Source organism: Cornus florida, unplaced genomic scaffold (assembly GCF_030987335.1).
Source record: "Cornus florida cultivar Cherokee Brave unplaced genomic scaffold, ASM3098733v1 CherokeeBrave_3.0.0_Hap2_Chr09, whole genome shotgun sequence".
NCBI lineage: Eukaryota > Viridiplantae > Streptophyta > Magnoliopsida > Cornales > Cornaceae > Cornus > Cornus florida.
This window is the reverse complement of record NW_026775579.1, coordinates 74,992,335-75,104,240: the sequence shown is the minus strand read 5'-3', so window position 1 is coordinate 75,104,240 and position 111,906 is coordinate 74,992,335. Positions and strand designations below refer to the sequence as shown.

Here is a 111,906-nt window from a genome sequence, read left to right as displayed (position 1 = left end):
GTGACCTGAATATTTGTTTTAATTGCCCATAATTGTTTTTAAACCTATTTTAATTAAATCTAAATGGGTTAAATGGACTTTGGAAGGTTCTATAATGCATAATACACGTCATGTGCTTAAGGAATTGGATAACACGGAGTTATAAAACAATTTCTTAACAATTTATGCATACTGGTTTTGGCTATGGAAAATTAAATTGCTTGGATTTATTTTAGCAATTTTATTTCAGTGATTATATGTTTCAAATCATGTATCAATGGAAAAATATGCATGTCCAATCTTATATTTTTGTTATGCTTGTTAAGGATTAAATTGATGTTTAAATTTCAATATTTGTCGCATCAATTGTTGGACTGAAAATATAAGCATGATAATTGGCCAATGTTATTATGCTTGCTATGGAATTAATTGATGTAAACATTTATCCATGTTTTGTCAGTTATATGAATTCTGTGGATTAGTTGGTATTTGCATTCATTATTTATTTTATCAACTGCTGGATGGATGGATTGTATGCACCGGTATGGGACGGTGGCATACTAGGGACGGATTAGTTTCAAAATACTATATCATACCTATATCGGAATAAGGGAACGGATTATATGAATAAAATCCTACTTATAATTAAGTCAAAGAAGTTACACAAGCTGAATGACTAATTAGATTACTTGTTATTTATGTTAAGTCAAAGAAGCTGCACAAGCTGAATAACTAACTGGACTTACCTAAAAGGGATAGGATGGACTTTAAATATATTTTTATAATACCGTGATATGAGCTTGAGTCTCAGGATCGACGGTTAGGGAACATATATGTAGTAGGATGAGTAGCTGGCTATGATGGTAGAGGTATACCCTATTAGGCTTAGGTACTCATGCCCATTCAGGTGCGTTTTGCATGTTGCCTTCTATTCAGGTTGAAACTCCCTTTGTAGTCCAGTGAGAGTCCCTTAGTGTGGATATATCTATGTATGGACTATATAGCTATTGTTGAGTTGAATAGGATGTATACGTGTATTGGATCTCTGCTTGGACTGTAATAGAGTAGAACTTGTTTGTGGATCTGACCCATCATTATTTTTCAGGTGTTCGTCAGGAGTAGAGGTTGTTCGTCAAGAGTAGAGGTTGTTCGTGCTGAGCAGGGATCAGTCTATTTCATTCTTCCGCTTCTATTTTGGAGATTCGTTTATGATTCAGTTTTCAAATAGAGATATTATTCAGTTTGGATTTTCTAGGGGTCCACATAATATGGATTCCCTAGTTGTATTATATTAGAGGATTAATTGTATCAGAATGATTTATTAATCAATGGAAATTTATTCTGAGGATTAATTATTGGATTATTGTTTTAGTTTCTTTTCAGCAATTTATTTATTCTTTTGTACTCTGTGTTCGTTTGTTACCAATTTGTTTTTGATATCCACGGGTATTCGGCCGTGGGCCTGGCCAACTCGCATTTGGAAATCCGGGAGTATCACACTAATCAAGAACACGTACTGTTTTAAGACGTTCAACCAAGCGAACCAGATTAATTCTAATATTTCCCCATGTGTTTCAGAACTAGTAAAATTCATTATTCATCAACTGACATCAATTTAAGTCATGAATTATGTACAAAGACTGTAAAACAAGAAGTTAACAGTTCATGAACACATATTGATACAGACAATGCAAACATGCGTAATAAATTGATTTTAATCTTTCTCTATTCCTGGACTTGAGTTAGACATGCAAAGAACACGAGCTAAAGGGAAGGAGTTAGGATTAGAACTTGCCTTTTAGGTCTCAATCCGAAACCTTACACCGACGTCTTCCTCAATTCTCCGGCGAACGTTCTGTTTGCCCTCTCTATTTTCTCTATGCCTCCACAATCGTGAATAGGGTTCTAAAACCCTAGGTAAAACCTTAAGACATGTATTTATAGGCCCATAAGGTTACCCTAATTCTAGTCCTAATACTAGACGGGAAAACGAGGTCGGCTACAGGGTGAAGAAAAACCAAAACCCTAACTTAATCTCACTAACGTATTTAAACAATTATAATAAATCAATGAATACTAAATTAAACCATTTAACAATTAATTCAATTAAAGTAAAACAATAAGTTCTATAAAAACAATTAATTCCATTTAATAACACCATTAATCAAGTAATTCAATTAATTAAATAAAACAAAATGCTGCGATTAATCAATTAATTAACAACAAATAAAAGAACCAAACAAATAGCCAAATAACCACATAAGAATGCAAAATTACAATAACCTCAAAATAAACTACCGAGACTATCCTTTAAAATTAGGGGTATTACACTAACATTCTTAAACCATTACTCAATTGTGACCGGATTATACCCTGCTTTTCATGGAATCATCAACAACTATTTTGTTGATCCACACACTGGTGTAACCTTCATTATGAGCAATCACGAGCCTAACTGGTGGTTAGGTGAACCACTGTTGGAGACAGTGGTCAATCACTGTTTGAGCCAAATTGCCTAAAGGGCTTTGTTTGGGTGAATTAATGAAATGGGGGTAGCATGGTAATTTGACTCAAACAGTGAAAAGGTTATTTTGGACAACAAACTATAGTAAACCATAAAAGTTCATGTCCATATCATTATTTTGGTCAACTTTATTTTTTAGAAACTATAGGACTTTGACTACACAATGTTGTAAATATAGGCCCATAAGTACATTTATATGTAAAAGTCCCTTTTATACTCTACTTTTGTCTCAAAATAAATTTCTCTTTTGGAGAATTGTATGACCCACAACAATTCTCCAAAAGAGACATTTTTTTTGGGACAGGTAGAGTAACTAAAATATATTAAATATTAGAAGGCAATATCATCTTTTTCATATTTCTAGTTTCTCACATAGGATAGCATTGTTAAAAAAGAGACTAACTTGTATACGAGGATAAATGGATGTGAGTGTAATTTATCTATAAATTAGAGCCCGTTTGGGATTGCTGTTAGAATGTTATAGTAGAGTTGTTATAAAACTGTTGTTAGTAAAATGCATTTATGCATTTGGTGACACATTATATAAAGCGCACTTTTTATACTTGAAGTACTTTTAAATTTGTTTGGTAATAATGTTGCTTAAAGCACTTTTATTGTTAATTTTACTATATTATCCTCACACTAAACATGTGTTAATTCCCTAATATTAAATATTATAAAATTCCATTGAGTTCAATAATTTATTTTTTATTTTTTTAAATATCACATATTTTGTTTATGATATCGAATTTGTATTGAGTACTAAAATATAAATGAGTTAAACATATTTTAATGATGATTAATTTGTATCTGATTTGGAAGGTGGTTGCAAAATCTTAGGATAATTTAAAATCTTCGTTTGTTACAGAGTCTCCCAATATTGTTTGCTATTTGTTTGTAATAGGGGCAAAATTGCATTTATAAAAAATATAAAGGGATTAAATTGTTTAAAAAAATTAGTTACCTAAAAACATATATCTCTATTCACAATTTTAAAAGTTACAATTCTTATCATCACTTAGGGCCCGTTTGGATCGCGATAACACTATATGTTATGGTTTGGTATAATATGAAAATAACCGTTTTGGTATTGGTATGTTTTTAGTAGTAATCGGAACCATGTTTGGTAATGACTGTTTTGTTTTTGATAATTGTATATCAAAAACATGAAAACGCGTTTGGTAATGTCATGCGTTTTAAGGAATTCGAAAACAAAACACGTTTGGAAGTTAGTTTTGTTGTCAAAAATTCTGAATCAATAACAGGATACCTGTTTGGTAAAGACTGTTTTGTTTTTGTTTTGAATAATTATATATATGAATACAATTAAAAGTTTAAATGTAATAGTCCATTTTTCTTTATAATTAGAGATAATTTGTTAAAATATATATATATATATATATATATTCTGCATTAAAGAGTTAGGAAATTTTTTTTTGAATAAATTTACATGTATAAATAAGATCATATGCGATGTTTATGAGGCACAAACATGATTAGTGGCAGCCAAACTACAAATCTAACTTTGTAATAATCTTTTAATGAGAGGAGATCTTTGCACTCCATTTATCTTTTTCTTTTGGCTTGCACTCTGTTTAACTTTATTTTGTTTCATATATATATATATATATATATATATATATATATATATTATATAAATTCATTATGAATGAGAGAAATCCTTGTAGTTGAAACTAACAAGAAGCAAAGCCAAAACGTTGATCTTCTTGAATTGGTCAGAGTTAAGGTTTGGTGGGCATTGAAGCTTGTGAATTGGTTTACTTCACTGAGATTAGTTTGAAATTTTCTGCTGGAGATCCTTCAAAGTGCTAATATTTTTATTGTTAACTCATGAGACCATTTCCCCTTTTCCTGAGTATTTATTTTGATAACCAACTTCTGAATATTTCGTACAATCTCCAACCATAACTAGAATTGATAAATAGGAATATTATTAGAAGCAAGCAAGCAATCAAGGAAGCTAGACATCACAAGCTAGACATCAAACGACAAGTTTTTTTTTGTACATCACAAACTTAATAAATTGTTGTTGCACCATTCACATATATACTTGCACATATAGGGAGCTAGACATTCCTTAAAATTAGTATATGTGTACACACACACTTCATTATACTTACATAAAATGTACACACAACTGAAGATCACTACAATTCATTCCATAAAATGTACACACACTTCTTTATACTTGCATAGGCCTCCATTTGATTAAGTTAGAGATCACTAGCTTCCTGAAGTTGCAGCAACTGGAGAATGCTTCCTATAAATCACACTGGTGCCACTGCCCACAACTTACTGCCATGTCCTTCAACTCCACCACGAAATAGCTGCATTCTACTAAGCCTGAAAAATTGTTATATATTTCACAGTTATATATTTCACATTTTTTCTACTGTTATATATTTCAAAAATCCATTTCAAGTTTAAAAAATCAACCACATGCCTTTTTGGAATCAAAGTTTAAATTCAATTTTTTTTTTCGAAAATCATGCATAGTTTCCCTTTAAAAATGGACATTTCCAAAATTGAACCTAACACAATAAACACAAGGGACACCACCCACAAAATAAATTCAACAAGGGACACCGCCCACAAAATTAATTCAACAAGGGACACCGCCCAAAAAATTAATCCACAAATCCAAGTAAAATTGCTCGTTCTCCTCCTAAACTACTCCAACAGTTACAAGATATATCTAACCTTTTTTCAGGCTAAGTTGCAAATTTGGAATGTAAATGACCTCATGCAAAACCAAACACACGAACAACATTAGAGAAAAATAAAATAACACATGGTAGGAATGAAGTAATTTAATAGTACTAAGCAAGATATATCTAACCTTTTTTTAAGCTAAGTTGCAAATTTGGAGTGTAAATGACCTAATGCAAAACCAAACACATGAATAACATTAAAGAAAAACAAAATAACACATGGTAGGAATGAAGTAATTTAATAATACTAAGCAAGATATATTAACCTTTTTTTAGGCTATGTTGCAAATTTGGAGTGTAAATGACCTCATGCAAAACCAAACATATGAACAATATTAGAGAAAAACAAAATAACACATGGTACAAATGAAGTAATTTAACAGTACTAAGCAAGATATATCTAACCTTTTTTCAGGTTATGTTACAAATTTGGAGTGTAAATAACTTCATGCAAAACCAAACACATGAACAACATTAGAGAAAAACAAAATAACACATGGTAGAAATGAAGTAATTTAACAGTACTAAGCAAGATATATCGAACCTTTTCTTTTGGCTTGACCCCATGCAAAACCAAACACATTTATACCATTTAATACGCAGTTGAAAATATAGCATTTATAGTTCTCACCAGCAAGGTCATCCAAATATATAAAATTAAGTATATATTACATACCAAATGAAACACAGGAAATTAACTAAATACCTATTACATGTCATATATTATAAAAGATTGAAGTTTATCTAACTTCATCTTTCAATAACAACGATAATGAGCAAGAAGAAGACAATCACAATAAACATGATTATGATAGTAAGTCATCCACAACCTAGGAAGAGTATGTACTTCTGTCTACATTGTTCATTTTGAATCATTACAATGACTCTGTCCAAGTCAAATTAAACCTGTTCTTTAACTTGTGCACCTTGGTGCAACTCATCCACCCATATAAATGCATTCATATGTGACTACAAGAAATATAAATTATACAATTAGGAAACAGTAACAGAAATAACACCTAAAAGATAAAAGTCATACCTCTCGAGCTGGACACCTATAAAATTGTCAACCATCATTTTTTGGAGTTCGAGCCCTATACAGATGTATAAGACCTCTACCATATGCACATTGTGGTCGCTCACCTTCAAGCCTATACATAAGTCCGCCTACAAGACTAAAGCATTTAATATTTGATGTCCTAATATAATTAGTTGTTACAGTTATCCATATTGTATGCATGTGACTTTAATTTACGTAATATAATTACATATTACAGTTATCCGTATTAAAATCCTACACAATATTACACACTATTATAATTAGTTATTATAGTGCTCCCAAATTAGGTTGGCAATACGATCACGATAAATATCCATTTGTCGCATCTGTGTATTAGTACCACTAATGACCTCAATAATGTCATCCACATCAGGTTCATTTTGTGAAGTAGAAGATTCAGGGTTTTCACAATAAAAAATTTCATCAGATTCACCTTGGGATCTTATGAAATTATGCAATGTACAACAGGCAATAACAATAAGAACTTGAGTGTCAAAGTGATAAGGGGGCATTTGCTTCAATATAGTGAATCTTATCTTTACCAACCCAAAACATCGCTCTATAATATTCCTCAATGACGAGTGCCTAAAATTGTACACCTCTTCTTTACCACGTGGTCCTCTAGTATGTCTACGATATTCCTGCATGTGGTAACGTTGACCAATTGGCACTACAGCATGGATATGAGTACTATCTATGGCTCCTACACAATTCTTAAAGTATGGGTAAACCTTTGGATTGTTCTTTATCTGTGTAGGAATTTCATTCAAATCCGGGGGAACAATAATCTTAGTCCCTAACTTACAAATTAACTTTAAGACGGCATGAAAGTGATATGAAATTGTGGATGTAGAGTGTTGGAATCTTTCAGCAACGACACGATTCCTTTCATTGTGAGACACGGTAAGTAAGAAAATTACAACTTGTTCTTCTACTATTACAAATGTTGAATCTTTCAATCCTAACAATTTCAACTCACGATTCAAAGCCCTTAAGGTATTGGGGTACATCCGAAAATTTTCATTACATATATCTTCATGTCCATTTAAAATCTCAAATACGTAATCTTCCCCTTTATAACATAGAATCCCTACAACGTTACTTATCAAAATGTTTATGATAGTACTTATATACGGCTGCGATCAATATAAGAATTTCCTTATCATCATCATCATCATCACATGGTTAATATTGCCCTTATATCCATATCTACTATCCTATTTAAGAATAAATAGAAGCAGAAAAAAAGAAATAAAAATTAAACAACTTCATGATATAAGGAAAATGAAAAAATATATAGCAAATAATACAGTTATTCATCAACAATACAAAAATGATAAAAGACAAACCAAATCATACAATTATCTAGCAATAATGTAAAAATAATAGATATAGAAGATAAATAGTCATCCAACATTAATTTAAAAGTAGTAGATAGAGGAATTAAATACAGCTTCCAACAGTAATGTAAAAGCAGTAGATAAGGAAAATTAAATACAATCTTCCAACAGTAATGTAAAAAGAGTTATAAAACAGTCATCCAAAAGTACATAAAAGTAAGATAGCGAACATATCACAGAGGCTAATTCATCACCCACCCAAACCTTCCTCTCATCAGGAATGCGAAGAAATATGCCCCTCCACACCTTGTCCTCACCAATCATCCTTATGATCTTAGCATAATGGGCATCATCAATCCCCATTAATGTGTTGACGATCCTAAGGCAATCCTCAAGCTAGGGATCCATTTATTTTTTACTAGGAGATGTCACTTCAGGCACTTCTTTAAGAATAGATGGTTGACAACTAGAAGATGATTCTACTATGGCTTTGGCAATTTTATCAGCTTTCGCGTTCCCAATATCAGTCAAACATGCCATCACTTGAGACATTGTGGAGGCAAAACTTTCTTTCTTAAGTTTCTTAGCTACAGGTTTGGGAATAGGACTAAGGTCAATAGGTCCTTCTACATTAGGTCGTTCTACATCAGTTGTGTCCGCATTGCCCTCAATGTTATGAATTGTAGCTTCATGTGTTGCCACTTGAGACATTATTAGCACTTTGTGAGGTTTGGGTGCTTTAGTAGAAGGATGAACATGCTAATCAATAACATGTGTATCCCCAAAAATCCTTACCATCTGCTCATAATTCTTACACTCCTGTTTTTTTATTGTTCATCAAACCCTTTTAATACTAAATCACTGATTAGTAACTCTATGTATGGTAAATAGACACGTATTGAAATACTAACATCGCACAATCAAACCCATCTTTCAACTTCCAACTCAATCATCCCAGTTTCACTGTTGTCCCTACACCAATCTCAGTTAATATTTGTTTGCAATCTTTGTATAGTGCTCTGATATTATTGAATTTTTGTCTGCATTGGTCCTTCGTGTACTTCTTTCCAGTTTCCACCAACATTGCGTCCATAATATGTGTCTACTCAATTGGATTAAAAGTCGTGCCTGTACGATTTCCTTTTCCAACCTCTTCCTCCATCAAGAGCATGAATTTCTCTTGATGGGCATCATACCAAATAGCGGCATCAGGTCCTCACCATTCTCAGCATCAAAAGAATGAATGTCTTTTTATGGATATTGGTCAACATTATCATTGTTCATATCCATCTGATTATTATTAAGTAAATTTAACAGTTTAGTAAATTGTTTATATAATTCTAATTTTTAAGTCATAATTTAATGCTACTATATTATATAAGAATTAAAAATATAAATAAAAAATTAAAAAAAAATTCAAGGAAGTCCTAACCCCTAAAACATGTTCAGATGATACAAGTCTTTATTGACTTATGAAACAAAACATGCCTTGTTAAATGTTTTAGAGACAAATCTAACATAACCTTGAACTCCAAAAATGTCAATTGTGATATTAAATATGAGCCTCCCAGACACAAGCACAAAACAAGTGTATGAATTGAAATTACTAAGTTTATTACAACGTATTTGCCTATGCTTATTACTAATTTTTATTCAACATGTATATAAATGTGTTCCCGACATCAATTGGTCTTGTGTCAACCCCCCACAATATGTTACACAAATATTTCAACAATAGGAGAGGCTTTCTCAAGCCTTAATCAGACTTAACAACATCAAACATGCATATATATATATATATAGACAACAATAAATCATATGAGTGACACACAATTATATCACAAATTAAAATTGAAATAGAGCCCCCAAATTAAAACAAAATAGGAACAATAAATCATATGAGTGACACACAGTCAAGTTTTCATGACATTTTCTTCTTAAAATTATATATATCAGATGCCAATTAGATCCTAAAGCGAAATTTACAATTAACGGCATATATAGACTCAACTTCCATTAATATAATGCCGATATATAATTAATAATGATAAAATTTTTCTATTCGCATGATGTATTCATATTCGTTACTGAAAAAGGATAATAGTTTTAAAACATTTGAGTGCTATAGCTATTCTTCAATACAGATCACTACATTGCAAAAAGGGAAAAAATTATTAGATCCCCAATTTTGGAGCTGTTTATTCAACTTTATATGGATCTATTAACCAATTTTGATTAACATTTATAATCAAGACATTCAAGCAAAAAAATCAAGAATCTTATCTATTGAAATTGATGTATTTTCAGTCAATTGAAATATTTATTCCAATCTGTAATCATATCTATTATAAAATTAATACTACCTGTAATTTGGTTTAGACTGAGCTCTTCAGTTGTCTTTACATGAACTATACGCTTATAGTGTGTAACGTTTTTTCCTAACAAATTGCATATACAGTTAAAAGATACTATGGTTCTGCTATGGTACGTAGACTATTGGTTCATAAGACCACCTATTTTATTGTTCTGGTGCCTAAAACCAAGGTTACGTCTCACAGACTCAATGGCTTGTACAAAAATATGGATTGCGAACAGATAATTAGAGGCATATGCGATATATAACAGCTAAAATGAAACAGCTTTTAACAATAAAGGCAAAAATATTGACCTAGGGTTTCAGAGAACCACCTATTTTACTGTTCTGGTGCCTAAAACCAAGGTTACGTCTCACAGACTGAACGGCTTGTACAGAAATATGGGTTGCGAACAGATAATAAGAGGCATATGCAATATATAACAGCTAAAATGAAACAAATTTTAACAATAAAGGCAAAAATATTGACCTAGGGTTTCAGAGAACCACTTATTTTACTGTTCTGGTGCCTAAAACCAAGGTTACGTCTCACAGACTGAACGGGTTGTACAGAAATATGGGTTGCGAATATATAATAAGAGGTATATGCGATATATAACAGCTAAAATGAAAGAAATTTTAACAATAAAGGCAAAAATATCGACCTAAGGTTTCAAAGAGAAGAGAAATACCTTCGATGTGCTGGCCACTAAGCTAGGGTTTCAGAGAGTAGAGAGAAACGATAGGAAAGCCGATACCGAGTTGAAATTGGTCTTTCTTTTTGAAAGATTTGCAGACTACCAACCCCGATCTGCAAGAATAAAAAGAGATGAGAGGCGCAAATGGAAGGAGGTAGCTGGTGGAGGAGCTCTGCTAGATCGGTGGTGTGTATGGCATAATTTAAGAAAATCGACAACACCCAACCTTCGTTTCAAAGGAATCGCCCCTCAGTCGCCTCCGGAGTGAAAAAACGAAGAGAGAGAAATATTTTGTAGAAACGAGCTAGGGTTTATAAAATTTGGTCTTATATGTGATATGCCGCTACAGTATAACTTGATAGTGGTTTGGATCGGCTGTTTTTGGTTTGGGCTTTTGGTATGGCCGCTACAGTGTTGAAAACACCCAATATCACCATTTTTGTGATATGGGATTTGCCCTAAATCTCAAAATGATATGGACTTGTTCAAAAACATATTAGCCAACACCAAACGAGATATGGACCCAAAACTAAAACACCAAAACCAAAAACATTTTGGCTTTCCAAACAAGCCTTAAAGGCGCAATTTTTTGAAATGAAAGTGCTTTTTAGCAGTGTGATAATACAAAGTGCTTTTCTTGAGATATTTTTTAACCGTTAGATTACTGAAGGTGTAAGTCTCATGATGCACCCTCAATTAGCAAATAAAATGTATATTCAAACTCGGAGAGAAAGCGTCTGTTCATTGTTTCCCCAATCGCTCTCCGGTGTCTTGAGTCTTTTGACGGAAAGTGCTAGATATCGACGGCCGAAATACGACAATGGCGACCACTTCGAATGTTTCTAATCGGCTACGACTACACAGGTACATCTTCTATTACTCCCATTTCTCTTTCTTGTTCTCTGTCTCTTCAAATCAAAAACCCTAAAATTATCATTTCTAAAAGTCTTTTTCTTTTTTTCCTTCAAAATTTTTTACTCTTTTTTTGTCGAAGCCCAACCTCTTTGTCTCATTTCCTCTTATCAATTCTGAGTTTACCACTGCAAACTCAGAAATTGGATTGCATATGAAATAGAAATTAACTATGTTAGTAACCCTCATTCTAGATGAATGCAGGGTCTAGTGAATAAGATTGATTTATTGAGTATGGTACAAACTCTTACTAACGACTATCCCTAACAAAATTACCTACCACCGAGGTTTTCTAAAATTTAAATCTTTGATTTGGCCATTGAATTTTACTTCTAAAAGATTTTATATATATATATATATATATATATATATATATATATATATGGAGAGAGAGGGAGAACATAAAGAGAGCTAAATATTCTCTTTTTCTACAATGATTTTTTTTTTTTTTTTTTTTTCCTTTCTCAGTGACCTAACCGAATATTTTTATTGATGTTAAGAAAAGTGATTTGATTTTATGTAATGATTTTATTGCACTTTTTCTTCTTTGCTTAGTTTTTTGCCACACTTCATGATTAACATAGCTGTAATTTTCCTGTCATAGTTAAGGTATATCTAAAATTTTATTTTATTTTTATTATTATTATTTTTTTCACATATCTAGCAATTGGGTTTTACTGAAAAAGAGCTTTATTTCTATGTAAAAGTATACTTTCTTGAAATTTTGGAATTCTTGGTTGATACTGAATTGTCCATTTATGTTTTATAATATTGGGTGTCCATTGTTTTTATTATATTTTGAAGTTGAGTGAGAATTATATGTTCTTTTGCAGTTAGCAGAATTGAATTGGAATGCTAAAGACAATGCCACTTGGTCAGGTTTAATTTTTTTAACTAATAAATTTATTTGTCTGCTTGTTTTGGTTATTCCCCTTGAACTCTCATCTTCTTTGTTCTAGTTTACTGTTAAATCTCTTGTTAGTTAACATCAAATACTCAATTTGCCTGTGATTTGAACAATCTATATTTGCTATGTTTGTTGATTAATTTTTTATTTTTTTTAATCAAGCACATTGTGCCCCTGAAATGAAATCCCGGCTTCATCCCTAGAGACAGTGGAACACCACCATTGTGTATGAGGGACAATTTGAATTATTATTATTATTTTTTTAAAAAAAATAATTAAATTTTTTTAAAAAATTGTTTCAAATAAACCCAAAGTTCATAGGCCCTTGGTTTAGTCTTTTATGCACTTTATTATTGTTGGAACTAGTGTCTCAAATTCCTATTCTCATCATGCTTCTATTTTAGAGTTGTATTTTGTTTGGTAATTTCTTGTTTGGCAAGTCTTGGTCTCTAAGAAATTGTAATCCTTCTCCAACAAGGAATTATGTTTGGAACTCTATAAATGCATAGGCTTTGTGTTGAGACTTATGAGATTGAGAGAGATTTAGTCTCATGAGGGATTGATGAATAGAGATAGTTTATGTATTGGTAGGATAAGGAAAAGACCAAGGGTCACTAGTAGGGAGTAGATAGGCTCATGTAGTGGTACATGGTGAAAAGATGTGTGTGGTGTTGGTACTCTGACGTTGTAATATTTCTATGAATTATAGTGGAAGCTCTTCTCATCTGTGGATGTTGGTCCCGTTTGGCATAACTTTTATTTTTGCTTTACGCAGAAGAAAAAGATAAGTAGAAGCTATCACTTATATTTGGCTTATATGTTAGTGTTTGAGAACTGTATCTTAGAAGAGCTTTTAATCCTAGAAGAGTTTTTTTTTTGTTTGTTTGGCAAAACATTTATTAAAGTTAGTCTACTACTAATATAACTATTTTGCCCTTAAAAGATTTTTATTATTTATTTATTTATTTTATCATTTGTCAACCTAAAGTAGTTTAACTTTTTTTTTATACCACTCTTTTTAAATATATACGAATAAACTATTCAATATAATAAAATTTATCCATACCCCATATATAATAATAAAAATAATAATAGATTGCAAAAACCATTTGACGGTTTAAGAAACTTAGTAAACCACATGAACGAGTTAATGGTCCAAAACACTCACTGCGTGAACAAACTTAATTCTACTATAAGTAAGTCATTCTTACCGTCAATTAAATAATTACTATTTTTCTATTTTTTGAACATAATATATATTTAACTCATTTTATAAATTCTTTCTTCAATAATTTTTCTTTCTTTCTATAGTGTCTCGATAAATTGAAATATTGAAACAAATACAACGCTTTACATACAAGTTCACCTATTTCCCAATCAATTTTGACCGTCATCGGAGAGATGTTTAAGTTGGTCTTTTATTATTATGCCTTAGCCCAGACTATGGAGATTTTTTTCATAACCCTCATCAAATTATATCATATAATATAAACCCACAGCTTCATAAGCAAACCTAGACAAAATAAAATTGAAGACAAAAAGGATATGAAGGCAAAAAGAATATGCTGGTAACCAAGAATGAATCAAATTATAGATTGCTAAGAGTGAAATATATACATGGAGGAAGAAAGAGACTTTTTGTCTCTATTTACAGAGAGAGATGAACTTGGCCGATGAATCAAGGACCAAAGCCAATCCCAAGAAACATGAAAGTCAAGCTTGAAGAGCAATTTTTTACCATATGAATTTTTCAGTCCCTCTCACAAATGAAAGTTCTGTATCAAGTATCAACCTACCTTTCATAAAGGTATCAAAAGGCCGTAAAGCCCCGAGTATGAATTATGAATCGAAGTATGACTCAATGTCTCTATATATTTGTATGAATTGAAGTATGCCTCTTTCTTCCTCAATGTCTGTATGAATAGAAGTATGCCTCTTTCTTCTTCAATGTTTGTATGAATCGAAGTATGCCTCAATTATTTATATATATTTGTATATGGTTGGTATATTACTCTAGGTTTTAACTTGAAACGGAAGGCTCTTTGTTAACAGCAACTCTTCTTGTTGAAGGTTTGTTTGTGATTTTGCCGGACCCATGGGAGTTTACTCGAACCATTCCCCAGTCTCCCGCACTGCTCAAGTTAGTGTGCGACTCCTACTGAGGACCTCCTTCCCTTCTGCCTACTTTCTGTTAACACGATTCTCAAAGTAGAGGAGGAAGGGTGGACAGCAGGTAACATGAGCCCTCTGTCCCACACGTCTATCCAGAAGCAAGTGTAGTTCACCGGTTCCACCGAATGCTCCTATCTCTCGGCGAAGATCGTGTGAGTATGTAGTTATGCTTCAGATGCTTCGCCATAGAATAGATCGACCCAGTTCCCATTCTTTTCCGGTGTACTCGTTTTATATCTCCGACACACGAAACATGTGTTGCAACGGGCTTCAGTTCTAGGTGTAGTCAATCGGCTTGGTTACATGGCACAGAGCTCGAGTAGTCAAGGTGGAGCCTTGGAGGTTTGACTGATCGAGCAGCGTAGAGTGTGGATAATCGGAGTTTTGCAGGAGGTTTGTCAAGATTGAAGCTGCAAAAGAATTGTCCTCATTAATGCCGTGGAAACGATGATTGACCGGATAGAATTTGAGACAAGGTGGTGATTGTTGGAATTTGTGTCTCAAATTCCTATTCTAATTTTGTTTTTATTTTAGAGTTGTATTCTGTTTGTTAATTTCTTGTTTGGCAAGTCTGGACTTCTAAGAAATTGTAATCCTTGTCCAACAAGGAATTGAGTTTAGAACTCTATAAATAGATATATAGGCTTTGGGTTGAGAATTATGAGATTGAGAGAGATGTAGTCTCATGAGGGAGTTGATGGGTAGAAGTAGTATGCGGGTTGGTAGAGTAGGAAAAACAACGATGACACTGTTAGCGGGGAGATAAGCTCATGGAGTGATACATGGTGAAAAGACATGTACCAAGTGTTGGTACTCTATTGTTGTAATATCTTTACGAATCATAGTGGAATGTCTTCTCATTCATGGACGTAGGTCAGTTTTCAGATAATTTGGCTAGCTCTATGTCCTGAAAGGTTCAGATGCTAACATGGCAAAATCAAGACGAAACAATCATCTCCCACCATCGATAGGCAATATTACATGTTCCCTTAGGCTATCAAACTTGGCATTTGTAGCACTACTACCACCATATTCGTTGGTATTTGATCTCTCATCAAGCAAGGGCTCAGTCTCCTCCAAATTCAATGCTATGCCAACCCATCGATGTTTGTCTACCATCCTTAGTCCCTCTAGTCCCATTCCTACTTCCTTCATAGAAGGTCTCTCCTCCCTCTTCAGGTTTAAGCACCTCCTTGCAATCTCTGCAACTTCCTTGAGCTGCTCAGCATATCCATCACACACTAGATTGTCCTCAAGAACTTGAAACAAGCGACCCTCTTTCAGTGAAGAAAGAAAATACGTAGCTAAACTCCTCTCCTCCTCTAGTCTATCAAAAGAAAGGGCCTTCTTTCCAGTTAATAGCTCTACAAGGACTACTCTGAAGCTATAAACATCACTCTTCTCATTCAATTGGCTCGTGTGCATGTACTCAGGGTCCAAGTATCCAAGAGTTCCTTGCACCATCGTACAGAATTGAGCTTGATCCAATGGAACCAACCTTGATGTTCCAAGGTCAGACACTTTTACAGCGTAGTTATCATCTAAAGAGTATGTTTGCAGACTTGACATCTCTATGGATGATCGGAGTAGAAGCTGCAGAGTGCAAATATGATAGAACCCCAGCAGTTTCTGCTGCAATCCTTAGACGGATGTCCCAAGAAATGGCGGTTTCCTTTCTTTCATTATGGATGTGTTCAAAGAGGGTGCCATTGTTGATGAACTCATAAACTAGTAGAGGGACCTCTATCTCCAAACAACAACCCTATAGCTTTATCACATTTCTATGGTTGATCTGAAAGAGTACAATCACCTTGTTGATGAATTGCTCAATTTGGCCTTGATCCACTATTTTAGGCTTCTTGATGGCAACTATTTTGCTGTCTGTTAAGTAGCCTTTATAAATTGTGCCATAACCGCCTCGACCAATTATTCTACTTTCCTCGTAGTTGTTAGTAGCCATCTGAAGCTCTTTCTTGGTGAAAATTTTGACTGTATCCTTGGTTCCTTCTTGTTCAGAGAGCTGTTGTTGTAACATTAAACCACCATTTTGCTGAAATAATTTTTCTTTGATCCTAACGAGCTTTCTTTTCTTCAATCCAAAGTACAACCAGGAGCTACCAACAAGCAGAACTGTTACCACTGTAGTAATACCTGTAATTGAAATTATAAAGGAATATTTTACGTCTTTTTGTAAGTAACTTAAGCAAAGCATGAATAAAATACTGAAAAGTCCAAAGGATACTGTGCAGTACTGGAAAGAAGTAAGATGAACATAACACAACCACGAATATAAAACTCCCCCTTATATTTATATCCATGGACAATTTGATGAGAATATAATTCACCAAAAGACTTGGAGACCATAGTATTTTAAGGATAAAACAATCCATAATAATCAGGAAAAACTAACATTTCATTCAAGAACCCCGAACCTGTTATTACAAATTAGCTAATTGCTTGATCACAACTAGCTTTCACTTTCAATGTCCATACTTGACCAACTCGTGATGGTGCCACCCAACAATTGTGAGGTTCAGAAGGTTGTCTGGAATTACTACACTAACAAAGGAAGACAGTACCTAAGGAGATCACTCTACCAAATTATCTTTGTGGCCCAAAGGGTAATATAAATGAATTGATGGATATAAACCATATTCATTGATCTTTCCCTCTTTTCAACTGGTGGCATCAATTGCTAAGGATATCTGAAAAATTGAATCATCATTGTATCTGAGGAGGAAATTAGAATCCATCTAATATACTACTGACATAAAGAGTAATCACGAGTAGTTGATCAACAACGCAACCTTCTCCATTTGTTCTGCTGTCCCAACGGTATCCTCTGGGGCAAGAACATGTATAATTGCCTGCAATGTTACCACAATGTTTTGGGCACCTGTTGAGACTTGGGTCCTCACATTCATTAATATCTGCAAAACAATTAAAGAATTAACTTGAGGCACATGTCAGGAAAACACTTAGAAGCAATGCAATTAAAGGTTTAATACAAACATAAATGTGGTGAATACCTTGGCAACCATTGGAGAGGTATGGGTTACCTTCGTAACCATTAAAGCATCTGCATCGATACCCAGGACCATTATCTGGTTCATAACACTTGCTATTTTCGTTACATGCATAGCTAATCAAATTCTTGCTAGCCACTTCGCATGTCTCATCACCAATGGTCCAATCAAGCACCAACAGAAGCTTTTTTTTTTTGTTCTTCAAATCGCGAAGATAATTTTTTGAGAAGTTGAACTCGCTTTCTTCTACAACAAAGGCATAGCTGCAGGGGTTGAAGCCATGTATGCATGTATGATTGTAGTAGCTACTTAGTGTCAAATTAATTTTCCTTACCCCTTTGGGGATGGATGTCTGGCAACATCCGAACCCGGAACAAGAACCATCAGTAATGTCATCCATGCTCTCACAAAGGGACATACACCCACTCGTGTAGCTCTGATCACCTTCGTAAGCATTTAAAATGGCGTAAGTATCACAACCAATTGCTACGAACTTATTTTGGGTATTAGAGATGGTGAATTTGGTCAGCTTGAATATGGGCTCGTTGTAGGTCATCCTGTAACCATGCACATCATAACAATCATGAGCGGTAAACTTCAAGACATGCAACTGACCTTCGAGTGTAATTTTGGTAACGTTTTTTGTACTCCTCTCTAAAAATGGTTTGGCAGGATTGAAGGAATTGTTACAGGTGATGAGGAAATGTTTATCTAGATAACAGGCCGGAGTCATGCTGAATGGGTATGGGATGCTTACATTCCCACATGATCAGCGCAGCCGGGTTTGGCTATGGGTGTATTCGCTGGCGAAGCAGTTGGTGCTGAGGAGAATATCAACAGCACAAGGGAGAGAATTTGGACAGGCATCACAGGCAAACCCATTGTGAGTGACAACTTTCTTTGATTTCTGATGGCTACTTTTTGGTGTATACAAAGTCACAAGCCCTTTTTTTGTTCCTTTTTTGGCACTCTAGTGGAAGACCAAGTCCACTGCAGTGTGATACACGAAAGAGATATACATGTGTCTGCCCTAAGTTTGGGCTGAGGTTAGTTGGAATAGTTGGTCTTTCTTTTTCCAGGGGTCAATGTTGTCTGAGTCACTGACAAAGATAGTACATTCTTGACGTGCAATGTCGGTTAGTATTAACTTCATTAAAAGAACTATCCGGTGCGTTCTCCGGTTCCGTTTGCAGAGTGTTGGGTTCAATTTCCTCCACAAATCTGGAGTCTGTTCTTCATTTATGTGCTTTGCTTCAAGATTTGTATGCCTTTTCTGGCTTAGCTTTATACCTCTGTACTGTCATCTTGGCTTTTGGCCTATGTGTTTTTGAATGACCAAAAAAATAAAAAAATGTAGTAGTAATGTTTATTGCCAAACACAGTTTTCGTATGTACCATAATCCTGTTGCCATGGTTTTTTTTTGAGTAATTCTGTAAATTAAGTGTTGATCGCATAAAGAAAGCACGTAAAAGGGACAAGGGGGATGCGAAGTTGTAGCCAAATTTTGTTTGGGCTTGAGTCAGGTTGCCATCCAATTTTGGCTTATTTTTTTTTTTTTTTTGACTTGCTTTCTCTTGTGTATCCCATTGAAAGATGCATATTAGATGAGAGATAATGTTTGGTGGCTGAAATTTATAATTTCTTTTTTTGTGCATAATGAAATTTTTTGTTTGATCTTGACTCTAAACATAAAGTTTATTCTGAACCCGTAAATCTTTATGTTCTGTGTGATGTGTTTATTTTTCTATAGTATGTGGGACTAACTTTTTTTTCCCTTCGAAGACTCAGGCAAATTGATAATTTGTAACCATAATTGTTATTAAATATATGTACGTGTCTTTTTCCTTGCTGAATTGAACAATATATAAACATCAAGTTCAACATAAAAATAAAAATAAAAATAAAAAAGAAGAAGAGAAAAACAAAAATGATAGAACAAAAGGACACTGTAAATGGGAGCACGTTGGTAATTTTTTTTTTTCACCTTTCACTCTCTTCAATTTCCCCCTCCTCTTTGTTTTCAGATTTCTAACTCTTTCTCTCTCTTGGATTTCATTTGCAGATGTTCTGTACAGAGTTATTGTTCCTTCGTCTTATGACCATTAAATGGCGAGTCATTGTTATCATGGTAATTGTACAAAGTTCTGTAAAATTGGGTTTGTTCATTGTTGGTAGGCTGCTAGGTGAGGGTGGTAAGGGAAAATAGCAAAATACTGGAACCCATTTCTTTTACTATTAGTCTATTATCCAATCACAGAATACAAATAGAGCTCACAGTTCATGTGATCCATATGACATGAGAGCACGTTGGTATTTTATAGAGGCTTCAGCTTGAATTTAAGAATTTTAAGCCCAATGGGCCAAAAGGAACATACAAGGACAAACTAGCACAAAACATGGCCCAAAAGGCCCAAAATAAAATTCAATCGAGTTAAAATTCAGTTGCTACGGGTTTTTCTCGAACCTTAAAGAATTAATTTGGCGGATGTGGAGGAGGTCTAGGATCCTTCGCCACATTTTCCCATTCTAGGGTTAAGAAAGCTTCCATTCGAGTTCGCAAACCCTAAGATTGTAATTTGCCCCTAATATTGTGTAATACAACATTCTTCCATTCACTATAGTGTCTGATACAAACTATGAGTGATTTTCTGTTTTTGTTGTTTTAAAATCCTTAATATGTGTTGTAATTTGCCCCTAATCTTGTGTAATACAACATTCTTCCATTCACTCTCATTTTTTTTTTTCAACTAACACCAATATGTGTTGTATTTTAGATTCGTGTATTTGTTGAGAATGTTGTGGAGCTCTGAGGTGATATATGGTGTTAATTGGAATAGGGGAGTATGGGCTTCATGATCTTGTGCTGTTGGAGTAAGTTCTCATTTATTATGTTATCTTATTGCTTTTCTCCTTATATCAATCGTATATGTATATGCTGAGAAAGATATGTTAATGGAAGAGTGATAGATTGATTGTATATGTTGAAAAAGATATATTTAATAGCATAGATAATGAAGTAATCGTACACAATTTTTGAAGTATGAAAACTCCTCGATGACAATTGTGAAAGTACTCAATGAAATTATCAATGAAGGTTAAATTTATTTATTTATTTATTTTTATTTTTTGTTTGTTTGTTTGTTTGTTTATTATGATAGTTTGAAAATAATTTATCTTATTGTTGTTTAACCACCCCCACCCAAAAGAATTATCTCACTCCTTCACTGATTGAAGGTGCTTTTGAATACAACTTTAGTTAATACTAGGAGAAACATTTTTCATAGCTCCTAAGCCAATTTTGCTGCTTGTTAAAGAACTAATCTGATGAAGAAACCTCTAGGGATGTAAATTAATTGATCTTTCAAAGGGTCCTCTGTTTTTTTCCACCCAATCATTTATTCGTCTTTTATTTCCGTCATTGAGAAACTAGTTCTTGCAGTACACAAGGTGGTAAATAGCTGTTGCTAAAAGTCATTTTACAACAAAGTTACATCACAAAATGTTCTTACAAACCACAGTGAAAAGTTCCCTCTTGTAACAGATCGATCACTTTTAGGTTGCAGCAAAACACATTCACACAATATAGGTATAGAAAACACCACATTAGTGCATCTGCCTAACAATTCCCCAATTACTTAAAAAAACACTCGAACAAAATAAAATGGGGCAAAAAAAAAAAAATATCTACAGATAAAGAAAAGAGACTGAAAATCAAATTTTAGAAGTCATTGCAAGTAGGTAACTACGCAACTACACATCTTTCATGCTCGACAGGTATAGATGCTGATCATATAGCAAACTAGGACGTCACTAGGCATTCCAGTCATAGGATAAGGGCACAGTCGCAGTACACACCATCAATGAAGATGCATGTGTACAAATGGCAAAACAATCACCTCCCACCATCTAATGGCAGAACAATATGCTCCCTAGTGCTATCATATGCGCCTGTTGTGTTACCAGTAATTTCAAATCCAAAAGTGTTCGATATTGTGTCTCCTAGTAGGCACTTAGTCTCTTCCGAATTCAATTCACCGTTAACCCATGGATGCTGCTCCATTATTCTTAGTCCCTCCAGTTCCATTGCTACTTCTTTCATACTAGGTCTTTCTTCCCCATTTACTCGTAAACACTTCTTTGCAAGAACAACAACCTCTTTGGGCTTCTCAGTATTTCCCTCACGAACTATACTGCACTCAAGAACTTCAAACAAGCGATCTTCTTTCAACGCGGAAAGAAAATAAATAGCTAGATTTCTCTCGTCCTCTAGCCTGTCGAAGGAGATGCCTTCCTTCCTGTTAGCAACTCGACAAGGACAATCCCAAAGTTGTAAACATCACTTTTCTCCGTCAATTGACTTGTCTGCAAGTACTCAGGGTCCAAGTATCCAAGAGTTCCTTGCACCAATGTGGATAGCTGCATTTGATCAAGGGGCACTAATCTTGATGCTCCAAAGTCAGACACTTTTGCAATGTAATTTTCATCCAAGAGTATGTTTGTAGGCTTGACATCTCTATGGATGATAAGAACCGAAGCTACAAAATACAAATAGGAGAGAACTCCAACAGTTTCTGCAGCAATCCTTAGACGAGTTTGCTAGGAAAGTGGAGCCGTCTTGCTTTCATTATGTATGTGGTCATGGAGAGTTCCGTTTGGATGTACTCATAAACTAATAAAGGGACTTCTGTGTCCAAACAACAACCCAAGAGCTTGACCACATTTCTGTGATTGATTTGGGAGAGTACAATCACCTCATTGATGAATTGTTGTATTTGGCTTTGATCCACTATTTTGGATTTTTTGATGGCAACAACCCTGTTATCTGATAAAGTTCCTTTGAAAACTGTTCCATAGCCTCCTCGTCCGACAATTTTGTCACCCCTCTAGTTGTCAGTGGCCTTTTTGAGCTCCTCTGCTGTGAAAATTTTTGCTGTTTCGATAAACCCTTCCCGTCTAGAGAGTTGTTGTTTCAACATTAGACCACCATTTTGCTGAAAGAACTTCTCTTTGAGCATAATGAGCTTTCTTTTCTTGAGTCCCAAATACAACCAAGTGAAACCCACAAGTAGAACTGAAACACTTATTGCAGTACCTGCGTTTGAATGATTATGTAAGAATTTCAGACTTTTATTTGCTCAACTAGTTGATTGTCCAGAAATTAGAGCATTTCAGAGAACTTGAAATCAGAACGAAAGTGCTTGTTCCACTCATCTCATAGATAATGGATTAAGCACACAAATCAATAGCTTAACAGAGATAAATTCCTTTGTAGTGTAAGTTTTGGAAGTAAAATTGAAACATGTCTTGCAAGTTGACCCAGACAAACCAACGAGGTATATTATGCTTGAATCTGAGTTAGTCTTGATCATATTTTAAATTTCACTCTTTCCCATTGCATGGGAGACTGACTCTTTTCTTTTTGTTAAAAATAGGGTAAATTTCCATTAGAAAAATCTATATATAGGGTAAAGTTTAAAAAAAAAAACTTTTGCCCTTTTGTAAAATGCCCCTTGAACTACAAATGGCTCCTTGAACTATTAATTTATTTATACTATTTATCTTAATTTTTTTATTAGTATCAATTTATCATTAAAATGTAGAAAAAAAAAAAAGAAAGATTTGTAACTACCATTTTTTAAATGATTAACTTATTATTAAAACTTTATTATTTATAAAAAAAAAAAAAACTTATTGAACTGAGTTTTAATTTTTTTACCGCTAAAAAATACATTCTTAATTTTTCATACAATATATTAATGAAAAATTAATAAATTACTTAAATAAATTATATGCTCATTTTCATGCAATAAATTAATGAAAAATTAAGAAATTATTTAAAATTTTCTACTTAAGATTTTTAATTATACAAGTAATTAAAAAAAGTAAAGGTAAATTTATGCAAATTTAATGGCGAAAATGACTTCAAATTAGTATGAATATTTTTCATAATATATTTTAATAAGAAAAATACATTAAATGTAATTAATAACAAATTGCATTATGGGCATTTAATGAAACTAGGAGAAGGCACGTGCGATGTACGTGATGAATGTTTTGTAACTTATTTTATTATTTGGTAATTTATTTTATTAAATTATTACCTATTTCACCTATTTTTTAGTTGTTTTAATAATTATTTGAAATCTTTTATTATAATTCATTTTATTTATAAAACTCTTTTATTTTAATTCATTTTATATCAATTAATAAATATTTTTTATATTAATAAATAAATACTGAAATACTAAAAGAAAATAAAATAGCTTATTTGTGGCATAGTTTTATAGACTATTTTATATATTAATAATTTTTATCTAATTAGATTTCCTTTTATTAAAAAAGTCATATTAAAAGGTAATTTGTGTTACAATTTTAGAAAAATTATTTAATTTTTTATATCAATTAATAAATATTTTTATATTAATAATTCTTATTAATCAGATTTCCTTTTATTAAAAACTCATAATAAATAGACATATAGGTAATTTGTGTTAAAAGTTTTATAGAAATTCTTTTAAAAACTATTTTTATATCAACTAATAATTTTTTTATATTAATAAATCTTGTCTAATTTGAATTTTTTTTTCTTAAAAAATTCGTAATAAATAGATAAATAGGTAATTTGTGTTAGAGTTTTATAAAACTCTTTAAACATATCATTGTCTAATGTGATAGAGTTTTATTGAAAATAAAATAGGTAATTTGTGTTAGAGTTTTATAGAAATTATTTTATTTTCTTTAAATATATTATTATCTAATGAGATTTTCTTTTATTAAAAAACTCATAAGAAAATGTAATTTGAGGTAGAGTTTTAGAGAAATTATTTTATTTTTTATATAAATAATTATTGGTTAATTAAATTTTTTTAATTAAAAAACTCATAAGAAATAGATAAATATGTGATTTGTATTAGAGTTTTATAGAAACTCTTTTAAAAAATTATTATTATTATTTTTTAATATATCATTGTCTAATTATATTTTCTTTTATTAAAAAATTCATAATAAATTGATAAATACAGGTTATATGTGATAAATTTTTTAAGAAAATAAAATAGGTGATTTGTGGTAGAGTTTTATAGAAATTATTTTATTTTTTTTAAATATATTCATAATAAAAAGGTCATAGGTGATAAAATTTTAGAAAAATTATTTTATTTTTTTATCAATTAATAAATATTTTTTTATATTAATAATTCTTGTCTAATTATATATATATATATATTTATTAAAAAACTCATAATAAATTGATAAATAGGTAATTTATGTTAGTGTTTTATAGAAGCTTTTTTTTAAATATCTTTTTATATCAATTAATAAATACTTTTTATATTAAAAATTCTCATCTAATTATATTTACTTTAATTAAAAAACTCATAATAAGTAGATAAACAGGTAATTTGTGGTAGATTTTGATAAAAATTATTTTATTTTATTTAAATATATCCTTGTCTAATTAGATTTTCTTTTTTCAAAAAACACATAATAAAAGGTAATTTGTGGTAGAGTTTTAGAGATATTATTTAATTTTTTATATCAATTCGTAAATATTTTTTATATTTATAATTGTTGTCTAATTCGATTTCTTTTATTAAAAATTTCATAATAAATGAATAAATAAGATATTTGTGTTAGAGTTTTATAGAAATTCTGTTAAAAAGTTATTTTTATTTACTTTAAATATATCCTATTTAATTAGATTCCTTTTATTAAAAAAATTATAATAAATAGATAAATACAGGTTACATGAGTTTTTTTTTTAATTTAAAAATAGGTAATTTGAGGTGGACTTTTATAGAAATTATTTTATTTTATTTAAATATGTAAATATATGCTATATGTCATAAAGTTTTAAAGAAAATAAAATAGCTAATTTGTATTAGAGTTTTATAAAAATTATTTTATTTTATTAAAAAACTCATAATAAATAGATAATATCATAAAGTTTATAGAAAATAATTTGTGGAAAATTTTATCAAAATTTTTGTATTTTCTTTAAATATATTGTAGTCTAATTAAATTTTCTTTTATTAAAAACTTATAATAAATAGATAAATAGGTAAAATGTGTTATAGTTTTATAGAAACTTTTTTAAAAACTATTTTTATAACAATTAATAAATATTTCTTTTTATATTAATAATTATTCTCTAATTAGATTTTATTTTATTAAAAAAGTCAAAATAAAAGGTAATTTGTGGTAGAGTTTTAGAAAAATTATTTTATTTTTTATATCAATTAATAAATATTTTTTATATTAATAATTTTTGTCTAATTAGACAATCTTTTATTAAAAAACACATAATAAATTGATAAATAGGTAATTTGTGTTAGAGTTTATACAAACTCTTTTAAAATATATTTTATATCAATTAATAAATATTTTTTATATTAATAATTTTTGTCTAATTAAATTTTTTTTATTTACTAAAAAACACATAATAAATTGATAAATAAGTAATTTGTGTTAGAGTTTTATAGAAACTTTTTTAAAATCTATTTTTATATCAATTAATAAATATATATTTTTTATTAATATTTTTTTGTCCAATTAGATTTTCTTTCATTAAAAACTCATAATAAATAGATAAATAGATAATTTGTGTTAGAATTTTATAGAAACACTTTAAATATATCATTGTATAATGTGATAGAGTTTTATTGAAACTAAATTAGCTAATTTATGGTTGAGTTTTATACAAATTATTATTTTTCTTTAAATATATCCTAGTCGAATCCGATTTATTTTTATTAAAAAACTCATAATAAAAGGTAACTTGTGATAGAGTTTTAGGGAAACTATATTATTTTTTTTATCAATTAATAAATATGTTTTTTATATTAGTAATTTTTGTCTAATTAGATTTCTTTTTATTATGAAACTCATAATAAATATAGATAAATAGATAATTTGTGTTAGAGTTTTATTGAAACAGTTTTAAAAACTCCTTTTATATCAATTAGTTAATATTTTTTATTTATATTTTGAAATAAATATTTAGATATTTTTAATTTTATTAGGTAATTTTTAATTTTAATTTTATTATGTAAATTGAAATAAATTTTTAGGTAATTTGAATTTTTTTTAGGTAATTTCTAATTTGAATTTTATGAAAACTATTTTATAAAAGTATTAGGTAATATGAATTTTATTAGGTAATTTTTTTTAATTAATAAATATTTTTTATATTAATAAATAAATACTGAAACACATATTTGAATTTTAGTAGGTAATAATTTGTGGTAGAGTTTTTAATATCAATTAATAAATATTTTTTATATTAATAATTCTTGTTTAATTATTTTTTTTTTTTTTATTAAAAAACTCATCATAAATAGATAAATAGGTAATTTGTTTTAGAATTTTATAGAAATTCTTTTAAAAAATTATTATTATTTTTTTAAATATATGTTTGTTTAATTAGATTTCTTTTTATTAAAAAATTCATAATAAATAGATAAATATATGTTATATGTGATAAAATTTAAAGAAAATAAAATAGGTAATTTGTGGTAGAGTTTTATCTAAATTATCTTATTTTTTTTAATAATTTTTTTTCCCTGAATAAACTCATAATAAATAGATAATGTGGTAGAGTTTTATAAAAAATAAAATTGCTAATTTGAGGTATATTTTATTAAAATTATTTTATTTTCTTTAATTAAATTCTTTTTAAATTTGATTTCTTTTTATTAAAAAAACTGATAATAAATATATAAATAGGTAATATGTGTTAGAGTTTTATAGAAACTCTTTAAAACTCTTTTTATGACAATTAATAAATATTTTTTTATATTAATAATTCTTGTGTAATTAGGTTTTCTTTTATTAAAAACTCATAAATTGATAAATTGGTAATTTGTGTTAGATCTTTATATAAATTCATTTAAAATCTCTTTCAATATCAATTAATAAATGTTTTTGTTTTATATTTATAATTTTTGTTTAAATAGATTTCCGTTCATTAAAAAACTAATAATAAATAGATAAATAGGTAATTTGTGTTAGAGTTTTATAGAAACTCTTGAAATATTTCATTGTTTAATGTGAATTATGTGATAGAATTTTAATAAAAATAATCCAAAGAAAACTTATAAAGAGTAAAATAAAAATTAAAGAAAAAAAATAATGATACTTCTGAAAGATAAAAAGTAAAGAAAAAAAAAATAACAATAATGACTCAAAATAATAATAAATTATGAATGAACCAAAAATAAAAAATAAAGTAATAAAAGAAAGAAAATCACAATCCAAATAAACTTACCAAATCAACCACTTCTAAACATCAACTAGAAAGAGAAAAATTAATAATAATAATAATAATAATAATAATAATAATGCTTCTAAAAAGATAAAGTAAAAAAAAAAATTAACAATCCAACCTTTTCAATACAACAAATTAAGAATAACAAATTTTGAACCAACCAAAATATAGTTACAAAGAGTAAAATAAAAATAAAAACTAAAGAAAAAAGAAGAATGATACTTCTTAAAAAGAAAAAAAGAAAAAAAAAACAATAATGACTCAAAATAATAATAAATTAAGAATGAACCAAAAATAATAAAATAAAAAACTGAGGAAAAAATCAACCACTTTTAAACATAAATTAGAAAGGGAAAATAAAAATAAAACAAATCAACTACTTCTAAACAAAGACATCAAATATTATGTACAAATATACTTTAAGGGGTTATTTGCAAATTCGAACATAGTTTAGGAATGTTTCTTGCACTTTACCCTTAAAAATATTTTCAGATTTTTATTTTTTATTTTATTTTTATTTATTTTATTTTTTTAATTAATCTCAAGAAACATACACCACTAGCTCATACACAACTTTGTCCATTTGGAAACTTAAACACTCATCATCCACTTTAGGAGGTAGGGGAAATACTACTAGATCCTTGGTTTTCAGATTGTTGCCAACCACCAAAAAAAAATGGGACAAAAAACTTGTCTTACATGTAAAATGTTTCTTACCGAAAATATTTTTCTAAAAAAAATATATTTTACATTGAAACTAAACTACACTTTTGTTTGAGAAATATTATTGGAAATTTGGAATTCCTCTGCCATTAGAAAATTCACATTTATTTTTAGGATATTAAGCCCAAATGCTTACCTAGAGCAATCTTAATTACCAATAGTTGATCAGCAGCAGCACCAGTGCAGCCAGTTCCATCATTTCTGCCGTCTCCGTGGTACCCCTTGGGACAAGAACACTTGTAACTCCCGGCTATATTTTCACAACTCTTTTCACACTGATTGAGTGTCGAATCATTACATTCATTTATATCTGCAGTACAATAAAAAGAGAAATAAATCACCACATAAAATTAGCAATGAACAGGCCCAATAATTACATGAATATATATGATTGATACCTTGGCAACAATTAGGGAGATATGGGTTTCCACGGTATCCATCGGAGCAATTGCAACGGTACCCAGCGTCATAATCAACTTCTTAACACTCGCTATTGTTTTTACACGCATATTCAGACGAGTTTCTTGCAGCTTCACATGATGTCTCTTTTCCAATTGCCCAATCAAGCACCACCGGAAGCTTGCTTACATTCCGTAAATCGGCAAAACTAGCTGAAGAGAAGTTGAACTTATCCTCTTCAACAAAAAAGGCAAAACTACAGGGGCTGAAATTCCACACTCTGCTACGATTGTAATAGCCTTCCAATGTCACTTCATAATAGCTTAGTCCTTTTGGGATCGTTGTTTGGCAACAACCAATTCCAGAGCAAGACCCATTGGTGATACAGTCTATGCTCTTACCTATGGACATGCAACCACTCGCGTGTTCATTAATGGTCGCGTAAGTGTCACAACCAACTGCTGTGAACTTATTCCGGGTACTAGAAATCCTGAATTTGGACAACTCGGGCGTGGGTGTGACCGGTTCCGACTGGTTATAGCAATCATAGGCTATATACATCAAGATGTTCAGCTCACCATGGAGTGAAATGTTGGTGACGTCAAGATTACCGGTTGTTAAAAAAGGTTTGGGAGGATTGATAGTGTCGTCACAAGTTATGAGAAATGTATCGTCATAGTAGCAGCCCGGCTCTGTGCCAAATGGATATGGGATGCTAACGTTGCCACAGCTGTCTTGGCAACCTGGTTTGGCTTGACCACTTGCTACTGGAGTGACCAGCACAAACATTCTTAGCAAATTCATGGGGGGGACTCTTTGTTTGTCAGTCTAGATGAGATAGTTTCACAATTTTTAACACCACGATCGTAACCGATACCGCAATTACGAGCCATAGACTATCTCAAGGCTTACGCTCCACTAGGGGTGACAATTCGTGTTTGTGGGTCATAATCGTGTCGTGTCAATATAAGAATATTATACTAAATAGGTAAATCCAAACCCAACGCATTTAATAATCGTGTCAAGAACTCTCAACATTAACTCAACCCGTTTATTAAACGAGTAAACATGTTACTCCATTTAATGACTTGTTTATCAAAATTAGACATTTAATATTTAATCAAATAATAAATAATAATAAAAAATTGTCATATTTAATCTAAATAATGAAAATATGAATGAAAAATTATAAGGCATAGACAAGATTTATGTTGGAATGACTTAATTATTTATAATAATTGAATTTAAACAATTAACATATTACATATGTTATATTTACGATTATAACATGTTGAGTTAAATCTCTTAATCTTAACTCGATATGATTAAATAAACGGGTTAATTGTGTCAACCCGTTTATGATCCAAATTCATTTAAAGTCAATCAAAATTCGCTTATTTCGTGTCATATTAACAAATAGTGTCGTAATTTGCCACCAATATGCTCCACATGTCTTTGAGTCCACCCTTCCAAATTTCCATAGGTCTTCGAGTCCACCATTCCAAATTTCCACAGGTCTATTAATGTAATAACATCTACATCTATTCCTTGAAGACTCTCATTCCATGTGCCTACCGAGTCCTCCTCTCCCATGCCTGTGACACTTCTGTTAGATTGTTAAATGAGTGAACCTCATTTGTAAGGCTCACATCAATCACACTCTTCTCGTAGCTTTGCATGATAAGTTTCAAAACTGCCAACTGGTAAATGCAAGTCAATAAAAATGCAAATATATGAAACATGTATACCTTTCCCACCCTTGCCATGTCAAATGAATTCATTGCCGTGTGTGTTTTAATTTTTGCCCATAGTTAGTAAAATATGGTACGAAAAACAGACAGATACGAACACGTGTGAGCATAATTATATTATTTTTTTTAAAAAAAAATACGTTTCAAAAATTCAGGCAAAAATAAAAACAGAAACGTAAAAATATGAATACGGATACGCATGTGTATAATACATTATATGCACTAAAATTCAGGATAAAAAATTATGCTATAAACATCGTATTATTTTCTTATGTATCATCATATATTTGTAAGGATAATAAATAATATGTAACAAATAATAAAATAAATATATTCCAATAGACACTATTATAATAATCATAAAAGAAAATAAACTATCTAAATATAATTAATCAATAACCCCAAGAACATAACATATGTATTTATAATAAATACATAGGTATATAGTGTGATATTTGTGAGTTGTGAAAATATCTTTATATTCTATTAAATCATCCAATGAGTGTGGTGATCTACAAATTTCAAAAAATTAAAAATAATATATATATATATATATATATATATATATATATATATATATATATATATAGTGCATTGGAGTGACAATGATGATAGATTTAGAAAGAAAAAAAAATAAAATAAAGTAATAACCTACTAGAACCACTGAGTGTATTGTTTTGAAAGTACAGCTAATGTGAAAGAGAATGACTATACTAAAAGATGTAGTTTGTGTATATTTTATTGTATTTTTTTAAATTCTTAACGATAAATGAAAGTATTTTTTAAAAGTTTGTACGCATATAATTTGCATATGATACACGAATTTACCACATTGTTTTTCTGGCAACTTCATAATACAGCTGGCATTAGGAGGTCGATTTTGCTATTTTGTGAAACTTCCTCAGCTATGAACAGACTTGGGTTTCTTGTTCATTGACTAGGGGCATAATTATTTTCCTGATGTAGAATCTCAAATTTGAGAGATGATATTGCAACTTTGTCTGATGATATGACAACTAGAGAGAAAAAATAGGAAAGGTATAATTTTTTTAATTATGTACATGTGTGAATAATTAAAAATACGATCTATTAAAAAAACATTCATTGGGGCGATTTGGTAGAGTCTTTGTGCTAGAAACACACACGGAAGAATAAAAAGGAAAGGACAAAAAACAGGAAAAGAAAAATATTTGTGTTGACCAAATCAAGGACATTTACATTGGTCCAGGGGAGAGGCTTGGCCCTGTATCAAATAGACTATATTTTTCGAACATTTTGTCAATATTTAAATTGACACTATTTAACATATTTAACATAAGTTTAACAGATAATTTTGAAGTAATAAGAACACAATACAACATGTATGTTAGGATGTCTTGAAAAAAAATAAAATGATTTAAACATAATATAAGTGTCATTCCAATTAATTCATTAAATATATTTTTTTTAGTAAATCAATTCATTAAAATTTTCTCTCTTCAGATCAACTATGGTACATGTAAAATTGTATATTTATGTCTTCAAATGAACCATATTAATTAGTTGGACTAAGAAACAGTGAAAACGTCAAACTTGCTCCTATAATTGTCACTTTACCTCTAGAACTTAGAATAATTAAAATATATCGAAGAGAAAAGTATTTGGTCGCAGCTTACCTATTCTTAGAGACCCAAAATCTTTTCCATTCAAATTTGATCTTTACTATTCAAATTTGATGTGATATGGCAACTAGAGAGAAAAAAATACAAAAACTATAATTCTCTCAATTATCCACATGTGTGAATAATTAAAAATACAATCCATAAAAAAATTCATTGGGGCGATTTGGTAGAGCCTTTGTGCTAGAAGCACACACGGACGAAAAAAAAAAAAAAAAAAATTTGTGTTGACCAAATGAAGGAAGGACATTGGTCCAGAGCGGAGAGGCTTGGCCAGGCATCAAATAGACTATATTTTTCGGACACACTTCGTTAACACTTTTTCGGACACTTTGTCAATACTTAAATTGACACTATTTAACATTCTAACATAAAATTGCATTTATGTCTTCAAATGAACCATATTAATTAGTTGGACTAAGAAACAATGAATGAAAACGCCCTCTGGACAAATCAAACTTGCTCTTATAACTGTAATTTTACTTCTAGAACTTAGAATAATTAAAGTATATCAAAGAGAAAAGTATTTGGTCGCAGCTTACTTATCCTTACAGACTCAAGATCTTTTCCATTCAAATTCGATCTTTTCTATTCAAATTCAATGTGATACAGCAACTAGAGAGAAAAATTAGGAAAGCTATAATTCTCTCAATTATCTGCGTGTGTGAATAATTAAAAATACAATCTACAAAAAAAAAAAATTCATTTGGCCGATTTGGTAGAGCCCTTGTGCTAGAAACACACAGAAGAATAAAAAGGGGGAAAAAAACACAGGAAAAGAAAAATATTTGTGTTGACAAAATCAAAGGACATTGGTCCAGAGCGGAGATTCTTGGCCCTGTTATAGACCCAGGATGAGATCCATCAGGCCGTCCACCGATTGACGGGTCCGTTCTGTTGTTCCTAAATTTGACAAGCCCAGACCTAGCTCTAGGGAAACGTTAGATGGCGAGTTGGCGGGCCATGTTGGCAGGCCATTCTGGTGGGCTGTCGGGAGGCCAGGTCATTGGACGGTCCTGCCCGTCTCCCGTAGAGAACGTGGGCCCGGGTCTACTAACTGGATTGACTTCGCGGGGAGGTCCGTAACCTATCTGTGAGTCTGACTCCGATGAGCAAACAATAAGTCGAAGGTGCAAGCCGGGTCCGATTTAATTGGTCAACTCACCAGGTCTAATTCTGGGATTAATTAGCTTAAATTTAGGTCTAATCCAATCAAGTTTAAATTAGACTCTAATACAACAAAAATGGCATCACCATCATAATTATTCTTCTAGTAGGTTAGAGTCTTAGACACATGAATTATCTTTTGTTATTTTACGATTTTTTATTTTTTCTATTGCAAATTATTTTTTCCTATAATAATTGACTTTTTAAAATCGTTTTTAATGATTTTATCCAATTCTTCCATATAAATTAGTCTCTCTTTTTACCTAAAACATTTATAGATCTTCTAATTTGTGTTCATACCACATTAGGCTATTTTATTTCATCTTATCACTAACACGTTTTAGTTATTACTTAATTAACCACTACCACCCTCTATATGCACTATATTAAGAGATATGTGTTTGTGTGCGTGATCATATGATAAAGAATAATTTTGGGATACATGTGTAACAACTTAATTCAACAAATTACATCGAGAATTGATTTACTGAATTCACTTTTGAAATAAATTTTTGGCATCAACACATTATTTTGAGATGTCAATATCAATTGTTGAACTCAAAATAAATGTTCAACTTGTAATTTGTTAGCATTATGGCACCATGTTACTCATAAAATATTTAAGTTGTTAAACATACTAAGAGGATCCAAACTCACTATGTGTTTTTCCTTGCGAAACAAAGAGTCAATGACACATAAGAAAAACATATCAACACATCTGCCCAACAATTCCACAATTACTTAGAAAACACACACAAACATACCAAAGAAAAAAGGGGAAAAATAAATTTCTACACATAAAGAGAAGAGAGTGCAAATCAAAATTTTGAAGTCGTTGCGAGTAGATAACTACACAGATACACATCTTTTATGCTCGTTAGGTATAGCAAAATAGGATATCACTAGACACTCCAGTCACTGGAAAGGGCACAGTCACAGTATACACTTTCAATGATGACGCATATACACAATTGACAAAACAGTCACCTCCCACCATCTAATGGCAGAACAATATGCCCTCTCGTGCTATCATACTCACCTATTGTCTTATGCGCAACTCCAAATCCATAAGAGTCCGACGTGTCACCTAGCAGGTACTCAGTTTCTTCATAATTTAATTCATCATTAACCCATGGATGTTTCTCCATCTTTCTTAGTCCCTCCAGTTCCATTGCTACTTCTTTCATACTAGGTCTTTCCTCCCCATTTACTCGTAAACACCTCTTTGCAAGAACAGCAACCTCTTTGAGCTGCTCAGTATTTCCTTCATAAACAATACTGTGGTCAAGAACTTCAAACAAACGATCTTCTTTCAACGCAAAAAGAAAATAAATAGCTAGATTTCTCTCCTCCTCTGGCCTATCAAATGAGACTGCCTTCCTTCCTGTTAGCAATTCCACAAGGACAACCCCAAAGCTATAAACATCGCTTTTCTCAGTCAATTGACTTGTTTGCAAATACTCAGGGTCCAAGTATCCAAGAGTTCCTTGCACCAATGTGGATAACTGCATTTGATCAAGGGGAACTAACCTTGATGCTCCAAAATCAGACACTTTTGCAGTGTAATTGTCATCTAAGAGTATGTTTGTAGGCTTGACATCTCTATGGATGATAGGAATCGAAGCCGCAGAATGCAAATAAGACAGCACTCCGGCAGTTTCAGCTGCTATCCTTAGACGAGTTTGGCAGGAAAGTGAAGACGTCTTCCTTTCATTATGTATGTGGTCATGGAGAGTTCCGTTTGTGATGAACTCATAAACTAATAAAGGGACTTCTGTTTCTAAACAACAACCCAAAAGCTTGACCACATTTCTGTGATTGATTTGGGAGAGTACAATCACCTCATTGATGAATTGTTCTATTTGGGTTTGATCTACTAATTTGGACTTTTTGATGGCTACTACTCTGTTATCTGTTAAAGTTCCTTTGAAAACTGTACCATAACCTCCTCGTCCTACAATCCTGTCATCACTGTAGTTGTCAGTGGCCTTTTTAAGCTCTTCGGCTGTGAAAATTGTTGCTGTTTCGGTGGATCCTTCCCGTCTAGAGAGTTGCTGTTGCAACATTAAACCACCATTTTGCTGAAAGAACTTCTCTTTGAGCCTAATGAGCTTTCTTTTCTTGAGTCCCAAGTACAACCAAGTGAAACCCACAAGTAGAACAGCAACACTTATTGAGATACCTGCATTTAAAATATTGAAAATTCATTATTGTAAAGAATTATCAGACTTCTATTTGGTTAAGTCATTGATTGTCCAGAACTTGGAACATTTCAGAGAACTGCAAATCAGAAGAAAAATGTATGTCACACTAATCCTAACAAATAGTGGATTAAGCACACAAGTCTCTCGCTTTGGTGAAGAAACATTATGACTAAGATAAATTCCTTTGTACTGTTAATTTTGGAAGTAAAGTTGGAACACTGTTCTACAATTTGACTCAGAAAAACAATCTAGGCATATATGCTTGAATCTTAGCTACTCTTGATCATTTTTTAAATTTTACTCTTGACCATTGCATAGATAACTTCCCTTAATACGAACGTATGACTGAAATTTTTTTGCAAAATTTGAAATGTAGTGATGAAAAACAGTTAATTTGTTTTCCTCTTAACTCCAATTGCTACATAAATATATTTTGAAACTCGTGAGTGTTAGCTTATGATGACTTGTCAGCACATGACTTTCCAATGGACACAACTTGTCAGCATCAAAAAAACTCTCCACAAAATAATTTGGAGAAGTTATTGTATATTAACTCCCAAGTTGTCCTCCCATGTCTTTCAGACGGTGGTCACCGTGCAAAATAGCCAGAATAAACGATTTTATTACCTTCACACGATCACAACCTTGATTGTCCCTATTGTTTTTATTTTAAACGATTAAGGTACACGTTTTTTTCATTCGATTTGCTCTGACATTAGAATTGCAGTTAATGGGAACAAGTAAAATAAGACTACAAATTTTACTAGTTAGATTTTGAAACGTTTTTATATTTTATATTTAGGGCATTAAGCTCAGATACTTACCCAGAACAATCTTAATTACCAGTAGTTGATCAGCAGTGCAGCCAGTTCCATTTTTTCTGCCATCTCCATGATACCCCTTGGGACAAGAACACGTGTAATTCCCGGCTGTATTGTCACAAATTTTTTCACAATCATTGAGTGTTTGATCATGACATTCATTGATATCTGCAGGACAACAGAAGAAAAGTGAATCATCACAGAAATTACTATAGGTAATATAATGAAAAGGAATGAACATATATGTATATGTATATATATATATATATATACCCAACAATGACTGTTATAGATACAAGTATACAACATACCTTGGCAACCATTAGGAAGGTATGGGTTTCCATAGTAACCCTCCGAGCAATTGCAACGGTACCCAGAACCATAATCAACTTCATAACAGTTGCTATTATCTTTACATGCGTATCCAGAGGAGTTTCTAGCAACTTCACACGTCTCATTTCCGATTGACCAATCGAGAACCACTAGAAGCTTTTCTACATTCTTTAAATCACTAAGATAGTCCGAGGAGAAGTTGAACTTATCCTCTTCAACAACAAAGGCATAACTACAGGGGCTGAAATTCCACACACTTGTATGATTGGAAAAGCTATCCAATGTCACTTCATAATATCTTACTCCTTTTGGAATCAATGTTTGACAACAACCAATTCCAGAACAAGACCAGTTGGTAACATAGTCCAAGCTGTCACAAATGGACATGCACCCACTCGCATATTTCCTCTCACCTTGGTAAGCTTGAATGGTCGCGTAAGTGTCGCAACCAATTGCTATGAACTTGTTTTTGGTACTGGAAATACTGAATTTGGACAAACTGAGCCAGGGTACGTTATGTGAGATCTGTCTACCCGACTGCGTGTAGCAGTCATAGGCTATATATTGCAAGATTTGCAGCTGACCATGGAGTGAAATGTTGGTGACATCAATACTACTATTTGTTAGGAAAGGCTTGGGAGGATTGGAAATGTTGTTACAAGTTATGAGAAATTCATGACTATAGTAACAGCCTGGCTCTGTGCCGAATGGATATGGGATACTAACGTTGCCACAGCTGTCTTGGCAACCCTGCTTGGCTTGAGCGCTTGTTGGTGCTGCCATGCCTGCTAAAACGACTCCCACCAGGGTGAGTTTCAAAAGCATTTTTCTCAAGTCCATGGGGCTTTATTTTTCAGATCAGATGATATGTTCTGCTGAACACTTCCAATGTTGGTCATCTTATAGAGTTGTTCAGTGGAAGACCAATTCAATGCACTGTGATAAAAAAAAAAAAAAAAAACTATATGGTACTTGATGGTACAGGACAATTACAAGCTCCTATGCAGATAAGAGTTGCATTATGATTTGAGAGCTCTGACTTTTTTTATCTTACAGACTTTTGAAAATGAAAGGAGACATAACGACCATTTAATATATATATATATATATATATATATATATATGAGAATGAGAAATGTTGGTCCATGGGGCTTTATTTTTCAGATCAGATGATATGTTCTGCTGAACACTTCCAATGTTGGTCATCTTATAGAGTTGTTCAGTGGAAGACCAATTCAATGCACTGTGATAAAAAAATAAAAAAAAAACTATATGGTACTTGATGGTACAGGACAATTACAAGCTCCTATGTAGATAAGAGTTGCATTATGATTTGAGAGCTCTGACTTTTTTTATCTTACAGAGTTTTGAAAATGAAAGGAGAAATAACGACCATTTAATATATATATATATATATATGAGAATGAGAAATGGTCCTGGTGATCTGTGTGTGAAATGCTCAATATTTTTTTGCATGTCTTCTTCTGTCATTTTCTTTTCACTCCAATTTATTTATTTATTTATTTTTTCATTAACCAAAAACTCACACTCATTTATTCATAAGGAGAAAATAACACTCATAAATTACAGAGGACAATTATAGGGGCCACTACAGTAAAAGATCCCGACTCTGTCTCATCTAAAAATTAGTTTTTAGAAGTTGACACTTAACAACTTCTTCCCCATTAATCAATTAATGATCAGCGAAATTAAATTAGATTAAGTTAATTTAGTATAAGCGCATGTTGGTACACTTTGCAAATTGCAACAACAATAATTAAAAAAAAACTACAACGATTGTGACACCACTTGAAACTTGAAAGTGATTGCCTCGTCACTTGAAATTATCAACCAGAACACAATTATGCAATTGGCAATTTGGATTAAACAAAATTAACAAATACTGTAATTAGTTTCTGTGTAGTAAGTACCAACAGGGTGATTGCCTCACCACGTACTTGATGAATCTCAACTCCCCATCGATGTGATTGAACAACTACTTTTCATACCTGCACTTAAAAGACATTTACATATTGGGAAAGACTCGGTTTATAAAGCAACTCAAGGAGCTTATAATAATAATATTTTCGAATCGATGTGAATTTTAACAAGTCTACTAGGAATCAAGGTTTGTTAGGTGGGGGATATGGATCCTTCAATAAAATTAGCCAATTTATTTCTTTGATCAAATATGACTCTACTCCCCAAACTCCAATCAATTTAGTGGTTAATATAATATTTTCATGCCTTTGATCAAATATGGCTTTACTCCCCAAACTCTAATCAATTTATTGGTTAATATAATATTTTCATGACTTGTCTGATGATGAAGAAGAAGCTGTCTCTTTTAGCCGGTTTATTTATTTATTTTTAGAGCATTTGTATCGGCTCCATAACGTACGTACCATTCAAGTCAGAAATGCAATTCAAAAACGAGACCTCAAAAATTTACCTCCCAAATTTCTATTAAAAACTCTTGTAGGCAATTTATTTATTTAACTCTCTCTCTCTCTCTCTCTCTCTATATATATATATAAGGAAATTACAGAGGACAAAACATAACAAAATATTGATAAAGTTAATAAAGACACTTTTAATTCTTATTTGTCACATAACAAATTGATATTATTATCCTTTGTCTTGATGAAAAAATTAAATAACAATTACAAGTTATTTTATTAGACTAATCTAAAAAAATTCCTGACTCAGTCCTATCTGAGAAAATCATATAACCGAAAACACCACCCTCACCGCATTACCGCCTATTCTCTAAGACTCTGTCGTCAACTCTTCACTCTTCTCTGGACGCCTTAAGAAAGTTCATTGAGAAGGGGTTAGGGAGAGTGTGTGTGTGAGAGATGAAATGAATGGATAGGTGAGATCTACCGCCCATATGTGACTGTATTGATTGAAGGACAAAAAAGTCCTTTTAAAGAGTTCGATATTTTATGACTAAAATCAATTAAATTTTAAAAGGTGATATCATCTTGTTTCATATTTTTAGGGATGTTTGGCTACAATTTCTCACATCACATCACATGGATGTCATTGTTGAAAGGGCATGTGAGTGTAATTTACGTATAAATTTAAGTGCGGCAATACAAAGTGCTTTCCTTGAAATCTTTTCTAACCGTTAGATTACTGAAGGTGTAAATCTTTTGATGAACCCTCAATTAGCCAATAAAATCTATATTCAAACTCAGATACCAAGCGCCTGTTCATTGTTTCTCCAATCGCTCTCCGGTGTCTTGCTTGAGTCTTTGACGGAAAGTGCTCGACGTCTCCGGCTGAAATACGACAATGGCGACAACTTCGGATGCTTCTAATCGGCTACCAATACACAGGTACATCTTCTGTAACTCCCATTAACTATGTTAGTAACCCTTATTTTAGATGAATTCAGGGTCTATTGAATAAGATCGATTTGTTTAGTATCGTAGAAGCTCTTACTAACGACTATCTAATAAAATTACCTACCACCGAGGTTTCCTAAAATTTTAATCTTTGATTTGGCCATTAAATTTTACTGTTTTTTTTTTTTTTTTTTGTTAAAATAATTGATTTGATTTTATTTAGCAATTTTCTTCTACTTTTTTTATTATTTGGTTAGATTTTTGCCGCACTTCTTGATTAACATAACATTGATGTTCCTGTCATAGTTAAGGTAATATCTAACAATTGGGTTTTACTGAAAAGGAGCTTTATTTGTATGTAAAAGTATACTTTGTTGGAATTTTGTAGTTCCTGGTTGATACTACATGGTCCATTTGTGGTTTATAATATTGGGTGTCCATTGTTTTTATTATAGTTTGAAGTTGATTGAGAATTATATGTTCTTTTGCAGTTCGCACAATTGAATTGGAATGCTTAAGGCAATGCCACTGGGTCAGGTTTAATTCTTTTTAGCTAATAAATTATTTGTCTGTTTGTTTTGGTTATTCCCGTTAAACTCTCATCTTCTTTTGTTCTAGTTTACTGTTAAATCTCTTGTCAGTTAACACCAAATGCTCAATTTGCCTGTTGATTTGAATAATCTATATTTGTTATGTTATTTGATTATTTATTTATTTTTTTAATCAAGCACATTGTACCCCTGAAATGAAATCCGGACTTCATTCCTGGAAACAATAGAACACCACCATTGTGTAGAAGGTACCGTTTGAATTATTATTATTTTTTTAAAAAAATATATATATATTGTGTCAAATAAACCCAAAGATCATAGACCCTTGGTTTACTCTTTTAATCACTTTATTATTAATAAATTTTAGTAAAATAGATAATAAAAAATATATAAAAAACAAGCTATACAAACAAAAAAAGATAAGACCAGAAGACCAGAATTGGACTAATCCATGGGAAAAGAGAAAACTCTAAAACACTAGGGAGAACCTAACACGAGCAGGCCCAATGACTGGAATTGGCAGGCTCCAAACATTTTTGCATTTTCTTTCTTTCTTTCTTTGTTTTTTCCCAAACATTTTGGATTACATTTGGGGAAAAAGCCCAACCTCTTTCAAAGTAAATCATGTCACATGTTGAGCTCATGAATTTTTTTATCATGGTAAAACTGAAACTAAAATCAAGAATGAGGGACATTTAAAACAGTCACAGATCGAAATTATTAGCAGTAACATACCATTGCATGATCAAATCTTTTATAAGAAAGATAATGATAAGAATATAGTTGGCATGGTGTTCTTTCTACGCTACACACTACTTTTTGCTCTGCTTCTCGGTTAATAGATTATGTGATACATATTGAAATTATACATGACAGTCAACGGCCATCATCTAGCTCTAATGGTATAATGGTTTGGTTCCTCAAACTATCATAACCAGCTGTAGTGCTAGTGCAGCTGAAATCCAACGGTTCACCAAGCAGGTACTCGGTCTCCTCTTGATTTACTTCAACACTGGTCCAAAGGTGTTTGTTCACTCGCATTAGCCCCTCAAGCTCCATTGCCACTTCAGTCATTGTTGGTCGTTCCTCCCCCTTCAATCGTAAGCAATTCTGTGCAAGATTAGCAACTTCACGTACCTGATCTACATTACCCTCATTCACAATACGATTGTCTAAAATAAAGGATAAGCGATTCTCTTTCATTGAAGAGATGAAAAATGTGGCTAAATTTCTGTCATTCTCTGGCCGATCAAAAGAAAGCGGCATTTTCCCTGTAAGTAACTCCACAAGTACTACTCCAAAGCTATAGACATCACTTTTTTCTGACAAATGACCTGTATGAAAATATTCAGGATCTAAATATCCAAATGTTCCTTGAACCATTGTTGTCAATTGTGTTTTATCTAATAGAACTAACCTTGAAGCTCCAAAGTCAGAGACTTTTGTGGTAAAGTTATCATCTAAGAGTATGTTAGTAGACTTAACGTCTCTATGAATGATAGGTGTGGAAGCAGCTGAGTGCAAATAAGAAAGCGCACTTGCGGTTTCTTTGGCTATCCTTAGACGAATTTCCCATGGAATGGAGGATCCTTGGGGTACTTCATGGAGATGGTGGTATAAAGTCCCATTTGTGATAAATTCATAAACAAGTAAGGGGACTTCATCCTCTAAACAACAGCCCAACAGTTTAACCACATTTCTATGGTTGATTTGGGACAGCACAACCACCTCATTAACAAATTGCTCAATTTGACTTTGATCAACTTTTGTAGACTTCTTGATAGCAACTATTTTGTTTTGGGGTAGAACTGCTCTGTAAACTGTACCAAACCCTCCTCGACCTATGATCGAACTTTCATGGAAGTCATTGGTTGCGTTCTTGAGCTCTTCTATGCTAAAGATTTTAGCTTTCTCAACTGAACTGTCCAGCGCTGAGAGCTGTTGTTTTATCATTAAACCACCATTTTGCTGAAAAAATCTTTTTTTATACTTAATGAAGTTTCTCCTTCTCTTGATCCACCAACATGACAAAGAACCTCCCACAACTAACACCACAATGGTTACCCCAAAACCTGCAATCAATTAAACATGCAAATTAAACCACAACTAATTAAGGAAAGCAATCATGCCTCATATTTGAGTAACTAATAACTAGTACTGTATTGCAATTTAATAAACGGTCATGTTACTCATGTATTGATCAGTTTCTCAATAGTTGAACAGAGTTTCACAAACGTTCAACACAGGTGGTTACAAGCTTTATTAAAGTTTATAAAATTCAGTCCATCTTACCTGCAGAGAGCTTTAGCCATAATTTATTTGAAATGCAACCTTGGCCATCTTTTCTGCCATCCCCGTGATACCCTCTTGGGCAAGTACAAGTAAAAGTCCCCTCTTTGTTTTGACAAACATCCGTGCACGGATTGAGTCCAGGAATTGAGCACTCGTTGATATCTGTAAACGACATAAACAAAACAAATATATGAATTGAGCATTACTGTGTTCCTGGTGTTGGTGTGGTGTGTTTGCTTTTTTGTCGAATTCTTGATTTTGTTCTTCATTTGTGGTCATAACATTTACGAGTGAATTACATATATATATGTGTGAATATATATACCTTGGCAACCATTTGGAAGGTAGGGGTTCCCCTGGTAACCTTGAGAACAATGGCAGCGATACCCTTTACCATTAATATTTGTGTCATTGCAGATGCTATTTTCCCCACATAAGTAGTTGCTTATATTCCTTTTGGCTTCCGCACAAGTTTGATTGGGAATGGCCCAATCAAGCACCATTGGCATCCTCTCAATGTTGCTTAAATTGGAAAGATGTACCCTGGAAAAGTTATACAAGCCATTTTCGACAACAAAAGCGAAGCTGCAGGGATTGAAGTCCACAATATCTGTATGGTTATTGAAACTTCTGGCGCTCAAATTAAAATCCGTGACTCCTTCTGGGATTGTTGTTTGGCAACAACCGATGCCAGAGCATGAACCACTGACCACATCATCAATAGCATCACACAGGGACATGCACCCGGTGGAGTACTTAACTCCCAGAGAACCTCTCACATAGGCGTAGGAGTCACAACCTATGACTGTGAACTTGTTTTTGGCGTGTGAGAGGGGGAATATGGGAACTCTCACCCATGGTCGAACGCGGCGAATCAATCCACCCGATTGGTTATAACATACCACGGCTACCTGACTGGAGATTCGCAACTCGCCATTGAGTTCTGATATGTTAATAACAGGTATGGTGGTGTTTCCTAGAAATAGATTGTTGGAGTCCTTACAGGTTACACGGAAAGCTCTTCTGAGGTAACAACTGTTGGGAAACGTGCAAGTTTTAAAAACTTTTCGAGGGATTTTGATTCATAGATCTTGATTCATCACATAGAGACAAGTTTTATGCAAAAATAAAAATAAAATATGATGTATTATTCAACTAAAAGATTGAATACTTACATCAAGGTTTGAGTAAACCTCAGATCTCTCCTCTAAAGTGAATGTTCTCACTTATTGTAGATCCCTTTTGCTAGACATCTTTTCCATGGATCTCCATCTTCTTGGTAATGGTCTTGCCTTTAGGAATCACTCATAAGCCTCCTTGAATGACCTTGGAAAACTAGGCTTGTGGGAGCCTCCATTAGATGAGAACATAAACCCTAATTTTCTAGAGAGAGAAAATTTATTCCTTTTTCCTTCTCATAAAAATCACCCCCTAAAATATACATAGACCATGTATATTTATAGGCAACATAAAAATAAAGAAAAGGAAACAACAAATCATTCTCCATCTCTAATTCATATGTCTCAAATCTAATATGATTCCAATATCAAGTTGGGCTATGAGTGAGAATCCATTGGGCCTATTATTTTATTGGCTACAATGAATTAATAATTGGCCCGGTCCATGGACCCAATTCAATTAATTCATAAATTAATTTCTACTCCACTAAAAGAAATTAATTGAACTCCAATTAAATAATAAATAACCTCTAAGTCAATATTGCACTTTGACCCCTCTATGCATAATTAGTTATCGGATAAATATAGCCATCAATCCGACTACTTAATTAATATATTTATTTTGGTACCTTTGATTATTTCTGGTTCGATCACAATAAAACATTTGTTTGACAAAAATAATAATTTAAATAAATAAATATATAATAAATCATTTTGTCTAAAAACACACGAAGGCCTTCGAATTTACTTTGTGATCAACCATAATCAATACAAAATAAATACAAGTAGCAATGATGCAAATATTGAAAATATAACCCTCTAACTATTAATTACATAACTACCCAAAGTGTCGGTCTAAGGATCCCGAAGAATCCGCCGAACAAATCAAAGTAATTATTAATTAATAAAAGAGTCTATACTTTTCTCATGCTTAAGAGTCAAATGCCATGACAGTGATAGGGAGTAATTGCATACGACGGCTCTCGCAATATATCTCAACCTAACGCGGATCCAGTTCAAGTCTTAATTAATTATGAGTCCATCCATAATTACCGACTATGAACAATTTATAATTACTATTTATATATCATGCACTGATTGTCATCACATACATATATATAAATATTTCTTGTAATTAACTGGACACTATCAATTTCATAGTGAATCGAAACATAATACATTGAATTCACCAATTATATAAATCATAAATATTTCAGATATGTCAGGATCATATGTCAATACAATCCAGATAGGAATTTGCTATGCCAGGGCATATAAATCCCAACAGCTCCCACTTGCCCTCATAGCCAATTCAAATTGCACCTAACTCCAATGTTATCCAGATGATGATCAAAATTATTGATCAATGACACCTTTGATAATGGATCAACAAAGTTGTGTTCCAATGCAATGTTCTAGTTATAAGTACATTTTCTTGCCGGACAATATCATATAGAACATGATACTTCCTATCAGTGTATTTTGTTCATCTATGGAACCTTGGGTAATTGGTTTGGACTACTTCTGCACTATTGTCGCAATATAGCTCGATAGGCAAGCTAGTATGCTCCACAACCTCTAAATCAGTGAGATCAAACCAATAGGCTTATATTGCCACTTTTAGGTTTGAGTCAGCAGTTGAAATCTGCTTAACAATCTACCAACTGATCTCCTTTCTATTAAGTGAACTTACACTGAGTCATGAACCTCATAGTATCTACTTCTGATTGAAAATCAGAACTAGCATACCTGACTAGGACCATATCATCACATCCATAAATGAATATGATATCATTGATTCTCCTTAGGTACTTAATGATATTTTTCACAATAGACCAGTTGTCAAGTCCAGTATTGGACTGATCTCTACTGACTATCCCTACTATGTAGCGGATGTCCTGTTTGGTATAGACCATGGCATATATGAGACTCTCATATGCCGAAACATATTGTTCCAGTCTCATTTGCTCAATCTCCTTTGATAGTCTTGAAAAACTACTTACTAGAGAGAGCCATCCATATCAATAAAGCAAGAACTCATTCTTTGAGTTATGCATACCAAACCTGGTCAAAACTTTATCAATGTAGGATTATTAAGATAAGCCTATTTTCCTTTTAACCTGATCTTGCAAAAGCTTGATCCTAGGAATATAGCTTACATCTTGAAATTCCTTCATTTAAAAGTAATTGAACAACTACCTTTTAATTGATGACAAAACTTCCACGTCATTATAAATGAGTAGGATGTCATCAATATATAGAATTAAGAAAAATAATGACATTCCCTTGTACACTCATGATTTATTCACTAAGAAATCTTCTGGTATCTTTTTGTAGATTAACTTGCCTTCCATAGGAATCACCCTACTAGAAAGTTCTACAAGATCCCAGAATTTATTAGAATACATAGATTCCAACTCTGATTTCATAGTAACTCATCAAAACGATCTGTATCCACATCGGTTCACGCTTTCGTGTAGCTTACTGGGTCCAACTCATGTTTAACAGGGATGTCCATAATGGTCTCACCTAAAAACATGATTCTGTCGAATTGGATGATAATCCTCCCACTACATCAATGTACCGATGCAAGAATCTGTGTAGTAGATGATGCTAACGCATCAATAGGGAATTCATATATTATTCTCAATCTCTATAATAAGTGTGTTCACATGTAGTACATCTGGTACTCATACCAAGTTCTCTAACATTATGCTACTAGGTATGTGATTCATAATATGATTCCCCTATAGATAAACAGTGAGTGAAAACAATCAACTTTTATCTTTGAGATCATAAAATAATCCATCCTAGTGACATTTAGAGTAGCTAACAAATCTAGCATGCCTATGATCTGATTCCAACTTACTTGTCCATATCAAACGCACGTGTGCAAGACTACCCCATATGTGCATATGATTCAAACTAATATTTAGTCAAAAACACAGCTCAACGGTATCCTTGAGACAGACTAAGATGGAATGCAGTTCATAATGCGCATCGATGCCATTAACGCTAAACTCTTAAATGAAAGAGATAATGTGGCATTACTAATCATAGACCTAACCATGTTAAGTGGAATTCTGTTATTCCTATTTGACACCTAAATTAATTTAGCGTCAATTGCGGAAAACTGGTACACAACACCCTCATTGACCATATAGTCTTTGCACTATCCCAAGAAATACTCAAATACTCGATCAGATCGAAGTGTCTTGATAAGTTTACCTAATCTGAGCTCCACATCAGTCTTGACCCTCTCGGAATATACCAAAAGTATAAGACTTGTGTCGCAACAGGTAAATTTATCCAAAACGTGAGTAATCTTGATTGGATGTTCATAAGACTACACGTGTACGTGTGTACCGACTCCAATTGTTCTTTATGTCTATTTCATTTGGCTGATTAAGCCCTTAGAGTTATCTATCCTTCAAAACAAGATTCACAAGTTTGGTTTAGGCTCCTCTGCCTCACTAGGTAATAAACCTTCTTTAACCAATCTTTAAATCTCATTTTGATTGATTACAACCCAAAAATAGACACCAAAAATACAATGAGTCAGGAATAACAAATGTTCTCTTAACATTTAATCTAGAAGATGCAACATTAGTTTCTACATCCTGCAAATCTTAAGAGCTTGTGATTATAATATATTAACCATTTTTCAATGCACCAGAAGTAATCGCATATCTATTCAATTTTATAAAACCAGTTTTACAAAATAGCAACACAGTTTTTATAAACCACAAGTGAAACAAGAATAAGATAGCGTCTAACTTCTGTGCATAAAAATAGTTCTCTAATACTAATATCCTCATACTCTCTATTTTCAGATGTAATACTCCCACTGACTTAGTTACAACCTTGGCATCAGGTCAAAAGATAAATATATACCCATATCATCAAGGCTTCTGGATTCCTGAAATCCTTACAATAAATTGCAAACATGTTTAGTGGCTCCAGAATCTATCCATCAGGAATCAATAGATACAACCACATAACATGGCTCAATGATTAAATATATATTTTCTTATGCCACGTCATTGCTTAGACAGTTTGTCCTTTAGTGTCTTAGTTAACGGCAAAAGAAACAGTTTCATTCGCCCTCAACATACACTGCCTTATTCCCTTTAACCTTTTAGATACCTATGTTTTGTGCTAGCCTAGTCCTATTATCATCCTTCTTCTTTGCTTTGCCCATCCACTTGGGCCTAGAAGAAGATGGTATAGACTAGGTTAGATTGATAGGAACGCCCATACTCTTGATTATCCCTTCTTCTGTTACCAATTCTATAAGAATATCAGCGAGTGTGAACTCAAACTGATTCCTTATTTAGTTCACTCTAACAGAGTCGAATGAGTTTGGTAACAAGGCAATAATCATGTCAACTTGAAACTTACCACCCAAGTCAGCCTTATTGATCTCCAGCTAATTTTTAAATAATAAACAATCATTTTCCAAAATTTGATTTCAAACTGGAGTTCATCAGGCTATCTTGATGGTATTTAAATTTGACACAGTACTTAGGCATATGCTCTATTTAATCTCACCAAAATATCTCATTGACATTTAATATGATGCTTGAAGAAAATAAAATAATACAAATGTTAGCTTTGGAGTATATTCGAGCTAAACTCTAGAATATTGCACCAAGTCATATCATTTGCCTTATCTAATTTATTAAAAGCATTAATGTCAAATTTGGTATCTCAAAGTAAAAGAGATAGGTATAGGAGTAATAAACACATTTTGTACCCTTACGTTGTGAATAAAATATCTAAGTTCATTTTCCAGTCATTATAAATAAGGTCCAATATCATAGAATATGTAAGCAAGTAGATAAACTGGATTAAACATAATTAATCTGAATATAAATGCATTCATACAATATGCAAGGTGAATTATTAATTCTGTCATGCATATTTAAAATTAAAATGAGTTTGTTAACCACATAATATAATAAATCTCAATCGAACAAGAGATCATTATCATTATTGGTGAACAATCCCTTTTAATTAATGCGGGTCCCTCAACTCTGTAGCATAATAAATCAACCAATCAATATGTCAATAACTTATCCTGTTGGAGGAGTTCATTATTACTATTGTTGAGATTCATTTACTATTAGGTGAGCACTTCCATTAAAATAGTATGTGGGTCCCTTAACCACTGCATGAAAAATCGAATAACCAATACACCAATAACTTATTCGGTTGGCGAAGTTCATTATTGCTATTGGCGGGCAAATCCCATCATCTCCATATATCTTAAGACAATGCCTTGTCTATCTATATGAAATGACTCCCGATTATGTTTAGCCTTTCTAAAATCACCTAGTGTAGACCACTCCGTTGGGGAGCTAACACTATTGATTTTAGATTGAGTGTATAACATTATTAATGCTCTAATGAAAAATAAAACATTAAATATGTTGTCATTATAATCTAGACTCTTTAAATCATGCGTAGGGACTTATTTTTAAAGATCTAATTACAATGAACATTTAATATTTTTATTTTCATGAGACAACCATTCTTGTAATATTAAGACTCTTCAAATCATGCGTGGGGCCTTATTTTTGAAGATCTAAGTACAATGGTTTTAATAACGAAGGCCATGGGGCAATGTATAAAAATCCCCGCTCCCACTCAATTTTTAATCATTCATAATCAGGGTTTTCATTTTATTCATTTACATGATATAATGTATGCAAAACGTCTTGATTTTAATCCAATTAAATTTAGAAAATATTTGGACTTTAAACGATTCACTAATATTTAACTTGAGGCACACTTCAAAAATAATTTATAAAAATAATTTTTCGTTTCCCAATAAGTGCCCTCTAATTAATTAGTAATCAAATCCAATTAATTTTCATAATTTAACTAATATAAATCAAGCCATTTAAATAAATATCATGGATCCAATGCATGAACAATAATAATTAGCAATTAATTATTTCATGCATCACATACAACAATAAATGACAGATAAAGCAAATTAAATGGCCAATGGATTCAGCTTTTAACATTTAAAACCTATTCTTGCTGTACGGGCATCCTTCAACTGTCTGTAAACACCCATAGGAAGCTTGTACGCGTCAGGAGAAGCAAAACGCCGCTTGAAACGAGCCCGGAGGACCTCACACGCGCTGGCACGCGCCTAGGGCAAGCTGCACGTGCTCCCACGCGCTCCCACGCGCCGGCACGCGCCTGGGGCGCGTGGAATGCACACTCACGCGCTCCCACGCGCCTGGGGCGCGTGGGACGCGCCTCCACGCGCCTTCACGCGCGTGGAGATCAAGCTCCCTTGGCTGGCGCGTGCAATGCACGCGCCAGCATGTGCACTCTCCTGGCGCGTGTGGAACACGCGCCAGGCTCACCTCCTTGACGCCACACCTGATCCGGGCCACCTCCGACGCCCCTTCTCGCCGCCGGCGAAGCTCCGGCCACCGGAAAAACGCCGAAAAATTCCAAAAAATCCGAAAAAATGCCAGAAAATTAAATTAAGCCTCAAAAAATTCCAGAAAAATTCCAAAAAATTCGGAAAAATTCCAGAAAATTACTGAAGCATAATTTAATCCTTTTGGACCTTCTTGAAGCTTCATAGCATCCTTTGACGAAGATTACATGGCTTTAAAAATATTTACAATTTGAAATACAATGGAAAAAATTAAATTACATCATTGAACTTTCAAACGGCTAAATCAAAGCCTTAATTACATTCATCCAAAGATAAAATTACATTAATTTAACCTATAAGCTTCATCCATGGCCCAACCATACATCATCATTCATTCACAATTATTCATACATCATTATGTATCAATATATATCAACATATTAAATCATACATCAACATACATCAATAAAAATATATATGAATATAATTTTGGATCCATGAATGATGATTTTCATAAAATCATGATCTCTAGTAATGAATCAAACCATGCTCTGATACCACTGTTGGGAAACGTGCAAGTTTTAAAAACTTTTCGAGGGATTTTGATTCATAGATCTTGATTCATCACATAGAGACAAGTTTTATGCAAAAATAAAAATAAAATATGATGTATTATTCAACTAAAAGATTGAATACTTACATCAAGGTTTGAGTAAACCTCAGATCTCTCCTCTAAAGTGAATGTTCTCACTTATTGTAGATCCCTTTTGCTAGACATCTTTTCCATGGATCTCCATCTTCTTGGTAATGGTCTTGCCTTTAGAAATCACTCATAAGCCTCCTTGAATGACCTTGGAAAACTAGGCTTGTGGGAGCCTCCATTAGATGAGAACATAAACCCTAATTTTCTAGAGAGAGAAAATTTATTCCTTTTTCCTTCTCATAAAAATCACCCCCTAAAATATACATAGACCATTTATATTTATAGGCAACATAAAAATAAAGAAAAGGAAACAACAAATCCTTCTCCATCTCTAATTCATATGTCTCAAATCTAATATGATTCCAATATCAAGTTGGGCTATGAGTGAGAATCCATTGGGCCTATTGTTTTATTGGCTACAATGAATTAATAATTGGCCCGGTCCATGGACCCAATTCAATTAATTCATAAATTAATTTCTACTCCACTAAAAGAAATTAATTGAACTCCAATTAAATAATAAATAACCTCTAAGTCAATATTGCACTTTGACCCCTCTATGCATAATTAGTTATCGGATAAATATAGCCATCAATCCGACTACTTAATTAATATATTTATTTTGGTACCTTTGATTATTTCTGGTTCGATCACAATAAAACATTTGTTTGACAAAAATAATAATTTAAATAAATAAATATATAATAAATCATTTTGTCTAAAAACACACGAAGGCCTTCGAATTTACTTTGTGATCAACCATAATCAATACAAAATAAATACAAGTAGCAATGATGCAAATATTGAAAATATAACCCTCTAACTATTAATTACATAACTACCCAAAGTGTCGGTCTAAGGATCCCGAAGAATCCGCCGAACAAATCAAAGTAATTATTAATTAATAAAAGAGTCTATACTTTTCTCATGCTTAAGAGTCAAATGCCATGACAGTGATAGGGAGTAATTGCATACGACGGCTCTCGCAATATATCTCAACCTAACGCGGATCCAGTTCAAGTCTTAATTAATTATGAGTCCATCCATAATTACCGACTATGAACAATTTATAATTACTATTTATATATCATGCACTGATTGTCATCACATACATATATATAAATATTTCTTGTAATTAACTGGACACTATCAATTTCATAGTGAATCGAAACATAATACATTGAATTCACCAATTATATAAATCATAAATATTTCAGATATGTCAGAAACATATGTCAATACAATCCAGATAGGAATTTGCTATGCCAGGGCATATAAATCCCAACAGCCCTCGCGTGTGCCGAACGGGAATGGAATGGTGAGGTTGCCACAGCTACTTGGACAGCCCGGCTTGGCAAGGGATGTTGCTGCTGCAGTTGCTGCCAACAGCATCACCAGTACTAGCAACAAAGACAGCAGTGAAATTTTAGGAAGGCTCATTGCTCGTCTCATAATGTACTTCCTCTAGTTTAATGTAGTACTATATATATATATATATATATATAAGAAATGATTTTAAAGCCGAATACTCTGAACTCTTGTCAATGCATTAGACCGAAGCAATGAAGTCCGATGATGGCATGAAATGGGACCAATTTAGCATCCGACTTTTGTTGAATTTTCAATGGAAATTATTGGTGTAAATTTGCCAAGTCAACGAACACGCAAGTGGAACAATTAAACAAAGACCGTGTAAGAGTCTGCTTTGGAAAGAGTCAACAAACACGCAAGTGGAACAATAAAACAAAGACCGTGTAAGAGTCTGCTTTGGAAAGAGTCGATGGCGCCGACACAAATTGGATAGTGACAGAAATAAAGAGAGAACAATTCTTGTTAATTAAGAGTCGGGCAAACTCACAGTTAAAAAAAAATAAAAATAAAAATAAACCGCCATGGTTCCATTTTGTGTTATTCTTGAAAGCACAATTTTTATTTTTATTTTTAAATTTAAAATTTTCTTCATTACCTAGTAACAAGTGCCATTGTTGGACACCATTTATTGTGAGACTAAAAAAGAAAAATAAAAACACACGCACAAGATCTTGAGACGAGCATTTTAATGGGACTGTGTGCATGCGTACTTGGCCTTGTTATAATTACCATAAGAAAATTTAAAGAAAAGGGGTCTATAACCATTAGTTAAGTTCCAAATTTCAGTTATTTCTTCTTCAATGAAGATGATTTAACTGCACCTCTATGGTGGTTTTGGACCATGCATGTCACTGTGATTGTGACACCCAATATGACTTCTTATTTTCGCTTTCAGAACACTATTGGAAATACAAGTTACGTATAAACAAACTAGAACTTCGCAACTTGAGTTGAAGAAATGTAGCATCAATTATTGTGACAGGTGACTATTTTATTCAATGTGAGAATGCGTTTGGTAGCCTTAATTCATGGACGTACGTAGTCTTGAAGATGCCACATCTTTCTTGCTTGGTTGCAAAAATCAAACTTGAGGGACCGTAAACTTGGTACCAAGTCATGAAATCGTAGTGTTAGCAGCATTTGCTATCACATTTTATTATATATGTGTGTGTGTCTGTGTGTGTGACTGCTGTTTGCAGTCGCCAGGATAAAAGTGACTGTTTAACACTTTTTTCCCTCCGTGGGATGATCGTGTATATATATATATATATATATACACACACACACATATAAACACTTAAATTATAATAATAATTATTATTATTATTCTCACAATACACCTATGTGTATATATAGATTGAGTATCAATAAATACCAACATTTACTTTCTTTTTTCCCAACATTAAATCTTAAATAGAATTAAAATAAATATTATTTAATAACTTATTTAAGGTCATTGATATAAATATTGATTTGTTTACATGCAGATAATGGAGAAAGGAAAAAAGAGATATGAGAGAGATAATGGAGAAGGGGTAATTGATCTTGGTGGTGATGGCGTCGTACAGAGAGATGGGGACCACAGGTGGAGAGAAAAAGGGTACTTTGGTTCAATAAATGACTTGTAAAAAAAGGTTAAAAAACTAATTTTATTATTCGTATTTAAATTGATTAACTCACATGCGGCAACAATGTTAATTCACTATGGCCAATTGATCATTGGTTAAATTTGGTATGGGTGTGATTGTTCAACTTTCATATGTGGTTGAAGGTGCGACTGTAATTAATTCTTAAAAATTTTACTTGCTACTTTAATTGAATTAAGTAAAATAATTTTATATTAAACAAAAAAATCATGTTGATGTGGGAATTGCCCTTCAAACAATTCTATATTAATCAAAAAATCATGCTGATGTCGGAATTGCCCTTCAAACTTGTAAATCAAATATGGTTCTAACAACCCCTGGTCAATCAGCGTCCGAATTTCTTCAACAGGAGGAAAGCCTAGCAGTCCTTTCCTGCAACAACCATCATGATTGATAGATAAGATGAACCAATAGAGAAGGATTGATAACGTTTCAGGTAATGAGCTTTGACTGATTCCTTGAAAGACATTTGTTTTACCACTCGGTCCACTCGTATCCCCAGAATGCAGTGTCATGTTGACAAAAAGTAATTCCAGTTAAATATATGAATATAAATAATACATAGTTCTTACTTCCTATACAAATTTATGTGCTGGTGCAAATTATCTGCTTAAATTTTGTTTCAATATTACTTCCTCTTACTCAAATCATCATCAAACTAAAGGATATCATAATGGCAGTCTTTAATCTTTGTGTAAAAATTGAGAAAAACAGTCTATATAAAATAAATAAAAAATATATATTTTACTACCTATGTCAAAAAATGCAAAATGAGAGTAAATTGTTTAGTCCAAGATTTTAGTTCAAGATTCAGTCCAATGTCAACCGAATAAGTGATCCCTGAATACCATCAAACACAAATCATAGTCAGTTTCATACTCTCTGTAAATAATTGGTGTTATAATTCATTAAGACCTATTTTGAGAATTATAAATTTGTGTTTTAATTAATTTGACGGAGTAAAATTAACTCTGTTAAATTAATTAGACTTTGACTAGAAATTATAAACATATCCTTGAAAAGTATTAATAAATTTGTTTTTACTTTTCAAGAATGGGATCTTAATAGTTTTTAGGCCTAGTTTGGTGTGTAGATGGTTAAATTGAGCCAATTTTTTTTTTTTTTTTTTCAAAAGTGAAAAAATGGGGTTTCATTTACACCAATTAATGCACCTGCGACAACGTAGAAAAAATATATTAAAGATTTAATGATGAGGTATTTGATTCGAACCGAATATATTTTTTGAATGAATAATTAAACCTCCTTATCATTAGATTATATGTCAAAAAAAATGAATATAAGTAGTAATTTATCCTTGCATCATTATTTATTAACAATAAAAGATATTTAATTTAATTCAAGGGTAGTTCAAGTGAGCAAGTCATTTGACAATTTTGACTCTGGTGTCTGATAAAATATCAGGTCTAACGTTCAATTCTTCTTGAGTACAAATAATTTCTTGATGAGCGTGTAAACATCAATTAGGAAGAAAAAATAGAAGATACTCGATTTTTGCAACATCATGGGCACATAATTTGTATGATTTTGATTTTAAGTGAAAAATATTGATATGTATTGATTTTTTTAAAAAATATATATCAAGTTGAAAATCGCTAAAAAAATAACATGTGAGCTTCCCAAAATTTTGTAAAATCCCTTTAAAAAGACCTCTTATTCATAGTGAATCACAAAATGGTAAAAAAATTTATATGCAATATCCCAATAGCTTATAAAAACTTTAATTTGAGGAGTCATTTGAGTGAAATAGACAAAACAATTCAAATATAATGCTTATATCTATTATGCCTCTTATTTTATGCTTTCACTGATCATGAGTTAAGAAATGTTTGTTTTTTCTTTATAAAGGATTTTCTCAGATATATCCACCTTGTGAAAATTCTGTTATTAAAAATGAATGCATTTTATTTATTAATTTTACTTTAGTTGAGTCGCGAACTACTCGGGTTCAGCTTGATTCATGTCAATTTTACTAAATGAACCGAGTTTAAATAAAATTATTGAGTTACTTTATCAAACGAGCCGAGCTCAAACAACACCCCACTCAACTCATTTACATTCGTGAACAAGTTCACTTCAGGTTCGTTTTGAACTCGTGAGCGCATGCGCGCGCAAGTGCGCGCAAACACACATATGCACACACACACACACACACACACACACACACAGATATACGTATACATACATTTTCATATTTTTATGTGCCATAATAGGTATTTTAACCATTTGAATTTATTTTAAGCCCAAACCTAATAATTAGGGCTGCAACTTTGGCGGGTTAACCCAGCCCAACCCAAGGCCAACTCGAGAATTTAAAATTTGGACTTTAAGTTTACAAATCGGGTTCATGTTCGGGTTGAGTTTTGTCAAAACCCAGACATATTCGGGTTGGACTCGGGTTCAACCCGAACCCAACCCAAAACCCAAAAATAAAAAAAAAAAATAAATTTTTTTTTCTCTTTTTTTTTTCCTCCGTTCTCTCTCCTCTCTCTTCTTTCTCTCTCTCTTTCTCTTTCTGTGTACCGTCCCCATACATTCAAGGTAGCAGTTGCAGAGATAGAGAGGGGGGCAAGCTTGAGAGTTGAGAGACAGCAGTTGAAGCTTGCGAACGGCGAACTGGAACAGCGAGCGATGAAAACTAAAAGATCTGGGTTTTGATTTTTTGAACGATCTGAAATGGTTGAGAGTTGAGAGACAGCGGTTGAAGCTTTGCCGACGGCGAACGGCGAACCCGATCTGGAAGGCGATGGAAACTGAAAGATTTGGTTTTTGATTTTTTGAACAATCTGAAATGATATGCCGATATGGGTTTTGAACTTTTGATTGTTGTAGATAGATGAAACTGAAATATATGAGCTTTGAAGTTTTTGTAGTTTGCAGTTGTTGCACAGAGAGAGAGAGAGAGAGAGAGGGGGGGGGAGGCAAGTTCAGAGAGAGGCGATTGGGGAAGGCTAAAATGATTTGCCCTAAATAAAATATAATATATATATATATATATATATATAATTTGTTTTTAATAATAATATAATCAAATATATAATATATATATATATAAATTTCCAAAAACAAAAAAATTAAAAAAAAAAAGTTTTCAACCCGTCAACCCGACCCAACCCGTCCAAAAATATTCGGGCTGGGTTATAATCATAAACCATGTTGAATATAATTCGGGTGGCTCAACCCAACCCGATTCGGGTTAAGGTTGGGTTGGGTTGGGCCAACCCAACTTGCAGCCCTACTAATAATCCAGACTAACCTAATCCAATTTGTTATATTATTTCTCTTTTAAAAATAAATCAAACACAGCGTATTCATTAATTCTCAAGTCTATTCCTTTTTCTTTTTCTTTTTTTTTTTTTGGCAAAATCAAGCTCTGCGACATCTACAAAGAAACACCAAAACACAAACAAACCAAAGCAAAACAACCCAATAGAACACGAAGCCCACAAAACCCACCACTAAGATAGAAAAACAAAAGATCAGTGGGATTCAGTAACTTGAATCTAAGCATTCCCAACCAAAAGCACCAACTGCGTCGCAAAAGATTGCGATGGAGAAGAGTCTAAAAACCAAAATCCCCATGCTGGGCTCCATACGGAACAGCACCCTCAGCACTAAACAAAAATTGATCATTACACAAACCGGCCTAAGGATGACCCACTGAAACTTTAGGCTTCTTCCCATACACCGTTATCTCGTCCAAAGTTTAAGCATTACTCCATTATTTAGTCTTCTTTCCATAACCACCCCCACCCCTCAAGCGACCCACGATGACAATAATGGAACGGCTACAATAGGGAGGGGTTTTTAATTGTGAACCTTTGGAAAACAAATACTGAGGGAAGATTGATATGCGAGCTAAGATCAATGGATATATATATATATATATATATATATATATATATATATATATGTAGAATTTTTTTATATGAATAATTGAGCAATCAAGCCAAGCTAAAGCTCGTCCGAGTACTGCCAAGCTAATCTCTATCAAAGGTGGTCAAGGCTCGATCAAGCTTCAGTCGATCTCAAGCATCCTTTTGGCTATGACGAGTTAACCCTAAACTCCCCAAAGCTTGGCTTGGCTCGGCTCGTTTACAGCCTTACACCCAATATGAAATTACTGGTCGATCCACCCCGTCTCAAGATTTTTCTTGGGCTGTAAATGAGTCGTTCCAAGTTTCATATTGTTCAATCTTGGCTCGTCGTCTCTAGGGATGTGATACTCCCAGTTTTTAGGCATGGGTTGATCAAGTGCGCAACCGAAGACCGGAGGATATCAAACAATTAATATTTAAAACAAGCACGTAATGCAAATAGATAAATAATAAAATAAATACTAATATTGAATGAAAACTAAATAATAATTAGTTATCCTCTATTGTCAATACTCCAAATAAATTCAATAATAAATAATTCCCCATAATTATTGTAAACCTCCAAAGTACAACTCAGGAATCCAAATTACATGGACCCCTAAATAAAAATCTAAAAACGAAAATAATAATGAAGTCTAGATAAACCGAGTTTAAACAATAAATGAAAACTGAGATAATGTCCTACATCGATATTCCGAACGAGTGAATATGGATGCTCTCTGATCAGCACGAACAACCTCTAAGTCTGGAACTAGCATGGACTTGAAAAATAAATAATGGGTTAGCCCCACGAGCAAGTCCTTTCTACTATAACTTAATCAGAGAACCGATAAACGATACATCCTTAGCCAAACTTATACAATAACTATATAGTCGATACATAAATATACACACTAAGACGTTCACTGAGATATAGGGCAGTCTCAACCAGATAGAGGGTATCTTAAGAAAAATCACACACCAGATGGTCAAAAGTCCCTGTACTACCAGGGCCCACACATCTCTTATATCCAGCTACTCATCTTCGACAATATATGCCTCAGTCTTAACCACTTATGTTGAGACATCAAGCTCGTATTATGGCTCACACATATATATACTTAATAACATCATCAATAAAGCCATATCTAACAATAGCACAATGTAGAATGTCTTGACTTATTAGCCAGCTCATCTAATCATTAAAATATCAAAGAGCCTACCTTATTAGGTATCTTAATGATCCCATCTCAAACATACATTAAATCCATCAGACTATATTTAGCAATGGTATAACATATAATCACAGCCATAAATCATGCTTGTCAATTATAAGTACATCAACAACTATTTTTAAAATCATAAATCCAACTAGTCCATTTAATTACACAAATTAAACATTATAAAAAATTAATTTGTAACTTAAAAGTTAATTTAATTATTTATAGTGATCATATCATGAAACGTAAGAGTTATAACACAATTTATGCATTTAAATCTTATAACACTGTTCCCGAAGCTTTAGGACATACTTAGAATTTAATAAAACCAATTCGGGGCCATTCGAAGCATATCACTCATACTGTGCTTAAGCATAGTATAGTGCTTGAGTATTATCCCTTAGTGCTCGAGCACTGGTTTGTAAAACCAGTTCAGCAGGTTTGTTTCAAGTCTGAAAATCCATCGTTATAAGTCCTAAATCATGAATCTATGTCTCAATTAATTCCCATTATTAATATGAAGCAATTATACATGATTAGAGAATCAAAACCAAGTTTTCATACATTAATTTGTAAGTTCGAACTCTGTAACAACATACACATATATACACATATATAGGTTAATTTTAATCTGACTATAGCATAGAAACATATTTAATTCCTCTGTTTAAATTCCCTAAAGTCAAGCTAATGATGCATAGATTAAAACTTGCCTTGTGATTTTTGAATTGAAAAGTAAACTCAAAGTTCTCTACAATCGCTCCAGTTTTCGTTTCCAACTCCGACAACCCATTGTCACCTTCATTTTCCTTCTCCAGTCACATTCTTCTTCCTTCTCTTTCTCTCTCTCTCTCTATTTCTCCATCTCTTTTCTTCTTCTCTCAAAACTCACGTATCAACAAAACCTTCCTAATAACTACACCACACACACAAACTCATAGTCCATTTACTTAGCCCAACTAATTTAAAACTAAACTAAAATAAAACAAATAATCAATTAAACAACCAATAATTAATTAAATACAAGTAATAACAATAGAACATCTCACACACATCATAAAATTAAAGGTAAATTACACTTAGACCCCCTGTGGGTAGGTCATATTTCACATAGATTAAGATTTTGATTTTAAATTTCACTTATATTTGAATTAGTAATTTAACATTTCACTTACACCCTAAAGGTCAATTTTTGATGGAGCCAAAGTAATTTTGAGGTGTTAAATGACTATACTACTCTTTGACCTCATATTAACTTTTTTTGTGACCAAACTACCCCCATCACAATCACACCGCCCCGTCTCTCTGTCATGAACCTTCTTCTTTCTCTCTCTACCTTTCTGTCATGATTGTTAAATTTTTCGCAGCCAAGAAGAGAGTTTTAGAGAAAGAGAGGGGCAATTGCAGAGAAGGGCAGAAAAGATCTTTGGTGTCTAAAATTGCCAAATTTGTCTTATTTTTCTCTTTCCTCAAACCTTCTCTTCATTTTTCAATTTAGGTTTTTTTTTTTTTTCCCCACCACTATAACACCCTATTTTTTCCCACCATTATGACACCCTGTTTTTTCCACCGAATCACACACATACACACACACAAACACACACATATATATATCACCACCACCAATCACCCCCACCATATACTGCCACCGCCGGCCTGCGGCATCACAGCTTCACCACCTATAGCCACTTCTATCATCACCCCCTACAACCACCACCAAATTGACACCAAATCAAACTAAATAATCACCTTTCAAAAAACAAATTGACACCACCCACAACTACCACCAAGCCTTCACCTTCATTCTTGTCACAACATAGCTTCCACCACAGAGAACCCAAGACCCAAAATAGAGCCCTGACGCCATCATCACTAATTACTCTGACTAGAAGCCGATATGAACTGGGATTTGCTACTTGGGACTCGCCGGAACTGAGTTTGGTTTCATTGACACTAGGAGCTCGTCGGAATTGGGTCAGTTCAGTTCTGTTGTTCATCACCAGAGATGAACTGGGTTTCGCCACTTGGGGCTTCACTAGGATCACAAAATGTGGATTTTCGCTGCCAATTACAATGCCGTCAAGGCTTTTTGATGCGAAAATCCTCGCGACTCGGAACAACTGCATTTACCTGCAAAACTAAAGGACGTCACCTCGAATGGCACAGGTGGGGTGCCAGTCGAGGACCCTCTGACGATCAAGTTAGTACTTGTAATCGTATCTCATAATAATTGTATATATTCTGTTTAGGGGTTTTTTCTCGTCCTTTCTTTAACGGCTTTGTGCCCTATTTATGGCTGTTGAGGATGCAGTAAGTGGCATGGGCCGGTTATAGCTCGCTGGCATGAGATCGGGTCGAACAATTGAAGTATGGCCCATGCAAAAGCACCACGGAATGGGCCGAACTTGGAGGATCCACTGAGGAAAATCAAGCCCATTGGAAAGTCAGGCCCAAAAGGAAGAAAACCCTTGAATAGAGGCCCAATGTAATCAGTTAGTGAGAATATTTGTATTGGTCTATAAATAGACCATGAGGGGTGGACAAGAAGGGGAATTTTTTATTCTATTGAAGTGTAAGAATTCTAGAGAGAGAGAAAAGGGTGTATTTCTTGCATCTTCAATTGGCGCCATTTATGGGAAACGACGAAGAAGATCGATTCGAGCCTGATCAGTACCATGTTAGTTCAATCAAGTTTGTGAGTACACAGTTTGATTTCTGGAAGTTGAATCCAGATCAGTGAGATTGTAGTTTGTTTAGAGAGAATTCTTGTTTATTGTGGCTTCTGAGGCATTTGCTTCAGGATGACACAACTGTGATTTGCTCAGTTGCAGTCAGATCCGGTGAGTTCAAAGCTAGAAAAATTCAAATATAGCAAACGGTGACCACGATTCGGTGAAGTTGAGCCCAGATCTAACGGAATTTGCATCGGTGACGCTCAGATCTGTTTCGGTGTTCGTAATTGATGCCTTTGCTTCGATCCGGAATCATGATAGGGGGTAAGAACTCCAATACGGTAGGGAACGTCCAGTAGGTGAAACTTGATGAGTTGATGAGCATGATCGAAGCTCTCCGGAGAGAAAATGCAGATTTAAGGACTGAAATGCAGCGTCAAGAAGCTCCAGTAATTCCGCGACCACTCCCGGTAGGAGAAGAAGCTGCACATACTGATGTGGCACATCACGGCGAGGAGGTCGAAAACAATCTGATAGATCCTCACTGCGAGGAAATCCGGAGAGACGGTTTGCCGCTAAATCTTCGTCGTATTGATGATCGTGAAGGATCGACTCACGTGGATCCACGGTGTGAGCAAATCAGGCGAAACGAAGCAATGACTTTTGATCCACATCAAGAAACGCTCAGCCGAGGTGAAGCAATAGAGTTGGATCGTCACAAAGCTATGCCTCTATGGCGCAGAGACTTTGCTGAGGATAGATCATTCGATCCGACTTATCGGCCTTCTATGACGACGTTCGACTATCACAGCTCAGAGAGGAGGTCTATAGACCAAAAAGCAACCGCAGGGTTCCAAAGGGAAAATGAAGCACTCCGTTCAGCAGCTCGAATGGTTGATTCACCGTTCACCGATGAGATTCTGAATGCTCCGAGTCCGAGGAAATTTTCCATGCCTGTTTTTATTCTGTTCGACGGAATGAACGATCCGATCGATCATGTGTATCACATCCAGTTGAAAATGGCTCTGAACACTGAGAATGACTCTTTAATGTGTAAGTGCTTTCCTACAAGTCTAGCTGGACCAGCTCAAAATTGGTTCAAGAACCTGCCGAGGGGCTCAGTGGATAGTTTCCGAAGCTTGTGTGATCAGTTCATAAGCCAATATTACGGAAATAAGCGTCTAGCGAAGGATATTTCGAGCCTATTTACAATGAAGCAGCATGCTGATAAGCGTCTCCATGCTTTCCTAACCAGGTTTAACCTTACCAAGAGTATGGTGATTGAATGTCACCCTTCAACGGCAGTTCAAGCATTTATACTGGCCATGACCCATGGCACCCCATTCCACACAAGCCTGGTGGTGAACACGCCGAAAACTATAGATGAACTTAATGAAAGAGCCGATGGATTTGTACGCTTGGAAGAAGAAGAGGCGGTAAATGCTCGGAAGACATCCGTCATATCCACGGAAGAAAAGACCAAAGCAAAGATCAGGCAAAAGCAGGTTCAGCCGCAGCGCTCCTCGTGGAAATCTGAGAAGAGGGCCAGAGAGGAAGAGCTGGTTACTCCATTGAAAGTTACCTTAGCAAGACTGTACTAAGAAAATAAAGATAAGTTCCGACCTCCTTTACCAATCAGACAACCCTTCGAACAGAGGGATCAGTCTAAGCACTGTGCATTTCATTCTGACTTTGGCCATCAGACTAACGAATGCAGGAACCTAAGGAGACAGGTAGAGATGCTGATAGCCAGAGGGGAGTTCGCAAGTTATATTCAAGGCCCAGCGGTGCAATAAAACTGACCAATGGAGCACGTGAAGAGGAATCAGAAGTCAAATTCTCACAACACGCAACCAGTTCGAATAATCAATGCAATTCACGGTCGGCCAGAGCCTGTTGAAGAGTCAGATGAACTGCTTCGAACATGCATTCGCCAGGCACAGATGAAGAGAAGGATAGGCAGTGTAAACACTCTGCACCAACAGAGCGCATCAATGTAGATAAAGTTTGACGGAACAGATCTATTGCGTGTTCAGATCCCTCATGAGGACCCGTTGGTCGTAAGTTTGACAGTGGCCCAATGCTTGGTGCACAGAATTCTGATTGATCCTGGAAATAGTGCGAACATTATGCCAAGGGACACATTTGATCGGCTCAAGATCAAACGGGATCGGCTGAAATCCACCGGAAATCCTTTACTAGGGTTTGATGAAAAACGAGTGGAGCCTATTGGTACGGTGGAGGTAGCGGTACATGCTGCCGAGAGGGTTCTGATGGAAACCTTTGTGGTTGTTGAAATCTATCCCTTTTACAATCTTCTGATGGGCAGAGGGTGGATCCACAGAGTTCAAGGTGTTCCTTCCACTTTGCATCAGGTGATGAGATACCTGGGGCCAGACGGGACCAAAGTGATTGACATTCATGCGGACCAGGTTGCAGCAAAAGAATGTTATTCAGTAACGCTGAAACATGCCGGAAAAGGGAAAGCTCCTATTCGTTCAGCAAGTCCGAGATAGCAATTACAAGAGCCTCCCTCCAAGTAGAATGGGGAGGAGGAGCCAGTGGACTTGACTGAAGAACCCCTGTTTGATGTGCAGATCGATCAGTTCCGACCGGAACGAACAACCAGAGTGGGGGGACGACTCGCTGAGGAGGAGAAGCAGGAGTTAATTAATTTCTTATCTCAAAACGCAGACGTGTTTGCGTGGAGTCACCTAGACATGCCAAGGATTGATCCTTCCGTATCTTGTCACTCTTTGAACGTTAATCCCAATGCAAAACCTGTAAAGCAGAAGCAGCGACGGTTTACTCCCGAGCGCAACCGGATCATTTCTGAGGAGGTTGACAAGTTGCTTGATGCGGGGTTTGTAAGAGAAGTGTACTACCCTGACTGGTTATCAAATGTTGTCGTTGTGCAGAAGAAAAATAGGAAATGGCGAGTGTGCATTGATTTCACCAATTTAAACAAAGCCTGTCCGAAGGATAGCTTCCCGCTGCCAAAGATTGATCAAATGGTGGATGCAACTACTGGTATGAGCGTTTGACCTTTTTAGATGCTTATTCAGGTTATAATCAGATCCCCATGGACCCTGCTGATGAAGAAAAAACTTCTTTCGTTACCGAACGCGGGACGTATTGCTACAAAGTCATGCCATTCGGACTGAAGAACGCCGGAGCAACTTACCAAAGACTTATTAGCAAAATTTTTAAAGGACAAATAGGGAAGACGGTGGAAGCTTACATTGATGACATGGTGGTAAAAAGTAAGAAGAAAGTTGACCATGTGAAACATCTACGAGATGTATTTGATGTGTTGAGGCAATATAGAATGAAGCTCAATCCAACCAAGTGCTCATTCGGTGTAAGTTCTGTCCAATTCCTGGGGCACGTGGTTAATCTCAGAGGCATCAAGGCAAGCCCTGCCCAAGCAGAAGCTCTGACTAAGAATGCCGAACCAACAACAGTCAAAGAAGTGCAAACACTTAAGGGACGGATCGCTGCATTGAGCCGGTTCATTTCCAAATTGTCAGATCACTGCAAACCATTTTTTGACATAATACGAAGCCACGACAGACAAGTTTGGGGGGATGAACAGCGCCTAGCGTTAACTGCTATGAAAAGGTATATACAGAACCTTCCGGTCCTGTCAGCCCCAGAACTGGGCGAAAAATTATTTTTATATCTCGGAGTATCCAGTATCGCGACAAGTGGAGTTTTGATCCGCTATGCAGAAGGGAAGCAATATCTAGTGTTCTACGTTAGCAAGACAATGACTGAGGCCGAAAGACATTATTCAAAGGCAGAGCGGGTGATACTCTCGCTAGTGCATGCGAAAAGAAAGCTCAGACATTATTTTGAATCCCATCCTATCATCGTTCTAACCACTTTCCCTATCAGAATAATCCTGCACAAACCAGATCTCTCAGGAAGAATGACGAAGTGGGCCATAGAGTTAAGCTTATTTGATATCACATACGAACCCAGAACAGCAGTCAAAGGGCAAGCGGTGGCAGATTTTTTACTAGAATGTGATTCAGAGGACATGGAGGAAGACCTTCGTGGTTGCTTATGGAAACTCTTCGTCGATAGATCCTCAAATCAGATGGGTGCAGGCATTGGGATCAAACTACAAACGCCAGAAGGTACATCATTAAGTCAAGCACTTCGGCTTGAATTCGGAGGCACGAACAATGAGGCGGAGTATGAAGCATTGCTGGCCGGAATTACGCTTGCCAAGGAGTTGAAGGTCAGGAATTTGACTGTTTTTAGTGACTCGCAGTTAATCGTTCGGCAGGTGAATGGCGAATATGAAACCAAGGATGAAACGATGGAAGCATATCATTCTGCTGTTATGCGGGAGGCCAAAAATTTTGAAAAAATTGAATTCATTCAAATTCCGAGGGACCATAACGAGGATGCCGATAGGCTAGCATGTAGTGCCTCGGGTTCGGGAGAAACATTGGCAAGGGTGATTCCAGTAGGAATATTAAACCAGCCATCCATTTTTGAAGAACCTTCGGGTTCAGATCCTTGGCAAGTGAATGTTATTCCATATGAGCCAAACTGGGTTGATCCGATTATAACTTGCATCCGGGATGGTACTCTGCCTGAGCAAAGAGATGAGGCTAGGAAAATCAAAGCGAATGCTGCGAAGTACGCCGTAGTGCATAACCAGTTGTACAGAAGATCTTTTTCCGGACCGTACTTAAAGTGCGTCACCCCCACAGAGGCTCGGTAGATACTACGAGCTATTCATGAAGGTGTATGCGGAAACCACTCAGGGGGGAAATCTTTAGCGCACAAAGCAATGACGCAAGGGTACTTATGGCTGAGCATGTCAGGAGATGCGGAGGAATTGTCCAGAAGGTGTGATAAGTGCCAAAGGTTCGGACCACTGATTCACCAACCACCTGAGGACTTGCACGTAATGGCCACACCATAGCCTTTCGCATAGTGGGGGATGGATATAGTTGGTCCTCTACCAACTGCAAAAGCTCAGAACAAGTATGTGTTGCTAGCTACAGATTAATTTACTAAGTGGGTGGAAGCAGAGCCCTACCCGAGCGTTACTCAAACTCATGTGAGACGATTCATTTGGAGTAATATTATTTGCCGGTTTGGTGTTCCGAGGTCAATCGTCTTGGATAATGGGACCAACCTTGACAGTAAGCAAGTAAGAGGGTTGTTGGAGGAATATAGAATTAATCAAAAGCTGGCAGCAGTAAGTCACCCCCAGGCCAATGGACAGGCGGAAATCACAAATAGAACAATCTTTGCTTGTATCAAGAAGAAGCTTGAAGAAAAGAAAGGAAAACGGTTAGATGAACTACCGAACGTCCTATGGGCTTACAGAACGACTCCAAGGCGACCAACCAGAGAAAGCCCATTCACCATGACGTATGGTACCGAGGTAGTTATACCAGTCGAGTACTTGGTTCCGACTGTTCGAAGCTTGGCATGGAACCGAGAGCATAATGACAGTATGTTGAGGTTTAACCTCGATTTGTTGGAGGAAAAAAGAGATGCAGCGGCGGTTAGGCTCGCATCCTACCAGTAGACGCTTGCGAATAGCCATAACAAACTTTAGACGGGGTAATCTGGTTTCGAAAAAGAAGGTAGGGAAAGTCAAAAAGATGATGCCACCACGGGAAGGTCCATACAGAATTGCAGAAGCCATAGGAAAGGGGGCATATACCTTAGAGACCATGGCCGGAAGGCTGGTTAACAAGCCTTGGAATGTTATTTCTCTGAAGAGGTATTATCAATAAAAAGTTGAATTTCAATATTGAATTTTGTTCATTTTCAATTGAATGCAGGTGAATGTACAAGTTTTTTAGATTTATAAAAATAATATTCCTTTTTAAGAGGTTGAGAAAGTAAAAATGGCAAAGCCAAGTGGCAAGTGGCATTCTAGCCGAGCGCCAGGCGCCTAAGCAAAGTAAGTGGCAGCTGGCACTATGAGCCGAACGCCAAACACTTGCCAAGAAATAAAAGGCCAAGTGGCAAGTGGCATTCTAGCTGAGCGCTAGGCATCTAAGCAAAGTAAGTGGCAGCTGGCACTATGAGCCGAACGCCAAACACTTGCCAAGAAATAAAAGGCCAAGTGGCAAGTGGCATTCTAGCCGAGCGCCAGGCACCTAAGCAAAGTAAGTGGCAGCTGGCACTATGAGCCGAATGCCAAATACTTGCCAAGAAATAAAAGGCCAAGTGGCAAGTGGCATTCTAGCCGAGCACCAGGCACCTAAGCAAAGTAAGTGGCAGCTGGCACTATGAACCGAACGCCAAACATTTGCTAAGAAGTAAAAGGCCAAATGGCAAGTGGCATTCTAGCTGAGCGCCAAGCACCTAAGCAAAGTAAGTGGCAGCTGGCGCTATTAGCCGAACGCCAAAAACTTGCCAAAACAAGTAAAAGAATGAAAGTGGCAAGTGGCGTTCTACCCAAGCGCCAACCACTCAGCAAAATAAGTGGCAGCTGACACTATGAGCCGAACGCCAAAAAATTAGCTGAAAGCAAACCACTGACATATAGGGAAGAACCAGATCAGATTGTTGAAACAAAGTATTTACAGAAAGAGTTTGATCAGAAGTCGGCCATCTCATTAATAATAATGTTTAAAGAGTTACAAAAATGATGAGGTATACAGATGGCAGAAATACAAAAGAAGGAAAGTCAATACATCAAAAAGGTTCTAACTAAGAAGCGTTTGCCTCGTCAGCCTCTTGATGGTGCTGAACGATCTCCTCATTATTGTTGGTATCACCATCCTCACGAGGAAGAGAGTCGAGGTGAATGACAGAATCGTTCTGTTGAGTCCTACCCTCAATAACATTGGAAGAATCATTCGGCTGAGGGTTATCTTTAGCAGTAGTAACAGATGGAGTCACGGTGGACAGAGGAAGAATGTCCAAAGTCAGAGCAGCAGAAGAAGTAGGAGTGATCCGGGAAGAGGCAATCTCTTGGCACTCATCAAATATGCCCTTAGCAGTGGTGGAGTCTAGATCGGCATAAGTACCCGGAGGGTCAATCTCCAGTTCTTTGTCAACATCATCAGGGGTAGAACCAGTCTGACCCTCATCTGAAACACGATCGGCATAACCCTCTCGGAACCCCTGAGCATATCTGAGGGCCCTAACTCTAGAAAACCGAGCATGCAGAGCTAGCATACCACCGTTTACCCTACTAATGGTGTCGAGTAAAGCATTGCGCTCGTCCAAAGCCCTTTTCTCAAAGGCCATCCGAGCGGATTGCTCATCACTCAGAAGGCGTAGAAGTTCTTCCTTTTCAGTTTTAAGGGATTCCCGCTCGGTATGCCAGACGCTCTTTTCGAGCTGCAATGCATTCCTCTCATCCTGAAGAGAGTCGGTCTCCTTCCTCAGCGAGTCCCTCTCCTTTTCAACCTTACTAAGCTGAACCATCAACCCGGTTTTCTGAGCAGCCAAAGAATCCTTCTCCTTGTTCGCTGCATTAAGGCTGTCAGAGAGCGCACGAGCCTTGTCGTTCACAAGCTTAACCTACTTCTGCATAGCCATCATCCTGTACAGGGTCTGTAGAGATATATAGGACAACTGGTTAAGCCGAGCAGATGGTTAGAAGAAACTAAGTGTAAAGACTGTATAAAGACTTATTGACTAAGAGGCAGAAGTTACCTCCATGGCAGATAAGGGAAATCGGCTGAACACTTCCCTCTGAGACAGACCCTTGGCTGCCTTAATGTCCTTGGGAGTCCACATGCTCCTGTAGTATGCCATAGCGGTCTGACTATCCTTGAACATAGTCTCGTTCGGTTTTACAGATAATCCGTCTGTTCGAATGAAGCGAGGGTTCCATGGTGCTGTTCCTGAAGCGGAGGCATGCCCAGAAGGGGTAGGGGGCCTAGTTTGAGGGGGCTTTGCTAGAGATATCACATTCGGCCTAGAGGGCTTGACCCTCTGTGACGAAGGAACATCATCGATGCTGAGGGCACTATCAGGCTGGTGCTTTTTTCCTCTTGCCTTTTCCCGTGCGGAAGCAGTAGTAGAGCCGGGAAGATTATTAACAGAGGGGGTCACGTTTGGACTGGCGGTCGCTGTGTTGGTAACCGGGTCAGTAGCCGTCACGGTCGGATCGGTGGAAGGAGTGGTATCAGAAAGGGTAGCAGAGGAAGATGCTGAAGTTGGTGAAGAATTTGCTGCAGGGGTGATAACAGGCCTGGGGGCAGTTTTCTTCTTGCCGAATGAAGGGATCTGGAGTTGACTCATTGTCTTGCGGAAGGCTGAGAGAACGAGGAGGTTGTCTGAAGTGAGGAGGTCCGAGCAGGAGGGAACGTTGTTCAGAACGTACTGCTTCAGGTAGTTATCCCTATCCCTGCACACACCGTAGCTCAAATCATCACAAGGAATGCCTAAGGAACGGCACAAGAAAGTACAAAAATGGGGAATGAAAATCTCGCAAGGACAGTCACTCTTATGGGTTTTGTATTTCTTGTAAGAAGAGACAGAGCACTCTCCAAAAGCGCTTGGGATAGGGAAATCCTCCGCAGCTGGAGGGAACCAGGCTCCCCTAACCCTTCTCGGATTTGATTTTATCTGTGCAGATGGACCTCCTCTCAATGGGGACAAAGTGGTAAAATGGTTCATCAGTTCTGATCTTGCTAACCTTGTAACAGAGGAGAAGATCTATGAGGTCCAAATCTAGACCTCTGTCACAGATCAGAAGTAGCATAACAGACAAAATCCTAAGGAAATTTAGGTTTACTTGCAGAGGGGAGAGTTTTAGTTTGTTGAAAACATAGCAAAAGAAGGGATGCAAGGGGAACCTAAGGAGATTAAGATGAAGGAGTGAAAACAGAACTTCGCCGGGAAGAAGGCCAGCACCGGTTCTAATATTCACCTCTTTGGGGTAATTTCTAATTTGTACATTGTCAGGGAAGTGAAGTTTCATGCAAAGAACATCTAGATCTACAGTCATGGTGAGAATGAATGAAGATTTTAAGGAAGAGAGAGAGGTCTTCCAAAAGAAAAATGCAAATGAAACTAACCTCAGAAAGTGAGAACGGCAAAGAGTACTGCGAGGTCGCTGGAAGGAGGATCTTTTGCAAGAAATCGCCGGAGAAGATTCGAACAACAGAAAGTGAGATGGAGACGGTAAAGAGAATCGATGGAACATCTATGAGGCTTATAAAGACAAGGTGGGCCCGAGGGCCGAGGAGTCAGGAAAGTGAGGAGTTTTTTTTTAATCTCCAAACGCCGACCCCCAAATCTAACCGTCCATTCTCCCACGTAATCTTCTCGAGCCGTCAGGTCATGATTAGCAGCCTCTAATAATTACCCCCTAATTAATAGGGAGTAATTATGTGGGCAGTTGAGGACGTAGTAAGTGGCATGGGCCAGTTATAGCTCGCTGGCATGAGATCGGGTCGAACAATTGAAGTATGGCCCATGCAAAAGCACCACGGAATAGGCCGAACTTGGAGGATCCACTGAGGAAGATCAAGCCCATTGGAAAGTCAGGCCCAAAAGGAAGAAAACCCTTGAATAGAGGCCCAATGTAATCAGTTAGTGAGAATATTTGTATTGGTCTATAAATAGACCATGAGGGGTAGACAAGAAGGGGGATTTTTGATTCTATTGAAGTGTAAGAATTCTAGAGAAATAGATAAGGGTGTATTTCTTGCATCTTTAGCAGTCGATTGGAATCAAATTGGTTTCGCTGATGTTGATGGTTGAGGTCTCCCTTATCATCTGCTTGTGGGAGATCAGAGGAGATCCATTTATTGCTAGATTTGTCAGGGATATGATTTACTCCTTTGACTTTCTCAAATTGTGCCAAGGTTATCCTTATCCTGTTGAACCACGTCATCTTTCATTATTCTTGATAATGAAATACTATCATTCTTATCCAATGGAAATATTATCGTTCGAAAGTCGAAGAGGTCTGGCGGCTGGTCAACACTTAGTTGCCTCTATCATTAGGTCAAGTCTTGGTTGACTAGGCCTTGGTTTCGGATAACCAAGCCTTGATTTATGATAACCAAGGGTTGTACCCATATGATCTAACTTCTGGTGTTGGAACTATTTTCTCTTTCTAGAGTCGTATTTAGATCTGTTTGACCATTGATGTCTTGACCACTTTAATAAGGGAAGTAGTTGTTCTTACTCCTTTGGTAAGGGGTTTGTAATATGTTCAAGCTTCACTCAGTATGCCCTATTGATAAGGGAAATACTAATTTCAAGCTTCACTCAGCCGCCCTTTTAATAAAGGGTTATTTTTTACGAGCCTCACCCAGCTCGCCCCTTTAATAAGGGGATGTTTTGCCCAAACTTTATATGTTTGCCCTTTAATAAGGGAATCAAAGTTTTTCACTTTCAGGGACTTATCCTTTATGCTTGCCTTACTTTGTGGCTATGGTGGTAGTGACCGGTCAAATTTGAAGTGCATGTGACTAAGCTTGGTTCCTGGAAGAAAAGATCATCATTGGTGCTTGATGGTTAAAAACCTCATGGGACCACCTTGGACACGGTGAACTCATTGATTGTAGAAACTTCACTGGACTTAAAGTCCTTCCCAATGTGTAGAGACTTACCAGGTTATGGTTTCGGAGGATCGGGCACTGGTCTTGGACGACTAGTGCCCCCGAGAGGTTGCTAAAGGAGAGAGACTAGAAACCCTACTAGCTCGATGTACCAAGGTTGGTACTTCAATCTTCTAAACCTTGTCATCATATGTAGATCAATGATTGATATCGTGTGATCCACTATTCTGCCCCCGATGGTGGGATCTTCGGTGATGACCCATTCTATAGACGTTTATATAGTGGACAAGGTGCCTGGTGTTGCAACAATTTACAGTTTTATAAAAATATTAGATTGTGTTAGAAATAATTACTGAAAATTAACTTGCAATAGATTATCAATCCAAAATTCTGAAGTCAATAAGCAATTCATGTAAGGGAAGAGAGGTGACCACTGTTGTCTAGTAGGTGGAGGCTTGGTGTCCAGTGACTGGCTTGATGCCTGGTGGATGGGGGCGTGGTACCCAATGACTGACAAATGATGGTCTAGTGGCTAGTACCTTGTTGGGTCCAAAGATCGCCCTTAACTTAGGAACCTCCTTGGAAATACAGACCTTATTGGACATGGGATCTTGAGGGAGATTGGACCTCCTTAGATCTGAAAGCCTCGATTCATTCTTAGGTGTAGAAGTCCACCCTGATTACACGAACAGATAAAGTAATGAGATTATGTTGCTAGAGACATCCTCAATGGTAGAGGCTTTACTAGTAGGTGAAGACCCCCTTGTTGGTAGTGATCTTCTTAATGGGTGGAGACCTACTCATTTATGTAGGCGCAGAAGGACCAGGCCTTAGTCTTCAATGATCAAGCCTTGGTAGTTGGCTTCTGCCAAATATGAGATAGAGTTTGGTCTTAGATGACCTAACCTCAGTAGTGAGGGGACTAAGCATCGCTAGATAGAAAACACCACATTAGACTGCCTGGGTCGACGTGCCAAATTTTGATTATTATCATCGTACACTGGGTGATATCACGCAACCCCTCGTTTTGCCCCTAATATGATGGACGGGTAATCATGATGTAGAGACCCATCTTTATATAAGAATATAGAAACCTGTTGTTAACCGATGACTTTGGGATGGTTTCCATGATCGGAAACTTTCGTCTTGTCGTCCGTGCCAAGTCATGTCAGAATTATTATTTCTTCAGAGAACTAATCCTTCCCACAGACGGCGCTAGCTGTTGATGGAAAAATCCTCACGACTCGGAATGACAGCGTTTACCTGCAAAACCAAAGGACGTCACCTCGAATGGCACTGGTGGGGTGCCAGCTGAGGACCCTCCGACGATCAAGTTAGTACTTGTAATCGTATCACATAATAATTATATATATCTGTTTAGGGGTTTTTTCTCGTTCCTTCTTTAACGGCTTGGTGCCCTATTTATGGCTGTCAATTGGAATCAAATTGGTTCCGCTGATGTCGATAGTTGAGGTCCCCCTTATTATCTACTTATGCGAGATTAGAGGAGATCCGTTTGTTGCCAGATTTGTCGGGGATATGATTTACTCCTTTGACTTTCTTAAATTGTGTCAAGGTTATTTTTACCCTGTTGAACCATATCATCTTTCATTATCCTTGATAATGAAATACTATCATTCTTATCCAATGAAAATATCATCGTTCGAAAGTCGAAGAGGTCAGGCGGCTGGTCAACACTTAGTTGTCTCTATCGTTAGGTCAAGTCTTGGTTGACTAGGCCTTGGTTTTGGATAACCAAGCCTTGATTTATGATAACCAAGGGTTGTACCTTTATGATCTAACTTCTAGTGTTGGAACTATTTTTTCTTTCTAGAGTCGTATTTAGATCTGTTTGACCATTAATGATCTCTTGACCCCTTTAATAAGGGAAGTAGTTGTTCTTACTCCTTTGGTAAGGGGTTTGTAATATGTTCAAGTTTCACTCAGCATACCCTATTGATAAGGGAAATAATAATTTCGAGCTTCACTCAGCCCGCCCTTTTAATAAAGGGTTATTTTTTACGAGCTTTACCCAACTCGCCCCTTAAATAAGGGGATGTTTTGCCCAAACTTTATATGTTTGCCCTTTAATAAGGGAGTCAAAGTTTTTCACTTTCGTGGACTTATCCTTTATAATTGCCTTGTTTTGTGGCTATGGTGGTAGTGTGGTTCAATAGGATAAAGATAACCTTGGCACAATTTAAGAAAGTCAAATGAGTAAATCATATCCCCGATAAATCTGGCAACAAACGAATCTCCTCTGATCTAGAACAAGCGGATGATAAGGGAGACCTCAACCATCGACATCGGCGAAACCAATTTAATTCCAACTGATAGCCATAAATAGCGCACCAAGTCGTTAAAGAAGGGACGAGAAAAAACCACTAAATAGAATATATATAATTATTATGTGATACGATTACAAGTACTAACTTGATCGTATGAGGGTCCTTGGTTGGCAGTGCCATTCGAGCTGACGTCCTTTGGTTTTGCAGGTAAATGCCGTCATTCCGAGTCGCAAGGATTTTCGCATCAACAAGGCTTATGTAAACCTCATCTAGTTTAAGGTGGCCTCAGTTCATACCTAAGTATAAAAACTTCAAAAGCCGAGAAAAGAAAAAGGATAGCAAATAGTCCAAGTACGCATTTTTTGCTTGGCGTACTTGCTGCCATTACCTTTGATTTGAGGAATTGGGTCTGATGCTGCTAAGGAGGGGTTTGCACACAAAGAGAAATGATAAGAATATATTGGTAAGAGGGAATTCCACCCTTGTTGATGGACTTATTGATGCCTCAATCTGCAATTTCATTAGTAATATCGGGAGGACATTCTTTAAACCAGGGTCCAGAGATTAATAAAGGTAGCACTTCTATATGCTTAGGCCAGAAAGTCACGGTCGAGGGTTTCGGCACTGACAATGGTGATGAACAACGCAATGTTGGAGAGCTTACAAGGGTTGGGTACGGCCTTCCCGTCAGAGCACGAGACGCGGATTTTTGCTGCCGATTACAACGATGTTGAGGCTATAAGCCTGTAATTCGATGTCTCGACGCCGAGATATATTGATTGCGACATCGTAGAGGTTGTAATCCGACATCCGCCTCCGATATCAACTTGCTCTTCAGTGTCGCCTTCCACAATCGACTTCGCCTTCAATTCTTTGCAATCGACTTTTGTGATACTCCCGAATTTCCGAATGCGGGTTGGCCAGGCCCACGCCCGAATACCCGAGGATATCAAAACAAATTGATAATAAACGAACACAGAGTACAAAAGAATAAAGAAGAATAAATAAAATGCTGACAAGAAACTAAAATGATAATCTAATAATAAACCTCATAATATATTTTCATTAATTAATAAACTCTTCTGATACAACTGATCCTCCAAAATACAACTCGGGAATCTATACTGTGTGGACCCCTAGAAAATCCAAACTAAACAAATGACAGTAATCTAAAACAGGAAACTGAATCATAAAGGAACTCCTATGTAGCATCGGAAGAATGAAGTAGACTGATCCCCGCTCAACACGAACAACCTCTACTCGTGACGAATACCTGAAAAATAATTGTGGGTCAGGCCCACAAACAAGTTCTACTCTACTACAGTCCAAGCAGAGATTCGATACACGTATACATCTTAGTCAATCCAACAGTAACTAGTAGTCCGTATATATATATATACACACTAAAGGAACTTCACTAGACTATAGGGTTGTCTCAACCTGAATAGTAGGCAACATGCAAAATGCACATATAGTGGGCATGAGTACCTAGACCTACCAGGGTACACAACTACACTATATCTAGCTACACATCCCTGGCGATATACGCGCCCTAACCATTGATCCTGAGACTCAAGCTCATATCATGGCACCATACTTATATATATATAATCTAGTAACCATCCTATCCAGTATAAATTAATCCTCCATAAGTCATTCAACTTGTTCAGCTGACCTGACTTGAATATAAGTAGGACTTAACATTTTAGTTAATCCATTCCCTTATATAATAAATTAATCCTCCATAAGTCATTCAACTTGTTCAGCTGACCTGACTTAAATATAAGTAGGACTTAACATTTTAGTTAATCCATTCCCTTATAAAATAGGTAGGACTTAACTGATAAGTTAATCCATCCCTAGAATGTCACCGTCCCATACCGATGCATTAAATCACACAATCCAACAATTGATGTAACAATTAAGGAAATACATCAAACATTCCATAAATAACTATGATAAATATGATATCACATAATAGGAATGACTTATTATTTCTTTAAACTTCCTATATCATATGTCCTACACAAACTGAATCTTATACATGATGATATTTTATTATACCGTTAAATAAGGATTCTCTATATCAAATTCATCCTACACATTTAATCTCAATTGCTAAAATATTTTAAAAGATTAAATCCATTTATTTGTTTAAAACATTCAAATAGCAAGCATCATTATGATTGAGTCTATTTAAATTTATTTAAACCCAAACCTAGTTCCTATTTAATGTTCAGGAATCCTAGGCATGTTTCTACGTTCCATCATTCCACAGATATGAAAAATACATAATTTAAATATATAAAAATTCACACCGGAAATCAAATCAAAATCATGCATTTATCAATTCATAACACAAGAACAGATATAAACCAATTTCATAAAACTTATGTTCTAATCCAATTAAATATGCATAATTATTTAATTTTATGTGTTTAATAAATCCTGGAATTTCCTAGGCATGTACAGAAATACGAATCAAAGGGAAAGAGATAGAAGAAGAACTTGCCTTAAACTTTCGGACGGAAAGTTAAACTTCTTCTTCCTTGATCTTCTCTCTAAAAGGAATCTAGAATATATTACGTGATATATTTTCACTCATTTTTCAACCTATAGTTGTGTATTTATAGGCTAAATAATAACCCTATTCCTTTTTCCAATCCAAGTCAACTTAATAAAAAATGAAAATATTAAAAAAATAACTTAAAATATGTTACGTATATAATCTATGTATATCCTTATTAATTAAATAAAATATATACATTAGATTATTTATTAATACTAAAGTTACCATAATATTAAAAGGTAACTTAAAACATGTTATGTATATAATCTATCTATATCCTCATTAAATAAATAAAATATATACATCAGATTATTTATTTATACTAAAGTTACCATAATATTAAAAAGTAACTTAAAACATGTTACATATATAATCTATCTGTATCCTCATTAAATAAATAAAATATATACATCAGATTATTTATTTATACTAAAGTTACTATAATATTAAAAAGGTAACTTAAAATATGTTACGTATAAAATATAAGTATATCCTTATTATATAAATATATAAAATATATGCATCAGATTATTTATTAATACTAAAGTTACTATAATATTAATAAATTACTTTCCTTTTTATACAGATATATATATATATATATATATATATATATATATATATACATATATACATATACAACTATCCACGGGTAATTATCCATACCCATCCAACCTTCTATTCAAGTAGTTCATGGGACCCAATTAGTTAGCCCATTACCACTAACCATAACCATAAAATAAAATAAAATAAAACATTTAATCATTTAATTTACAATTAATTACAATTAATCAAATACATCATTTAAGCACACAATCTAATTAAACAAATAATACAAATAACACCTAGACAAAATACAAATAACACATAGATAAGTAGCCAATTAATCAAGTAACACTTAATTCAATTAAACACATAAACAATTCGTCAAATAATTAATTAAATAATTAAAAAATTACAATAAAAATAACTAAATAAATACCGAGACTATCCTTTTAAAATTAGGAGTATTACAACTTTCCTTTCCGCAGTGGTTTGGGATATGTGGTGGTGGATGTAAGCTAGTATGTAGTGGTGGATGTGGAGTTGGGAATAACAGTTGTTATGGTTGAGGAGCCAGAGATGGTGGCCGTGGTGTGGAGTAGGATAGGGGTCTTTTGTCATATAAGATTATATATATTTTGTATTAAAAAATTAAGAATGAAAAGATTCATTTGCATGATTGGGTGTAAGTGAAATTAAAATCAAAATATTCATTTAGTTGAAAAATGATCTAACTTCAGAAGGTGTCTATATAATTTACCCTAACATTAAATAACCCTAACTATACCATTAATTAATTAATTAATAAAATATCTACAATTAAATCATCAAATCAAATAATCATGTCTTGATCATATAAAAAAAAGTATTATGGATGATAAAAAAGATTATTCTCTCTGCTGGACGTCTCTCTCATATATAGATATATATGAGGTAGGGTTTTCTATATGGAAAAATAAAAATAAAAAATTCCGAAAAAGGAAATCTTCCCAAATCAGCTTTTCATATTTGCGTTGACTTGTAGCGTTGCCTTGTTTGTAGTACGATTCACAAAATTGCTGTTACAGACAACAATGACGGGCGTTAAGTCTTGTTTGTAGAGTCGCTGAGTTTGCGCGATTCCAAATTTCGAGTGAAAAGGCATGCGAAAAACAATGAAGTGGGTCTAGAACTTTCTGCTCAAAGTTGTTTCCTTAATTGAATATAAGAGTTGTTTTACTTTATGTAATGACACAAAATGAATTTCCTTGTGTTGAAAACTCTTTGATCTAATCCTCTTTTAAAACTCTTCTTGAATAATCTTGACCATTGGATCACCTTGATACTCCAACACTTGCACATTCCTCCAATTTTTCGCAAAATAAAACATGTAATAATAAACAATATGATGAAAAAAATCTAATTTTATATTTTTATGCATTATTATGTTGTTTTAACCAAGAAAATATTTAACATTTTCTTATATTTATATATATATAATATGAAAATTAATACAATATAAATGTAATAATACCTACTAATACTATAATATTAATGCAATTTTAAGGTGTTATCATTATGGAAAATTTCAAAAAAAGGTAAAAAATTTCAACAACATAGTCCATTCCATATATAATTTTGGAAAATAGGAAACTGAAAAATATGTCAAATAATTTTGTAGTATGCCATGTCACTTAACCCAAAAACAATTGTACTAATTACTTGATGAAAAAAAAAAAAAAAAAAAAAAAAAAAAAAAAAAAAACAAAATCAGAGATTATTTGTGTTACCACACACCATTCACTCTCTTCAAAGCTTATAAGAGCAACTCATAAAAGTTTTAGAAGTACATGCATGGTCATTCTTATTTGAATCTTCTTTGTAATATAAAGTATTGTATATATATATATATATATATATATATATTAGAATTGCTACAAGTACAAAGTTTATTTAGCCAAAAAAAAAAAAAAAAAAATTAAATAAAAAGAAGAAGAAGAAGAAAGATAATCATGTCTTTATCATATAAAAAAATTTTAAAAATATAAATTGCTTAATACAAATTAAGCTAATAAAATAGAATTAAACATGTAAATCTTAAACTAGAATCGATGGTTGTATATATATATATATATATATATATTTATACCTTGAGCATTGCGTGGCTCTCTTCTTTCATTATTTCAATAACACTGGATTATAAATCTTTTTAAATGAAAAAAAAAAAAAAATTTGCCATATGTGTCAAAATTCACAAATTTAAAATGAGCTTTTTTATGGAGCCTGTTTAGGAATATGCCCACGAACAAATGAGCCAAACAAGGAGTTCTTTGATTCAGGAGTTCAAAAAATCTGATCGAGTTTAGTTTGGTTATTAAATAAACAAAAATGAATCGAGCTCTTAGCGAAGCTAGAATAAATATATTAAAGATTTAAATGATGAGGTATTCAAATTAGAACCCCAATATAATGTTTGAATGAAAAAAATATAAACCGTTATTTATACAGTTATACTTGTTTCTTTATTTGGTAATAATAAAAAGGGATTTTCCATTTGGGTCAGACGTCTAGGAATTGGGTCCATATCGTCAAAAATCACTTAGTACGGAATTGGGTTGATGTAATATTATTAATTAATTAGATACTGACATTAGGACTGCAACTCGGGCGAGTTGGGCAGGCTGGAGACTTAATTCGGACTCAACCCATGTACAAAATTTTTTGCCCAAGCCGAACTAAAGTCCATAATTCACTTCTCTGCCCAAGCCCGCCCATGAGCCCACGCCTCTATAGTCAGAATGTAAAAAATAATAATTTGTGCAGCTACAAGGACTCGAACAACATTCCTCCAAGAAAAATCCTAAACACACTACCAACTAAGTTATTATACATTTGTGAAATAACATAGTTTTAAAATAAATATATCCTTTCCGGGCTCGAGTTGTGTCAACCCAAGCCCAGCCCGAATTTAATTCAGGTTCAGAATATCTAGCCCAAGCTTAGACCTAGAACAAAAAAACACTACCCAAACCCTGAAAATTTTAGGCTAGGCTCGAGTAAATTCGGGTTAGCCTAGCCCGAGTTGCGGCCCTAACTGACATATAGTGATTTGACGCACTAAATATTTATGTAGCATGATACAATTGGTTGATGACATAAATAACTATGTATTAAAAGAAGTTTTTAAGAGGACGGGGTTAGTTTTGACATCCACATTTCTCACTATCCACATCGTAGTGGGCAATAGTAAATGTGGCCGGAGCCAATGTAGGCTTGGGGCACATGCCCACCAACTTGGCCCCATCCATGAAAAAAAAACTTGATTGCGCCCGTTGTATTGTGAAACATGCCCATCGGATCGTTTATTAATGTGCGTGTAATATGCACGCATGCGTTTGTATTACACGGATGATCATGATGTGCTAGTTTCACGGTGCAACGGACGCAACTAAATTTTTCTCCCGTCCATGTGTATGTGTGTGTATATATAAAATTGCATAATGTCCCCATAAAATTTTTAATTGTTAAATTTTTTTTATTGATTTTTCTTTGTTTTCTCTTTACTCTTTAACTTACTTTAATTTTCTTAAAAGGAAAAAGTTATATTCCCCTAACCCTATTTTTTCCATTCAAAGTTCTATCATTTTTCTTTTTTTTTTTTTTTTTTTTTTTTTTTTTTTTTTTTTTTTTTCAGTCAGTACTTATATATATGATGTATTTAGTATGTGCTGTAACAATATTTTTTTTTTTTTTTTTTTCTCATCTTATTCTTTTTAATTATTTTCTTTATATTTAGTTTAATTACTGCAATTTTATACATTCAATACATATGTAATTTTATGCATTGCTTTCAAAATATGAATACCAGTTTAGGAAAATTGTAACTGTATTCAACGAAAGTATTACAATCAATCCAAAGGGGCTCAAGTGTAACTCACTTGTCCTTAACACTTTAGGAAGCATCGGGCCTACCAACTAGTGTGTATATATATATATTACGAATTAATATTTTGATTCTTATATTTGTTAAATACATAGTATTTTATTTTCTTATATACTCTCCCCTTAACATATTATTTTGTAATGGAAAATATTTAAGTGAAGATCTATAATATACTCATTATTAATGTGGACCAATAATAAATGGACATATCATTTTTAATTACCGAATAAAAAATGGTGGGTAGATACTTACTTATCAATTCAGAGATAGTGATTTGATACCATTTCACTATTGAAAATTTATAATTAAGTTCTCACTACATCCTCACTACTGATGTGGATTAATAATAAATAGACATGTGATCTTAATGGCAGGGTAGATATTCGGTTATCAAATTAGAGATGCTGATTTAATTATTATTTATAATTTAATTATTTAATTTAGTAATTAAAATAGAAAGTGTTCATTTATTATTAGTCCACTTACCTAATAAAGACTTATGTATTGTTGTTCTTCATATGCAAGATCAAGGAAAATAAGACTTTTAGGAATCTTAAAGTTTTTGCTTTATAGATGACATGAGCAACTCTGTCAGTATATATAATTCTAGATATATTTTTATTGTGTAACCACTATTTATGAAAATGTCTGAGAAGAAATATTCATGCATTTTTCTCTCTTGAATTACACTCTTTAATATGAGGGGATATTAATATACTTTTCTCTCTTGAATTTATATAATGAATATTATAAATGTTTATACGTAATTGAAATAACGGTTTATTATCATAAAAACTTTAAAAATGATGAATTTAAATTTTATTTTACAAGATTTGCGCTTTTAGGAGAAGGTTAGAAGTGTTCAAGTTGGTATTTGTTGGCATATTTTTTGGGCGGTTGGAAGTTAAGTTACACAATTTTTTTAACGTGTGTTACTTTCACGTTTCGACTACGTTTTTATTCTCACGCTTCACATGTGTTTGCTTAAATTTTTACTGCTTAAGATTTAATTTTACTACTCTCATCCTATTAGTCTCGAATTCACTCTCGCTCCTCTTTCAGCTCTACGTGGCTTTGGTTGGAAGCCAATTAAAATTTTCAGTTAATTTTGGCATCGCAACATATATATATATATATATATATATACAGCATCTTCCCACACGCTTGAAAGTGTTTGGTTTGAACGGCCCAGGCTCTACAGGTCTGTCGAGTCAGAAAAGTTGCACAGGCCTATTAAAGTAAAGATTCTCTATCTATCTAATTTTCCAGGATGGAACTGGTGTGGTTGAAATTAGTTCTTCTTGAAGCCTCCTCATTCCGTGTACCTACTTGAAGCCCTCATTCCGTGTACCTACGAGTTTGTGACTTCGTGACACATTTGTCACAATCGTTAAGTGACACATCTCTCACCCTCGTGTGTGTATATATATATATATATGTATTGGTCAGCCACGACTTTAAATTTCATAACTGTCAAATAAATATATAAAAAATAAATTCTTTTTTCTTTAATCATTTTATAGAACTATTGCAATCCTTGAGAAGATTCAAAACATTGTCAAATAACCAAACAGTCATGAGAATGAAAATAGTTCTAAATTCATTACACTCCGTGTGTCCAAAGAACATCTTTTCGTTTAATGTATGAATGTGTAAAATACATTTCTATATTAGTCACAATTTTATTTTATATAAATTTTGTAAAATAAACTAATTTATTTGTTTAAAATCATCTTGTGGTGAATTTCCAAAAAATCAGATCTAATCCAAAATTTATGTTTATTGTTGAATTCTCAAAATCATATCAAATACCAACCGTCAACTCTTTCTCAAAAAGTATTTAATACTTTAACCAAAAAAACTCATGTAACTACTCTGCCCATGGGACTTGAAGGTTACAATCCTCGGAAATATTTTGAACTTTTAGAACAAAAACGTAAAAACATATATAAATGCACATCTCTCTTACAAAAACTTTTTGTTTTCATTTCTAGACACTATAATAAATAATTTTATTTTATTTTTTTACATACAACATGTAAATAAATTTATTTAAGAAGTCCAGTCCGTTGGCAAATCTCCAAATTTCACATCTATTCCTCAAAGGTTATGTACATTCGTGAAGGACAAAGAAGGAAGGGTAAGGATAAATTAGGAACTGTGATCAGATTTTTGCTAGTTATGTTTTTTGCATTATATGTGCTGAGAATAAATCTTCTATTCGCATCGAAAATGATTAAGATCAATTCAAACGGTGGAGAGAATTTGCGTTCGCTTGCGTGTGTCAATGGCCAATTAGCATTTGGTCACGGGAGTACCCATAGTCCTCTTGGGCGGCATATGACTAATATCCTGTGCAATAAATTTTGAATTAGCGTTTAGTTGAACAACTAGAAGTCTACTAGAAAAATTAATATTGCTCATGTTTGTTGTGCCATTGAATCATTCACATCCAACTCTTATAAATTTCGAAATACGTATTCTAAGGTACTGTAGACTTTCTTGTTACCGAGGTTTTTATATATATATATATATATATATATATATTATAACAACAGCTCATAAAGTATTCACAAACAACCACTTTCACAGAAAGAGAAGCAATGACCGTTCATAAAATACTACCACTTTTTCTGCTTTTAACAGTATCATTAGCAGCAATTGCAGCAACACCCACATCAGGTCATGGGTTGCCCGGTTGCCAACCCAGCTGTGGCAACCTCAGCATTCCATACCCATTCGGCATAGGCAAGGGTTGTTACCTAGATGAGTCGTTCCTCATAACATGTGACGACCACTCCAACAAACCATTCTTAGGAACAAACAACATTTCCGTCCTTAACATATCACTCAACGGTGAGCTGCGAGTCTCGAGCCCCATAGCCTATGACTGTCACAACAAATCAGTCCGCCCGGGAAACAGAGACACTTTGATGAGGCAGGTAGATTACTCCATCTCATATACTAGAAACAATTTCACAGCCATAGGTTGTGACACCAGTGCATACCTAAAGAATATTTCCGAGAACAAGTATTTAACCGGTTGCATGTCCACTTGTGTAGAAAAAGAGGCTGCGATAGATGGTTCGTGTTTTGGCATTGGTTGTTGCCAAACACCAATTCCACAAGGAGTAAGTGATTTTAATTTGAGTGTTCTAAGCATGTACCACAATCCTAATGACCATAGCACGATGGAATTCAGTCCTTGTAGCTTTGCCTTTGTTGTTGAAGAGGGCAAGTATGACTTCTCCACATTTGATCTTTACAATTTGAGCAACATTGAGGAGTTGCCTCTGGTGCTTGATTGGGCAATTAGGGGCAGGACTTGTGAAGAAGCCAGAGAGGATACGAGCAACTATGCATGTGGAAACAATAGCAGATGTTATAATTCTGATAATATTTTAGGGTATCGCAGCTATCGCTGCAATTGCTCTGAAGGTTATCAGGGTAACCCATACCTTCCAAATGGTTGCCAAGGTACATGTAATTAATTTTTGTTGTTCGATTTTATCTTTTCTTTTTCTGTTTCTTGAATAAATTATGAATATATATATATTTTTTGTTTTAATTGTTGGCAGATATCAACGAGTGCTTGAGTCCAGAACTCAATATGTGTACAAATGTTTGTCACAACACAGAAGGGAATTTTACTTGTTCTTGCCCAAAGGGGTATCATGGGGATGGCAAAAGAAATGGCAAGGGATGTGTTGCAAATGAAATATGGCTAAAGGTCACTGTTGGTAAGTACAGAGTAAACTCGGAAGCTTGAATAAATTTTCCCTAATAACCAGTCTGTAGGAAATGTTCTTTAAGCTCTGTTGGATTGCTTAGGGACTACTTCTAGTTGTTCTAGTTGAAATTTTTTCCCCAGTAAAATTAACTTTGTTTTTGATTAAAAATTATTTAAAACAAAAACCTTTTTTGTGTAATTTTTTTGACAAAAATATTTTGGTGAACTTCAAAATGGTTTTAAAAAATAGTTCCTCCACACCACATAGAATGTAACCTAGTTCTGCATACAAGGCTTAATTATAGCTAATCCCCTTTTTACTACCATTATCTTATGTTGTTTTGTTAATGTTTAATTTTAGGATAAATTACATTGATCTCCCCAATTGAATGTCCCTTCTAGTTTCAAAAATGACACTGAACTTCCCTGTACTTATGGTCTGAGTAACACTAATTTTACAGTCATAAATTTCTTTACTATTGTGAGCTAATCTCATGCTTGAAATTTACTTAAAACTCAATTTTGTCCTTAATAAGTTTGAAAATGGATTATTGGCCATATGTTGTAATGGTAAATAATAATAAAAGTATAATGGATATATTTATCATTTAACACCTTCCAAGTCAACACTAATAAGGAGGTAAATGTTATTTTTGAAACAAAGGAGTTCTTTATTGAATGTTTCTACTTTTGAATGGTGAGAAATCATAAATGAAAAATTAGTCTCCATTAGATATTGATGTTTTGACTTGTTGACACTATTTCTCGAAAGCTTTAATTACTTTCTTATCAGATTGATGCAAAATTGTTAATACAATAAATTCGAATTAGTATTGTGCTAATGCTTTGGATTATCAAACCGGAGTGGATCAGAGAATAGTTATTACATATGTATGATCCAAATTGCCCTTGATCCTGGTTCCATTTACAGGCCTAATGCAATTAGAATGCCTGTTGGGTAGAAACTAAATTAAATTTTAAATGCTAGTAAATTTTGCTACTCCCTCTCTCCCAAAATCCCTCATTCTCTGTTCGGCAGCATGAAATTTGGAGTCTTTGAATTAGAGAAAATTCTGGTTTAATTTTCTATGTTGATTTTTTCTAATTTCACTTCCAAAGCTCTAATTTCATGTCTGCGAAACATAGTCCGAGCTTCTTTAGAAATCCGACTTTTTATAGTAGTAATTTTTATTATTTTTTAATGTAATTAGTGTACTTGTTTAATCAACTCGGCACTTGTTTAATCAACTCAAAGTGAAATGGGTAATTTGAAAACGTTATAAAAAATAAGATATTTATTGAAATGAGACATGTATTTTGAGACATGCTACAATAAAAAAATGCCAAGAATTTTGAGCGGGAGGGATTCCAACCCCTCACCTCTTCACGAGAGGTTATACTAACTCAGCTAATGGCCAAGTGATAATTTTACTTTCCTGTATTTACATTCAATCCAGTTCCATGACAAATTTTATTTAGTTTTTATTTAGTGTTTAGCATGGCGAACTACGAAGTTTATAAATAAAGTTGGCCAACCATTTCTCTCGTGAAATTGTAGTGATTTCAGCTTATATGGTACATGCTATTGGTAAAATTTTCGGAATTTCTTCTCCAGCATACCAAAAATTTCAAGTAAATATAAAAGTTCTAAAAGTTTGTTCTACAATTCGTTTATTTTTTTCTCCGGTACACCAAAAATTTCCTATTCAAAATTATCCTTCACTTGATCACTGTCTTGATGCAAATGTAGAGTATTTTACACGAGTATCTAATTTCTTCATTGCATCGCAGTCTGTGAATTAATGTCGCTGCAATAATTCAAATGTTGGGCATGCTTTTCCTTGATGAGCTTTCTTTTGAGTTACATTTTATTTCGTTAATTTCATTTTGGTTACATATTTAATTTAATTGTAGGTATTGGCATAGCAATTTTGGTATTAGTTGTGGCATGTTCTTGGTTATATTGGGGAATCAAGAAAAGAAATCTGGTCCAACTTAAAGAAAAGTTTTTTCGGAAAAATGGTGGTTTGATACTACAAGAACAGCTCTCGAGGATAGATAGCTCAGTTGAGGCAGCCAAAATCTTTACCATAGAAGAGCTCAAGAAGGCAACCAATAACTTCGATGGAAGCAGGATCATTGGTCGAGGAGGATTCGGTATAGTTTACAAAGGAGTTTTACCCCAAAACAAAGTTGTCGCTATCAAGAAGTCCTCAAGAGTTGATCAAAGCCAACTTGACCAATTTGTTAACGAGGTGATTGTGCTATCTCAAATTAACCACAGAAATGTGGTAAAAATATTGGGTTGTTGTTTAGAGACTGAAGTGCCTTTGCTGGTTTATGAATTTATCACCAATGGAACTTTGTATCACCATATACATGAAGTAAGCTGTACATCCTCGGTTCCATGGGAAATTCGTCTAAGGGTAGCCAAAGAAACTGCGGAAGCGCTTTCTTATTTGCACTCTGCAGCTTCCATACCGATTATTCATAGAGATGTAAAGTCTACCAACATACTCTTAGATAATAATTTCACTGCAAAAGTTTCTGACTTTGGAGCTTCGCGACTAATTCCATTGGATAAAACGCAGTTGACAACAATGGTTCAGGGAACACTTGGATACTTAGACCCCGAATATTTTTATTCAAGTCAATTGTCCGAAAAAAGTGATGTGTATAGCTTTGGCGTGGTCCTTGTGGAGCTACTTACTGGCAGAAAGGCTATTTCTTTTGAAAGGCCAGAGAATGAGAGAAACTTAGCCACGTGTTTCATCTGCTCAATGAAAGAGAATCGCTTGTCCCTTATTCTAGATGATCGAATCGTGAATGAAGGCAACGTAAATCAAATGCGTGAAGTTGCTAACCTTGCAAAAAGTTGCCTAAGATATAAGGGGGATGAACGGCCTTCAATGAGGGAAGTGGCAATGGAGCTCGAGGGACTAACAAGAGTGGAGAAGCACCTTTGGGCTGGCGTTGATGCGGATTTGGAGAATGAACTCCTGTTAGGTAATACATTGGAGTTTTGTAGCACTACCACCACAGTTGGATTTAGTAGTCTAGAGAACCAAACCGCCGTTAGCGGTAGATGATGAATGTTGAGTGTCAGGGTTATTTTATGTTACAGTATTTATTTTATATTAAAGTATTGATATTAATGTAAATAGACTTTTAAAATTTTGTAATAAGCAGAGCAAAGAGTTGTTTGTTGCTGTTTAGGCTATCGTTTGCTTGTTTGTTTTGTCTTGAGGCTCTTATTTAGGCCTCTGCTGGTGGCCGTTTAGTGTCAATTTACGTCTGAATCAGTGTACGTATATATAATATTAATATCAATAAGGCTATTAATCTCGTAATAAGAAAGCAAATAGGAGCTTGATACTGTTTAGGCTAGTTTGCTGCTTTGTCTTGGCTGAGGCTTTGCTTAGAGATGTGATACAAAAGCCCAACACTTCAACCGAAACACTTCGGTTGAAGTGTTGCGCCTTTTTAAAACATTTTCCCTCTGCTTTAGGCCCCTAGTTTCCTTTTTGTTCCTGTTATTACAACTTGCGGGCTCTGGGTTTTCTTCTGAGTTTGTACCTTTGTTTTTACAGTTTGATTTTGATGAAGGACAGATTTGAGTATTTTTTTATTAGGTTTATTTATTTATTTTATTTATTATTTTTCTTAGAGAGTTTTTAGTTTTAGGTAATTTTCTTTATATTTTTAGTTTACTTAAGTAATTTGTTTCCTTTTTGATATTAGTTTCCTTTAAGTTTTAGGGTTTTATTTATTATAAAAACATGTACATGGCAGAAAAAAAAAAAAATCAATTTTATCAATAATATTTTAATTGATTTGCAATTTTTATTCAACTTTATGGATTCAAGGTTTCCACCTTGTAGATTCAAGGTACCCAATCTTGTGGATTCAAGATAACCTGCATTCCATATGAAAGCTTATTTATTATAAAAACATGTACATGGCAAAAAAAAAAAAAAAAAAATCAATTTTATCAATAATATTTTAATTGATTTGCGATTTTTATTCAACTTTGTGGATTCAAGGTTTCCACCTTGTGGATTCAAGGTACCCTATCTTGTGGATTCAAGATAACCCCCATTCCATATGAACATTTATTGTTTTCCGCTATATCAGTTGGTATCAGAGCTTTGATTTACCCTGGGCTGATGACGATTCCTCATTTTGGTAGCACCCAGTTTGCAGATGATGACTGCAGAGTGCAGGCCCCTTAGGTAGCCATGCATACTCAAGATCGGTTCGTAGCAATTGGTTTTGGAATTGGTTGCAACCAGGTTCGTAGTTCAGTTTGTGTTCGCACTGATGATGTGTCTCGCAGCCAACCGAGCATGAGTTGTGTTCCTGTTTATCCACGTAGGCCTCCAGCCTATGCGGATTTTTTCGATGATGAGAAGTTCAGATTTAGAGGAGTTGCGGTCAACTGCAGTGACAAAAACTATAGATATCCAGACAATAGTAAGTTTCAGAGGAAAAAAAAAAAAAAAAAACCAAAAAAACAAACAAACAAACAAACAAACTCGATTTACTTACTTTGACTTCTAGTTTTTGTACTAAGGATGTCTTGGATTGGCTTAATAAAGTTGATTACTTTCTCGAGTATTTTGATATACCCAAACATAAGCAAGTTCCTCTTGTAGCAATCATGCTTAAGAAAGATGCTTCAGCTTGGTGGGAACGAGTAAAGACTACTCGTCGGAGACAAGAAAAATGTTATTACTAATATTTTGAAAAATGCCATGCTTGTAGTTGGTTTCTATAATGAATGTCATGCTTATAATTAAATTGTAAAGAAAGGCCGAGTTTATAACCATTGTATTAGGAGTGTCGTGTTTATGCCATGGTTATCATATAGGTGAAATTGAAATCAAGTTGATACAATTTCATTCATATGCATGGCATGGTTGGAAAAATTGAATAAGAAGTACATTAAGCCATTTTAGAATGGTGAGAAGGTTGAATAAGATTGAAAAGTGAGCCATCTTAGAATGGACGGAAAAGAGGAAATTAGAAACGGACCGGGTATTGCAAGCTTGGTGCTATCTCGACCTAGAGGGGGCGTAGTCCGATATAGGACGTGAAAAAGTTGATACTAAGCCCCAAATGGCCAAGAGGTCAGGGATAATGTTAATCCTAGCTCGGTAAAGTCGGTTAGCGTAGGTGGGAATTGGGGGTTGATTTGAGACCAAGCTTGGAAATGGTTATGCATTGCATTCCATTTGCATCCATTGTGTGCAAGTTGTATCTATGTCATTGATTGGATTGAAATGTGGTTTAAATTCCATAAAATCCCCAATGCATGATCCCGGCTATCTTTTATTTCCCTTACGTGATATGTGGCTCAAGGGCGGGGGGAGTGGGCCTCCCCAAATTATTCGCAAAATTTTAGTACTAGTACTAAATTATATATATTAATAGTCATTTTTCTATATAAAAATTAAATTCCCCCCCCCCCCCCCCTTCCCCTTCCCCTTCCCCTTCCCCCAACTTTTTTGCAAAATCTATTTATGGTACTAAATTATAGTTATTAATGGTAATTTTTCTAAAAACTAAAGTGGGTTCTTCAAAATTTTGTAAAACCCCATTTATGGTACTAAATTAAAGTTACTAATGGTGATTTTTATATAAAAATTAAAGCTTGTCTCTCCTAATTTTATTATTTTTTTTAAATATCTATATATGGTTTACCTTATGACTATTGAATGTGGTTTGTGAATGAAATTACTTATAATCCTTCAAATTTGAATAAACCTATGGCTTTAATAAATTCAAAATCTAATAATAATAATAATAACCCTTATTATGATAAACTTTATTGTAACATATTTTTTTTATACACACACAGTCACACACATATATATTATTTGTTTCAAATTAAAGAGAAGAAAAAAAATACGGTACGGTTGATATTTGAAAACCTCAACTATTCTTAATTTGCTCTATTTTTCTTTTCATATCATCTATAAACACATGCTCTTAACATTAAAAATAAACTTTGAGCCAAACCCATTATTATTTTACAAATGCCTAGACGACAATGTAATCTATTCTTTTGGGTTATGTAACTATCAAACTCTAGGAATCATTTTGCAATATTACTCATGAATGAATACTCGTAAATGATGAAGTAATTAAGGGGCTTTAATCTCATTTCTTATAATAAACGTTTGCATACGATGTATTCTATTTTCATTTGCACTATAATTAAGTCCACAAATGAACCGAAGAAGTCGCCAAGGACCCAGACATGCAAACAAGCCTAAAAGGCCTTTTTTGCAAAGAACCAGTCGACGTGTGGCCTGCATAAGTCGACCAATATCTCAATTTTTCTGACAATATGCAATTGCACTGAGGAGGCCCATACCAGTCGGCATCTATGGTCTAAACGTCGACTGGTTTACATGAACCGGTCGACGCATGACATGCACACGTCGACCGAATTGCTTGAACCGGCCGACGTGTGGCTTGCATACGTTGACTGAATCCCGTAGCTACAATGTCCCTTCTTCTCTCCCTTTGTTGTCCAATCCTGGCCTATCCATTGATGCTAAGGTACACTATAATGACTAGTGAGGTATGTTATCCACATTTGGACCTCATAAATGACCATGTTGCCCCTAGATGACATCGGGTTCGGTTAAGGACCCGGATAATGATTTGGACCCTGGGTTCAGGTCGTTACATTTATTTTGTCCAAGACTTCTATTTATACCAAATGGTAGTTCCATATGTTATTGAGATGCTGCCAAGTGGAACTTCTAATTTTTTCCACATGTCCCATGTCTCCCTTAGCCTTCTCACAATCTTGACACGTGTAAGAATAGGATGTCCCATGAATTGCAGCTTTGATTGAGTGGTTTTGGTGGTTCAATTCTAATTAAAAGCTTTTAGCCGCATTCTAAAACTGCCAAATGGAATGCACCACGATCTACTAATTGCTTGTAACTTGCAGGCAACTGCTCTGTCATTAACTGCCACGTGTCCACTTGAAAAGTCACACATCTTTCTTTCTTTTTTTTCCCTAAATAAAGTCACACATTTTTTCAACTGTAGGTAACTGCTTCCCTCTTTGGTTGAAACGTGTCCCATTCAGCAACAATTTTCTAACTATAGAAAACTGCTTCTTTCTCTGCCTAGCACGTGTCAACTTTGAAAGTCACATATGTGATATTTCTCATTTTTCCTATTTTCACTTTTTCGAGGATTTTTCAAAGTTTTTCAGAATTTATTTATTTATTGCCTCGTTTTGTGTGCCAGGCACCTTGGGGTGTGTCGGGTGTGCTTCAAGGATTAGTTGGAGCATTTCTTCGAGTTTGGGACTTTTAGAAATGCATCGTTGGCCGTTTCGATATTTTTCAATTTTTCTGGCTGTGAGGTCTCAAGCGGGACCCGCAACTGGTTTTGTTGTGCACAGAATTATGATGAGCGCTGAAAAGTACGCATTTAAACCCCTTAAGCTTAGGTATTCTAGGACCATTATCTATCTTACTTTCCCGTTTTAGACTAATTTCGTGTTATTGTCCTTTTTAGGTGTTTATCCCAAAAATAAGCTAATTCAGCCAAATAAGAGCTTAAAAGAAACTAACTCAAGCTGGATGGAAGAAAGAAGCAAAGTGGAAGCAAAATGAAGCAAAGTGTGGAAATCAGCATGTTCGATCGATCTCAAGAATACTTCGATCGATCGAAAGTTCATCGATCTAGACTCTCCAAGATGGATCCAAGCTCTTTTGTCCTTATCCAAAGATCCCACAAAGTTCGATCGATCCAACAATTCTCAAATCGATCGAAAAGATTACATCTTATCCTGTTGTACCACCCCACCTACCACTTTTGTCTCTTTTCCCAAAATATCTCAAATTTGTCCTTATCCAAAAAGGCGTTGCCATGGGAGAATCAATCCAGCCAAAGTTTGATAGATCTTAGCCAAGTTCGATCGATCTCAGCATAGGTTCGATCGATCGAACCCTCTCAAGTGCGAATTAAATCAATTTCCAGCTCATTAAAAGTTGTTTCATGGTGCAATCATTGGAGGAACCCTTATGTACGAGCCTAGACCATTGGGTGTGACATTTGAGCTACCTATATAAGGATTATGAGCCACTTTTACACATATACTTTTGAGGAATTGATATATACAATTTTTTTGATTTTTCTTAGAGAGGAAGAAAATAGAAGAGGAAGCTAGAGACACATTCTTGGGAGGTCTTCCATCTAACTCAAGAAGAAGAACATTTCTACCATGGAGATAGCCCTTGAAGGTTGGAGGACACCATCCATGAGTGGCTAGACATCCTCTTGGGTTTAGAGTTAGCCCTAAACATGATTTCTTTACCTTAATTTATGTATTTTTTAGGGGATTTGTGTTGTAATACATGTTTTAACATCTTTATATACATAAATCTTGTTTATTCAATGATTTGTGTGGTTTAATTCTTCCAATTGATCATTTCATTCTATCCATATGTCTATGTATGTTGCACTGACTTCCCTTGCAAGTTTTCTTTTTCTTTTGCAAGCCATGGCTAGGGTCAAGATTGTAGCTCGCGGACACTATCACCGTAGGGGCAAGCAGAGTTTGGATGACTAAGACCCCATTCAGGAGGACCAGCCAGCCAAGCCCACTCTACCTCAGTCTCCATTATTTGACAGCAGATTGCACTCTGTTGCTGAGGCATCTACTTCACAGGCTCATGCTGAGGCTGAGCACATACCATCTCCATCACCACAGCCAGCTCAGCCAGCCCAGCAGCTAGACCAACCATTATATAGATACTTACGCCTTTCAGTGGCACACGAGTTGATCTTCGATACAGACTTCTTTTCCCGATCGGTACTTACCCGATCAGCATATGATGATATATTATAGAGGGGCCTTGCGGCCATTCTTGCCCTTGTCACATACCCGGTGTACCCGAGGCTAGTACGGATGTTATTCCAAAACCTCCGGCCTGCCCCGCGTAACACGGCGGAGTTGAGGACCACCATTGATGGCCATCCTATCACTATCACAGTGGATACATTGTCCCGATCGTGCCACTGTCCACATGTCTGCCCTCCAGAGCTACAGGACACATATCCCACTCTCTACAGGCCATCATATGCTGACATGGCAGTTTTTCTCACAGATCACTATGCCGATGGCGAGACTTTCACCACCCGCACCTATCTTCCAGATGACTTGTAGTTTTTCGACTCTGTCTTGTTCCGTAACATTTTCATGGCCGGCCATAAGACACAGAGGCGCGACGACTACCTGACAGCTCTATATGCATTCTACACAAGGTGTTGGTTATCCATTCCTGCGCTCATCTGGAGCGTCATGATGAAGCTATATGTTGACCATATCAGTAAGGCTAAGCCCAAAAGGGCTAAGTATCTCCCATTCGGCCATCTCATCACACAAATTCTAAGTGATCAGCGCTATCCCTTCCAGCCATAGGAGAAGCCTGAGTCAGGGGCTGTTCATTCAAGAAGAAAGACTGGGATAAGAGATATAACACTCTTATCAAGAGTCTCCAGGACGACGCTGCCGAGGTAGCTGAGGATCTAGAGGCAGAGGAGTTGGCAACAGCAGCAAACCCGACAGCGGACGACGTCGCAGACGATCCGGCTGCCGTATATATGGACATTGATTTGGAGCAGCTTGCAAAGGACCCAGAGCAGCACTCTCCAGTTGGGTCACCTGTTCACGATGAGGAGCAGGCTCAGGATCATCATTCTCCCGATCCAGCCACACCTAAGGCTCCTGCTCACATACCCGACTTCGGAGAGCGACTTCAGACTCTGGAGGACGCCGTGGTGCATCCTAGTGACTTCAGTGAGAGAGAGTACTTCCCAATTTTTAGGACCACCCTTATACCTCTCTCTATTTTCTATTGCTATCCCATTTACACTTGCATGTCCACTATGCACTGTTATTATCCTTTTTGTTATCTGATGAGTTTTATCAAAGTGCCAAATTTCAGGACCACGGTTAATCCCAAGTTTAGGGGGGCTATGCAACCTACTTTAGATATTTCTGTCCCAGCCATTCTTTGCCTTAGTTGCACTGGTATACTCTTTCTCTTTTGTTCTCTTTGCACAATGAGGACACTGTGCCATTTAAGTTTGGGGGTAACGGTGCTTTGCAGTATTTATTTTTAAATTCAAAATTTTGAGCATGACTTGTGTATTTGAGGGATTTTCTATGATTAGTCCATAACTAGCTATGATTTTAATCTTTTGAGGACTATAGTGGTAAAAATTTAAAATTGCTTGACTTGAGAGTTCAATACTCCGTGTACCTTAAGGATGCCATTTAGGAGTAAATTTTTTGAAAGATTGATATTTTGCTTTCACTTGTGGTTCACATCATCCTGATTTTGTGATTGTTTTGAGATTCACTCTAGTATTCTATACTAGAACAGACGCACACTAGCATTCATTTGTGGGGTACATGTTTTGTTGATTATTGAATTGGTTATATTCCAATTGAGCTAGTAGTGCATTGAAAGCTTTCATTCTTGATAAAGGTGGATAACAACCCCTTTTCACTAAGTAGTTGTGATTCTAGCCTCATCAAGCACTGAACTTCTCGCGCTGAAAGGTGGAGGGTGTAATACCCCTAGTTTTCAAAAAGGGATAAAATGAGAATTTAAATTTAATTTATGTGCATTTTGTTTTATTAATGGGAATTTGACTTATGTGTGTAATTGTGGTTTTATGTGAATTATTTATTTATTTGTGTTGGCTGATTTGTTGAATTTTAATTATTTATTTGTTTGCCTTTATTTATTTGTTTTAATTGTAATTATTTATTTTCTTGACTTTATTTGTTTGTTTTAAAGGTATTTATTTAATTTCTAATTACAGTTATGCTGTAGGGTGGACGTAATTGTTTAGTCATTGGTTTAATGCATCGTTTGAGTTATAATTAAGTTTAGGGGTTATGTTATATAGCCGACATATAATGAGTCATGGAATTAGGATTATAGTTTTAATGGAGCCTATATATATATAAGTTCTAGGTCTAGTAAGGGGTTTTAAAAACAAACTCTGTTCCCGTAACTAGAGAAAAAGAAAAACAGAGAGGTTGAGGGGTAAAACATGAAAGGAAAACTGGGAAGGGCTTTCAGCAATGGAACTGAAGGTCATATCAAGGAGGAAGGAATGGTTTACTGTGAGATAGAACTAGAGCAGTGATTAGAGGAAGGAACAGTCTTGGAGAAATTCTGAAACTTAGAGACGACGATGAATATTTCAAACCGGAATCTTAAGGCAAGTTTCAGTCTACTCCTTTCCTGTAAACTTGTGTTCTGTGCATCCTATATAGACTCTAGGAACTTAATCAAACTATTAAAATGGATTTTAAGCATGTTAGATTATTTCAATAATCTGTTCTGCGTTCTTGAAATTAAAACTGGATTGTTTCATAAACTGTTCTGTGGGGGTTTTGGTTTTTGTCAATTATATCACACTGGAATATGTAGGGTTTCTAGGACTTTAGGAACTTGAATATAACCCTAAGAATGCTACAAAGGTTCGGGGTGGGACACTAGACTTTGCCGGAATCACAGACGACAACCGGACGAAGAAGAACGAAACAGAAGAAATAGAGAAGGCTCTTAAAGAAGGAGAGTTGGCTCCAGGAAGCAAAGAGCTGGCTTCCACTCTATTAGATCCAGCTCCAAGGTTATGGGAGCTGACCTTAGGCAGGTTAAAGCCTACTCCATTTGTTTTGGGAGCAGGTTCTATGTTTTTGTGTGTATACTGGATCAGTTTGTGCACGGTTTGGTTCAACTATAGTTTTTGAATTGTGTTTGGCTACTATGATAATTTTTAAACACTAATCCATGGAATATTAAAGCCCTAGGATGCATTAAACTATTTATATGCTAATGGTTTAAACCGTGGGAAAATTCGAAGCAAGTCATTGGCTGTTTATTGACTTGACGGTACGAAAGGATTTAATTGTGCAAACGGTGTCTAGAAATTTAAAAGGGTTAGAACATGGATTCTAATCATTGTGCCATACTACATTAGAGCCACACTTGATAAATAAATGTCTTTGGACTCAGGGAGTTAACCGTATGAAAGCATACAACAGTACGGGCGGCTAACGAGTGGAAGGGGTTTAATTGCCTAATTTAGTTTTAGCAATTTAACGGAATATGTTCATATTTATAAATCTTGTTGGGGTTGCATGCTAAGATCATTTAATTAACAAGTTTGATCTATGCATATCCTGGATGTTAATTGTTGAAATACTAATTACTTTTCTACAATGCATGGATTTGAGCTTGGAATCTTAATTTCTATAACATTTAGCATTTCACTGCAATTATTTGGGTTAGGGTTTGGACTTATGTTTTTGAACTAGTACTTAGGTTCTGTCAGTCTAATTGGACGTTGGCCTGGAATTAATTGAAGAAATAAATGTATATTGTCTGTCAATTACTTGGATGGATGCTGGAATTTAACTTGATGAATTAGTAAGCTTTGTCTCGTTTAATTACATGGATAGGTTCTGGATTTTTAGTTGATGACTTGTTTAAATTCTGTGTTTATGAACTATATGGATAATGTGGACTTTATTTGATGTACTGTATAAAATGTTGCATCATTTGTGGATCATTTGCATATATGTACCGGTATGGGATAGTGGCATACGGAGGGATGGATTAGGTCACAACACTAATCCCTATCCATTCATACATAAGGAATTGATTAACTAAAACAGTTAAATCCTACATGGATGCATGTCCTGTCAACTAAAACAGTTGAACGACATAACGGATGGTTGCTTTACTTTTCAGTATTAGGAAGGAATTTATATATATACTTATGGTACCGTGATACGAGCTTGAGTCTCCTGATCACGGTTAGGGTGTGTATATCGCATGGAGGGATAACTGGACCTAAGGACGTTAACTGGTAGGTCTGGGTGTGCATGACGACGCGACGGCGTTTTTGCGTGTTACCTTCTACTCAGGTGTGATGACTATAGGTTAGTGAGTATCCTATAGTGTGTATATATATATATAAGGACTATCTTTAGATATTGCTGAGCTATCTAGGATGTATCTGCGTATTAGGTTTATGTACGTATTGTAGTAGATTGAAACTTGCATGTGGGCCTGACCCACTCCTATTTTTTCAGGTGTTCGCCAGTACCAGGCTTAGAGCTTGATCGTGTTGATGCAGATATAGACACTCACTCTTCCGACTGCATAGGATGTTCTTCCTTTTTAGTTCTGGATTTACATTCTGTAATTTTAATTATAAGTTTGGGCTTATTAGGGGTCCACTAGATGGATTCCAGAGTTGTACGTATTGGAAGGATTTAAATGATATTAATTTATTATTTAAAGTTTGAGAATTTTTATTTTAGATTTCTTTCAGTGTATTATTATTTTATTCTTAATTCAGTTTTTATTCCTGCTTGTTTACATATTGATTGTTTGGTATCCCTCGGATTTGTGCTCGGACTTGATCACCCGTGACTCTAGAATCTAGGGGTATCACAGTTTGTATCAGAGCACTCCAGGTTCTAGTGTCCTTAGGAGTGTCTTTTGTTAGAAGTCTTCCGTGTTGCGTCTCTTAAATACTTAGAGCCATATTAGGATTCGTTGTACTTTTTTACGGTTCGTTAGGAGGAGTAGCTAATGTCAATTATATTCCATAATTATGGAATGGTTGACACTAGAAGGAGGATGGGGTCCAAGGCGACAGTGAATCAGACCCGAAGGAGTAGAGGAGTACATTATCGGTTTTCTATCAAAAGCAGAGCTTGGGATCAAAGGTTTAGTTCCGCTTGGCACTACTTTTAAAAGTATAAGCCAAGGAAGAATTTAGGAGTGTGTTTTAGGTCACCGTATAAAGGGACCAACACGATTTCAGTTGTTCTCATAAAGGAGACAATCGAGGAATAGGAGTCCAAAGAGGATTCTAGTGGAGGAGATTTCAACATACCCAAGAAAGAGGGTATTGAATCTTGGAAATCAAGGATCACGTGAGAATGATCTTGTTCGCTAATAGTATAATGAACGATACTTGTAGGGTTGGGTGGATAGTTAACCTTTCGTGTTACCTTTTAAAGAGGCAGATAAAGGAACTTTTCAGGGGTTCAGGAATCGGATGGAGTTCTTCTCGGAACAAGGCAATGATTTTATATCACGTTCCGGGGAGTATAGGGATTAGGTTGGGACAATTTAAGTTGCTTTCTTAAAGCTACATTCGACGGTTTGCATTTCGCGTATAAGGAGGATGAGGGTTATGTCTTGGAATTTGTTGAGGCAAATGGATTTTGTTGTGAGCTAGGATTTGAGCTATGGTTCGAGGTTGGAGGATTACCTTCGAAACTAGAAAAGGAGATTATGAACCAATTAGGTAAGGTTGATTTCTAAAGAAGATTTTCTTTGCCAAGAGGAACGCTGTTTTACGTAGATTTTTATTGTGTTTTATTGTGTGTGATTGTGTGTGCTTTAGGTGTTTCATTTTTATTAATTAGTCAGGATTGGGAATACGGTTTAGTTGGGGGCACAAGTGAGTGATCAGTCAACTACCGTTTGGAGGAATAACGTTAATTACACTAGGATTTTGGGCATGGGGTGGTGCGACCGAGCGTGTGCATAAAATAATGCACAACACTTTAGGTTTAGAAATAATGTCAAGTGGGCACCATATTTTAAAATTTATAAAACCACTAAACACTTATACTATGGAATATGAAGTGAGCAGGGATCGTCCTAAGAGATCTAAACAATTATAGGTTTTCCAGAATTGAATTCTACTTTAGTGCTTATATGATTGCTAAAAAGGTTTGGTTTTGTGATTAGACTAATTTTAAACTTAATAATGCAAATAAAGAGTAGAGTATAAAAGATTAGAAAGAGACTTAGGGTGTAGGATTCACCACTAAGCACATTCCCTAACTCATTAACTTTTAACTAATTGGGGAATAAAAATGTGTAATCTAGAATGTGGCTAATAATTGCAATAAAAAGTATAAACCGTCAATTTCAAGCATGAATCAACTACCTAATAATAATTAAACTAAGTGTAGTGTAATTCACCAATTCAAAGCATGATTCATCAATTTAAGTTACAATTTTAACACACATTAATCTAGAGGGTAATGCAATTGTGACAATAAGTATGGATTTCAAGCACTAGTATGGATTGTCTACTTACCTAGGAATTAAATTGCAATTAAATTAATTAACTTTAAATTAAACTAACTAAGCCTGAAATTAAACTATTTAGACAAGACATTAACCTAATTTTGTAGTACAACCCATCTTATAAAAGCAATTTCCATCAAATCAAAACACAATTACATCTAATTAATACAATGTATAGTCATCACAAGATTCAAGTCACAAAGAAATCAAGTGTAGAAATTGATTATCATTCAAAAACATAAAAGACAATATGAAATTGACATAGACAATCAAATGAAAGAATTAATATATATATATATATATATATATATATATATATATATATATATATCAAGGCTATAACATAAATTACACAAATTAATCCCCAAAAGTCAAGAGTTAAGAATTAGGTTACATGCTTAGGGTTTATCCAACCCTAAGTTGAAGAATCAGCCACTCATGGTTGATGGATGCAAGATATCAACAAGCCCCATCCTTTGATTCATCTGGCTCCTCTTCTTCTTCTCTGAGCTTTTCTCAAGAACCCTAACTTTTTCCTCTTCGTGTTTTCCAGAGAGAATAAAAATATCGATATAGAATACTAAAACTTAATAAATCTCATAATATTATTTACCTAAATAAAATAAATACTAACCCTAATCTAATGGCTCATAGGGCCTTAAGTAATAACACTATTAAAGCCCAATAGATCACAAAACAAGCCCAAACAATTAAAAAAAAAAATCTGTAATATTGCCAAGTCCTGGGGGATCGATCCCCTCAGAGTTGGAAATTTCCTTTATGCCTTATTTAGCTCCATTTTGGCTCCGGGCTAATTGGTTTGCTTCTTCATGGGAACATCATGAAAGGCCCAAGATGGACCGCTTTCGAAGAATAAACACACTATACGAGCAATGGGCTACGACCTTTTTTTGTCATTTTCTGAACTTTTTCTTAATATCTTTGCTTGACTCCAAAAAAGCTTTAATGGACCGTTCTTAGCTCATTTTAACTTTATTGCCCTGAAATACACATAAACATAAATAAAATTAAAACATGAAATTAAGATAGATGCAAAGACTGAAATACCCTAACTTAGGTGCTGAAATGTGCAACATTTAAGTACTTATCATGCCCCCAAACTTAGATATTGCTAGTCCGTAGTAATGAACTTAAGCATGGAAATGAAACAAATATATATACAACTATGAACTAATAAAGCAAATAAAGATAACACCACTTTCGTAGGGATCACGGTTGCATTTAGCATATGCAACAAGCCTTTTAAACCCCTAGGTTATCCCTAGTGGACGAGTGAAGTCTCGTGAGGGTTTCCAGAAATGGTACCCACAAACATCAAAAGCTCTTTCTTACTTGAGAAGCAACGACACATATTAAATAGGTGTTGAAAGTAAACTACCTCAAGTATGCAAATTTCTACCATTTCTAAGCTATTATCAACATTTCAACATTATGTAAGCAAAAATGGTCCTCCACACATCAATCAATTAATCATACAAATTGAATCAATTATATCATCCTTTTTGAGTGAACTGGCATCAAAATGTGTTACTATCCTAGCAAATCAAAGTAATGGCTTAGCCTTACCCTCAAACTAGCATACAGATATAGTACCAGACATCAAGACATTGAATGAACCTTGTTATTCAATCATACATTTTTTTTTAATTTTTTTTTATGTATGACCATGTGCAATGTCCAAGTTCCTTAAGCTCTCTAATCACCCTATGTAACAAGTGTTGAGCCAACGACTCCCAAACCAGATGGTCTTAGGGCGTTAAGTGTAAAGACACTCTTAAGGGCGTAATGACTCAGAATGGCTAGGCTACGAACTCAAACTAATCATATATCTTACATTCTTTCCTTGTCTTTCTTTTTAATCAGTTGACATGTTGAAAGAATGTAGTTTTTTTTTTTTCCTCACCTTTGGTGAGTGCTTTTATTTCTTTTCTTTACAAGGTCATTTTATCAAGAACGAAAGCTTTCAAAGCATGCTAGCTCAATTGGGATAAACCAAGACAATAATCAACTAAGCATGTACCCTACAAATTAAATGCTAGTGTGCGCAAGTGCAAGTGTAGAATTCTAGAATCAACTCTCAAAGCATTTTCAACTAATAAGATGATGTGTACCACAAGAGCAAACATGATATCAAAAATTAAAAATTTACCCCTAAATGGCATCCTAGAGCATACAAAAAGTATTAAACCCTAACAACTTGCTTTTCAAAGGAACTATAATTCAAAAGTTCGAAATCATTGCCAAACACATCTCAAATCTCATCATGCATTTAAAGTTTAACTTAAATAGAATGAATCATGATGACCTTACCCCCAAACTTAAACTGTGCATTGTCCTCAATGTGCAATGAAAACAATGAAAAATAATGGAAAGAGTATACCGTGATGGTAAAGATTATGAAGTCCGGCAATGATCCAGTAGGAAAGATGTCTCCCCCAAACTTGGATGCAAAAACCTATCTGTATAACCATATTAACAAACTCACATCAAATATCACATGGATAAGCAATTCATACAATTCAAAATAATATATAATACATTGCAAAGAGATATGAGATGAAACCCTTAATAAAATCTGAAAACATTCCTAACCAGTCAGAAGGGCATATTGGAAACACATATTTTTGAATTTTTTTTTTTTGTTTACAAGAATGGGATTGATCTCCCAGATGTTTTTTTTTTTTTTTTTTGTTTGTTTGTTAAACAAAGAAAAATATATTAAACTATAAAGAAAAATATATACTAAATTAGAAAGAAAAATATGTACTAAAATAAAATAAATATATATATATTTATATAATAATAAACAAATAATAATAAATGGAAAGAAAATTAAGTTTTTTTATTTTTTTTTAAGAAATAAAGAAAAAGAATATGTATATATAACCTATAAAATAAAAAAATGAGCTAAGTTTAACGTCTCTAGTAAGACGGAATGCTATTAATTTTTTTTTATTTAATATTTAAAATAAATCAATTCAATTTTTTTTTTTTTTTTAAATTATCAGTGCAATTGTTTTTAACAACACTTCAACTATTTTTTTTTTTTTTTTTTTTTAAAGAAATCATCAATCCAATTTTTATTATTTTTTAAAAAAAACCATAATTCAAATTTTTTTTTTTTATTATTTAAATTTTTTAATGTATTTTTTTATTTAATTTTATTATTATTATTTATTTATTTACATTTTTTTTTTTATTTAACACAAGCTCGCCGGAGAAAAAACCGGCAGCGCTGGGTAAACCAGTTCAAGAATCGCCGGCGAAGATTACCCACAAGCTCGCCGGAGAGAAGAGCCCAGCCGAAATAGGACTCATCCACGTCAAGGACAAGCACGGTCGGAATCGCTGGAGAATGACCCAGCCGAGATCGCTTGGAGAAAATCCCGCCGGAATCGACAGAGAACAAACCAGCCGTGATTCACAAACACGCCGGAAAGAAACGGCGAATCACGGCAGGAGAAGAACGATGCCGAAATCCCCGGAGAACGATCCAGCCGCGCGACAGAGAACCCAGCCGGCGCTGGAAAACGGCAAAATCGAAATTGCCGAGAAATAACCCATTCGGCGCTGGAAAGATCCAGCCTTGATCGCCGAATAAATGGCGAATCACGAGCTCGCCAGAAAACGCCGGAGAAAACGGCGATGCAGAAACTCGCCGGAAGGAACAAGTCGCGACGCTGCCGGAAGAACCAGATGAGATAGACCCGAGACTGAAAAAGAATAGCTCGGCCTTTTGGCCAAGAGCTTGCCGGAAATAAAGAACCCGGTGACTGTAAGTTGCGCTTGAAATTTCAGAGACGACAGCCGAAGGTTAGGGTGGTTTTGATTCGGCCGGAGCTGGTGATGGTAGTATGGTGCTCGGTGTTAGAAAGTGAAGACAGATGAAAAAACGGGATCGATCCTCATGGTTGGGGGATCGATCCACATGGGTTTTTTTTTTTTATGCTCTCTGCCAGAAAATGGAATTGATCAATCCCCATATCGATCCTTTGCTTCTTTTTTAATTTAATTTAATTTTTAATTTTTATTTTTTTTAAAGCAAAACTAAAAAGAATATATTCACTAAAATAAAATATAGATAAAATAAAATACACCAAACTGAAATATACATAAAAATAATAATGATAATAATAATAATAATAATAATAATAATGGAAATAAAATGAAACACCCTACACTACCTATTACAAAAAAAAATTTATTTTGTTTTTTTCTAAAAGCAGAATTGTACAATAAATAAAATAAAGTAAAAGAAGAAAATAAAATAAAATTTTATTTAGACAAAGACGCAAGAAATAAAATAAAGAGAAATGAGGGAGAAATAAAGTCGGGAAATTCTAAGAAAAATTAGTGTTTAACGTCTCTAGCAAGACGGTGGGGTGACTCACTAGTCGAAAAAATCAAAAACCGGATATGAGACATCCTTATTAATCCGTTTGTCTATTTTCCCAAGTGGATCCTCTCTCATAACAACAAATTCTTCTCCCAAAAGAATGACTTGAAAAGAAATGATGTAAGAAGCAATTTGTTTCCTTTCATCAATGGTCTTGAAAATGAAATCAATAATGGGCAGTCTTGCACTTGGCAAGGCAACGTCTTTCAAAGACTCAATTGAATTATTAGGAAATGCACTCCTTTCATCCCTTTTCTCTTCCTCACTGATCACCATCTTTTTACTTTCCAAGTTAGCTATGGAGTTCATTAGAGAGTTCACTTCATATGTGGTGTTTTCGATGTTAAAACCACATCCTTCATACATTTTCAAAAGGCACGCCTCAAGAGGATCGTTGGGGATAATAAAAGGAAGGTTCTCTTTTACAAGTTCCTCCTTTTCCTCTCCTACCTCTATAGTGGTCAACAACTCCTCACTCTCTAAGTTATCAATTTCCTCATGCTCAAGATTACAAGGAATGTCCTCATAATTTAATTTATGCTCTATTCGATTAGTCACTAGCTCACTTGCCTCACCCTCTTCTATTATCATGTTTTGCTCACTTTGATTTGTCATTAATTGACTTGCCTCTTCTTCCTCTTCCTCTTGACGAGAAAGAGTACTTGCAATTTCCTCAACTTGAGTTTCTAGCATGGCTAGCCTATGAGAATGAGAATTAATAAGTTGTCTCCTTTCATTAAGTTCATCAATTAGAGCTAACATTTTATTTTCAAATCCGGGAGAGTAAGGTAATGGAAATAGTTCTTCATAAAATGGTGGGGAGGGTAGTAGTCATAAGAGGGATCATAAGAGTGATCAAGTCCATTATATGATGATGATGCATGAAATGCATTGGACTCACTTTCATAAGGATCATGATATGATGGAGATGCGTAAGGATAATGGGTAAAATTTTCCCCCAAATTGGATCAAACAAGGTCTCCATTCACATTCACAATCCAAAAACAATAAAATAATTGCCTCGACAATGGCTCATGCATATAACAATGAAAGTAATGGCCTCGACAAGGACCTATGCTTGGATAAAATATTTAAGTAATATGAAAGCCTTAACAAGGACTATCTCACAAGCATAGAAAAATGAACAATTAGGGTAAGAATTGCTCACAAAGGTCCTTAAGTAACTTCAAATTCCAATGATAACTTTAACCTCCAATGTTCACCTTTCTTGTATCAAATACCTAATTGCACATTAAATGAGAAAATAAAAATTAAAATGACTTAAAAGTAAACAATCAACAAAGAACTAATATCTAATTTAATTCTTTAAAAACCGTTAGATCCCCGGCAACGGCGCCAAAACTATGGTGCGACCGAGCGTGTGCACAAAATAATGCACAACACTTTAGGTTTAGAAATAATGTCAAGTGGGCACCATATTTTAAAATTTATAAAACCACTAAACACTTATACTATGGAATATGAAGTGAGCAGGGATCGTCCCAAGAGATCTAAACAATTATAGGTTTTCCAGAATTGAATTCTACTTTAGTGCTTATGTGATTGCTAAAAAAGTTTGGTTTTGTGATTAAACTAATTTTAAACTTAATAATGCAAATAAAGAGAAGAGTATAAAAGATTGGAAAGAGACTTAGGGTGTAGGATTCACCACTAAGCACATTCCCTAACTCATTAACTTTTAACTAATTGGGGAATAAAAATGTGTAATCTAGAATGTGGCTAACAATTGCAATAAAAAGTATAAACCATCAATTTCAAGCATGAATCAACTACCTAATGACAATTAAACTAAGTGTAGTGTAATTCACCAATTCAAAGCATAATTCATCAATTTAAGTTACAATTTCAACACACATTAATCTAGAGGGTAATGCAATTGTGACAATAAGTATGGATTTCAAGCACTAGTATGGATGTCTACTTACCTAGGAATTAAATTGCAATTAAATTAATTAACTTTAAATTAAACTAACTAAGCCTGAAATTAAACTATTTAGACAAGACATTAACCTAATTTTGTAGTACAACCCATCTAATAAAAGCAATTTCCATCAAATCAAAACACAATTACATCTAATTAATACAATGTATAGCCATCACAAGATTCAAGTCACAAAGAAATCAAGTGTAGAAATTGATTATCATTCAAAAACATAAAAGACAATATGAAATTGACATAGACAATCAAATGAAAGAATTAATATATATATATATATATATATATATATATATATATATATATATATCAAGGCTATAACATAAATTACACAAATTAATCCCCAAAAGTCAAGAGTTAAGAATTATGTTACATGCTTAGGGTTTATCCAACCCTAAGTTGAAGAATCAGCCACTCATGGTTGATGGATGCAAGATGTCAACAAGCCCCATCCTTTGATTCATCTGGCTCCTCTTCTTCTTCTCTGAGCTTTTCTCAAGAACCCTAGCTTTTTCCTCTTCGTGTTTTCCAGAGAGAATAAAAATATCAATACAGAATACTAAAACTTAATAAATCTCGTAATATTATTCACCTAAATAAAATAAATACTAACCCTAATCTAATAGCTCAGTAGGCCTTAAGTAACAACCCTATTAAAGCCCAATAGTTCACAAAATAAGCCCAAACAATAAAAAAAAAATCTGTAATATTGCCAAGTCCTGGGGGATCGATCCCCCCAGAGTTGGAAATTTCCTTTAAGCCTTATTTAGCTCCATTTTGGCTCCAGGCTAATTGATTTGCTTCTTCATCTTTGGAAACATCATCAAAGGCCCGAGATTGACCGCTTTTGAAGAATAAACACACTATACGAGCAATGGGCTACGACCTCTTTTTGTCATTTTCTGAACTTTTTTTGAATATCTTTGCTTGACTCCAAAAAAGCTTTAATGGACCGTTCTTAGCTCATTTTAACTTTATTGCCCTGAAATACACATAAACATAAATTAAGACTAAAACATGAAATTAAGATAGATGCAAAGACTAAAATACCCTAGCTTAGGTGCTGAAATGTGCAACATTTAAGCACTTATCATGGGGTCCAAGGATTTGGTAGTATACCTATCCTTAGCCAATTTAGTGAACTTAGATATGCGTAGTTATAGTACGTTTTTAGGATGGGATAAGTAAACCAGCAGTTCGAGTCAAATGATATAGATTCATTTGATAAATTGTAACGCCATGATGTTTTACCGTTGGAATTGACTTAGCTGAATATCTTCTTGGAGATTTTAGAAGAGGTAGTCCCAAGTCAGCAGGAAGATTTTGGTACTGGTTTAAGTACTTGTTGGAATGACACCGACTGAGGATAGTAGACGGATTTACTAGTCATCAGTCAATTCTTAATCAATAATTTTATTTTCATCAGGGGGTGTCATTAGGAGGAGGTGCTGGAGTTGCATATCAAGGAGGAGGCAAAGTCACTTATTTGCACAAATAATATGGAATTTTTTTTTTTAGGTTACCGTTCGCAACAAATAGTTGTTGCTCGGAAATAGTTGACTATTTGGAGGATGAAAAGATTTCCATATGCGGTTGCAGTTAGACGGGATGTCTAATAGACACTTACTTGTATTAGAAATGTAAGATGTTAAAAACTTAAAAATAAGACCGAACATCTAATTATGGAAGCTGGTGTTACCAGACTAACAATACTACCATTAGACAAACTGGAAGGAGGATGTAAGGACTGAGGTTCACAACTCTTAGTTCTTTAGGGGTCTTGGAAGAAACGTGATGCTTCGCAAAAGGAAGCAGATGTTTGGCAAACAGGTAAGGGTAGGACATGATGATTTGTCTTAAAGTCTGATATCTGGTAAATAATCTAGATGGACCGTCAGAGATCATTAGATCATTGCGGCCACTTCTCATGCTAATGTGGGACTGACAAAGTAGTTTCCACAGATTTAGATGGGAGACTGCTGATTCTACACAAGGGTCAGGATTCTGGTTGGGATATCATTGACTGATAAAATTTAATCAGTTTCACTTTGTCTATTTTGGGAACTAGTAAGATATCAGTTCCTACGAATAGCACGGATCACGTGACGGCTTAGATGGATAGATTTGGTGATTCACACTTTGCATTAAGCTTCGTCTGGTGAAATTAATAAGGAAAATGATGATCTTATCAACCGAGATGGTAATTGAACCTTCGGTGGTTATTGCGCAATCCATTGCAGTTTAACATATGGAAATAATAACACTTGCTGTTACCAGGGAAATGGAAGTAGTCAACTTAGAATATTTGAGCTGACCCCACCGGAGGTAGTACCTTACTCAGATGAGTTTAAGGTACTGAAGGAGGATTGGTAGTTGTCTTTCTACTTCTAGGAAGGTCGTAGTGACTGAGATGTAAAATTCATAACTTTTATGGTGCAGTCAAATGGATAGGAGTTACAACACGACATGCCAGGTTCATTTTGGTGAGCCGGTACGGATTGGGACAAGTACATCACTGTCTCCAAGTGTATCACCTGCTAATAAGGTGGGAAAATTGAGGCTTGGATATCATGGGAGGTTTTAGCCACTTCCTATATTAACATGAAAGTGGAACTACTCAGGAGTGGATGGTTGGTGGAATGTACCGACAATGGTTGGAATTTTAATTCCATATGGATTACGAGTCGTGGATCAAGCAAGTCCGGTGATGGACATCACTGTTAGTGTTGTTTGTTTGGCGGGTTAGGTCAGTTTTATATTGCACTGATAACAGAATTATAGTATATGGTTATCTCTTATAGAAGTGAAACACTACTATGTCAACGGAGTCTTTGAAGGTGTTGGAGCAACAACTATGCTCCGCATCTCTAGACGGGAAATATGATCGCGATATAATATTGGATCATGACAAATATGCTTAGGATATATATCCTAGGTGGGCATGGGTAATTGAAAGCGTTACTTAGCTTTTCAGTTGTTATCTGCACTATTGTTGGCACAAGGAGGTTCGTGTAACAATGTTTGGGGAATTTGGATAGTATGAAGTGCTGATCTCTCACTGTTTGGTCTGGCATGGAAGCGAGGTTATATAATAAGACCTTGTTTTCTTTAAGGATACATCGAAGATCAATACTCTCTTTTGGTAATGATTGCACACGGTTTGAAGGCGGCAGTTGGATTGTGTAGATAGTTAAACTCGTATATAGGAATGTTCAATCAGGAAATGGTTATTTGGGAGGACTTCCGTATTGAAAGCAATATTTTTGGAGGAAGGTCAGTTTTACATCGTACACTGACTTTTTACGGATTTGTTAATCAAGTTAGGCCGTTGCCTATACTATAGTGTTACTAACTTGTTAAGCGCTAGATGCATGGGAATTTTATGCGTTTGTTCTATGGAACGTGGTGGAATAGGGATCGTTACCCTTCGTTACATTTTGGGTAGGATTGGTTAGTTCCTAGATACAACCTCGGAGTTTTACATTTGGGGTTTTCTTAAACATAGGAATCTGAATATTAATGGATGTGTTGGAATTTGGTGGAGCTCATATCAAAGGCTGTGCCACACGACAACGGAAATGAATTTTGATAAGACGTTAATTCAGAGTTTCGTGAATTCTGAGGACGGAATTCCTTTTGTTAGGGGGGAAGAATGTAATACCCCTAGTTTTCAAAAGGGATAAAATGGGAATTTAAATTTAATTTATGTGCATTTTGTTTTATTAATGGGAATTTGACTTAGGTGTGTAATTGTGGTTTTATGTGAATTAATTATTTATTTGTGTTGACTGATTTGTTGAATTTTAATTATTTATTTGTTTGCCTTTATTTATTTGTTTTAATTGTAATTATTTATTTTCTTGACTTTATTTATTTGTTTTGAAGGTATTTATTTAATTTCTAATTACAGTTGTGCTGTACGGTGGACGTAATTGTTTAGTCATTGGTTTAATGCATCGTTTGAGTTATAATTAAGTTTAGGGTTTATGTTATATAGCCGACATATAATGAGTCATGGAATTAGGATTAGGGTTTTAATGGAGCCTATATATATATAAATTGTAGGTCTGGTAAGGGGTTTTAAAAACAAACTTTGTTCCCGTAATTAGAGAAAAAGAGAAACAGAGAGGCTGAGGGGTAAAACATGAAAGGAAAACTGGGAAGGGCTTTTAGCAATGGAACTGAAGGCCGTATCAAGGAGGAAGGAATGGTTTACTGTGAGATAAAACTAGAGCAGTAATTAGAGGAAGGAACAGTCTTGGAGAAATTCTGAAACTTAGAGACGACGATGAAGATTTCAAACCGGAATCTTAAGGCAAGTTTCAGTTTACTCCTTTCCTGTAAACTTGTGTTCTGTGCATCCTATATAGACTCTAGGAACTTAATCAAACTATTAAAATGGATTTTAAGCATGTTAGATTATTTCAGTAATCTGTTCTGCGTTCTTGAAATTAAAACTGGATTGTTTCATAAACTGTTCTGTAGGGGTTTTGGTTTTTGTCAAT

General features: G+C 34.6%; 3 protein-coding genes, 3 long non-coding RNA genes and 1 pseudogene across 6 annotated transcripts; 4 read left to right on the top strand and 3 right to left on the bottom strand.

The window, feature by feature from the left end:
* Nucleotides 1-4,505: 4,505 nt before the first annotated feature.
* On the bottom strand, nucleotides 4,506-11,182 carry LOC132274449 (uncharacterized). The gene is made up of 5 exons (XR_009470425.1): nucleotides 10,913-11,182; nucleotides 10,681-10,799; nucleotides 5,502-5,679; nucleotides 5,225-5,403; nucleotides 4,506-4,867 (listed from the first exon to the last, which is right to left on the bottom strand). It is a non-coding gene; the product is annotated as an uncharacterized LOC132274449 (long non-coding RNA).
* A 174-nt stretch (nucleotides 11,183-11,356) lies between these two features.
* On the top strand, nucleotides 11,357-20,826 carry LOC132274450 (uncharacterized). Its single transcript, XR_009470426.1, has 4 exons — nucleotides 11,357-11,550; nucleotides 12,432-12,477; nucleotides 19,767-19,832; nucleotides 20,479-20,826. It is a non-coding gene; the product is annotated as an uncharacterized LOC132274450 (long non-coding RNA).
* LOC132274448 (wall-associated receptor kinase 3-like) lies at nucleotides 15,601-29,903 on the bottom strand (annotated as a pseudogene).
* A 4,746-nt stretch (nucleotides 29,904-34,649) lies between these two features.
* LOC132272884 (uncharacterized) lies at nucleotides 34,650-61,742 on the bottom strand. Its single transcript, XM_059773961.1, has 7 exons — nucleotides 61,366-61,742; nucleotides 43,546-44,255; nucleotides 43,221-43,382; nucleotides 41,864-43,000; nucleotides 37,003-37,782; nucleotides 36,695-36,859; nucleotides 34,650-35,848 (listed from the first exon to the last, which is right to left on the bottom strand). The coding sequence occupies exons 1-7, from the start codon at nucleotides 61,740-61,742 to the stop codon at nucleotides 34,650-34,652; spliced, it is 4,530 nt and encodes a 1,509-aa protein (XP_059629944.1).
* Nucleotides 40,072-41,085, top strand: LOC132274447 (uncharacterized). The gene is made up of 2 exons (XR_009470424.1): nucleotides 40,072-40,368; nucleotides 40,869-41,085. It is a non-coding gene; the product is annotated as an uncharacterized LOC132274447 (long non-coding RNA).
* A 2,351-nt stretch (nucleotides 61,743-64,093) lies between the features above and the next one.
* Nucleotides 64,094-65,360, top strand: LOC132272883 (uncharacterized). Its single transcript, XM_059773960.1, has 4 exons — nucleotides 64,094-64,252; nucleotides 64,325-64,789; nucleotides 64,886-65,223; nucleotides 65,354-65,360. The coding sequence occupies exons 1-4, from the start codon at nucleotides 64,094-64,096 to the stop codon at nucleotides 65,358-65,360; spliced, it is 969 nt and encodes a 322-aa protein (XP_059629943.1).
* A 19,026-nt stretch (nucleotides 65,361-84,386) lies between these two features.
* On the top strand, nucleotides 84,387-89,071 carry LOC132274446 (putative wall-associated receptor kinase-like 16). Its single transcript, XM_059775719.1, has 3 exons — nucleotides 84,387-85,598; nucleotides 85,700-85,861; nucleotides 87,766-89,071. The coding sequence occupies exons 1-3, from the start codon at nucleotides 84,725-84,727 to the stop codon at nucleotides 88,938-88,940; spliced, it is 2,211 nt and encodes a 736-aa protein (XP_059631702.1). The 5' UTR covers nucleotides 84,387-84,724; the 3' UTR covers nucleotides 88,941-89,071.
* Nucleotides 89,072-111,906: the final 22,835 nt, after the last annotated feature.

Excerpts from the sequence above, each read along its gene's own strand:
- LOC132272884 (XM_059773961.1), bottom strand. The coding sequence starts at position 61,742 with ATGCAGTTGTTCCGAGTCGCGAGGATTTTCGCATCAAAAAGCCTTGAC. Across the intron at positions 43,001-43,220 it reads ATGGCTAAAGCTCTCTGCAG|GTTTTGGGGTAACCATTGTG; the intron begins GTAAGATGGACT and ends AATTGATTGCAG. Across the intron at positions 35,849-36,694 it reads GGTAATTAAGATTGTTCTGG|GTATCTCAATAAGTGTTGCT; the intron begins GTAAGTATCTGA and ends TTTTAAATGCAG.
- LOC132272883 (XM_059773960.1), top strand. The coding sequence starts at position 64,094 with ATGGAGCACGTGAAGAGGAATCAGAAGTCAAATTCTCACAACACGCAA. Across the intron at positions 64,253-64,324 it reads TGAAGAGAAGGATAGGCAGT|ATCCCTCATGAGGACCCGTT; the intron begins GTAAACACTCTG and ends TTGCGTGTTCAG. Across the intron at positions 64,790-64,885 it reads GGAAAGCTCCTATTCGTTCA|ATCGATCAGTTCCGACCGGA; the intron begins GCAAGTCCGAGA and ends TTTGATGTGCAG.
- LOC132274446 (XM_059775719.1), top strand. The coding sequence starts at position 84,725 with ATGACCGTTCATAAAATACTACCACTTTTTCTGCTTTTAACAGTATCA. Across the intron at positions 85,599-85,699 it reads CCTTCCAAATGGTTGCCAAG|ATATCAACGAGTGCTTGAGT; the intron begins GTACATGTAATT and ends AATTGTTGGCAG. Across the intron at positions 85,862-87,765 it reads ATGGCTAAAGGTCACTGTTG|GTATTGGCATAGCAATTTTG; the intron begins GTAAGTACAGAG and ends ATTTAATTGTAG.